The sequence below is a fragment of the Mesoplodon bidens genome (genome assembly GCF_964165515.1).
Source record: "Mesoplodon bidens genome assembly, chromosome: 4".
Classification (NCBI taxonomy): Eukaryota; Metazoa; Chordata; class Mammalia; order Artiodactyla; family Ziphiidae; genus Mesoplodon; species Mesoplodon bidens.
Genome location: NC_138160.1, coordinates 84,083,920 through 84,205,815, shown reverse-complemented (window position 1 = coordinate 84,205,815; position 121,896 = coordinate 84,083,920). Strand labels below are relative to the sequence as shown.

The window sequence follows — 121,896 nt, the reverse complement described above, 5'->3', positions numbered from 1 at the left end:
GTTGGGATTAAAAAAAAATTTTTTTCTGGGTGTTGCTTCCTTCTTTTTTGTTTGTTTTGCTTTGTTTTTTTCTTTTTAAAAAATTTTTATTGGAGTATAGTTGATTTATAATGTGTGATAGGTTCTGCTGTACAGCAAAGTGAATCAGTTATACATATACATATATCCACTCTTTTCCCATATAGGTCATTACAGAGTATTGAGAAGAGTTCCTGGACTATACAGTAGGTCCTTATTAGTTATCCATTTTATATATAGTATTGTATATATGAATGCTGAAATTTTAAATTATCTCGAAAATATCTGCGTTTGACCATCTTTCTATTCAGGCTTCCTCAAATCCCTCCAATTTTAATATTCTATGAGCCTCATAGTGTTATACCGCTAAAGATTTCACATCAGTCTGAAACTGGAAGGGAACTAATAAAGAATTAAAAGCAAACAGAAAAGAATATTATAAAATACTCAAATAGGCATATAAGTACATTTTCACCCTATAGGCATACCTACTTGGAAGGCAAATATATAATCCTTAGAATGCTTTTAACCATGGAATCAGAGCAAGGGGAGTTGGTGGGATAATCTTGAAAGCTTCTGTCATTAAGCCACTTTACCTAGGTTCATCCAGTTCCTGATAGGGAAGACCTGCTGCACATCCCAGAAAATGAAACCCATAGGCAGGGACATCTGCTTCTGGGTACATTGGTGGAGTTCTACTTTAAAATCTGGATACTGTTTTTTCTTCCATTCTCCACAGTTTAAAAATATAGCAAATGAAATTTGCTAAAAGAATAGCAATTTATTAATTACTTCCTGAAACTTAAGATGGTATTTTGACTATGCTCATTAGGTTTACCCTAGATTGAACAAAGAATTTTTAAATGACAATTTTCCACAGAATTATTACAGACAAAATCCATGAAGTTGTTTTGTCTTTGTTGCAAACCTGAACTTAAGGGAACAGGAAAGTCGTGTTGATAACTATTTCATGAAGACCAAGAAGTACTCAGCACGAAGCAATAGCACTTTTGCTAATCTTTCAACAAAATTCTACTCTTCTTCACTGCAACAGTGGAGATTTCTCCTTGACAGTATGGATTTAAGTGCATAAAGATTATGCTACTTTGATTTTGATAGTTTGAATTTGTTCATTCAAAGCTGCAAAATAGTCTTAAACCGTGAATGTATTTACATCTCAACAAAGCAAACTTTGCTGATTGGTTAAATTAATTCATATTTCATAGATAAAATGGTGATCATATCTATTTACACATTTAAACACCACTGTAAGTTTATTTTTGTCGAAACTTTTTTCAGTAGAAGGCCTAGGAGGATTACATACCAAGCCTAATTTGAATATCTGCCAAATCTGGGGAATTCAGAGCAGCATTAGTCTTCTAAATCTCATCAGTACGAGATAAATAGGAGTTTTGACCTCTCAGAATTGCTAATGCAATAATCCTAACCACAAAGGTAGGCTGTAACAATTTTAAGAGAGAGAATGCAAAGTCCAGGGAAGATACCTAACTGAGAGAACTAAGTTCAAATCCTTAATAAGGTTGGCTATTAGCTATATGACATTGGAAGAGTTGCTAATCCTCTCTGGAATGTAGTTTCTTTAATATGTAAAATGAAGATGATAATAGATACTGCTCTTGTAAGGATTAATAATGGGATATATAGCAGACATTTTAAAAATGTTAACTCCTACTTCTGCTCTTTCCTTAGGTTCTAGGCCAGTCTAGACCTTTTCTGACTGTGAGGGAATAAAAAACAGAATGTATGTCTGTTCAAAATAAGATAAATGTTTTATATCTTAATCCCTCAACTCAGCAAAATAGGCGTATATAAGTGAAACAAAATTTTCACAAAATAGTACTTGTGAAAATGTACTATGTCATGCACTGTGTATTTTTTTTCTTCTGAATTCTACTTTATTTCATTAAAAGGTAATAGTGTTTGGAAAACATTCCTCTAGGCCACTTTAAGTGAGCCTACTGTCTACAGTTATAAATAAAAACATCTTGTTTCAGGATGAGAGGTAAACTTTCCATCACCATACTCTCTTCTCTGGGTTTAAGGCTACACTTGGATATGACCATCATATGCTACCAAATCATTGCTATTTTGAGAGGTATTAGCACTGAATCTAGAAGTAACTTCTTGGCCAGGCAACCAGCCAGGTGTTAAATGAGGATAGGAAGACTTGAAAACTGTCTCTAGAACTTGATAGCATGATTAATTAATATTTAGTGAAGTACTCTAACTTTCGATGAAAGGACCCTTATAAATGAATAATAGTACTAACGTACTGAAAATATCATATACCAGTATAGTATCCAGTAATATCTGAGACCTCTATTAACTTTGCTAAAGGTAGTTCAGACATATTGTTTGAGAAGTTTTACAGCCAACAATTAGATGTGAGGAAGTAGGTTCCTTAACAATCTGCAGTCTTATGAAGCATAACAGCTTTGTGTATGTAGTCCTGATTACATAGCAAAAAGAAAATATTTGTGGTTTTTATTATGTTCCTTATTGGAATAAATAGTTCATTTAGGGAAAGATAAACGTTCCAAGACCGTGATATATAGTTTTAAAAATGTCTCTGTTTAAAATATATTACTTTGGGATGTATTAGTATATCTTCAGAAGGGGACAGAGAATGGGTCCTTTGAAAATCTAATCATACCATGATCATGTCACTCCTTAGCTCCAAGCCTTCCTATTTTAATCACAATAAAAGCTAAAGTCCTTATAATAGCCTACAGGGTCTGGCCCCAATCACTTCTCCCTCACTCCACCTGCACCCCTTTACCTGCCTTCAACTCCCACTGCTCTCCAACCATCTCATTCCACCGCAGTCACACTATTTCCCCAATATACCAGGCTCCCTCCCTTAACTTCCTTCAGTTCTTTGCTCAAATATCACCTTCTCAGCGAGGCCTTCCCTGACTACCCTCTTTAAGATATTGCATCAAATTCTCTCCCTTCCAACACACACGCACACTTTCCAGCCTGTCCTTGCTTTACTTTTCTCCATAGCATTTGTAGAGATGTACTACATATTTATTACTTATTTTCTGTCTCCCATTAGAATGAAAGCACCATAAGGGTAGGGGTGTTTTTCAGTTTTTGTGCACTACTGTACTCCCAGAACTTAGAACAGTGTTCGGCACTCAGGAAATAAATATGCTTTGATGAATGAATGAAAGGATGAATGAATGAATTGTAACTACAATTAGCATAATGGTTTCAGTTCTTCAAAGTGTTTTTCTTATTTATTCCACAGGTAGAAATTATTTACACGACTATCACTATTGTTAATCTTAAGATAGGCAATGTACAGCAGAAAGAATATTATATATATGGCTTTAAAGTTTCTGAGTTCCTATTCCTTCAGTTTGGGGGCAGTGAAAGCTAAAAAAAGGGGTTCTGTCATGATGCTAATGGCTGCAGTGTTGAAGGGCGGCTGGGGATTTAGTTTCTAGGGAGGGTTACAGGTGAAAGTCTTACCACGTTGTTCATGTAATCCAAAGTATTGTACCTGCGGCTGCTTGACTCTCGGAGTCCAGACGTAGCCTGGTTTGGTAAGCAGCAAGGGAAGAAAACCGCCGGATATTTTCTTGAACAATCTCCTGATGCAACTGTGTTTACAGCCTTCCCGGCAGCACCCAGCGGGAACTTCAGGGCCAGGAGACTCTCACAGCCTTTATTTGGTTCTCAGTCCCTGGGCTCTGGGAAGCAGCGAGGTGGGCTGAGGGCCCCCTCCCCTTTACGTGGCGGCCGCCGGGCCGCACGCCCACGCGACAGGTGAGGCGCGGCGGAGCGCCAACTACACAACCGCGGGGCCAGACGCCCGCGTTCTGCGCCGCAGGCGGCCGCGAGTTGGCGGAGGAGTGTCCCGGCGGCGGCGAGAGCCCCTGCAGACGGACGCCCGGCAGGCAGGAACTTTTCCCGCACGGGGGCGCTGCCACCTGCCCGGAGGAGGAGCCAGAGCGGGACCTAGTTTTTTGCGGCTCCGACGCACGGGAGTCGGGAGAACCCACCCTGATCATGAAGGGCTGCAAAGGCATCGAGAACCCGGCTTTCGTCGCCTCCAGTCCAAACAGCCCGCGCCGTTTGTGTCCATCGCCCTCTTCCGTCGAGGTCTCTGTCTTGTCCACTAATCCCCTGAGAGAGGGTTCGCAGCCGCAGGAGCCTCAGGAGCCCCAGAAGTCCCCGGAGCCACCTTTTTCTTCAGTAACTCCTCCTGGCTCCCAGGAGCGGTCCGGGCCAGAGTCACTGTCAGAGTATGAGGAGGGGCCCTGCGGGTGGGGGAACTTCCAACCCCAGTGTCTTCAGTGCTGCAACACGCCCCAGGGCTTTCTGTTTCACTACTGCCTTTTGGCCCTCACGCAAGGTAAGGTTCAGAGCCGGCTCGAGAGGGCGGTGGGCCTGCGCGGGGCGAGGGGGGCGCGGAGGGCCGGCGGGGAGGAGAGGGCAGGTGCGCCGCGAGCCCGAGGGGTCGACGCGCCGAGCTAGGTGGCCCCAGGCTTGGGACTTGGAAGCGCTCGCACCGACGTCAACCAACGAGGTTCAGGCATCTACATTTTAGCTTCTGTTTTATGGAAACATTTAAAACTGGCCATGCAAGCTTTTTCTCTTTAGTGTTCTACCTCAGTCTAGCCGATTCGATTCCTACAAAGAAGATGAGTGGAGCCTTCCTTCGGGAACCTTTTGCTGGGGGGTGGGGCGCGGGAGATCCGCTGTACGTTACAAAAACACACATTTTGCTAAACCCCCTTATTAAAAGGATTTTTTTTACGTTGTTTCTGGAAGAGAAGAATTAATAAATTTGCAGTTGAGGTAGGGTGGTTCTCGAAGGAGAAACTTGTTGAAAATATATAGTATCGGTTAGATCTAGGCATTCGTGTTTTTTGAGTATAGTTTGAGTGTATTGGATGCACTCGTGGAGCCCAGTGAGTAAATCCGCAAAGGCTTCAGGCGTTGTTAACTGGTAAGGCTGTTTGTTCGAGGATCCCTTTTAGATTCTCTTGGGAGTTACTGGTAAAGTCCAGGTTTATACCCTCAGGAGTTTGCAATCTAAGCCTGATTTGGAGGAGTGAGTAGTAGGGCAGAGGGACAATGACTCTCCTGAAAGAAAGCATGCAGGGAATGAAAGAAATGGGAAGTTACAACTAAGGCGACAAATTAAGGAGGGGGGCATTAAAGTGCAGCATTTTCAAGGACATGCTGATGGTTAGCTAGAATTTGATGGTATGTAGATATTTTTTGGTCACTTGAGTCATAGTTTAAAAATATTTTGTAAAGAGGCAATCAAGGACTGATTGAAAGAAATCTAATCCCCCCCTCAAAAAAATTGGGGGAGGAGGTGGGTTGAAATTGCTCTTTTTTAAGATTAACAGAAGACTATCTAAATATATTCTTCCTGTTCTTATTCCTGCTCCACTGTCTTAAAGCAACTCAGTGTCCCTTGCACAGGTTAGGTGCTGAGTAAATATTTGTTGATTGTGAGTCTGTAGCTCTTCTACTAGGGACAGTTTTGTGCTAAAGAGTTACTTCCTTTTCCACCTTTCTTGTCCCCACCAAAGTTGGCCTTCTCTCAACATCTTGATCTCAGTTGTCCAAAATCAGTGATTGTGAAGCATCTTAGTGTCAAGGGAATGCAAAGTTCAAAGAAATTGGGCACAAGTAAAAAATTCCTTGTCTTGTGTATTATCTTAAACATATTCTGAAATTTCAATATTATTCCAAAATATATCATTTTATGTTTAATATAAAATATTGTTTAAAATTATTATCGAATATAATTGAAATTCTTAGAGAAATGTGTCAAGTTTAGCCTGGAGCTACTCTACCTAGAAATCTCCAATTTCAGAAGCATAATCTGAGATGAAAGTGACCCAGTAAGTTCTTATTTGGGTTTAAGTCTGAATGACTGAAAACATTATTATTGTGTTTTTCAAACAATATCCTTGGGAAGACCATTTCCATGATATAGTAATAGGTGATTAATTGGTAAAAAAAAGACCCAAAACTTGTCAAGTGAGTTTACTTAACCCAGCACTTCTCAAAGATAAACAGGATTTTTCTTAGCACTTAATTTCCTAATATACCTCATAGCTTCATGCATTTACAATAGACATAGTATGCAATGTTTCATGAAATTTCTTTTTTTTAAAAGCAAAGTTCTTGGAACTTGTGTAGCATAGAATTCACATTGGGATCATAGGCTTAAAGTGCTATATTTCCACAAGAGTTTGCAAATTTGCTTTCTTAGAAAATTTTTTACCATAAAAACAGTGAGTTCTAATGACTGACTTTTAATCAGTATGGCAAGGGTGTCAGAAAGTTGATTTTAGATGGGAAATTTTCAAATTCTCAGACAACCTCATCTCCTTATAAATGTGTCATTCCTAGGTACCTTAGAAATTTTATCTTAAAACATCAAGAATTATAAATTGGCTTATAGATTTATTAAACTGACATAAAAGTAAAAATCATGTTAGGACTTTTAAAACTTATACAAATTTTCTTGAAATACATTCCTAGTTACAGTCTTGATAAAGCAAAATTTGAAGAGATTATAGAGATCATGACTTGGATATACTCTTTCTATTAATTAATGAATGAAAACAATTCATGGCAGCCTCTTAAGTAAAAGGAATAATCAGTTAAAAACTTTGTAATTTGATCAGATGCTTTTTATTTTCACTTTATAGTAATGTTTAAACTTCTGTATATTTAATCTATATCCAAACAGGACATTTTCGTTAAGTCAGTCAAAATTGGATTTCAGCTTTTCCTTGTTTATCTTGTACTCCTTCATCATGGTTATAATGAGCAGATGAAGTATAATGGTTTTTTATTTTTCTTTTTTCTGTTACTTTGCCTATTATTTAGAATGCCAGTGGTTAAAATAAGACTTTCAGTTCGTTATTTTTGCCCCAGGAACTTTTAAATGATAACTTTAAAGAGTGCTAGAAGAAAATAGAGGTTTGAGAACTCAATTTCACCTCTCTTAAGACTAAGTCAAGGATCTCATGTTATAAATATGTTTAAAGATTGAGTAATCTAAGCAGTTTTAGTATTTGACCTCTCAATCACCTGTACATTTTGTACTCTTCCAAGCGAGGTCCATGGGACTATGCTACACCTGGAACTCTCTAGCAAACCAGCCTCATGAGACTTTAACAGTCTTTTTGTCATTTAAAGAAAAATGAAGTTAGTTATAATTCAGTATGTGATAAGCATCAATTTTATTTAACATCTGAAAATTCACAAGTGTATAATTTAAAAGTGAGCTGATTTGTAAAGGAAATATGTTTGGCTTGCTTAGCTTTGAAATTTTGAGATTTTTAAAATTGGTACATTTAAAAATATCAAAAGAAACAATCAAATTTTAGTATTTCGTTAATAATCATAATCTATATGGTAAAGTTGTAATAATGCACTTAAATTTCCTCTTCTCTCTTTTAGGTATGGTGGTAAATGGCCTAGTAAATATTAGCATTTCCACTATTGAGAAGCGCTATGAATTGAAGAGTTCCCTGACAGGCTTGATATCATCAAGCTATGATATCGCATTCTGTTTGTTGTCTTTATTTATATCATTCATTGGTGAAAGAGGACACAAACCAAGATGGCTTGCATTTGCATCTTTTATGATAGGATTGGGAGCACTTATATATTCGTTGCCAAAATTTTTTAGTGGAAAATACCAATTCGGGTCCCTTTTTGAAGGTAAGTTTCTATTGTGTTTTGCTTATTTTAAGAAGTAGTATGAAACTCTGTTATACTGCAACTCTATATTGCAGCTCACTTGTATGGGTAAATAGGGTAAAGGCTAGTCTCTTCCACTGCTTACTGCTTTGTTATTATTGAATTGTGTTAGGAGATTACTGAGACAGATTGCACATTATTCATCCCTTCAGTGGTTCTCCAAGTTTTTAATCCTCTAATACTCATTCCCCATATTATACACGATCTTCCTCAGAAAAGACATGACTTGTTTTGGTTTGCAGGTGGTGTGACTTCACTGGGGTTCTAAGATCTAGTTTTTCCCTTTATGGTTTTATTTGCTGTGCCTATAGCTCTGCACCCTGGACATGCTGACTCCTGATTTGAGAAAGAGAGGTAAAACTCATAGGAGTGGATCTTTTCCTGAGAACTGAAACTAGCTTTACTTTTGACTCTAGTTTAGAGACACAGAGCTTCATGAGTTACCTAAAGTGTTGCTCTGGTCAGTACATTATTTAAAGGCTCAGAAAGGAAGTTTGATTATTTATATTTCTTCCCTTTTTTCCCCCCCAAAGAATCCTTTTTAATGGAAAAAGAATTATGGTAGAGCCCAAGAAATGTGCTAATGAAAGTAGACCTTAACGTTTTTTGTCCTTCTTGAGACTTTTAATAGCAAGTATTGAAATAAAATCAGAGGGCTACAAAATCTGAAGTTTTGATAGGTTAGGTAAGTGAAGAAAAGGCTTATATTAAGAAGAAAGGAGAACTGGGGCCTCCTGCACAATAGGCATTATTTTTAAAAAGTTAAGATGGTTATATTTGTATTAATTTTGAAAATTCATATTAAAGTGTTAACATTTCCCTAAATCTATTTCCCAATTATAGAATGACAACAAATGGGAAAATATTTTCAATAACAAAGTATATATCATGTAGCATGGTTTTAGGGGTGCACTTATTTAGAAAGCAGACTTCATTTTGGAAATAAAAATAGAATATGCAAGCATATGGTCCAAGAGGGGATGTTTTAAAAATGTGATACAGTTTGGAATGAATTGGATAAGGTGAATGTGTTATCAGTAGAAAGAACAGTTACTAGATTCTAGTATATTATCTAAGATTCCACAGGATTTTATCAGGCCAACTTCACATACTTTCTCTGGGGGTAGATTTGGGAAAAACACATGTAGGCTTTAGTATAATACCTTTGAAATCTTAATTTCAAAGAGGAAAGGGAAAAGCTGAATTTTAGTCTGTCACACAAGAAATACGAAACTGATTCTATGATAGCAAAAATATTATTGTGTCTCTAGTATTTAGGTGTTGATCTTTGTACTGAATCTAATCCCTCATTTTTCCAGTTGATCAGATGCCCTGTTTGTTCTTAAAGTATACAGACTTTGTTAAAAAAAATCATTGACTCTCTAAACTGAAACATAAACACCTAGTCCAGTGCAAAAGCCTGATTTGTCCTCAGCCATCTTCTTAGCTCCTTCTCTTGCCATACATGTGTTGAGTTTCAGCCAGTCTGAATAATTTATATTTACTAAAGGGAAATGGCCACAAATTAAGGTGTGTTTGTGGCCAGAGATGAAGCCAAGAAGGTTGCTGAAGCCAGGTTAAAAACTTTTAGTACATTATTGTATATTGTGCAAGTTTTCACCAAATTCATATTGATATTTTTCATTATTTTAGTTGAGGTAGATTAGGTAGAGGAATTGGCTGATCTGTAAAATTTTTACTCTAAATTATGACTCATAATTTAAATAATAGTTTATCTGTGGCAAATAAAAGCAAAAACTCAGGTTGCCCTTACATTATTCTGCCATTCCTATGAGGAATATTTATTGATATGGACTATACATGATGCTGAAATAATAGCAGTGAGACTGTTTCATGCCCTCTGGATTTTATATACTAGTGGGAGGTAATACAAAATAAACAAACAAGATAACTGAAGATTGAGGTGAGTGTATAACAGAACAAGTATTGTGAAGTAATAGTGTACAAAAGGGAAAATTTGTGGGCAAGGGAAGGCTATTGTGATTGAAAACTGGATAATGAGGACCCAGCCAAGGAAGATGATATCCAGGCAGGAGAAAAAATGATCACGGGCTTTGGAGCAGGAAACAGCTTGGCTGGTTTTAGGAATTGTCAGTTTTGGCCAGCATGATCAAAGTGAGGGAGAATGTGGCATGAGAAGAATTTGAGAGTCAGGTAGACCCCAGTGTGAGGCATTTGGATTTTCCTTCAAGTGCCATGGGAATTCATGAGAGAGTTTTACACAGGGAGGTACATGATCTTATTTATGTTTTTAATTGATCATTTGGCTTCTATTGTTCTGAGGGACAAGAGTAGATGGGAGGAAATCACCCAGGAGATTTTTATTGTAGCTCAGGTGAGCAATAAGGGTGGTTGGGATGGGGTTGGTAGCAGTAGAGATCTAGAGGAGTGATTGATTTTCAGTGTATTTTATTTTTATTTATTATTTTTAAATGTTTATTTATTTATTTATTTTCCTATTAGTCATCCATTTTATATACCTCAGTGTATACATGTCAATCCCAATCTCCCAATTCAGCACACCACCACTCCACCACCCCCTTGGTGGCCATACGTTTGTTCTCTACATCTGTGTCTCAATTTCTGCCCTGCAAACCGGTTCATCTGTACCATTTTCTAGCTTCCATATATATACGTTAATATACGATATTTGGTTTTCTCTTTCTGACTTACTTCAGTCTGTATGACAGTCTCTAGATCCATCCACGTCTCTACAAATGACCCAATTTCGTTCTTTTTTATGGCTGAGTAATATTCCATTGTATATATGTACCACATCTTCTTTATCCATTCATCTGTCGATGGGCATTTAGGTTGGTTCCATGACCTGGCTATTGTAAATAGTGCTGCAATGAACATTGGGGTGCCTGTGTCTTTTTGAATTATGGTTTTCTCTAGGTATATGCCCAGTAGTGGGATTGCTGGATCATATGGTAATTCTATTTTTAGTTCTTTAAGGAACCTCCATACTGTTCTCCATAGTGGCTGTCTCAATTTATATTCCCACCAACAGTGCAAGAGGGTTCCCTTTTCTCCACACCCTCTCCAGCATTTGTTCTTTGTAAATTTTCTGATGATGCTCATTCTAACTGGTATGAGGTGATACCTCACTGTAGTTTTGATTTGCATTTCGCTAATAATTAGTGTTGTTGAGCAGCTTTTCATGTGCTTCTTTGCCATCTGTATGTCTTATTTGGAGAAATGTCTATTTAGGTGTTCTACCCATGTTTGGATTAGGTTTGTTTTTTTTAATATTGAGCTGCATGAGCTGTTTATATATTTTGGAGATTAATCCTTTGTTTGATGATTTGTTTGCAAATATTTCCTCCCATTCTGAGAGTTGTCTTTTCATCTTGTTTATGGTTTCCTTTGCTGTGCAAAAGCTTTGAAGTTTCACTAGGTCCCATTTGTTTATTTTTGTTTTTATTTCCATTACTCTAGGAGGTGGATCAAAAAATACCTTGCCGGGATTTATGTCAAAGAGTGTTCTTCCTATGTTTTCCTCTAAGAGTTTTATAGTGCCCCGTCTTGCATTTAGGTCTCTAATCCATTTTGAGCTTATTTTTGTGTATGGTGTTAGGTAGTGTTCTAATTTCATTCTTTTACATGTAGCTGTCCAGTTTTCCCAGCACCACTTATTGAAAAGACTGTCTTTTCTCCATTATATATTCTTGCCTCCTTTGTCATAGATTAGTTGACCATAGGTGCGTGGCTTTATCTCTGGGCTTTCTAACTTGTTCCATTGATCTATATTTCTGTTTTTGTGCCAATACCATATTGTTTTCATTACTGTAGATTTGTAGTATAGTCTGAAGTCAGGGAGTCTGATTCCTCCAGCTCCATTTTTTTCCCTCAAGACTGCTTTGGCTATTTGGGGTCTTTTGTGTCTCCATACAAATTTTAAGATTATTTGTGCTAGTTCTGTAAAAAATGCCATTGGTAATTTGATAGGTATTGCACTGAATCTGTAGATTGCTTTGGGTAGTATAGTCATTTTCACAATATTGATTCTTCCAATCCAAGAACTTGGTATATCTCTCCATCTGTTTGTATCATCTTTAATTTCTTTCATCAGTGTCTTAGAGTTTTCTGCATACAGGTCTTTTGTCTCCCTAGGTAGGTTTATTCCTAGGTATTTTATTCTTTTTGTTGCAGTGGTAAATGGGAGTGTTTTCTTAATTTCTCTTCCAGATTTTTCATCATTAGTGTATAGGAATGCAAGAGATTTGTGTGCATTAATTTTGTATCCTGCAACTTTACCAAATTCATTGATTAGCTCTAGTAGTTTTCTGGTGGCATCTTTAAGATTCTGTGTATAGTATCATGTCATCTGCAAACAGTGACAGTTTTACTTCTTCTTTTCCAATTTGTATTCCTTTTATTTCTTTTTCTGCCCTGATTGCCATGGCTAGGACTTCCAAAACTATGTTGAATAATAGTGGTGAGAGTGGACATCCTTGTCTTGTTCCTGATCTTAGAGGAAATGCTTTCTCTTTTTCACCATTGAGAATGATGTTGGCTGTGGGTTTGTCATATGTGGCCTTTATTATGTTGAAGTAGTTTCCCTCTATGCCCACTTTCTGGGGAGTTTTTATCATAAATCGGTGTTGAATTTTGTCAAAAGCTTTTTCTGCATCTATTGAGATGATCATATGGTTTTTATTCTTCAGTTTGTTAATATGATGTATCACATTGATTGATTTGCATATATTGAAGAATCCTTGCATCCCTGGGATAAATCCCACTTGATCATGGTGTATGATCCTTTTAATATGTTGTTGGATTCTGTTTGCTAGTATTTTGTTGAGGATTTTTGCATCTATATTCATCAGTGATATTGGTCTGTAATTTCTTTTCTTTTTTTTTTTTTTTTTGCGGTACGTGGGCCTCTCACTGTTGTGGCCTCTCCTGTTGCGAAGCACAGGCTCCGGACGTGCAGGCTCAGTGGCCATGGCTCACGGGCGCAGCCGCTCTGCAGCATGTGGGATCTTCCTGGACCGGGGCACGAACCCGTGTGCCCTGCGTTGGCAGGCGGACTCTCAACCACTGCGCCACCAGGGAAGCCCTGTAATTTCTTTTTTTGTAGTATCTTTTTCTGGTTTTGGTATCTGGATGATGGTGGCCTCATAACATGAGTTTGTGAGTTTTCCTTCCTCTGCAATTTTTTGGAAGAGTTTGAGAAGGATGGGTGTTAGCTCTTCTCTAAATGTTCGATAGAATTCACCTGTGAAGCCATCTGGTCCTGCACTTTTGTTTGTTGGAAGATTTTTAATCACAGTTTCAATTTCATTACTTGTGATTTGTCTGTTCATATTTTCTATTTCTTCCTGGTTCAGTCTTGGAAGTTTATACCTTTCTAAGAAATTGTCCATTTCTTCCAGGTTGTCCATTTTATTGGCATAGAGTTGCTTGTAGTAGTCTCTTAGGATGCTTTGTATTTCTGCGGTGTCTGTTGTAACTTCTCCTTTTTAATTTCTAATTTTATTGATTTGAGTCCTCTCCCTCTTTTTCTTGATGAGTCTGGCTAATGGTTTATAATTTTGTTTATCTTCTCAAAGAACCAGCTTTTAGTTTTATTGATCTTTGCTGTTGTTTTCTTTTTCATTTATTTCTGCTCTGATCTTTATGATTTCTTTCCTTCTGCCCACTTTGGGTTTCAATGTATTTTAAAGGAAAAAGAGATCGGTCTTTCTAGTGGATTGATTGTGAAGAAAGGGTGACTCCTTCATATTTGGTTTGACCAACTGGAGCCATTTACTCTAATGTGGAAGACTGGGTTAGAACAGAATTGGGAGTGGAAATCAAGAATTCAGGTTTGGACCTAAGTATGAACTGCAATGTATATTTTTGGACATGTACATTTATGTAAATGTGCAAGTTGTTCTTTAGTCTTCATTCCTTGAAATGAAAATACTGGTTTGAAGGGCTTCCTCATTCTAATTTTTGATAGATAATGTCACACTGACTTTTAGGAAGGGATATACCAGTTACTCTCCCACAGTCAATATATGAAAATGCCTGGTTGCTATTTTGAAATCTTTACATTATTTTTTATACTTGTCTGCTCAAGTGAATTAACCCACTTTTGCAAATATGGGATTCTGTAACCAAAAATCTGGGTTATTTATCCTACTCTAAGGAGAATATAGAGGAAAACTGGAGATTTAAGTGAGAAAAGGAAAACAAATTAGTTGAAAGCTTTTTGTAAATAAATTAGAAGCAAAGAAATGTATAATCTTCTTAGGTAACATTACATAAATAATCTAAAGAGCATAACATTAAGAAATATTAATTGAAATCATACATGTAATTTAATTTGAAACTGACATTGAGAGAATTAACATATTCCCTTGTGTGCTTTTTTTGTTGCTGTTGTTTTTTTGAACTTGAGGTAAACCAAACGCAGGCTCAGTTTGGATAAAATAATCTCTGTAAGAGGAGATTAAAGTAATGTAATATAGTTTGTAAATAGAAGAAAACAAAATATGAAATATGATAAGCATGTATAATTTCCACAGGTGTGAGAATTACACAGAAGGAGGTTAAGAGTTAACAAAAAGGTAGAAAAATGTGTTTGGAATCAGCTTGAATTTTCTATTCTATAAAAAATAAATTTAAGTAGATTTGGGAAAAGTATTTTCTTAAGGGAAGTTTTAAAGGACACATAAGGTTTAGAGGTGATTATCTATCTTTGAATGGAGATAACATTTATCAAAGAGAAGTTTTGCTTGTTATTGGACAAACACGCGAAAAAGGAAGAATTAAATTTAACAGAGAAAAATGCTTCTAAGGGCTAATTTTGGTATGTGTTAACCTGAAGATAGAATAATGTCATAAAACATTTTCAAGTAAATCATATTTGCCACTCACTTTTGATATATTTTAATAGACCGTTAACATAAAACATCATATTTTAATATAACTTTTAAATATTTTAAAAAAATGTAATAAATAAATAAATAAATCTTTACCACGTAACATATTGTTTTCATTCAAGCACTTTTTAATTTCCTTTGGATGAGTTAATTTAATGTTGGCAAACAAAATAATCTTTTCTTCTCTTTGAAACTTTGCGACAGGGGCCATTGGTAAATAGCAATACTTAGGAATTGTAGAGAAGTAATTACTAAATCCAGTAAATCTCTTTTTCTTTACTGACCAATAGTTGGATAAATTTTCCTAAGTTGTATTATTTTCTTGTTTCTCTTTTCCATCCCTTTCTCTCAAAAGAATGTAGCTCTCAACACTTCCCTTTTGCTTCATCACTAAATTTCTAATATTTTAGAAATGGTATTTCAGGGAGAATTCTGCATTTAAGGACTATGGTTACGCAGGCTGACTACCTAAAAATGTTGAACTAGGAAAATGATTAGAGCAGGACTCAAAGTCAGACTTAATTTTTAGTTACCGTTTTGTCTTTATCTTGTATTCTTAAGGTTTTGTTTGTTTGTTTGTTTGTTTTTTAAATATGGAATGCTTGCCTAGATTGGAGAAGACATAGGGCCAAGAATCTTAGAGTTTTTCAACCACCAGTTCAATACAGGATGCTTTAATTTTGCTTGGCCTCTGGGAAATATGTGTCCAGTTTAGTGTTTACTTATTTTGTAAAGTCAATTGTGGGCATAGAGAAAAAGGTTTCTTTTCATTTCAGGATTATTGCTTTATATTTTCCTTTAAAATAGGAGTTTCATAACCATCATGAAATACTACATACCTTAATGTAGCCAGTTTTGTTGAAATTCAAATGACCTAACTTTTGAAATAGAGGAAACTCACTGAGAAAAATAAGTATGAAAGCATGTGTCAATGAGATGTTAGCACAAACTCTGTTCTGCCCACAGTTATAATTTGCAGATAGGTATAAATTTTAAAATGAGTGGCCTTGAACAAGAGAATGTAACATCCCAACATATCTCAAAATATGATCTGCTGAGCAGAGTTTCTGAAGGTATTAAGATATACAATGGAATATTACTCAGCCATAAAAAGGAATGAACTTGGGTAATTTGTAGAGACGTGGATGGACCTAGAGAGTGTCATACAGAGTGAAGTAAGTCAGGAAGAGAAAAGCAAATATCATATGATAATGCGTATGTGTGGAATCTAGAAAAAATGGTATAGATCATCTTATTTGCAAAGCAGAAATAGAGACATAGACATACAGAACAAATGTATGGATACCAAGGGGGAAAGGAGTGGGGAGGGAGGAATTGGGAGACAGGGATTGACACATATACATTATTGATGCTATGTATAAAGTAGACAAATGATGGGAACATACTGTATAGCACAGGAAACTCTACCTAATGCACTGTGGTAACCTAAATGGAAGGGAAGTCCAAAAGGGAGGGGATATCTGTATGTGTATGGCTGATTCATTTTGTTGTGCAGTGGAGGCTAACACAACATTGTAAAGCAACTATACTCAATAAAAATTACTAGTAAAGTAAAAAGAGTATGTTAAACACGGGTTCCGTAGTTCAATGAGTTTGGGAAAAGATGAAAGTTAAAGAGGCGTCTCTATTGCATCACTGTAAAAGTGAATGCATTGTGTGCCTCTTTAGTTAGGGAATATGAAATGTATAGTTCTGAACTTTTTGACCAGGAACTCCATTGATATGCTTGTCCCTTTTACCCTGCTTGCACTACTCACTTTACATTTTCTCCTCCAGATTAGTGTTTCAGTGAACAGGCTTTGGAAAAATCTGCTCTATGCTGTCTTATGTCTAAGTATTGAAGCCCTTGTTGAATTTAGAAACTTCCTTATGGCCAGCACCTAGAACAGCGTGTGATAGATAGTAGGTACCTGAGAAATGTTTGTTGAGTTGTCAAATATATAAATGAACGATTGGATCCCTTCAACGGAGGCATATTAGGAGCCTGATGAATTGTCCTTCTGTAGAAGGCAGTAAGAGTAGGTAATGGCAGATAAAGGCAATGTGGGATTCTCTGTTCACATTTTCCATAAACTTGGCTTCATGGAATAAACATATTCCATAGAGAATAATTTTCTTTTGGCCACTGACCTGGGAAGAATTGTAAGTTATCAGAGGCAAAAATTATTTGCCATAGATGATCTTTATGGGTAAGATTTTGGATCTGAAAAATTTGCAGTATGAAAAAGGAAGCTAAAATGAGAAGCATATTCAGAAATAGAAGCAAAATGCAGTGATATTCTATTTTTGGTTTCATCTTAATTACTTGATAAAATATTGATTTCACTATGTATCTACTGTACTTCTAAAGTGGTGATAAAATGTCAGAGTTATTTTTTGATAGACTGTTAGTAGTGATTACCCTTATTTGTCTTCATGTATGAAATAAAAGGAAATGCTCTGGTAGGACATTCAAGTGGACCATAGGCAAAGTTGTGTCTAACCAGGTATAATGTATGGGAGGTAATTATTAAGCAATGCTTTTTGCTTACCTCAGAAAGATTGGTAAAAATGTGGTTTGTGGTAGGAAAGAAATGAGGAAATTCTTTTTTCTTAGTCACTGTTCTTAAAAATGCACAAATAACCAATGTGTGTTTTAATGTATTTTTCTCTTTTATTTTAATGCTGTTAGCACATTACATTGAGTGAAAGTATGCAGCAATATAGCAGGGATATTAAGATCAGACAAAACAGTTTAAATTTTTGCTCAAGCACTGTATGATAGAGCTTTGTGACCCTGGACAAGTTTCTTCAACTGTAAATCATGATGGGGATAGTAACTGCTACTTCATAGGAAATTATACACAAATAGTGATAAGGTTGTGTCTGGTGTGGGTAAGTGCTCATTAAATAGTAGCAATGAATAAAAATGATGTTCATGATAATTAAGTAACAGCTATATTAATGTAAAAAACCTGCCTTTCTTGGTTTGTTTACTTATTGTCAATGGTAGTTACAAGATAATATGAACAACTAAAAATCTTTCAATATGATACATATTTTTTTTAGGTGCCACTTGATATTGACATATCCCAAAAGTCTGGCTAAACACTTTCAAAGTAATATATTAGAAAAGGTTTTAATTAGCTATGTTTCCAGGATTGTATTCTTTTTATGAGATAAGAAAATAAATTTATTTGCTGTAGCTCAGATTAATTGGAGCTACTCAATATGACATATTAAATATTGCCTTTTAAATAGCCAAGTTGACTCTTTCTAAATATTTTTAATTTTTTTTCCTAATTTAAAAATTGTCCCTTTGCAAGCCAATCGGAAGATAGAAAAATACAAACAAAAATGAAATAGAAGGGGAAAAGATGGAATATATGGAATAAAAAAGTAAGGAAATAAATTTTTTTATAACAGAGCCTAGATAACACTGTCAGTATTGTTCAGCCTTTTTAATATATACACATATTCATACATGTATTCACAAATAGTTATGCATAATTACACTTTTACATTACATAGTCATTAACACACACTCATGCACATACATTCTCACACCTTCTTACTAACCTTTATCCATATTCATACATCTTTACATCACATTTTCACATATACGTTTAAATGCACATTTTAAAGAAACAAGATTTTGAACTTATGGATATCTACTTTTTTTTAACTTAGAATATATATTGGATATTGTAAATATTAAAAAAGACAAAACTGCAGAATATTTGTTTTTATTTTATTTTATAGATAATACATTTAATCAACCCTCCTTTGTTGTGATTTTTATTAATACATTTTATTTTTCTGATTAGAAAAGTTTTATTGGTCATTGCAGACGATTTGGATAATACTAAGAAGTACAAAGAGAAAAAAACCTAATTCATTATTATTCTTTTCTCAAGGAGAACAACTTTGAGATTGTCTTAATATTTTTATTGTGCCTATTTCTTGTAGAGTTAGTATAATATTTTTCATAGTTTGCAGCATGTGAGCATTCTTATTCTTGCATAGCATTCCATTTTATATTTTAACGATTCTCATAAATATTTACATTTTAAAAGTTTTCCATTATAAGTCACCTCATGGTAACATTTTTATGTTTCAAGATTTTACTATATTTTGGGAGTTATACAGTATTTAACATTTTGGAGTTGGCTTTTTTTTTTTTTTTTGCGGTACGTGGGCCTCTCACCGCTGTGGCCTCTCCCGCTGCGGAGCACAGGCTCCGGATGCACAGGCCCAGTGGCCATGGCTCACGGGCCCTGCCGCTCCACGGCATGTGGGATCTTCCCGGACCGGGGCACGAACCCGTGTCCCCTGCATCGGCAGGCGGACTCTCAACCACTGTGCCACCAGGGAAGCCCTGGAGTTGGCTTTTTTTATTCAGAATAATTCTGTGAAGACTCATCAGGGTTGAATTTATCAGTTGCTCATTCCTTTTTATTGCTAACTAGTAAGTATTCCATGGTATGGATTTACCATAGTTTGTTCAACCATTCACCTGCTAAAGGACATTTGGGTTGATCCCAGTTTTTTGGCTATTACAAATAAAGTTATGAACATTTGTGTACAGATTTTTGTGTGAACATACTTTTCAGTTCTCTGGGATGGATGCCTAGGAGTAAAACCAATGGGTCATATGATAGTTCTCTATCTCTACTTAGTTTTTTGAGAAACTACTGTTCTCCAGAGTGTACCAATTTATATTCCCATCAGCAATGTATGAATGATCCAGTTTATCTGCACCCTTGCCAGCATTTGGTGCTGTCATTTTTTATTTTAGCCATTTTGATAGGTTGTAGTAAAATCTTATTATGCTTTTTTTTTTTTTTTTTTTTTTTTTTTTTTTTTTTTTGCGGTAGGCGGGCCTCTCACTGTTGTGGCCTCTCCCCTTGCGGAGCACAGGCTCCGGACGCACAGGCTCAGCGGCCATGGCTCACGGGCCTAGCCGCTCTGCGGCATGTGGGATCTTCCCAGACCGGGGCACGAACCCGTGTCCCCTGCATCAGCAGGCGGACTCTCAACCACTGCGCCACCAGGGAAGCCCTTATTATGCTTTTAATCTGCATTTCCCTAATGGCTAATGATGTTGAGAATCTTTTCTTGTGCTCAGTTGCCATCTGTTTGTCCTTCATGTAATATCTTTTCATGTTTTTTGCCCGTGTTCTAACTATATTGTTTACCTTTTACTGTTGAGTTTTGAAAGTTACTTATGTATTCTAAGTACTAGATCTTTGTCAGATAGATGGTTTGCAGATATTTTCATCTTGTCTGTAGCTTGTCCTTTTCAACCTCGTAACAGGGTTTTTCACAGAGCAAAAGACTTTAATTTGGGTAAGGTTCAGTTTATCACTTTTTTCCTTTTGTTGTCGAGTCTAAGAATTTTTTCCCTAGTCCTAGATCCCAAAGATTTTCTATTTCTTTTCTTCAAAAAGTTTATAGTTTTCCATTTTCCATTTAAATCTGTGATACATTTTGAGTTGATTTGACTCTCTTTATATTTCCAAATAACATTCTCTGTTTACTCCTTTTAAAAACAGAAATGTATAACTAATGTATTTGTCACAATAATCATTACTGGTTGGAAAGGGGAAAATACACAGGAGTCACTGATTCAGAGAAATCCTAAAATCCCACTGGGAAGCTGTCATGCTTGTTCCTTGAGTAAACTCTCCTGCTTCTTGGGAGGGGCTTCATAGTTCATTGTTCTCTGTTGGTCTTTTTTAAAAAATTATCCTTGGCTATATTTAAAGAGGGCAAATGGAGAATATATTACTTAGATGCTTAGAAGCTGTTATCAGCCTGTTTCTTGCCTGTAGAAATTTGGGAACTAAGGGTCATTTTAACACTCATTCTGTCATAATCTCTCCTAGAAGAGGCTAGTGGTTCATCTGAAAGTGCAGATGTTTCAAAACCTAACTGATTCAGGTATATATGCCAATAACCACACTCATAGTTTTGCATTGTATCTTGTCTTTCTTAACCTCCTGTCTCTCTGGATTTAATTAAGCTTATCAGACTAATGAGAGAGTCATACCCTTAGGTACTTTTCCTTGAGCCATATTTTCCAATTAAAAGTATTTGCTTGGGGCCACCTTAATCCATTCAATGGCATTAACAGGGAGTGGGGCCATAGCCTTGATTTTATCTACTCCACAAGCTGTTTTAATTAACCTTTGTTGCTCAAAGGCTTTCTGAGTTCTGAGTTCTGGAACAAGATAAACTTCTTGAAGCAGGTATGGACAGTGTTTATGACAGTGTTTATGGCAGACAGGGAAGATGTAGGAAGCCTCGGGCAAGTCTCCAATAGGGAAATCCCAGTGAGGACCCCTGGGTTTCTGTAGTAAGACCAAGCTTTTCTGCCTAACTATTCTCCTTTTGAAAAGCAGCTATTGGTTTTCTCCTTAATGCTGGTAAACAGGATTATGAACACCGTTCAACCTGGACTCCCCATTATGAAGTGTATGTTATCTACTGTAACAAATCATAAAATTAGACAAGTGAAAATTAGACATCTCATTGTTAAATGAATTGGTAGATGCAAGCAGATGTGGAAGGCACAAGTAACTATATAGGCCAGTATCTCATACTACTAGCCTACTTGTTTTTATTGACTTTCACTTCCTTCTTTTTCAATGGAGAAAGGTTATTATAGGCAGAAGTTAGCATGGTCTTACTACAAAAACCTAGATGTCCTTATTAAAAGGATCTCACAGAGTTCCTTGTGGCTGGCTAACAGAGGAGGAAGGGGTGTAGCCTGGCTTACAGTGGGTTTTTGCTGGCACCCACCAAAGATGAACATTTTGAAGAAAAACCCCAGTCAGGCATGTCCCTAAAAGGCAATGGTCAGTGGAAATTCTCTTGACAGAAGGGAAGGCCTGAGGTACAGATTTATATTGATTCATGCACAACACTAATAGATAAGCTGGCCAGTCAGAAGCTTGGAAGAAAACAAAAATGAAAGTTGTTTACAAGGTATGAGGAGTTCCAGCCAAGAGGTTTGTAGTATGCTTCTGGGCATGGGCCTAGAATGTAAAACTATTTTTGCCACATGTTAATACTCACTTGAGGGCATCCTTTGTAGAAGAGGCTCTCAATCAGGAAGAAAAGATGGTCTGTCCAGTGAGTGTCAATCAGTGTTTTTCCCCAGCCACTGTGGTGCTTGTGGAATTGTCCCATGTAAAAAAATGGCCATATAGCATAAAAGGAAGCTAAACATGGGGTCCAAAAATGCCCTTTCCCTCATAATGGCTGGTCTAACTACCTGTACTGCAGGTTGGTTGCTCAGTTTACCAATTGCCGGGGCCAGTCCTGAGAGCAGTGATTTGGTAACATTCCCTAGGGCAACCACTATACCCCAGGGCAATGAAAAAATATATATCCTGGTTGCAATTTGTTCTCCTAAGACAAGTAAATATTCTAAATATGAATTCATTTTCACTGCCTGCAATACTTCTACCAACACTCAATGTTGTTTGACTTACAAAATGCCTTATTCATTATTATAACCTATACAGCATCACTTCTGATGAAGAAATTCATTTGCAGCAGAATTATGGTAACAAACTTCTGCTCATGAAATTCACTTGTGTGTCTTACTGTGTACCTCAACACCCAGAAGCCGCTGACTCGGTAGAATAGTGTCTGTTGTGTTATAACTTGCAGAATAAGATTTCCTTCTCTACAGAATATGGTATATGCATTAAATAAGGCAGAAACCATTCTGTGTTGCTGGGTCCTCCAGAGCCAGCACACACAGGGTATTGAACTAGGGCGTGGCAATGGATTGGAGCCTCTTGCTACTGTACCTAAAAATCCACCTACAGAATTTTTGTTTCCTGCCTTGGTCTTCATACTAAATAATCAACAGGAAGAGAAGATGGTCACTGAACTGACAGAAGTGATGGATCCTCATTACGAAGGGGAAATTGGGTGGTTTCTAATCAGAGGCAAGGAGGAATGTATTTTGGACTGAGGGAATTCACTCCTGTGCCTCTTAATATCCCCAACCCAATAGTACTTGTTGAAAGGAAAACTGTGGCAACCCAATAGAGACAGAAGAGCTGAAGACTTGTAAGAACTTTGTAAACTCCCTCACCAACTAAGGGATAGGCAGGAGGTAAAGGAAACATGATCTGGATGATAGAAAAAGAAGTGATTACAGGCAGGAGAATTATCAAGCTTGTCAGTTGTCTTACTGCTTTATTAGAATAAGCCTCATGGACTATATTGCCGTGCACTTTTGCCTTCTGGCTTCTAGCTGGGTTCAGCCAGTGGGAGTTTGCATGTGGGGAAGAAGGAGGTTCTTGTGCTTATTTCCCTGGTGTGCTCCCCACAAGACCTAGTGTGGGAGTTGATGTGTTGCCTAAGGCCATGTTGCTGCAGGGTTTCTGTAACTGCCTAGTAGCACCTACTGTTTGTTCCCTTAACTCTGCCTTTGTAAAAAATCCACCCATAAAACAATCCACATCCATACAAAAATTTAAAATTTGCTTCAGTTATCTCTTTTGTCTGTGTCCTACTGCAACCTTAACTAATATGTAAAAATATCCATACACATATTCTAACTTGAGTCTTTTAACAAATATTTTGAGTTAAGTAAGTTCCTCCTTACAAATGACTGATGTTTTGAAGTGAAATTGTGCTAATACTTCATAACAAATTGGGAAACTTTTTATTTTCTTCTCTATATTGGAACAATTTAAATAACACACAAGGGCTGATTGTTTTTGATGGAGCTTTGATATAAATTCTCCAGAAAAAACATTTTGGATATGTTGATTTTAGAGGTACACTTTTGATTCCCATTTCAATTTATTCCAGAATCATATCTTCATTCAAATTTTATATCATTTATAGTCAATATTTTTATTTTAAGAGATTTTCAAATTTCTTGGTATATGATTATACATAGAATTTTCTAATGTTAAACTTTTTTATGCATTTGTGGTCATTCCTATTATATTCATGATGTTGGATTCTGGTTTTCATATCTTTTAATGGGTTAATAGCCTGGTAGGTCAGGAGTTTGTATTTTAGAGACCATAAGGAGGTTGACTATTAGATCTTATATCAAAAGTTTTTGTCTATCTTGATAGTCAGAAGCTCTTACAGAAATGTTTTGAATTCACATCCCAAATTTTTTAAGTAACTGATTAATTTTACTTTATGTCACTGTTAACCATAAGATGAATCTCTTAAATACATAGGCTCTTAAATCTTAGAGATTTTGAAGTTAATCCAATCCTGACTTTACTCATCTGTAAATGAGGAAAATAATAGTATCTCTTTCATAGGATTTTTTTCTGGGGATTAGAGAAGATAATGTATGCCAGTGAAGGACCTTGTATAAGATAAGCACCCCATAAGTATTACTACTATTATTATTGCTATTAACATAAATGAGGATAAGGTAAAAGTAATATATGGTAATCAAGAACCTAGTGAGTCATACAGGCTTATTGTCACTGAATGAAGAAAGATACTAGTAAATGAAGAAAGGGTTTCCTTTGGACAACTCAGGTGAGAGCTTTTAATAGGAAGTGGAGTTTTATAGACTTGAACAATGGGTATGGTATCAGTAGGAAAAGCATATGATATGGTCATTATAGACAAGGAATATATTATTGAATGCTTTTTGTGTTTTAAACTTGATGACTAGAAAATGGATGTTATGAACACATATGGGAAAATCAGGTAGAGAAGTTGGTTTTGTGGTGAAGATTGTGAACTTTGTTTTAGATTTTGAGGTAGAAATTTGGCATTAGAAATACAACACTAGAACATAAGACATTGGACATTCAAAATTGAGATTTGGAGCCATCCTCACAGTTTCTACATCTGTGACGGTATATGTTCACTCCAAAGGAGATGGGTAGTAATAGAAAAGGCGGGAAGCAAAATCCTGAATCTTGGCACTATGAATCATTAAGCGATCATTGATAACACTAACCCTTTAAGATTTATGTCTGTCTATACAGTGGTTACATTTAAATTTTTTAATTATCTAGGATTGTTTTGTTTTACTTGACACCTTTGTCATACTTCAAACCAGTATTTTTCAAAGTGTGTTTTATGGAACACTAGTTCTGTGAGCTGTAAGACATCAATGGAGAAAAAAAGCAACTTGAATATACAATAAATAATGTATAAAACTTTATCATATTACATATAAATGCATGCTTATTAATCTAAGAGGAGAAGTGCTATAATAGAGTGTTTCCCAAACTAATTTGACCAAAGCATCCTTTTGTTTATGGAAATTCTCAGAAGCCTAGGGTTCTATAAATTATACTTGGGGAAATCTTCCTTTGTACCTCTTTAGATGATGGTTCAGCTCATTAAATTATAACTTAAAGATCATGGAGTATATATTGGAGGATCAGAAGAATAGGAATCAGATTATTAGGCTGTGTTGCAAAATCTGACTATGCATAGCCTGTGATTTCGGGCTTCAGTTTCTTCACTGGTAAAATGATTGCAGAAAGTTGTAAAGGTTAGGCTAGGAAGTGTATGTGAAAGCTTATAGTTTTTTTCCTCTGGAACAATACAATGTGAGTAAAATAGGATAGATTTCATTGTAGTTAAAGATTAATATGTTATTTGGCACAAGGTGTTATTCATTTTTGTGACTTCACCGTTTCTCTTTTTTACATTTGTAATTTGATCATTGCCTTTTAGGGAATTTCTTATCCATTCTTATATTACTTAAGTTCTCAGAGGCCTTTTTCCACCTGTATATTCTGAAATCATTTAGAAGTGCTCATGACACTGGATATATAATATACTGCTCATATTTTCTACCAAGAATATTCTCAAGAGTCCATATGTCTATGAAATTTGGCGTCTCTTCAAAGTCCAGTTGAAGCTCTATCTTGGTGATGACTGTTGATGTCATGTTTCCCTGGCACCCAGTTATGCAGATTGAAGTATATAGATTAACATGCATATTAATATTTTAGGGACATTTTCTTTTTTTTTTTTTTTTTTTGCGGTATGTGGGCCTCTCACTGTTGTGGCCTCTCCCGTTGGGGAGCACAGACTCCGGACGCGCAGGCTTAGCGGCCATGGCTCACGGGCCCAGCCGCTCCGCAGCATGTGGGATCTTCCCGGACCGGGGCACAAACCCGCGTCCCCTGCATCGGCAGGCGGACTCCCAACCACTGTGCCACCAGGGAAGCCCTAGGGACATTTTCTTAAACTACATATCTGAGTATTTTGTTCCATGATTTTTTTTTCTCAGATACTTCAATTGTGTGTATGTATGATCTTCTTTGGCCACCTTATATCCTTAGCATTTCCTCAGCTTTTTTTCTTTATCATTCATTTTACTCACTTTTCTAATTTCTGTATTACATGCCTGTTACTGTGTTTTCTCAGTTCGTTCACCCTTGTACCCCTTTCAATTTTATCTTCCTTTTTATGAGATTTTAGTTTTTCCCTTTTACTTTTTTCTCTGAGTTCTACCAGTTCAAGCTTCATATCCTCTTTCTTCTTCTCACCACTTCTTTTCTAAGTTATTTCATTTCTGCTTTGTCATTATGATGTGTTCACAGTTTTCACCTGCTCCATGAAAATATCTTTGTGGTCCGTGTCCTAATCTTAATTTTAATGAAAGTATGTTGGTCTTTTTTCTTACAACATCTTTGTATGGATGCTGTGATAGTTTTTTTTTTTGAAAAATCACTTTATTGGTTGAGTTAGATTCCCATGGGAGGTGAGTGATCAGGTCAGCATCCCAGGTGGGTTAGCTGCACAGGCAAAGGCTCTCTCAACTTTTCAGTACCCATAAATAGAGTCCTAAATTGTCTGTGAGATTCCTTGTGCTGCCTCTTCCCACCCACGCTATCTATTTTTATGAACCAAAGCAGCCCAAGAATTCCCTGCTGCCACCTGGCCTATCTCCTGTTCCTGTATCAGTTGTCTCAGGCAAGGGAAGTCTGGATTTCTGAGTGTTGCTCCCCACCTTCAAGAAGAGTATTTTTCCCCCCTCTTTCTCAAACCTGCCGCCAGCTGCCTGCCCTTAGGTCCGGACAAGAAGGGTCTTGCCCTGACCCCTGTGCTTAGAGGGACCCATATCACAGACACTGAAACTCAAAGGTAATTTGTTCTTCTCTTAAAGTTTTGTGAGAAAGATTTTTGCAAGATTAGTACACAGGATAAGTGAACAGAGGTTATAGGAGAGGGAGGTAGGGATGAGCTACCACCTTCAGGCCAGAAGCTGCTACGTAGACTTGGGGACGGTCAAATTTAAACAAAAGCAGCAACTCCTTCTCCCTTTTCAGGGCAGTGGTTAGAATATGGGAAGTGGAGCCAGGGGGAGAAAATTACGGTCACTTCCTGGGAACAGAGAAAGAGAGGTTGCTTTTCATTAAAGTTAGCCACCTCAAAGTACCTGACGCAGGTAATTAGGCAGACCGGGTTCCCCAGAAAACTGTGCTTCTCAGGAGGCACGGGCACCTCCTGGAAATACTGTCAGAAAAGTGTGGCTAGGGGAGTGGAATACCATCTCAAGACTGCAACATCCTTCCCTGCCCCTGGCAGCAAGATGGGCCAGAGGAAAAGGTGGTCTCTTCAAACTTACAGGTGTTGAAGGTAAATGCTTGGCGGGGAGCAGGCTGTGGACCTCTAGGTGAGGGTGAGGGCTGCACTGAGCTTGATATTTAACTTCTAAATATTCTGGTATATGGATTTTCTTTTGCCATTTTGCCTTTTTGCCTTTAGTTCCTGCACATGATACTGGGCAGGACTAGACACTGGTTTGTTCATTAAGTAAAATTCTAAGCCTTAATTTTATTGGCAACCCTCCTCTGTGTTCATAAACAACATAGAAGCTCCCTCTTGTGGTGTATTGTCAAATCACATGCCTTTAATTTAGCGTTGAGTATTTTGTCAGAAATTTTTTGATTTCACGTTAGAAGTTGAAATTCGAGGTTCAGATAGTTTCCTTAAGCAATAATACCTCAGAATTCACATAGGGGGTAAATCTATCTATCTTGTAAAGCTGTATTATAAGAGACACAATTTAATAAATTATTTAATATTACTTAAGATGAATAGTCTTCTTTAGGTCCCCATGATGCATCTCTGAATGACGTATTTCGTGGTAAGCTGAAATGTACCCTCTAGTAAGTGTTTTGTTTGCTTGTTTGTTTTTTGTTTTTAAAGGAAAGGTTAATTCCATAAGATTTTAAATATGTTAAATATTTGTCTTTTGCCTTTATATTTGGATAACAGTGTTGGCTGAATGTAAAATTTCTGAGTCACATTATCTTTCACTGATTTTTTTGTCATTCCTTTACTGCCTTTATGGGATTAATGTTGCTTTAAAGAAGTCTGATGCCAGCTAAGGGTTTTTTTTCCCTCTGCCTAAGTGACTATCTTTTTTCCTGACTGTTCAAAGAAGTCTTTCTTCATCTTTAAAATTCAGTGACTTTTAGTGTTGAAAGTTCTGCATCAAAATTTCCAGGGTTGGGCTTCCCTGGTGGCGCAGTGGTTGAGAGCCCGCCTGCCGATGCTAGGGGACACGGGTTCGTGCCCCGGTCTGGGAGGATCCCACATGCCGCGGGGCGGCTGGGCCCGTGAGCCATGGCCCTTGAGCCTGCGCGTCCAGAGCCTGTGCTCCGCAACGGGAGAGGCCACAACAGCGCGAGGCCCACATACCGCAAAAAAAAAAAAAAAAAAAAAAAAAAAATTTCCAGGGTTTTTCTATGCCTTTTAAAATTATAGATCAGTCTTCATTTTTTAAGTTTTACCTTTGAAAATATATATATACATATATATATATATATATTCTATTCTGATTGATTATGCACGTTTATTTTCTTTGTCTGAATATCATTTCTATAATTTTCTCTCTAATCTTTTAAGTCTTAGGTTTTGTTCATTTAATTTTGTTTGTATTTCTCAAGCCTTTTCTCTCTGTCCTTGTAATTCTCACAGTCTCTAGTCTCTCTTTTGTCCATTGCAATGTGACTTTTATTTCTGTTTGGGGATGTTTTTCCAGAGTTCTTTCAGCCCATTTTTTTTCCTTTTTTAAAAATCCCTATCTCACCACATTCATGAGTTTATTAAATCCCTGTTTTCACCTTTTGATTTTAGGAAGCAATTGTTCTTATCACTTTAAAGGATGGCAATATGGTAATTGTTCTGCTATGCATTTGCTTTTCTTTTTTGGTTATTATTTACCTTTGAATGAAGTGAATTATTCCTTGGCCAGCTTTTTGTAAGATGTTTGTATTAACTTTCTATTGCTGTATAGCATATTACACAAACTTACCAACTTGAAAAAGCACAAGTATATTATCTTACACTCTCCATAGTTCAAGAGTCTGGCACAGCTCTGGGTTCTCTGCTTAGAGTCTCAAACTCAGGGTGTCAGCTGGCTGCATTCTCATTTGAGGCTCTAGAGAATTCTTTTCCAAGCTTATTAAACTGTCGTGAAATATCAGTTTCTTGGAATTGTTGAACCGAGCTCCCCATTTCCTTGACGATTGTCAGTGGGGGTTGCTCTCAGCTCCTAGAAGCTCCCCACATTCCATCTTCAAAGGCAGCAAAGGTTCACAGAGCCCTTTTGCTTTAAATTTCTCTCATTGCTTCTGCTAGCCACAGAAAGCTTTCTGCTTTTAAAGTGCTCATGTGATTAGATTTTTGAGCACAGCCAGATAATCTCCTTTCTGACTAATTCAAAATCAACCGATTAGTAACTTAAGTTAGTTAATTAGTAAGGTGAACTTACTCTGCAGAATCCCTTTTGCCACTGTAACAGAATCAGGTGTGATGTTGTCCTATTCACAGTCCCAGGAATTAGGATGGGGAATCTTGGGGACCATTTAGAGTCCTGCATAACATAGTATACATGCAGGAGAGGGACTGGAACTCTGTCTGGACAAGTGGGGATTATGTCTGTTGAGACAGATGTTCCTTCTGAATAAATTATTTAAGCTTTTATTTCTTCCCCACATAGAAAGATTGCTGTTCAGATTTAGAATTTTTCTCTGGCACCATGCCTCTATGACATACTGTTCCTTGTTCTGTCCCACCTTGCTTGCTTCTCAATGATGCTAGGTAGACAAGTATTCTTCATATAGGATGTTCACATTTATTTCTCAGTGTATTTAGTTTATCTTTCTTGCTATACATTGGTATTTCTTCCATCATGTCATCTAACTTATGCATGTGAAGCTTACTTATTTTTTTGTATATTCTTTTTTTATCTCTTTCAAAATTAATTTTATGTTTTACTACTTTACTAAATTCCTTTATTGTTTTTAGTAGTTTTTCCATTGGTTCTGGAACCAATTAAGTGTTCCAAAAAGACAATTATAATTTCTGCAAATAGAAATTGTTTTACCTCTTGATTTCCAATTCATAGGCCTCTAGTTCCTTTCTCTTTCCTTCCAATACAATATGAAAAGTTACAGTTAGGGCACATCCTTGTCTTACTCCTGATTTTAGCAGTCTGTATGTATGCATATACATACATGTGTATGTATACACACTTATATACTTATATGTTTGATCATGTTAAAAAATGTCTATTCCTATTTTATGTTGACATTTGTCAATTTGTCAGTTTTCTACTTGAAATCTATGAAACTGATCATTTGATTTTTCTAATTAGATCTAATATGTTAAATTTTAATAGACTTCCTAATGTGCTTCTTTAAAAAGACATGCTTTTTATATATGTTGTTGGATTTTGTTGCTAATATTTTGTTTATGATTTTTTTGTGTTGATATTCAGATATGAGATTGGCCTATGGTTTTCTTTGGTGTTGTTAAACTTTATCACATGTTATTATCAATTTGTAATCAGTAAAAATATTTTGGTAATTTTTATCTTGTTTCTATGTTCTGGAATAGATTAAGTACTGTTAAGTTTATCATTTATTATTATTGTCATGATTATTATTTAATATATAAAGTTTTGGTAAAATTCATCTCTGAAACTGTCTGGGCTTGGTAATTAACCATTTTAGATTTTCAAATTAATATGCTAGTAATTTGTTCTAAGTAGTCTCTTCTGATTTTAAAAAATGTCTTCTCTTCATAGTTTATTTCCTTTTTTCATGTATTATTTGTGTATATGTAATTTCTCCTTCTCATTATGTTAGCTAGTGGTTTATTTTACTGATTATTTCAAAGGATTTATTTTTGTGTGAATTTTATTATTACATTTTATTAATCAGATTTCTATTCCTTTGTTAATTCTTTTTGTGTGTGTGTGTGGTATGCGGGCCGCTCACTGCTGTGGCCTCTCCCATTGCGGAGCACAGGCTCCAGACGCGCAGGCTCAGCAGCCATGGCTCACGGGCCCAGCCGCTCCGCGGCACGCGGGATCCTCCCGGACCAGGGCACGAACCCTCGCCCCCTGCATCGGCAGGCGGACTCCCAACCACTGCACCACCAGGGAAGCCCAATTCTTTTTTTTTTTTGCAGTACGCGGGCCTCTCACTGTTGTGGCTTCTCCCATTGCGGAGCACAGGCTCCGGACACGCAGGCTCAGCGGCCATGGCTCACGGGCCTAGCTGCTCCGCAGCATGTGGGATCTTCCTGGACCGGGGCACGAACCCGTGTCCCCTGCATCGGCAGGCGGACTCTCAACCACTGCGACACCAAGGAAGCCCCCAATTCTTTTTTTAAAATTTATTTTGTTATTTATTTTTGGCTTAATTGGGTCTTCGTTGCTGCACACGGGCTTTCTCTAGTTGCGGTGAGCGGGGGCTACTCTTCCATTGCGGTGCGCGGGCTTCTCATTGCGGTGGCTTCTCTTGTTGTGGAGCACGGGCTCTAGGCGTGCGGGCTTCAGTAGTTGTGTCTCGTGGGCTCTAGAGCGCAGGCTGTAGAGTAGTTGTGGCACATGGGCTTAGTTGCTCTGTGGCATGTGGGATCTTCCTGAACCAGGGCTTAAACCCGGGTCTCCTGCATTGGGAGGTGGATTCTTAACCACTGCGCCACCAGGGAAGTCCCCCCTTTGTTAATTCTTTATTGCTTTTTATTAGAGATGCCTCTTAATTGCTTGCTTTTTTCAGTATTTCTTTTTCCTAGATATTCTTTTGCATGTTATCTTCTCGAACATCACTATTCTATGATAAACTCATCTAGTGCCAGTGGTGTTAGTGCTGGGGGCAACTCATTAATGTGCAATTTATTTTTATGTTTTTTATTTTGACTTATTTTTTCGGGGGTCTTTTTTTGTTTCAATGAGATGGTTTTCTTATAAGAACTACTTTACTTACAGCGTATAAGTTTCGATGTGGTTTGTTTCTAGTATCATTTCTGAGAAATTTTGTAATTATAATTTTTTGATCAAAGAATAGTTTAATAGAGTTTTTAATTTTTTGAATTCCATATAGAAGGGCCTTTTCATTTTCTGTTGTCTTAAAAGTTTCTAGCTTTTTTTTTTTCCATTTTGGTCATAGAGTATTATTGTTATTTACTCTTTGGATTGTATACTGATATTTTTGTTGCATAATATTTGGTCACATGTTTTTAGAATTGTCCATGGTACCTAAAAATGGAAGACACAATTTTATAAGAGACTAGAATTTGACATGTTTTCCTAAATTCAGTGGTACTAATTATACTGTTTAGGCCTGCTCTATTGTTGCTTATTTTTAACAATTTGCTGTCTTGGACTGGGAAAGATGAAAATTAGTCTGCTGTTTTAACTTTTTATGTCTATTTTTGCATTTCTGGTAGTATCTGCTTAATAAAAATTGCCGCTGTATATTTATTTATTTATTTATTTTTAATTTTTATTTAAGTTTAAGCCTTTATTTGTAATTGGCTGTTTTATTCTATACTTTAAAAAATATTATAAACTTGCCTTTTTAGAACAGTTTTAGATTTACAGAAAAATTGTGAAGATAGTATAGTTTCCATATATACCACAACCATTTCCCCCTATTATTAACATCTTACTTTGTATGCTACATTTCTTATGATTAATGAATTAATATTGGTACATCATTTATTACATTTTCTACTTGTTAACTGAAGTCCAAACTTTATGTAGATCTACTTAGTTTTACCTAGTTTCCTTTTTCTATTTTACGATCTGATCCAGTATACCTTATTACATTTTTTTTTTTTTTTTTTTTTTTTTTGCTGTACGTGGGCCTCTCACTGTTGTGGCCTCTCCCGTTGCGGAGCACAGGCTCCGGACACGCAGGCTCAGCGGCCATGGCTCACAGGCCCAGCCGCTCCGCGGCATGTGGGATCTTCCCAGACCGGGGCACGAACCCGTGTCCCCTGCATTGGCAGGTGGACCCTCAACCACTGCGCCACCAGGGAAGCCCCCTTATTACATTTAGTTGTCATGTCCCTTTGGCTCTTCATGGCTGTGATAATTTCTCAGATTTTTCTTTTTTTTTTTTTGATGACCATAGCAGTTTTGAGGAGTGCTGGTCAGATATTTTGTAAAATGTCCCTCAGCTGGGATTTGTCTGATGTTTTTCCTGTGATTAGACTGGCTTAATAGGATTTTCAGGGGGAGGACCACACAGGCAAAATGCCATTTTCATCACATCATATGAAGGGTACATGCTATCAACATCACTTATCACTCTTGATGATAACCTTGATCACCTGACTCAGGTAGTATTTTTCAGGTTAATCCATTGTGAAGTAACTCTTTTCCTACTTTCTATACTATATGATTTGGAAGAAAGTCACTATGTGCACCCAACATTTCAGAAATGGAGTGTTATGTGCCATCTCTTTGAGGATGCAGTATCTACATAAATTACTCGGAGTTATTCTGCATTAGACATTTGTCTCTTCTCCCACATTTATTTATTTATTCAATTATTTTTTTTCAGTGTGGCTGCATAGATTTATATTTTACATTAGATTATAATCCAATGCAACTTTATTTCGTTGCTCAAATTATTCCAGCTTTGTCTACCTGGAGTTTTTTCCGTTGTCTCCTGTGTACCTTTGACATACCTCCATCACTGCAGATATTTTTGTTTGTTTTCCTTATTTTCTTGCACTCTGAGGTGCTTCAGGCTCATCCTATATATTTCCTGCTCCAGTCCTAAAGTCGGCTATTTCTCCAGGGGGCCCTGGTTTCTTTAATTATGGAATGGGAAATAACTTTATCATCTAAAATACAGTGATTATATATCGTTACTTTTGCCTTTAGTCTTGCAGACTCTACTCATTCCAAAGTTACTTAGGTCAGCACCCTTACCCCCACTCTCCTTAGTGAGGTTTTTTCATACATTTGTATTACGGTTAGATCCTTTTGTCACATTCTGCCTTTCCTCCTGGAAACTTTTGGCATCTTAAATGATTTTTAAAATTTTGTGTAAAGTTCACTCTTTGTACTATAAAGTTCAATGTATTTTGACAAATACTAGTCAAATATATGACTAGTGTCATATATCCACAATCAAACCATCATATAGAATAGTTTCACTACCCTAAAAAAAATCCTGTGGTGCTTCATCTGTTCAACCCTCCCTCCCCTCTTCCCTTGGCAACTATTTCTATGGTTTTACTTTTCCAGATTGTCATATATTTGGAATTATAAAGTATGTATCCTTTGTGGACTGGATTCTTTCACTTAGCAATAAACATTTTTTTTTTTTTTTTTTGCGGTATGCGGGCCTCTCACTGTTGTGGCCTCTCCCGTTGCGGAGCACAGGCTCCGGATGCGCAGGCTCAGCGGCCATGGCTCACGGGCCCAGCCGCTCCATGGCATGTGGGATCTTCCCGTACTGGGGCGCGAACCCGTGTCCCCTGCATCGGCAGGCGGACTCTCAACCACTGCGCCACCAAGGAAGCCCAGCAATAAACATTTAAGATACATCCATGCCTTTCTGTGGCTTGACATCTCATTATCAATTTTTATCAATTCTAGGAAAAGTGAAAGAAGGAAATTATTCAGAAGTAATGCAGAGAGAGTAATATATTGGATACAGTAGTTTTCATAAGTAGATCTTAGGCCTTGTTTATTTGGGAAAAATGATAAAATAAGATCTGTTAACTGTTACAGAGCCTTTCATGTAGTACTGTAACATGGAATATAGCCAGGCTGAAATATTGATACCCACAAACCTTAGACAGCTGAAGTACTTAAAACAGATCTGTGGAGAGGGACTGCAAAGATCAGTGACATGAAACTGATTATCCAGAAATAAACCCATACATAGGAAATCTAACAAAATATGTACTCTTTGGTTAATCCAACACAATGCTGTAATCCCTATCTTTTTCCACTAAAATATATTACATATGAATTAAAAAATAAAGTAGTAAAAATGCTAGGATAAAACCCAACATAAATAAATTTATATGTAATCATGGAGAAAGGGAAGACTTTTATAAGTCAGATATCAAACTCAGAAGCTCTGAAGTAAATTTGAGAAGTTAGTTCACAGAAAAACATTCAGGTAGCCAATAAACATACAGAAAAATGCTTAAGTTCACTGAAGATTTTTTCAAAAGTGTTGCTGCATTGCTAATGGGAATGCATATATTTATAATTCTTTGTTATGGCAACTTGGCAAATCAAATATAAATATTTATACACGTTGACCCAGCAGTTCCACTTTTTGGAACCTGTCCTACGATAGGCTTGCACAAATATGCCAAGATAAATTTTAAAAATATTCATCACAACATTGTTTTACCTAAATGTATGTATAATATAATATTAATAATATATGTTATATTATTATGAAATAGAAGTTGGGAGGGAGATGCAAGAGGGAGGGGATATGGGGATATATGTATGCATATAGCTGATTCACTTTGTTATATAGCAGAAACTAACACAACACTGTAAAGCAATTATACTCCAATAAAGATGTTAAAAAGGAAGCATACAAGCAAACTTAAAAAAAAAAAGAAGTTGTGGACTTGGTAAATAAATCACATTTATGCTGTGGAATATTATAACAGTGCCAACAAAGAAATTTAAATACAGCTTTAAGTTCCAACATCAAGGATTTCTAGGACATAAGAAGTGAAAACTGGAAGTTGTTGAATATAAGGATAGTATGTTTAGTATGATCAAAAATATGTAAAAATGTAACTGGATATAAAACATGTGAATGTGTGAGAATATGTCTGAAAAATGATAAAAGGAACTGTTAACAGCAGTTATTGCCTTCATCTAAGTGACATGGGAGAGCTTAAATAGAGGCAGGCAGAGGTAAGGGAGAGCTTGGAATTTTTCTTGGTATTCTTCTGTTTTATTTAAAATTTATTTAAACAAGCAGGTTGAAACCCATTGATTACTTCCTCTGGGAGAAACAGAAAAACATCAAAACCCCGCAGAATACTCTTATAATCAAAAAGTCTACCAGATTACTACAGAAATATATTTTTCTAAAGGCAATTTACCTATTATAAAAAGGAAGTAGGAGAAAATAGTAAACCAATAATGCATGTACGTATGTTCAGTTTTGCAAAATGAACAATTTGCAAATAACAAAGCAAATAATAAGAGATTGTTAGTCTAATCTACTACCTCCAGGAAAGTGAATATTGAAACCAAGAATTATAATTCAAATGTTTGACATGACCAGGGAAATATCACAAATAATGCAGACCTAGCCCAGTTATAAATATAAATAAATTATCTGCCAAAATATCCATCAACCTCTTATAACATGAATATATACAGTATTATAGAGTATATTTTAAATATAAAATTTTTAAAATATATTTTTATGCATAGAATTTGCATCTGAAAATTTGATGACAGTGAACCAGTTAAAGAATATTCAGGATTGGTGCTTTAGGGGCCTTACGTCTCATCAATCAGGAAATAATAAATCTTGATCTGATATCAAGGAAATGAAAATAGAATTAGCTGAGGCCATTGTTAAAATGAAAATTCCTGGATACTACACCAGATTCAAAGGGAAAGGGTTGGAAATATATTTTTAACAAATCTCTTAGTTCATTAATATTGATGAGTTTAGGAAATATGGATTTACTTTAATACCCAGGCTTTGAATGTGATTTTCTTTTTTTTTTTTTTTGTGGTATGTGGGCCTCTCACTGTTGTGGCCTCTCCCGTTGCGAGCACAGGCTCCGGATGCGCAGGCTCAGCAGCCATGGCTCACGGGCCTAGCCGCTCCGCGGCATAGTGGGATCTTCCTGGACCAGGACACGAACCCGTGTCCCCTGCATTGGCAGGCGGACTCTCAACCACTGCGCCACCAGGGAAGCCACTGAATGTGATTTTTTTTAAAGATTTTAATCAAGTCCTAAAGATAACCATTTTTCAGGTATCTAAATTGGAAAGGAAGAGGTAAAATTATCATTATATGCAGATGATATGATATGATATATAGAAAACCCTAAAGACTCCACACAAAAACTGCTAGAACTGGTAAAAGAATTCAGCAAGGTAGCAGGATACAAGTTTAACGTACAGAAATCTGTTGCATTTCTTTACACTAACAATAAAATATCAGAAAGGGAAAATAAAAAGACAATCCCTTTTAAAATTGCATTAAAAAAATATAATACTTAGGAATAAACCTGACCAAGGAGGTGAAAGACTTATATGCTGAGAACTATGAAACATTGATAAAGAAAACTGAAGATAATTTAAAGAAATGGAAAGATATCCCATGCTCTTGGACTGGAAGAATTAATATTGTTAAAGTGGCCATATTACACAAAGCAGTCTATAGATTTAATGCAATCCCTATCAAATTACCCATGACATTTTTCACAGAACTAGAACAAATAATACTAAAATTTATACAGAACCATGAAAGACCCAGAATTGTCAAAGCAATTCTGAGGAAAAAGAACAAAGCTGGAGGCATAACCCTCACAGACTTCAGACAATACTACAAAGTTACAGTAATGAAAACAGTGTTGTACTGGCACAAAAACAGACATGGATCAATGGAACAGAATGGAGACCCCAGGAAAAAACCCACACACCTACGGTCAATTAATCTTCGACAAAGGAGGCAAGAATATACAATGGGAAAAAGTCTCTTCAGCAAGTGGTGTTGGGAAAGCTGGACAGCCACATGTAAATAAATGAAGTTAGAACACTCCCTCACACCATACACAAAAATAAACTCAGAATTACGAGACATGACATCATAAAACTCCTAGACGAGAACATAGACAAAACATTCCCTAACATAAATTGTAGCAATGTTTTCTTAGGTCAGTCTCCCAAGGCAACAGAAATAAAAGCAGAAATAAACAAATGGGACCTAATCAAACGTATAAGCTTTTGCACAGCAAAGGAAACTGTAAAGAAAACAAAAAGACAACCTACACACTGGGAGAAAATATTTGCAAATGATGTGAGCAACAAGGGCTTAATTTCCAAAATATATGAACAGCTCATGCAACTCAATAACAGAAAAAACAACCCAATCAGAAAATGGGCAGAAGACCTAAATACACATTTCTCCAAAGAAGACATACACGTGGTCAATAGGTTTATGAAAAGATGCTCAATATCACTAATTATTAGAGAAATGCGAATCAAAACTACAATGAGGTATCACCTCACACTGGTTAAAATGGCCATCATTAAAAAATCTACAAATATCAAGTGCTGGAGAGGGTGTGGAGAAAAGAGAACCCTCCTACACTGTTGGTGGGAATGTAAATTGGTGCAGCCACTGTGGAAACAGTATGAAGTTTCCTTAAAAAACTAAAAACAGAGTTGTCACATGATCTAGCAGTCCCATTCATGGGCATATATTCAGAGAAAACTCTAATTTGAAAAGATACATGTACCCCAATGTTAATAGCAGCACTATTTACAATAGCCAAGATGTGGAAGCAACATAAATGTACATTGATGGATGAATGGATAAAGAAGACTCCATACATAAAATGGAATACTACTCAGCCATAAAAAATAATGAAATAATGCCATTTGCAGTAACATAGATGGACCTAGAGATTACCATAGTAAGTGCAGTAAGCCAGAGAGAGAAAGATGAATACCATATGATATCATTTATATGTGGAATCTAAAATAAAATACAAATGAACTTATTTATAAAACAGAAACAGGCTCACAGACATAGAAAACAAACTTAGGGTTACCCCCCTTAGGAAAAGTGGGTGGGGGCAGGATAAATTAAGAGTTTGGGATTAGCAGATACAATCTATATAAAAATAGATAAACAAAAAGTCCTACTGTATAGCACAGGGAACTGAATACATTCAATATCCTGTAATAAACCATAATGGAAAAGAATATGGAAAAGAATATATATATATCTATATATATCTATCTATATATATATATAACTGAGTCACTTTACTAAACACCAGAAACTAACACAACATTGTAAATCTATACTTCAATAAAAGGAAAAAAAGAAAAAAAAAGATAACAATTTTTCCTTTTAGAATTTTCAAAAAAACATCCTATGGACCCAAAGATTGCTTCAAAATATAAATGTAATAAAATAGTTTGACCTGTAAAAAAGAAGTAGACATAACTTCTAAATATTACTGCTTTGTAGTGAATATTTTAAAAAATTAATTAATTTTTGTCTGCGTTGGGTCTTTGTTGCTGTGCGCGGGCTTCTTATAGCTGCGGCGAGCGTTGGCTATTCTTGGTTGCGGTGCACAGGCTTCTCATTGCGGTGGCTTCTCGTTGCAGAGCATGGGCTCTAGGCGCACGGGCTTCAGTAGTTGTGACACGTGGGCTCAGTAATTGTGGCTCACGGGCTCTAGAGCGCAGGCTCAGTAGTTGTGGCGCACGGGCTTTTTTGCTCAGCGTCATGTGGGATCTCCACGGATCAGGGCTCGAACCCGTGTCCCCTGCATTGGCAGGTGGATTCTTAACCACTGTGCCACCATGGGAGTCTCATGTAGTGAATATTGAGAATTACTGTTTAAGATGCTGATTGATAAAATCAATATGGTGGTAACAAAAAAAAATCTTTTTAAAGAAAAAACCAATACGGTGGTCCTATTGTATTTATGACTTGTAAAAAAAATCAAGTCTAGTGTTTTTTTTTCCCTTCAATTTGAAAACTATCCTTCCCTGGCACCACTTGAGTCACTTGTGTTTATACAGTTTGTTAATTTTGGTTCTTAAGTAATGTTTCTCAGTTTTGTACTGTATTTTCTAAATTTTGATGTAATATTTCATAAATTTTCTTTAATAATGTATGTATTTTAAAATATTTTAAGTATAATCAAGTGAAGTGATTGGAAGAAATAAGGAAGGTTATGTTAGGCAAGTATAATTTGTAAGATATTTAAATTATTAGCTAAAATTTTGATAAATTCACAACTTTTTTTCCCCTAAAGATACCTGCTTAACAGAAAAGAATAAAACCAGCTGTACTGCTTCAAGTTCTTCACTTTTCTACTACTTGTATGTCTTTATTTTGGGACAACTATTGCTGGGAACAGGAGGAACTCCTCTTTATACCCTAGGAACAGCCTTTATTGATGATTCTGTGCCCACCCACAAATCTTCTCTCTATATAGGTAAGTTTGCTCTGTAATGTAAATGTCTCGGTGTCATTTTATCTTATTGCTTGTTTAATTTATAAGTAAAGCATAACATACACTTATTAAGAAGTTGTGATTTCGTAGGTATTTACATTTGATAAATGCAATATTACTTTTTTTGTTTAATTATATGCTGATGTATCATGTCCTTCAGTTGAATGCGGTTATGATTTTTATTGACATTCTGTTCTATTTCCTATGGGGGGGCATGCCAGCCTTCCTGGAAGTGCCATCCAAGCAGTAGGCTGTCTAGATTGCTGGAATGTACCCCAGGCTAATTTACACAGGTGGGGAGATAGAGCTCTGCTGTTCTACTGACTTACTTCATCCTACGTGGACTTTGACTAGAGTCAACAAAAGAAACCACACAATGGTACTCAGAAACTCCTGTGGAGTTCTCCATTTCAGATTAATGCTTTTTATGTATGACTCAATTGTTTTCCTTTGTGAACTAATTCTTAGCAGTACAAGTTTCTCTTAAATTCCATCCCTGAAGTTCCTGGAACGTAGAGTTAACTAGACCATGCATGGCCCTACATCCAAATTAATGTGTAATTTATTTGCACATGAAGTTTCACTTAATCAGTCTATTATTCTAATGTAGGGGACTTAGTCCATTTGGACTACTATAACAGAATACCATAGACTATTTGGCTTCCAAGCAAGAGAAATTTATTTGTCACAATGCTGGAGGCTGAGAAATACAAGATCAGGGTGCCCATAGATTTAGTATCTGATAAGGGCCCATTTCTTGGTTCATAGACAGCTGACTTTTAGCCATGGCAGAAGGGACAAGGGAGCTCTCTGGGGCCTTCTTTTAAGGGCACACTAATCCCTTTTTGAGGGCTCCACTCTTATGACCTAATCACTTCCCAAAGGCCCCACCTCCAAATACAGTTTCATTGGGAATTAGGTTTCAACATATGAATTTTGGGGCGACACAAACTTTCAGTCTATAACAAAGACCTATTGCCGTAGTCACTGGAAGCCAAGTGTGTTCAGTGCAGCCCTGATAGAGGGTACTAATCTCCTAGGCTCATCTCTAATATGGAAACCACTACACTTCTACCAGTTTTCTCTACTTGCTTTGCTTTGGTCTCTCCGCAAGATCTGATGCTCTCTCTTTACATGTTCTGTCTGATCTGTACAACCTCTCCATTTACTAATTTAACAGTGCTTTTATTTCAGTTAGCTACTAGTGATGCTTTTCACTCTTCCAGTTCACAGATTTTCTTTCTGAGGTCCTCTCCTAATCAGTACTTCTCATAAAACAATTTCAATCTTTATATTTTAGTAACACACAAAATACTAAGTTATTCAAAAATTATTTAAGCATGGGAAGGTTGGGTGCAGGCCCACGAGACCATCCCAGATTTGAAATTCTCTAGGCCTTGACAGTTCTCAGGGCTATGATTTATCACAGCAGAAAGATACAAAGCAAAATCAGCAGAGGGAAAATGTACATGAGGTGAAGTAGAGACGACCAGCTGCAAGCTTACAAGAGTCCACTCCCTCCTCATGGAGCCCTACGGATTGAAACTAATTGCTCCAGCCAGGAGTTGTGACAACATGTATGAAATGTTTTCTACCAGCTAAGTTCATTAGAGATTCAACGCCCAAGGATTTTATTGGTAGTTGATCATGTAGGAACCCTCTGCCTTGCACAGAGAAAATTTCTAGACTCTCAGAAGGAATACAAGTGTTCAACAAAACCACATTGTTTATACAAACAGTTTGAGCACAATGAGCCCCCTTTATTAGTTAGGGAACTGTGGCATCCCTCTGGACATTTAAGATCCCAGATGCCAGACGAGAGCAAAACTTGCAAGCAGGTCTTTCTAAAGATAGCAGCCACAAGGCCTGCTACCTTATCTTTTTCTTGTACTGTGGGAATTCATTGAATGGTAATTTTTGAGAGTAAAGGAAAAAAACAAAAAGTAACAAAACTGGGAAACTCATTTTAATTTTTTTCAATTTCAGATAACTGATACTTTTCATTGGGTAATTAGGTTTTGTTGATTGAAATCCTTTCGTATGCTTTTTATATTTGTATACATTTCCCCATTTCCAAAATCTTCCTCCCTTCTTTCTTTCTTTATTTTTATTTTATTTTTTTGTGCGGTACACAGGCCTCTCACTGTTGTGGCCTCTCCCGTTGCGGAGCACAGGCTCCGGACGCACAGGCTCAGCGGCCATGGCTCACGGGCCCAGCCGCTCCGCAGCATGTGGGATCTTCCCAGTCCGGGGCACGAACCCATGTCCCCTGCGGACCCCCCAACCACTGCGCCACCAGGGAAGCCCTAATTGAACTTTTAAATTCATTTAATGTTATTTTGTGTTTAAATCTTTCATCTTAATATGTGCTTCCTATCTGCTCTACACTCTTATTTCTTGCCCTTTTTTTCTATCTTTTTGATAATTTAATATTTATTATTTCATTTCTCCCCTCCATTAACTTCCTAGGTATATGCTCTTTTACTGTTCATCTGCTAATTACTTTATATGCAAACTTGATTTTATGAAATTCAAATGTTAATTGAAAATTTTACCACATTCCTAATCATCACATAAGTCTTAAAACCCTTTAAATTTATTCCTTTCCCAACATTTATTCAGTTATTTCTGTGTACTGTAATCCCTTCTATATTTAAATTCCTGAAATAAGTATTATTGTTTTATTTAAAAATATTGATCCACTTTTATAAACATGTTTACCTTTTTTTATTGCTCTTCTTTCCTTTGCTACTCTGAGTTTCAGTCTGGGATCATTTTCCTTTAACGTGAAGAACAGTCTTGAGTTAATTTACTGGAACAATCTGCTTGTGATGAATTCTCTTAGTTTTTCATCTAGGTTTTTTTTACCCTTTTCCCTGATGAATATTTTCACTGGGAATAGATAATTAGTTGGCCATTAATTTTCTTTCCGTACTTTAAAATTGCTATTCTACTGTATTCACTTCCACTGTTTCTTATGTATGTTTACCATTATTAAGATTCTTTTCTTGTATTTGATTTTCGTTTTATTTACTATGAGTGTATAGGTGCAAGATTCCATTTATTTCATCTGTTTTGAAGTTATATGACTTCACGAATATATTGTTTGATATTTTTCATTGGTTTTGGAATATTTCCTATGATTATTAATATAACTTCTGCCCTATTGTCTCCTCTCCTGGGACTCCAGTTACTCCAATTACATGTATGGTAGGCCTTTGTGGGTTTTGTTTTTTTTTTTATGTATTCTTTCTCATTTACTATCTTTTCTGTATTTTCTATCCTGTATTTTTTCTGTGCTTCTTGATAAATATTTACTGATTTAATAATATATTTTCCAGTTTAGTAATACTCAGTTCAGTTCTAAGTAATCTGCTGTGGATCCATTTCATTTTTATTGTGACAAATGCATTTTATAGTTCTAGAATTTCTTTTCAGAATCACTCTGTGTGTCTTTTAATAACTTTCCAACCTCTGTCGTACATGGGAACACTACAGTCTGGGATGCCCTTTATCTAATTTCAGGGACTGAGTTTATTTGAAGCTAAACTGCACTTACTCTGTGAGCCAGTCTACTTCTAACTCATCCTTGCTTTTAGAGTATAGCCTCGTAGGTGCCAACTTAAAATGTAGGACAGGGAAAGTTTATAAGCTCTACTCCCTAAACTGCAACTTTTGTTTCCCTACTTCCTAGAGACTAGCAAAGGACAGTTTACCCTCTCAGTGCCTCTTATAGAATTAGCCAACGTACCCAGGAAAAAAAATCAGTCCCAATTTTTGTTAAATCTCTCTCTTCTTAAGAATCTTAACACAGTGGTCCTTCACTATTTTTATCTGACTTATATTTAAAAATAATTTTTACCGTTTTTAAAAGTTTTTCTTAGTGGGCAATTTGGTTGGAAATGCTAGTCTACCATAGTCCATCCACCATTACCAGAATTTTTAATTTTGGGGTCATAGCAAATTCACCTTTCATCAGTTGAAAACATTAAATTCTTTGTTTTCTTGATATATTTCTTTTATGAACATATTTGTGAACATACGCAAAGCGTATGTGAACATACTCCTTGGTTATTGTTAACCAAGGAGTAATTGCTGAGGACTGAGAAAGCAGGTGATGTAGATAGTGCTATTCAGTGTGAATTACATAGATCCGTGCCAACATGAAGAAAGTCAAAAAATGAAAATAAACTTTTAGAAACTTTTATAGCAATTCTTTTTAATAGATCTATTTATTTATTTAGGCTGTGTTGGGTCTTCATTGTTGCTTATGGGCTTTCTCTAGTTGCGGCAAGTGGGGGCCACTCCTCATTGTGGTGCACGGGCTTCTCATTGTGGTGTCCTCCCTTGTTGCGGAGCACGGGCTCTAGGCGCATGGGCTTCAGCAGTTGTGGCCCACAGGCTCTAGAGCACAAGCTCAGCAGTTGTGGTGCACGGGCCCAGTTGCTCCACAGCATGTGGGATCTTCCCGGCCCAGGGCCCAAACCCATGTGCCCTGCACTGGCAGGCAGATTCTTAACCACTGTGCCACCAGGGAAGCCCTACAGCAATTTTATACTTCCACAAAACTTATAAGGTATCCTTACAAATGTATCAGTCTAAACCCTTTTGGAAATAATTTATAAAAGGATCCATCACCAAAGATAATTTGGGAATCATTGATTGCCAGCATTTTTAATCATGTACTTTCAGCTATAAAATTTTTTGAGCATGAATCATATATATATATATATATATATATATATATATATATATATATATATACACTTATTTATAAATTATATACTTAAAATTTTCTACCAATACATTTTTTACATTCAAAAATATAGTTATAATGTAAATTAGGGTAGTTGATAGATAAATAAAAGTTCTTATATGTTTTCAGATCATCTTGAATGACCTCTACTTTGGAGCCTCGATCTAGTACATAAGTCATTTTTACCATTGATGTATACTTCACTTTGTGTATGGTATATTCCTTTTCTTTTATGTATGAGAAGGAGAATCTCAGTAATTAATAAAAAAATTCAGAAGGTGGTAGTATATGAAGATACTGATGTATGCATAATTTTTTAACAAAAAATAAAAAGTTATATATGGCAAAGTTTTAAATATCAGAGAAATAAGGTCAGTTTAATTCTGTTGCAAGTTAAAATGGGAGATTCACTAAGAGAAGGAGTTTAATGGTTTACTTTTAAGAAACAGACTAATGAACCAGATCCAGGTTTTAAATCAGCTGCCATAGAATGCTTTTGGAATGTGTACAGAGTATAAAAGCCTTCTCATTTCACTTTGTTTTCTTCCGTAAGAATTGTAGCCAGTAATTACTATCACTGTTCACAAAGGGTAATAGTAGATGAACTACCCCTGCTGTGAGTTAACATGATATAACTTTCATAAATTTATAATTATTGGATTTGTTGCCATCATTATTGTAGTCTAAAAAATTTGACATTGGGGCTTCCCTGGTGGCGCAGTGGTTGAGAGTCCGCCTGCCGATGCAGGGGACACGGGTTCGTGCCCCGGTCTGGGAAGATCCCACATGCCGCAGAGCGGCTAGGCCCGTGAGCCATGGCTGCTGGGCCTGCGCATCCGGAGCCTGTGCTCTGCAAGGGGAGAGGCCACAACAGTGAGAGGCCCGCCTACCGCAAAAAAAAAAAAAAAAAAAAAAATTTGACATTGAATTATGTATTTTAAGCTCCTTGACAAATATGTGTAATTTTCATATAATTCTAATCATTTTGTTTTTCTATAGTAAAATATTTCTCTTTCTTCACTTGTCAGACATTCAAAGCAAAGTTCCACAGATGACCATTTTCATTGTCTTTGTTCTTTTTCTAGGAATTGGCTATTCCATGTCAATTTTAGGCCCTGCTCTTGGCTATGTGTTGGGAGGACAGTTGCTAACCATGTACATTGATGTTGATTTGGGACAAAGGCAAGGCAACATCTATTTTTCTTTTATTTAGATTTATATTATTTTAATCATGTTAGTACCATAGACAGAATATTTTTATAATATTTCTTCAGAATATCATGAGGGATTTTTCAGGAAACAAAACTGAATACACACAATTTTTATGTACTATTTTGGCTGCATTGCTTCATGAATTAATGCCACACCATCTCTTGCTATAGTGTATTTATTTACAAATAAGGATGCTTAGTAGTTAGATGGTGAAATTTTTCAAAATACATAACCAGTACCCTGTGCATTGTTCAAAAATAATAGTTTAAAATTAGTTATGCTTTCAGTAGATTAGCCTGAAGAGTCTCGAGAGTTTATGATTCTCAGACTAAGTGCTATAGTAGCTCTGATAATATAGAGATCACAATTGTTCAGCTTTAACAACTGTAACACTGGAGGATAATAATAGGTAATGTTTGTTTATCCCATACTGTGTTCTAGACAACATAGGTTTTGTGTGTAACGTAATTTTACATGCCATTTTATTTAATCCTCTTAATAATCTTATAAGGTAGTTGATACAGAACTTGGTAAGTGACCAAGGCATGAAATGAAGCAGATCTTTTTGACTCCAAAACCCCCTTCTTACCCACTGAGTTACCTTCTCCTTTTCCTGAATAGAGAAGTTAGTGGCCTTTGCTGAGGCCATATTTTCTCATTTTACTGTAACTGCACAGTCTTTTGCATGCCTGTGAGCAATGAATAAGAAAATGTGGTCACAGTATGTGATTTGTTCTTTAGCTGTTAGTCCCAGGTTAATCTTTTAGAGACTAGGTTAATCTTTTAGAGACTATAGGTTAATAAAAAATTTCAGAAGGTGGTACAATACAAAGATACTGATGTTTGTAGCCCTAGGTTAATCTTTTAGAGACTGTATAAAAAGGTGTACAGAGGAAACCCTTGAACAGAAAGCTGGGTTTTAATTTCAGTGGAGAGAAATGAGTTGTAGAAATGATGTGTTTGGGGGAAGAGCCTGTTGATATAAAAATATGACAACCATTATAACAAACTGTTAATATATTATCACTTTAAGAAGAATTTTACATTCAAATGAATGCCACAATTGGGGCATAGTGTATAGGCTTTGAACAAAAATCAGTGATTCGTTGTGAGATGTATTTAGTATTCTCTCTCTATATATATACTATATATTATAATATTCAGAGAAGAAAAATGTAGCCAAAGTTAGATAAAGAATGTTCAGAAATTCCATGCATGCTTTCAAATAGTCAACATACATATATTTACTATTAAATATTTAAAACTTCTGTGTTATATTTGCCATGTGGAATACTTTGTAAATCATTATTCTTGGAGCTCTCATTTATGCCTGCTATCCACTGTGATTCTTCAAAATGGCTCCACTTGAAATTTTGGATAATATAATAATATTTCTCTATATATGCATTTGAATTATAAATTACATAATTATCGTGACTGAGTTTTAATTAACAAGATAGAGTTGACTTTTACCTCTTGTTTTTCTATCATATAGCATTGATATCACTGAGGATGATCCACGATGGCTGGGGGCATGGTGGATTGGATTTCTTATGTCTTGGCTCTTTGCCTGGTCTTTGATAATACCTTTTTCTTGCTTTCCAAAACACTTACCAGGTAAAAATATTTTCTTTAAAACCAGGGAGTCTTATTCCAATTCTAGGCCAAGTGTTGCTTTCTACATGATTACTAAGAACCCTAGAAAATTCACTATTTTTTTAATAGAATCTCAGTTGTCTGCCTATGCAAACTTTTGAATATCTGTCTTTATTTTAGGAAATATTGGGTAACAATCTTAATATTCATGGTTTTTCTTTATTTTCATTTAATACCCAATAAAACTGTACATATTCACCTCTTTATTAAATACTAAATTTGTATCTTATGTGTTATCTGGAATCTTGCTTTATGTTTATGTGAGTTATAATATCTTCTAAACTATTAGTTTGTATTCAGTTAGTAACTTCAAGAGCCAATCGGCTTTAAATTATTGATGTTAATTATTTGTTAATGATAGTACAAGTACTTTTTTTTTCAATTGTCACCAAAGTCATGCTTTTGTATACTTATTTTCACCAAATTTCAACACTAAAAATCTGTCCTAAAAGAAAAGATTAATAGAAAAGAATATCTATTCCTTTCTCTGTGAGATTTTGTTTCTTTATAATCATGTGGTTCATATACATATCTATAGAAGTATTTTTCTCCAGGCTGAAGGCATTTAGTTGTTTCTGTTATATGTAACAGAATAGATGTAACAGGATAGATGATTAACTTCTGGAAATGGGCAGAAGAAAAGTAGGCAGAGTAGAAGTAGATGGACTCATTGATTTCTTTCTACCCTGGGCCATCCAACTTATCAGTCTGTATCGACTGTTTTCTCAGATTTATTCACGGTACTATTATTAAAAATTAGACATGATAATAGGTAGTAAATATTATTTCATCTAAAAATATGTTAGAATTAGAGTAGAAGAGAAAAGCTTTAAACATTCTTTGTTTAATGCATAAAGGATGAGAAAGAATCATTAGAAAACAAGAAGATAGAGCGGGTAAATTTACTATTTTTTTAGGTACAGCAGAAATTCAAGATGGAAAAACTTCCCAGATTCATCAGAGTAATTCTTTACAACATACAGATGGGAATTTTGGACAAAGTTTTAAAAATTTTCCAGCTGCTCTAAAGGTAAAATAACACTGTACACACACACACACACAACTATACACACATACATATCTAGATGTATGTATATATTACAAATATATGTAAACAGTATATCCATACACACAAATATTATCATAATGCACTCTTGCTTGCTTATTTACTATAGTTCTAGCTCTTATAAAAACCTCTTCAGATTTAATTGTATTGTGCTTTGAGTAAATGAAAACTAGTCCAGAGTAGATTGGTTGGAAGAACATGAGTTATCTTATTGGCAATATCAATATTCAGTGGTTCCTCATTAGCATGTAGTCCATTATCCCATGCCATTTCCCTTGTGTAATGGATGGATCAATTATCATTGAATTGTAAATATGTTTTTGAGAATGCCAAACCAATATTTTTCCCTTGTGAAAGGAGTGGCGGTTAGTGGTTACTTGTTTTGAATTTGAGGTTAAAGAAACAAAAGTGTTATGGTCTGTTTTATTGAACTCGGCAGAGAAGTATTCTTTCTATTTAGCATCATAAAAGTTTTGTACATAAGGGAATTTATAATTTTACCTTTTCAAGATTTGAACTTATTTACTTTTCATTTTTTTTCCTCCTCAAATGAAAGCCTTAAAATGTTTTTACTCCATTCATCCTACTTTTTAACTCTCCTTCCTCCTCTTCCATACAGGCACATTCTTGTGTTTTGCTGAGATTGTTTATAATTTTTAATTCTAATTACTGTTATTTTCTTTTATAGTAGTTCTGTTCTATTTCATATATTTCTATTTAATTTATTTTATAAATTCTTATATGTATCAAGAGTCATTACTCACCAATGCTTTTTTTATCCTTATGTTCTCGTGCTTTGAGATCTTGATTCTGATTCAGATCTCTATAGATACAGCATTTTATTGCTGGTTTTTCTCAGATAGGATGCCATCTAAGTATCCTTGAATGTCAGAATGATATTTCTGACTGGATGGATACTTTCAGATCATACTTCTTTAATTCTAGTAGTCTGTAGATGTTGTTTGGCTCTTTTCTAGTTAAATATGTTGCAGTTGAGAAGTTTCAAGTTAATGTGATTCTTAGTTATTTCTATCTGCAAATTTGTAAATTTTTTCATTTCTCTTTGATTTCAGGAAATTCACTAGTTTATTCCTAAATATGTATCATTTTTCATTAATCCTTGCTTGGAGTCCATTATCTTTTTCAATCTGAAAACTTAAATATTCTCTACTCATTATTATTATTATTATTTTTTTTTTTTTAATTTTTATTTTTTTGCGGTACACGGGCCCCTCACTGCTGTAGCCTCTCCTGTTGCAGAGCACAGGCTCCGGACGCGCAGGCTCAGCGGCCATGGCTCACGGGCCCAGCCGCTCCGCAGCATGTGGGATCTTCCCAGACCGCGGCACGAACCCGCGTCCCCTGCATCGGCAGGCGGACTGTCAACCACTGCGCCACCAGGGAAGCCCCTACTCATTATTTTTTTAAATTATTGAATTTCTTCATTCAGGTACTTTTTTTCATTTTGTCACTATTGTTATTCTTATGTTTGATCATCTGGCTCTGACTTCTAAATCTCTTATCTTGCCTTTTTGTGACTTCTTTGTGTGTGTGTGTTGCTCAGTTTTATTAAATTTTTTTTGCATTGAATATTCTAGAACTATACTTTCTGGTTTTTCACTTTATGGTTAAATATTGTGAAATAACTGAATCTCTACACTCCCCTCTGGTAGATTAATAAGGTTCTGAGAACTCCAGCAATATAGACCCTATTGAAAATTGCTTAACTCTATACCTAATGTTCTTAACTACCGAGAGCAATACTTGTGGAGCAATACCAAAAGTTTGATACTTAGAGACCACTCTCATCTTTGCTCACAGTCAATTCTTCATTTACTGGACACAGGGATTCAGAACACAATTTTAAAAAATCGAATATGGGGTAGATTTATTGTATGGAGATATATAGTAAGACTGGGGAAGAGAACTTTCCAAGCCAGCTTTTACCTCCTTTCCCTAGTCCCTTGCATATGATCAAGGCACATTCACCCTACTGATTAATCATCTGTCAATTTTCTAGGTGCTCCATGTATAAATTTTCTCAACATTGTATGTATAAAACTATTAGTGATCAGTATTTATACTTCTGTGCTAAAGAAAATGCTGAAATTTTACAAATAATTATATTGTGTGTATTTAAAATGTGCTATTTCATCATGGTACCTACCATTCTAATGCTGCATTTTGCAGTATAATCATAGTTATTCATTTGGTGAACTGTATTTTTTCTTTAGAATTTGATGAGGAATACTGTCTTTATGTGTTTAGTTCTATCAACTTGCTCAGAAGCCTTAGTTACTACTGGATTTGCTACATTTTTACCTAAATTTATAGAAAATCAGTTTGGATTGTCTTCCAGCTCTGCAGCTACCCTTGCAGGTAAAACATTTTCTTTGTTCTAGCTTAATCTAATAATCTTACTTTACCACATTAGATATTTATTAAAATAGCATAAAATTTTGGATAGCCCACTCCTTGAAGTTTAAACTTTACACTGACTTTGATAAAAGTTTCCAATTTTCTGACATTAGACAATCTATTGTATGAATTTGAGAGATACAAGTGCTATATACAGAGCTAAAGCAAATGTATATTAATCTTAATATTCAAAACATTAATTTTATTAATCTCTTACTTAATATAACTGTTAACTCATTTACTCATGTTTCTAAATCACATGAGTGCTTTCATATGTTAAAACCATAGTACTACTTGTTTTTGATGTTTTCCAATTGTTGGTATAAATTACTGAGTATACGTGTATGTTTTCTCACTGTCTTCTTTCTCATTAGGGACTGTTTTAATTCCCGGAGCTGCTCTTGGTCAGATTTTAGGTGGTATCCTTGTTTCGAAATTCAAAATGACGTGTAAAAACATAATGAAGTTTGCTTTGCTCATGTCTATAACTTCACTTACACTGACTTTTGTATTTGTTTATGCCAACTGTGAAAATGAGCCATTTGCAGGTGTATCTGAATCATATAATGGGTAAATATATTTCACTGCTTTTTGATATTAATATCAGAGTAATAAACTATGTGTGTATTTCCAAGTATATGCTTTCTTAAATAAAATGATAAGAAATTGGCTTTTTAAAAAAATTGGAAGGCTGCTTTTCCTATGTAAGAATATGTAGCTTTGGGCTTCCCTGGTGGCACAGTGGTTGAGATTCCGCCTGCCGATTCAGGGGACGCGGGTTCGTGCCCCGGTCCGGGAGGGTCCCACATGCCGCGGAGCGGCTGGGCCCGTGAGCCGTGGCCACTGAGCCTGCACGTCCGGAGCCTGTGCTCCGCAACGGGAGAGGCCACAACAGTGAGAGGCCCGCGTACCGCAAAAAAAAAAAAAAAGAATATGTAGTTTTTATTTTTAGTTTCAATAATTGATATCATATTAACAGTTGGATATTTTTTTCAGAAAGAATTTAAGAAACAACTATTCTGTACTGAGTACTATTCTCAGGGCTACAAAGATTAATATTACAGAATCTTTGTCCGTAATGGATTCAACATCCTAGGGAGAATTTCACATTATATGTTCCTATTGATTTAAATTTTAAAACTCCCTATGGTGAAATTCTCTTATTAGATGGATTGAAAATAGGCTAGCAGAGAAATTAAAATGAAGCTACAACTAGGTGGTACTAATTACTGTTGTGTTTACTTTAGAAGTTCATGTTTATTATAGAGAAATAAATAACTTCTTGTTGTTATGACCTGTAAACATATTTCTACCTATAACTGGTTTGACCATTTTATTTTTCTTTGCCTTGTTTGTTTTGCTTTGAAATCCTAAGCCATAATAGAGGATCAGGCTCTAGGACATTGCATAGCAGTGTATTTTATGGCCCACGGTGCTGCTTTAATTGTTTGAATATATGTGTTTGAGACTGTTGAAGGGGATGGTGCTCCAGGTCAAGGACTCTCTAATTTTGTATTAATATGGCATTCAGATAACCTAAATAAAGGGAAAAATTTGTTTTGAAAAGTTTGCCAGTAACAATTATCATGATTTGTAGCTACTGTTCATGTCTGTCATTCTTTTATATTAATGAAAAATGTTCGAAAGCAATGTTTAGTCCAGCTCCATTACATTTGTTCAACAATTCATCGACTGCTTCCTCTGGCAGACTTTTATGGCAAAATTCCTACTCTAAAGGAGTTTCCAGGGGAGCAGGATAGATTGGGAAACAAAACAGTGAATGAACAATGAATTAGGTGGTGAGAGATATAAAAGCCTATGGAATTTAAAAGAGCTTTTCAGTTTCTTTAATTAGATTTAGGAATGGCTTCATGGCATAATAGAGAAATAGGGCTAAAATATCCTCTAAGTATACAAAAAGCTTGAGAGAGAAATATTTGGGAAAGAGGGAATGGCAAAGGAATATGTTAAGCCAAAGCATAAATGCTAGAAAGTGAAGGCTAGATTCAGGGACCAGTTTGAATGGCGCTTAGGTCATGTGTCTGGAAATAGTAGAAAGACACCTGGAAAGGTCGAAAGATAGATAGAGGTAAGTTGTGCAGAACCTGACTGACACCTATAAACTTCACCCAAATGTACCCCAAGAAACCACTTTTTTTGTATGTTCCTTTTAGAAGTACAGAAACTTCTGGATAGTTTAATACTACTCTATCACCTTGATGCACAGATGATGTGGATGTGAATCCATCTGATATTTTCTACCTTAAACAAGAGTCACTACCAGATGAGTGGCCTTAGCCTAATCAGAAGGGAAAGCAAGTGAGGTGGTGTCAGTTCGAGGTGCATGTGGGGGCTGGTCATCGAGAGATATCAAGGTCTGGGACATAGAGACAGAGCTTAATTACATACACATTCTCAGTGGTGAAGAAAACTGAAAGTGAGTATACACACGTACACACACATTCACACACACGGAATGTGTGTGCGTGTGTATGTAGATTCTGTTAATAAAGAGATAAGGCTTGAAGTCACAATGGAGGTGTGAAATTGTCAGATCATTTTTCTCTGTGGTCCCAGATTCTTAATTTAGCTATGTGCCCTGCATATTAAAATGTCCACATCATGGACATTAGCTTAGTCATAATAACCTTATGCAAGAAACATGTGTATAAGAAAAAGTACAATGAAAGAACAGACTAAGAAGCTCAAGAGGGCTTCCCTGGTGGCGCAGTGGTTGAGAATCTGCCTGCTAATGCAGGAGACACGGGTTTGAGCCCTGATCTGGGAAGATCCCACATGCCACGGAGCAACTAGGCCCATGAGCCACAACTACTGAGCCTGCGCATCTGGAGCCTGTGCTCCGCAACAAGAGAGGCCACGACAGTGAGAGGCCTGTGCACCGCGATGAAGAGTGGCCCCCACTTGCCACAACCAGAGAAAGCCCTTGCACAGAAACGAAGACCCAACACAGTCAAAGATACATAAATTAATTAATTAAAGTACCCTTAATTAAAAAAAAAGAAGCTCAAGAAATACCTCCTTAGTGAAGTGGGAGAAAGAGAGGTTGTGAAGATGCAGGGTTTGTAGTAAGTACACACAGTATTTTTTCCCTATCTGGCCTATAGCTAGAATTTCATTGCTTATCTGAAACAGCACCTTAAAGAGGCATGTCTATCAAGGAGTTGCAGTAGATTTAGGGAAATCTTTGCTTATTGTAGAAACATAATTATAGAATAATAAGTTTGGATTCAAATAAGACATTAATGTTTAAATTCAGATATTTGTGATAAACATGTTTCTCATATATACATATATGTATGCATAAACACATTTATGTGTATTTTTTAAATTATTAAATATATTTTGTGTATAATCAAAATGATATATTTAAAATATTTTTAATATTCAATTTTTAAAAATTTAAGATATTTTATATATTTAAAAAATAATATGTATATATTAAGAAAATTTAATAAACTTCACAAGCACTGGCTATTTTCCTGGTAATAGTTTCCCCTTTATGAAATAAACCTTTAGAAAATGTGTAGGCTAAGGTGATTAACCCTTGATAATAAAGAATATATTCTATAATTCTTTGTTTCTACTGTAGTTTGCCTCAGACTGTCTTAAACTTTCATGTTCTTAGTAATCATTTATCAATAATATGGGGATTATATATTGGAAAATTTTAATTTAAAAATTATCATGTAGAGGCTATTTCTAGAGTTGCAAGGATAGTTTTTCTGTCACCTTATTTCTACATCTATATTGTAAACTAGATGTGGGCAGAGACTATCCTGATTGCTTTCATGAATGGAATCATGCTTGATAAAGACATCTAGCAGCAGCCTGTGGAATAGATTTGAAGACAGAGAGACCCTAAGCAGAGAGATGAATTACTTAAAATTTATTCTTTGATCACCTTTCCTTCAAACTCCCTACTGATTTGTTCCCCATTTGTTTTATATTCTTCTCTTTAATCTGTTTCCTTCATGAGCTTCTTGTTTTCCACTTACTCCTTAGGTATCATCATTTTGCAACATAGCGGTTATTATCTTCTGATACTTAGATACATCGCTCATTTACTGTTTTTGATCCCCAGTGCAAGAAACTTGGCTTCATGGTTGCAGGGAATTTTATTCCTCCCTCCCTCCCTCTTCCCTTCCTCCCTTCCTTTCTTTCCCCCTCCCCGCCTCCCTCTCTCCCTCCCTCCCTCCCTGCCTTCCTTCCTCCCTCCCCTCCTTACTCTTTCTTTATCTCTATTTCTTTATTTATTTTAGATATATTTCCACCACTTTGAGTCTAGCAAATGATTGGAGCTCATTACGTATTCATGAAATAAATGAACTCCCAAGATCTCTCTGTATTCTTCGACTCTTTATATGGTTGATCTTATCATTCTCAGAGTTTCAGGTACATGTATATGCAAATGGATATTAAGATACCTGGCTCCAGGCCAGATTTCTTCACCAAATTTGAGACTCTTAATCTCAATATGTATAAAACCATACCCATCACCTCTTCCCCAAAACTAGTTCTTCTCTATCAAAATGCCAAGTTAGACACTAGGAGTCACTCTTGACTTTTCCATCCTGTTTCTATCTTCAGTTAACCAAACACCAAATCTTACTGATTCTACATCCCAAATATTTCTCAAATCTGTTTTTTTTAATCAAAATTCTATTTAAGTTCTCCTACACATCATCATAATTTATTGCCTAGGGTATTGTAACTGGTCCCCTTCCTCCAAATTCAAACTCTGTATAACTCCTAGGGTTATTTCTTTAAAATGTACTTTTCACATTGCCACTTTTCAGTCTAAAATACTTGATTACCTTTTCAAAATAAGTTAAAGCCCATTAGCTTTAACTTAGCCACAAGGCTCATGAGACTTTCAACAATCTGGTCCATGACTCTTTTCCAACTACATTTGCTATCACTCTCTGCCTCAGACATCATTCATATTTCTCCATATAGAATGCTATTTCTCAACTTTTGACTTTGATCAGCTTCTCTGAAGTACCCTTCGCCTTCCCCATTTACTCAGCTAACTCTTACTCATTCTTTAAGACTCATCTCAGGCAGATGCTCCTTCAGACCCTCTTATCTAAACTTTGGCTTGTTTTAAGTGTCATTCCTTAGTGCAGATATATAAAATACACTTTGTTGATATCTATAACCACAGTCTATAACCATATTAGTGTATAAATTTGTGTCCACTCTACTCCTAGACTGTGAAATCTTTGAGAATGGCGACTGTCTTATCAGCTTTGTAGTCCCAATACCTAGCATAGGGCCTAGCACTTGCTCAATATATATTGGTTTAATGAATAAATAAATAAGGGATTGGAGAAGTATCTTTGCCTAGGGTAACCCTTTATATTTTAAAAGATGTTCCTCCTATTAAGAGGCAGCATGGAACAACACCGAGCCTGGGAACCAGGATTATTATATTTGGAAAAGAAAGAAAAGTAAATTAATTTCTCTGGGACTCAGTTTTCCCATTGATAAAGTGAGTATGCTGAAGTTTACAATTGTATTCATCCTTCCAGGTTTAAAATTTCACTCACATCCCAGGGAAATTTGGCAGTGTCTGGATACATTTTGGTTGTCACAACTAAGGGTATGCTACTGGCATCCAGTGGGTAGAGGCCAGGGATGCTGCTAAATATCCTACAACCCACAGAACCAGCCCTCCCTCACCCCGCACCAAAAAAAAAAAAAAAGAATTATCTAGTACCAAATGAGAAACTGCTTTATTTGCTTACTCTGCCTATGTTTTTTTTTTTTTTTTTTTTTTGCGGTCGCGGGCCTCTCACTGTTGTGGTCTCTCCCGTTGCACAGCACAGGCTCCGGACGCGCAGGCTCAGCGGCCATGGCTCACGGGCCCAGCCGCTCCGCGGCATGTGGGTTCCTCCTGGACCGGGGCACGAACCCGCGTCCCCTGAATCGGCAGGCAGACTCTCAACCACTGCGCCACCAGGGAAGCCCCTGCCTATGTTTTTTAAATCATTGACAGACATTATATTATATAGCTGTTGTTTCTACTTCCTGTCTCTTCCACAAGAAGTTAATTAAGCTCTATGTGAAAAGGCAGACATTCTGTTTGTTTTATTCAGTAATTAAATGAAGTGTTGAGTGAGTGAATAAATGATTGAATGGCAAGATATAACAATGCTTATGAACTGTTCATTAAAAGTTATAACATAGATAATTTACCCATCTTTTATTTATTGTTGACAGGACAGGAGAACTGGGAAACTTGACCGCTCCTTGTAATGCCAACTGTAACTGCCTGCAATCATATTATTATCCTATCTGTGGAGAAAATGGAATCCAATATTTTTCTCCCTGCTATGCAGGTTGTACAAATTCTGTTTCCAAAAGACATCCAAAGGTAACTTGTGTCTTTACCTTACTTCCTTTACCTTAATGAGGCAGTATGTTTGTGTATTTCTGATGCCCTTCCTTATCCCTCTAGTGGTGTTATGCTGTGCCTAGTCTTTCCTTCCTGGCCCACCTCCTCCATTCGGAAGCCAGGCATAAAGTTTCAGTCAAGTAAAATGAATAAGTTCGAGAGATCTGCTGTACAACATTGTACCTGTGTCAACAATAATGCATTGTACACTTAAAATTTGTTGTGTTCTTACCTTAATTAAAAAAAAAAGGCCCCTGACCACTCCATATGAAAAAGATTCTTCTTCCTTTATACCTCACGTTCAATTACTGTTGAAAAATCAATTTAGCAGTTCTTCATATACATCTTTATAACATCACTTCTGTTATAGAAGTGGAATATTATTTACCTTTTTACATTGTTTTATTTTTTCTCAACTATACTTTATGTCGCTCGAAGTCAGGGAACTTCTCTTATTCTTACTGAGTACAGTGTATATAATAAAAACACAGTGAATATTTGTTGCTTTTAATTGATACACCATGGACACATTAAAAAAATATACAAACCACTAATCCATTCTCAAATGCAAGTTTACTTTTAGTTGTGGATTAGAATGCATATCAGGACTTCCCTAGTGGTGCAGTGGTTAAGAATCCGCCTGCCAATGCAGGGGACACAGGTTCTATCCCTGGTCCGGGAAGATCCCACATGCCGCGGAGCAACTAAGCCTGTGTGCCACAACTACTGAAGCCCATGTGCCCTAGAGCCCGCACGCCAGAACTACTGAGCCGACGCACTGCAACTACTGAAGCCTGTGCACTCTAGGGCCCGTGCTCGACATATGAGAAGCCACCGCAATGAGAAGCACGTGCACTGCAATGAAGAGTAGCCCCCGCTCGCTGCAACTTGAGAAAGCCTGCACACAGCAACAAAGACCCAACACGGCCAAAAAATAAATAAAAATTTAAAAAAAGAATGCATATCAGTTTACCTAAATATGATTTCTTTTTAATACAATTAAATGGTTTAAGAAAATCCAATAGAATTTTGTTGTACTTCATCTACACTCTAAAGATTTTATCTTCGTTAAATTTAATAGCCTGGGAAGAAATAATATTCACATTACTAGTAGTACATAATAGGTAATGTTATGCATTAATAGATAATGTGATAACTTTAAAAAGACCTGAGGGAAATATATATTATATAAGAGACTACAATGAATAAGGTATATAAGAATTATATGACAAAACAGCACAATCTTGGATATTTGAAATATGTATTAGTGAAATGGCATTCCTTTTCCTATATAAAGATAAGTTTAAGATTGCAAGAAAAGATTTTTACATAAATAAATAGAAATCATTAATTGAAATTATCTGTAACAGTACTTCAGATTTCATTTAGAGCTAACAGATGTCTGTATGTGTGTGTGTGGTTATACACATTTATATGTTCATATATACACACATAAATATATGTCTGTACATATGTATACATATCTTTAATGATTTTGTATGTAATAAATACATTGAACATTCATCTCAACAGAGATGTAGGATTTCATCTTTCAGCTAGGGGTAAAACAGAATGTGAGAAACAGTATACATTTTTTTTCATATAACCTAGCTTATAGATATAAAAATAGTTGTCTGAGAACATTGAAAATATGCCAGAAAATAAGTGGTGAATCATAGCAGACTTAATAGACTTGGTTGACGTGCAGTTTTAATCCTTGGAGTAAAACTAACTAAATAACTACCATAAAGTTCCTGTGAAAGTTTAATGAAAGATTACCATACCTTCAAACCAGTGGACATCTGGGGTTGCTTTAGTTTCAAAACAGATTGAGAAAATTAGGTGTTCGTGTCAGTTATAAGGAATCAGATTCCACAAGTGAGCATAATACATATCATAGGTAAAGGTAAACTATTCCTTTGAGAGGCAGATAAGTAGGTAGCATTTTCCTGTTTATAAAATATCATCAATCAATAAGTGCTATTGACTAACTCTAATTAGAAGATTATGACAAGGAATTAAATTAATGGAAGGGTTTTACTCACATAACAAAATGTATAGACACAAATACCGTCCTGCACAAGGAAACCAAAATAAATGAATAAATAAGTAAATAAATAAAAAATCTAATACCCAGAGCACACTTGAAATGGTATTGGTTATTTTGACATGGTTAATTCGATATTTGTATTTGTCACCAAATATTATCATCACTATTTTAAACAATAAATTGTCTTCTAGGGATTGTTTCAGAAAAGCAAGTTATTTTGACTTCCAAATTTTTTATTTGACCTGGCTTTTTTATGTGCAACTAGTCCATGTAACAACTCATTTTTTCACAGGATTTTTTAATGAAATATATCAGATAGGCAAATGCATTGATAATAATGTAATAAATATCTATTCACATTTGTTCACAGTAATAGAATATATTTCCTACCAGTGATCTGAACTACAAAAACAGATGTTGACTAGCAGCTAGCTATATTATAGGCAAATGTATACTTTTTTATGTAAGAGAGTTGTAAAGCTTCATTAAGATACAAAATACTGTTTTCAGTTTTCCTTCTTAAAATTTTTAAAGGCTACTTTATTTCATTATTTGACATATCGGATTGCTGAGTATGTAATATTTCATTTTAGGAATGTCACCTGCATATTTGATTTTCCTGAACAGTACCAGTGGTCTCTGGCCTTTGGGACAGTAAAAGCACCACTTCACTTTGACTTCTCTAGCTCTGCTCTGACTTTATTGAGGCCTTAAACATATAAAAAGATTTGTAGTAAGGATGGGCTTGAGATGTAAAAAGCCTTTAAAAAATGATTATGCCTAACTTTTCAAATACCTGAACTCTTTTCCTACAAAAGTAATACTTGTGATTTTTAAACATGTTACTTTCCAACATTTCATATTATTAATTTATATATATATATACATATATGTGCATATATATATTAAATAGTTAATATGTTAATAAAAAATAGCCTTCAGGATAACATAATAACTTCTAGTTTTTGATTATCATAAATATGTCATCTTAAGAAGGATCCAGTTTGCTTTTGGTAAAACAATTCAAAAAGTTCAGAAAATTATAGTAAAAAGGTTTAGTTGAAAGTAGTTTTTTTTTTCTCAAACTCTTGTAATGTATTAGTTAATTTACTGTGGCAATTGTTAAAATTAGAGTGTTAGTTCTTTCAAACTAGCATAGATAGTGAGATTGTCACTATGCATGCTTTTCTTTGTGTCCTAATAATGGAAAAGAAGAAAATTAGCAGGAAAACTATTTGAACAATTGTGATCTATTGAAAGCAGCCTAGAATGTGTGAGATCATCTAATTGTTATATTCTTGTCAATTTGTTTTATAAGACATGAATCAATAACAGGTTACAAGTTAAAATAATGGACACAAAAGTCAAATACAGATTATTCTACTTTGTAACTATGACCCCTTGTTTTTACTTGCTTGATTTCTTAAGGGTTATTACTGTTTCTCATCACTATTTGATGTGTATGAATTAAGGCTGTGTAAGTGTTTGCCTGTCTAAAACTCACATAATTTGCAATGATAAAATATGTTTTGATGATAAGCACTTTTAGTATGTTTATGTCTAATATTTCCAGGTATATTATAACTGTTCATGTATTGAAAGAAAAACAGAAGTAACACCTACTCCATCAAGTTTTAGTTTTGAAGCTCAAGCTGGGAAGTGTTCAAGTCAATGTAAAAACTTGCCTGTATTCCTTGGCATTTTCTTTGCTGCAATTGTTTTTACCTTCATGGCTGCTACTCCTATAACTGTGTCTATCCTAAGGTATGTGTTATATTGTGAAATTTGCCATCCCTAAGCCAACATGTTGAATGAAAAAAAAATGGACTTAGGGATTTATTTGGGGTTTATATTGACTGTTGGTTCCAAAACTAATTCAGCCCTTAGAAGATCATTAGTTTTGTGGCATTGGGAATGTTACCTCATTGAACCCAAGATGTTTGAGGCTTTAATAAGATGATGGTTGTGAAAGTGTCTTAACATTGCCTACTTGGCATGTACTCGATGCTAGTTTCTCTGCTTCTTTCATGAGGCTTCGGTTGTAAGCTGGAGTTATAATCATTTGCATTTGAGTATGATGGAAATGGCAGTGCATTCCACATGTGTCAGAATCAGAATGATGTGCATTCTGTCTTATACAGTAGGTGCTGTGATATTAAACCTTCCTGTAAACAGTAAAATATGCTGGCTGTCCCCTGGCTCTTCAGTGTTTTGTGCTTTCATTGGCTCTTCTTCCTTCCACACCACTTTGTAAAAATATTTCCTATTTGCCCTTCCATAAGCTCATCAGCCTTTCGATATCTTTCCTAACAAACTAGCTTTTCTGTCTTCAATTTTTGTTCCTTGATACTCACTGCTTTTTCACATACTTTTTGACAAACAGAAGCTTCAGAGATTTTGTCTAAAAACATTAAGTAGTCTGTTAACATAACACCTATTACATCTATGTCACTTTTTACCTACTTTTTTTTTTTAAAGACTACTTGATCTCTTCGATCTCCCATCTAACTCTCTTGTGTGCCAACATCATGTCTCATTCATCTCTGAGAGTTATTACTTAAAGAATTATTGTTGAATCAAATTGAGCATCAGAAATTGTTTTACACTACCTCAAATTTGTAACCATAACTCACAGGTATGATTTCTGTCTCAAAGTTAATAAGAGAATAAGAATTATTTGCTTGCAACTTAAAGCCATATGACTTGTAACTTATGGGATAGTCAAATAGAAGTCTTGTTAATGAATGTCCTTTCTTCTTTACATTTGCTAAAATTCATACATATTCAATACATTTGTTAAAACTCATTTGACTCCTTTTTGTTATTATTTGCAGTATTTTAGTTGAGATAACATTTTTCTTCTCTTATAATTCCAGAAAGTTTGAACCGTATATAAGCTGTTATAAATAATTTGTTTATTTCATGTGTATAGTATTTGCTTTAATCTAGAAATGCTAAGCTGTTATAAGAATGAATTTGCTCAAAGAGTAAATATACTATACAACCATTTTTTGTCTTATATGCATTTAATATATCCAGGTGTGTTGATCAAAAGCAGCGGTCTCTAGCATTGGGAATACAGTGTATGTTGCTTCGATTATTAGGTATGCCATTTTTCTTAATGCATTGGTAACTGTTGGTTATTTTTATTCATTACTGTTATTGATTTATTCACTTACAGTATGTGCCAAGAAAACAATTAGTTTAACTGCAGTGGAACTGCAATTAGTTTCTGCAATTGTCATTGAAGAGAGCTGTTTTTCACTATTCAATATGTAGTATTATTTATATATCACATAGGAAAATAATGACTTTACTTTTCACCTACCTGATTGGTTAACTGTTGTTACCAATTCTGTTGCAAATATAACCCCAAAGAGTATATTGTATTTATTTAAAATATAACATATGATCATCAACACATTTCTAATAGAGCAAGTAAAAGACATAATTTTTTTCTATTCATATAAAACCTATCACCAACATAAATTATGATAAAATCTTATTTATAACTATTGTAATTCCTTTTCCTCCCTGTATTTAACTCCATTTAGGACATAATTATGTTACATTAGCATTGAAAAATGATGAATTTATATGTTTCAATAAAAACTGTGCTGTGAATATTGTGTCTAGTTAAGAATTGATGGAAGAAATAATTTATGCCAGAAAATTTTTAAGGTTCCAGATATAGGAAGAATAATAAGGCAGAAACGTGTCTTACACGTAATTATATGTGTGTATAATTTTACGTATAATATTATACACATAATATTACGATTAGTTATAAAAATAAAAATCAAAAGCAGGAAACATTAAGAGATCCCCTAGACCAACTTTTCAATTTTTTAGATGAGTAAATTAAGGACCTGAGAGATTCAGGGATTTGCCCATAGTTGCACAATTAATGGTGAACTAGGCATGTTAGTGTGAATGTTTGTGTGCATGTACATATGTACATTCCCATGCACATTTATGTCACCGTATGTATGTATGTATGTATATATATATATATATATATATAAAAATATGTATACTCACACACCCACATTAGTTTACATGCACATGCACACACACACACACACACACATAATATATATGCTGTAGTTTAGGAGACTTATTCTGTGCATCAATAATTTATTTTGATTTTTTAAAAGTATAATAGCTAATTTCAAAGACATTTACTAAATTAGAAAAGCAGTGAATTAGAATATTTACTCAACTAAATATTAACCCAATACATGACAGAGATGTTTATTAAAATAATTTCTTGAATTGATTAGAAATATATAATATGTATAATCATTTTAGAATGTTTGGTCTGCATTTCTTTATATTCCTATTACTTGTACATGAACTGACTGATTTGCATATGGGCAGATTAATACCTATTTTATTTATATAAAATATATACATAATCATATATAAAAAAGCTGTAACTATAAACTATAATCTTCACTTATGTGTATTTCACATGTAATTCTTTTAGGCACAATACCTGGGCCTATTATATTTGGCATCACAATAGACAGCACATGTATTCTCTGGGATATCAACGAATGTGGAATTAAAGGAGCTTGCTGGATTTATAGTAACTTCAAGATGGCCTATATGCTAGTGGCCATAAGTAAGTGGAGACTTTTTGATATCTTTAGAATAAATGGATTATGTCAAGAGAAAAAAAATCTTATTGTTACTTACTTAGGTTTTGAAATGTTCAGTCCATGCTTTTGGATTCCTATAGTCCTGAAGCCGAGATCATTTATCATAGCTTATTATAAAAGGTCTTACCTGGAGTCTGCGAGGCTCAGTCTAAAATAGAAGAGAGTAACATTTTAGCTTTCATCATATCACATATCATATAATTTTCTTTTAACAACTTCTCTCAAACTTTTTTTGGAAAGTATAACAAAAAGCTAAAAGAGAATTCTAAGAAACTGAAACGATTGTCCTTTAGGCACCTGGGCTTTGGAAAGCACATAGAGCTGAGGTAAGGAAGTATTTTCTGGCTCTAAGTCACGTTGTAAGAAACCTTTTTATCATTTACAAGGTTGGTCATGATGTTTAACCCTTTTTGCCTTTGGTAGTCTGTCTTCCATAGTCTTGGTTAAGCAATCAATGAAAATTAAGAATAAGGAAATATATCAATGCATCTAGTATGAAAGAGTATGATAAAATTTAAAAGAACAACCTAAGAAATTAGAGTATTTAAAAATAGAGAAATTCTAGATATAAATACACACACATACAGAGTTGACCCTTGAACAACATGGGTTTGAACTGCTCGGGTCAATTTATAAGCAGATTTTTTTCAATAAATATGTACTACAGTACTGCACAGTCTTTGGGTTGGTTGAATCCGCCATCTGGAACCGCAAATACAGAGGGCAGTCTGTAAAGTTATATGAGGATTTTTGACTGCATGGGTTGCCGGTGCCCCTAACCCCTGAGTTGTTCAAGAGTCAACTGTGTGTGTGTGTGTGTGTATTTAAAATAATGTGTGATTTTCATTGTGATTGTGGTGTGATCATTTTCGCACATGTATCAAGATAGCTTGTTTCTCCTACATGTGTTTAAATCCATAGTATGCTGTCTGAATTTATAATGACAGAATAATAAATTATCCACTGATGAAATAAATATATATATCTAGCAAAATAATGAGAAGGTAAATATTGACTAGAATAGGCAAAATTAATCTTCCCATCACTTTTACCTGTTAAAAAACATTTTTTATTCAGTGTATTTTTATGCTTAAAAATTTTTTTTAATTGATTATGTTTGTACTTTTTTTTTTTTTTTTTTTGCGGTACGCGGGCCTCTCACTGTTGTGGCCTCTCCCCTTGCGGAGCACAGGCTCAGCGGCCATGGCTCACAGGCCTAGCCACTCCGCGGCATGTGGGATCCTCCCGGACCTGGGCACGAACCCGTGTCCCCTGCATCGGCAGGCAGACTCTCTACCACTGTGCCACCAGGGAAGCCCTGTTTGCACTTTTTGACCAAAAAATATAGATAATGAATTGTTCCTTTACCTACTCTGTAGTGAATATGAGAATTTTTTTCCCCAAAACATATATACCTTTAAATATTCCAAGAACATTGTAATAGTAGTACCTATGTAATTGTTCTTCTTATAAATCTAAAAATGCTTAGCACAGTGAGTATTCTTGTTTTTCAAATACACAGTTTGAGTAAAATATTAATGATTAACACAAATTAGCTACTGCAAAAACCATATTGTGAGGTCATTTAATTTATTTGGCTGGCACTTTGATGCTTGTACTGTGACCAGAACTAGTTTTTCTTCAAATAACTGAGCTTAAAATCAGAGTTCTTTGAAGACGAATTGAAGCCTGTGAAGAGTATTGAATGTTATATATTCCCATAGAGGCTTTCTTTTAAGAACTCCAAAGCCTTTTTTATTTTTAGAATTACTTTTCATCATGGACATGAAAATGTTGCAACTTATTATTCAGGTTCAAGGATGTCGTAAGCTATTTTTCCTTGGTTGAGAATGTATTATTGTAACCAAAAATAGAATAATTATTTTACATTTTCATTGTTTAGAAAGAAAATAAGGACTAGTTCATTGAATTACGGATAGATGTTCTATTGAAGAATATCAACTTTCTCACTAAAGTTTTAAAAATTTAAAACATAAAACTAATTGCTTATATACTTCTCTTTAAGTAGTGAGCTTCTACTCATGAAGAATTTTTCAATGAGAATTAATTTTTGTAATAATTAAAGGCCCAAATGCATGATTAATATCTGTTTCTACATTTAGGTGTTACTTGTAAAATTATCACCGTTTTCTTCATTGGGCTTGCAGTCTTTTTGTATAAACCGCCACCACTAGGCATGGATGTGCCATTTCAAAATCAGAATTCAGTTGTGACTACGGTTTCATTAGAATGAGATCTCAGCAGAGCAGGGCATGACGGGTAAAACAGCAAAAAAGAAGATTGAAAGTTGGCCTCCATCTGTAAGAATACACAGTCACTGTAGCATTAACTATACAATATGGACAATCATATTTTAAAAATTGATATTTTATAATTAAATGTGTTTTCTGTATATGTATGGACTCTTAATTTGGTTTTGTTTTAATATAAGGAACAGACCTGTGCCTTCAAGGCCCATCAGAAGCCTCAAAACACACACACACACACACACACACACATAAACACACACAGATACATCTAGGTACGAAATCCCCAACTAATAAACTATACTAGAAACATAAAACCAATGATTAGTTAAAAGTTTACATTTTAAAAACAAAGTGATGTTTCTATCCCTCTTACAACTTGTTTTATCTTAATTATCATTGCCAATAGTTTGGGCTTTTGTAGAAAATTTATGGTGTAAAAATTTAAATTCATCAAGTTTATGTTTGAAGTTTCAAGAACTATTATTGAAAGACCATGAATTTAAAACCATCTAAATACTATTATTTGATTTTAAATATACATATACTAATCTGTCCTGGATTTATTATAGAAAGTTACTGAACTATTAGAATATTGGTTAGTTATCTTCTTTGTGTCCCAGTACATAGTGAATTCAGAAATATTAGCATTGTATGCACATATCTTCACTTTAACTCAAGAATTCCAGAAAGTGATTTGTTGATATTGCTGATTTTTAACACCTACCTCTTATTATTCTATGATAGTTTTATTCAATTACATGTCTTCCAGAGGAATGTGCCAGCTTCAGTAAAGAAAAGTGCCAATTAGACAGGAAAAGATCTCTTTTTTTTTAATGGCTTACATGCATTTTATTGATATTCTTTGAAAAGATTTCTTAATGAACTACTGATCAATGTTTGTATACTCAGTACTTTAACTTTTCTCATTTTAAAAACTGATCACATTTAACTTTTCTCATTTTAAAGACTGATCACCTAGTACAATCCTTGTAGCACTTCAGTAGTGCTTTGCTCATAGTAGGCATGTATTATTGTTGTTTGATTAAAACATTGAAGTCTACTCTTTAACTGATCCACTTATTTAAAGATTAAGTATTTCACATATATGATAACATTATAATTCCATTTTTTCAGATCAGACTTAGGCCAACTTTGTCTACTCAGAATGTGGAGGAGATAGATCAGTGAACATCAATAAAAAAAACTTCTACCTGTTCAAGAATTTTACTGATTAAGAGAAGTGCTGAAGTTCATACCCATTTGAAATTTCATAAAATACGGCTACTAATTTAATAAGATCCATTATCAGCTTTTTCCTAGGTTAGCTTTTTACAAGCAGTGTTTTATATACACTGTGATCAGAATAACAAACAGAGTAAAGGCCTAATAGGAGACCAGGGTCAGAAGCATTAGTACTTCACAGAGTTTAGGAGATTATGTTTGGTGGTAATTAGTGGCCAGTGATGATTCAAGAAATGAGTAGCATTTATAAATTGAAATGCAAGAAGGAATGAATTAGAGTTAGGCAAACAAGCACACTTGAATATTAGAGAATTATAGGAGCAGTGGGTCAGGAATCAGAGGGACAGACCTACTTAAACCAGGAACATATAAACACCAGAGATTGAAGCCAGATGGGTGGTCAAAAACCCAGGTATTTGAGAAGCAGGAAATTCATAACAACCAAAGAGACAGTTCAAGGTAGGCAGGGGAACAAACACGTGATACCTCAATTCAGAAGCAGTCTCCCTCCCACTCAGACAGATACATTTTAAATTCCTCTTCGAGCTAAGGCTAAAAGGAGATTTTAGGCTTTCTATATCCTATACATGGGAGCAGGGAATTGAAACATTTTCTAGCTGTAAAATAATGGCAAATCCTCAGGAACTCATTATTAGAGATGTGAAACAACAGAAAGAGAGGAAACAATAATTATAAAACATATTAATCTAGAGCCACTTAATTTAGAGAAAAGAAAAAAAATCACCCCACTCATAGATATAGTTCGATGAATAAGTAACTAAATAATTGGCATTCATAATGATTTTTAGTTATCAAGGGTTTCACTGTGTTCAGCATACTCAATTTTAAAGATGATAAACATTTTTATAAAGCTTTAAATGAAAATGACTAAAGTGAAAATAATTTTGCCACTTGAAAGAAGTCAGACTTTTATTTATAACATACATATTTACAAAGAATACCTCCTCTTATGATAGGGCAGTATAGACACTACTGTAATTTATAAACATTGTTTATACTTTTGGATTTACCTAGATTATATGAGTTGGTATTATGCTACTTTTAGAATATAATTTTTCATAATATGTATTTTTCACAATTTATAATGATTTTTAAGTAAGTTTGAATCTGTAAGTTGACTGGTGATTTTTGTACATAATTGGATATATGTCTTAAGATTTAACATTTGGATTTTCTTAATTGTAGGAAATATAAAACTCTTATACATGGAAATAACTATATATAATTGTTTAGCTATGTAAAGTGACAGAAAATACAAGTAAAATTTTGGCTCTTATTTTTTTCAAGATTTTCTTTATTATAAATAATTATGTAAAAAATATTTTTTTTAAATATCAAAATGTTTGTATTAGTTTTAAGTGTTTAACCTTATTAAATGTCACAGATTTTGAAATATGATTTGTCTCTGTTTATGTATACACATACATTTGATGGTTGGGAGAGGGAAAATCAGTGTACTTTTGAAGTCGGTGAATGTAATTTAATCCAGTGATTTCTGCTATCTCGATGGATGTATTTAATTCAATATAAGCCATTCATTATGAAATATAGTCTAAAATTCTTTCTTATAACATTTTCCATGTAAGACAGATGAATATATAGGATTTATATGAGTAGGATATGTGTTACAGATGGTTTATTGTGAAGTATCTGACACCAAAAGTAATGTGTCTTGGAAAGGTTATATTTAATTCATCTTGGATTATCAAAATTCTCAGTACAATATCTTTAAAGAAATCAAACTGGACATTAATTTGAGATGTAATATTCTTTTCTGCTCACTATAGCACATTCAGGTTCTTTTAGCCTTTTTTGTATGTACCCCAAACAATAAACATTAACATATGTTACATGTGAGTGATGAAAAATAACTAAGAAATCAAAAACAGATCTGGTAAATTGGATCAAAACATTTTAGAATTTTAACTAAAATGAATATAGCTTATAAAGATTATCAAGAATTGACATTCTAGGGCTTCCCTGGTGGCGCGGTGGTTGAGAGTCCGCCTGCCAATGCAGGGGACACGGGTTCGTGCCCCGGTCCGGGAAGATCCCACATGCCGTGGAGCGGCTGGGTCCGTGAGCCATGGTCGCTGAGCCTGCGCGTCCGGAGCCTGTGCTCCGCAACGGGAGAGACCACAACAGTGAGAGGCCCACGTACCGTAAAAAAAAAAAAAAAAAAAAAAAAAAAAGAATTGACATTCTAGTTTTTTCTTTTTAGATTTAACTTGTCTGAGTTTATTTTTTAATTTTATTTTGTAGTATTTTAGACTCTTAAAAAGTTGTAAAAATAATACAATTCCCCTATAAGCTTTACTCAGCTTCCCCTAATGTTGACATTTTACATATCCATAGAACAATGACCTAAACCAGGAAATCAGTTAACACCACATCTGCAAAAGGGCATGGCAGAACTATTTACTATGATGGCAGTATTAGTTTTATTTTTGAATTGTTGAACTAGGCACATTAAAATGATGCATTTTGCTATATGTAAATTATGCCCCCAAAGAGTTGATTTGCAAAGAAGAAATGATATTAGAAACAATGTTAAAAAAACAACTATTGCTGGGTGTTTCGAAGTCAAATGAGAAAGCCTAAGAGAATCACGCTAATGATGAGGGTATTTCTAAGAAAGGAGGCTGGTATCTCCTTACTTGGATGTTTGCTGAGTTCAGTCCCTCCTGTCAGAATGGAGTATGTACCCCAACATGTTAAGGCAGGACAGGAACACAGAATTGGGTTCCTGGCTTAAGCTGAGGGATCACAATGCAAAAAGAGGAAGCCTCAGAGGGTTAGCTGCACTCATAACATCTGAAGATGAGAATTTCCCATGCCATGAGATCATGAGATGCCATGAAATGTGACATTCTCGAGCAGCCCTTATGGGACTCTGCCCCAAAGAGCTGCCTGCTGTGAGGGCCTACTAAGGAAGAAAGTAAGGTGGGTAGGGATGTCAGTATTGACCCACAATTGCACCCCATTGTTAAACCAGCTTTTGTAGACTTGCCATAATGGAGGGCATGGAGGTCAGCCAGGGCTAGTCAAGAGAAAATTATGTAGGTCCTGGTGGTGTCAGGTTTTCGCCTCTCTTCCTCTATTCCTTCCACCCCTTCCTCAGTGCACAAGAATACAGAAGATGAAAAGGACTACAGATCTCCCTTGACTTACAACAGGGTTATGTCCTCATAAACCCACTGTAAGTTGAAAATATTGTAAGTCAAAAATACGTTTAATACACCTATCTATCAAACATCATGACTTAGCCTATCTTAAAGGCACTCAGAACACATATTAGCCTACAGTTGGGCAACATCATTTACACGAAGCCTATTTTATAATAAAGTGTTGATTTTATTGAATTCTGAATTCCACAAAGTGAAAACAGAATGATTGTATGAGTACAAAATGGTTGTATCGTTTACCTCAGTGACCACGTGACTGACTGGGAGCTGCGGCCGCTGCTGCCCAAGGGGCAGCAGAGTATCTACAACATCTCGCTGGCCTGGGAAAAGATCAAAATTCAAAAGTCGAAGTACAGTTTCTACTGAATTAGTATCACTTTCCCACCATCCTGATCTCAGAGAGATGGCAGTGAGCGGTGCTGAAGAGAGATCTTAGTTCCCTGCCCAGGAATTGAACCTGGGTAGCCTGGATGAAAACCAGGAATCGTAGTCACTAGACCGCCAGGGGCTGGAGGCTAGAAGCAAAGTGGCCCTGGCTCTTTCCCCCATTTGAAAGCAAGAATGTTTCAAGGAGGCAAAAACTGTCAAAACAGGTACAAAGTTTATTATTAAAGACACAGCACAATGTATGGGAGAGCACACAGAGAAACAGTCTAAGACTGAAGCTAGGCAGAGATAGAGATACACACCCAGAGAGGAGCGTGGGCGTCCTGAATGAGGAGCACAGTAAAGAGGTGATTTAAATCACTTACATAGCACAGTCCTTCCGGGTTTTTGTTTACTTTCGCCAATTGTTTCCCACCTGTGACCTGTTCTAGGATCCTCCCCAACATGCGTGCGCAAATTTTTGCTAAGATGGATCCCACCGCAGAGGCCTGTGGGTGCCTGTCCACGCTTATTATGGGGTGGCGCCCCCTCCCTTTTTGACCCCCAAGGAGACTTCCTGCGCATGTGCAGACAGGGAAGTTTTCCTTGACCTCAGGAGTGGTCATCTTATCTCTTTACTTGAGCAGAGCTCAGCTTCTGCCCCTAGCTTTGTCTTGGAGTGTCTGCGTAAGAACAAAGCTTCAGTTTTACTCCATCTGACAGACACCAGCTGTCCAGCCCGGGGGTCTATCTATCTCCTACCTCAGTCCTAAAGTTGAAAAAATGGTAAGTTGAATCATCGTAAGTTGGGGCCCGTCTGTAGTGAGGAATTTAACCTACTGCTCTTATTAGGACTCTTTTCCACAAGTCAGTTCTAATTCGGGGGCCAGAGAGAAATGGAACCTTTCTGATACCTAAAAATGGCCACATAGCTATGGAATCTTCCAAGAATGTTTTCAAGGGGTAGAGCTAGCAGATCCTGCAGAATGTATTTGAAGGTAACAATGGGATTAAAATGTTGTTTTTCATGAGTTTCACCTTTTTGAATTACTTTACTATTTTTGTATCCTCCTTTTACTTATTCAAAGGAAATAAACATTATGGGTTTAGTATATTTCTTCCTCTCTAACCTGTGAAAATATTTATTCCTTAACTTTTGAAATTCATTAACTAGTGTTTGGATTGAGTTGTTGGCTAAGATGACTATAATTGAAGTCACCTGTGGAACGTTAGAACAATGTTCAAGCCCCATCCAGGACCAATTAAATTCGTTAAAAATTTCCTAGGTGATTGTTAAAGTGAAATCAGGGCTGGAAACTTCTGAATATGAACTAACACATTGAGGAAGATGGGGGAAGAGCATGAATCACATTTTGTGGTCAGTGACTTAATTATGTTTTCTTATTTCTAATTTTGGTCTCTAAGAAAATACAAGTTTAGTTTGAAAGTAAAGGAGAGAGAAGAAATAATTGGGTAATTTTGCTGCTGGGGCTTTCTTCTCAAAATACAGAAGCATGTGTTCTCTGGGATGCAGTAAAGTGAGTTGAGGAAGAAAGGGTGCCCGTAAGTTGGAAAGCAATGGAGAGAAATTACCTGTTCTAAATTTTTCCCAGGGCTATTCCTTTCAGAAATAAAAAATTAGAGACAGCACTTGATGAATTCCTTTTCTTGTATTAGCGAGGTACTTCAGTAATAATGTGGACCTAACATTTACTATAGCCTTTTTCATGGAGGGATCCAAGAATAACAGGGTTGAGTGCATGGCATCATGTGGTGATGGTACATGAGAAATTCTGATAAATAAAGTAAAACAGAGCAGATTTGACATAACTAAGTGGAGAGGCGAAAGACACTGACAGACATAAAACAAAGACATCCTGGCACATGCTCCTCAGCAATATTCCTGAGATCTTTCAAAGAATATGGAAAAAACTGATCCATCTGGTTTCCCAATGACAGGACACTGGCTGGTCTTTGCTACTTGTCAGCAAAGCAGAAGCTTGCCCAAGGAAAGGAAAAAATACATCACTGATTCAAATGTATCTGAATTTTTTTCCTTCTCCTCTCTCTGTCCCTTGCTTTATATACATCCTGCTTTTGCCTTGGTTAGATTAAATCAGGTTATTCTTGGCTTTCTTCTTTCTATAAGTAAGTGGTGTAATGATAATTACCATAGGTTTTGACAAAGAATTTGACGTTCTGAAAATTATAAGCAGCAAATCTGTTGGGTAACACTACTCATGAAAACACTTAAAAAAATATAGCAAAGATCAGGTAAATTCTAGTGAAAATGAGGCTGCTCTTGCTTATTGAAAATATAAGTTTTGTTTATCTCTTGGGTATGAGGAAATGAGCTGGACATACTACACATTTTATACTCACCACAGTCCTATCAATTGTTTCACATGTGAGACAACTAAAGCCCAGGGAAATTAAGTTTTCAAGGCCAAAAAGCTAATGAGTGTCAGAGCTAGAAGTTGAATCCAGGTATCTTTGGCTCCAAAGCTTAGGCTTTTTCTTTTTCATTGGAACATGCTGAGGTTAACTTAGATTTAAAAAAACAAACAAACAAAAAACCTCAAACACATATTTTAGTTAGGTGATTACCCAATATAATAATAGAATAATAATTCTAAAATTATATTTTATGAAGTTATAGTCGGTAAGCAAATTTAAGGCACTTAGACATGAAAATAAGCTGGTCTCCAGAAAAAGTGTTAAAATCCTTTCATAGCCTTTCCAGGCTTGCAATTTATATTTTTACCAGCAGGTGGTAGTGTTGGCTTGGCTACCACAGTAAAGGTGGTTTGCTTTTTGAACCTTAATTTTTTTTTAACATCTTTATTAGAATATAATTGCTTTACGATGGTGTGTTCGTTTCTGTTTTATAACAAAGTGAATCAGTTATACATATACATATATCCCCATATCTCTTCCCTCTTGCATCTCCCTCCTCCCACCCTCCCTATCCCACCCCTCTAGATGGTCACAAAGCACCTATCTCATCTCCCTGTGCTATGCGGCTGTTTCCCACTAGCTATCTATTTTACATTTGGTAGTGTATATATGTCCATTCCACTCTCTCACTTTGTCGCAGCTTACCCTTCTCCCTCCCCGTGTTCTCAAGTGCATTCTCTAGTAGGTCTGCATCTTTATTCCCATCCTGCCCCTAGGTTCTTCATAACCTTTTTTTTTTTTTTTAGATTCCATATATATGTGTTAGCATATGGTATTTGTTTTTCTCTTTCTGACTTACTTCACTCTGTATGACAGACTCTAGGTCCATCCACCTCACTACAAATAACTCAATTTTGTTTCTTTTTATGGCTGAGTAATATTCCATTGTATATGTGTGCCACATCTTCTTTATCCATTCATCTGTCGATGGACCCTTAGGTTGCTTCCATGTCCTGGCTATTGTAAATAGAGATGCAATGAACATTGCAGTACATGACTCTTTTTGAATTATGGTTTTCTCAGGGTATATGCCCAGTAGTGGGATTGCTGGGTCATATGGTAGTTCTATTTTTAGTTTTTTAAGGAACCTCCATAATGTTTCCGAAGTGGCTATATCAATTTACATTCTCACCAACAGTGCAAGAGGTGAACGTTTTCTTTTCTTTTTTTTTTTTTTTTGCTGTACGCGGGCCTCTCACTGTTGTGGTCTCTCCCGGTGTGGAGCACAGGCTCCGGACGTGCAGGCTCAGCGGCCATGGCTCACGGGCCCAGCCGCTCCGCGGCATGTGGGATCTTCCCGGACCGGGGCACGAACCCGTGTCCCCTGCATCGACAGGCGGACTCTCAACCACTGCAGCACCAGGGAAGCCCGCGAACGTTTTCTTGATGGAGGATTCTTTCTGGCTCTTTGGTAAAAATTACATTTTCATTTATTCATTTCCTATCCTTTTAGTAATTTTGCCAGAATTGTTTTCTCATGCAGATCATTGGAAATGTTTCCAGTTAGAAGTGACACTATTCAGTAACTAACGAGAATTATTTGGCAAATGCAGCAGAACGGTTTTCACTATGCTGACTTTACCCGGTTAGAAATACGACGGCACATATTTCTGATTTCATGGGTTTTGTCTCCAGATATTGACCAAGAGTGAATTTTTCATATTATTCTATATTTTATTTTAAAATACCAAAAAGCTATTTAAATTATCTTTCATAAAAAGAATTTTATCCTTAAAGAGCATCGAAAAGAATACCCCAAAATAATAAATTTCAAAATTTTGTTCAGATTGTCTTTCCATTGGTAAGCATGAATTCTGTACATCCTGAAATTATTAACATTCTTTTACTGTTATGCTGGCATTTCATCCCATCAGTATCTGTAAGACCTTCTCAAAATCGAATTGAACAAGTCTGAGATGAGAACATAAATAATATGCTCTCATACTTTATACTTGCTATTAAAAGGAGATACCAGTTGTGTTTATAATGCTCAAACCCTTTTTGGCTAGCCAAGAAATGCATTATGTTATATGTAGTTTTCTTACAAAACTGTCTCTTAAGGTTTTCTTTTTAAGCCAGTAGGGGCTTTAATATGCAGTTTTGTGACTAAAGTTACTCTCCTCAAAAGTAAAGCAATTAGGGCTTCCCTGGTGGCGCAGTGGTTGAGAGTCCGCCTGCCGATGTAGGGGACACGGGTTCGTGCCCCGGTCTGGGAAGATCCCACATGCCGCGGAGTGGCTGGGCCCGTGAGCCATGGCCGCTGAGCCTGCGTGCCCGGAGCCTGTGCTCCGCAACGGGAGAGGCCACAACAGTGAGAGGCCCACATACCGCAAAAAAAAAAAAAAAAAAAAGTAAAGCAATTAAAGGTTTAAACAAAAAGTCAGAACATTCAGCTTCCAGAAACATTTATTGACACTTAATGCCAGGAACCCTAAAAATTGGGGGGCGGGGTGGAACGGAAAAGAGAAAGAGATTGAGAGAGAGGCCATCTGTCTATTCCTTAGGGGCTTGTGGACTTTTGTAAATAGAACCGTATTTAATCAATTATATTAAAATACAGTTCAATGTTATTACCAGGCATTTTTTGTAGAGGAGTTTGATGTCAAGCATAACACGGATAACGTGGAAATAGAGCCCCTCCCCTCTCACCCCCCATTCGCAAGCCAGTGCTTACAGTTAATAAATCTATGGGAGTGTAATATGGTGTTACAAGTTGTTACCAGAACACACAATGGGAGTGACACAACAAGTCATGCAGGGCAGTGACAGCTGTGTTAGTGATTCAGAAGGTGATGGATTGATGTAAGGTTACAAAGCAATACCTGATCACAAATGATTTGCACTGCTCTGTGCCCCAACTGGTTCAGTTAGAGCTGTCTCCATAAAGGAACAGACATTTCAAAGCCCTGATTATGCATCCTAACCTCATTTTCCACAGGTGCTAGTGCTTTTTGCTTTTCAGAGAAGACAGAGACTATTAAATAGGACTGTTCTCAGCTTCTGTTTACATCTCGTTACACCCTGTTTACAAATGAACGTTTATCTATCTTTCATTCCATTTCAGTGGAAAAGAGGTCGTTTTTAACAGTTATCTACCAACCTAGTCCCTTCATTCTATTCTGAAGCCCCCTGATCTTCTTAGGACATTGCTTAATTTCCCTCTGTTCTATGGAATATATTAATCTCTCTCTGTTCCGTTTCTTTCACATCTAAAGAGTTCAGAGTTCCCCCTTCTGTAGGATATTATCTTTCTCCCTCCTGCTTTCCAAATGCCCAAGTCCAGCCCTGATCAGCCATTAAATATTTAGGGTTTTAGTGGACACCTCTCTTGGGCTAAATCACAGGCATCATAAACTCAATTTGTCAGCAGCTGAACTCACCATCTGCCCTGCCCCTCCCTCTTTTCTTACCTCTCTCCTTTTCTCTATTTTGATTGATGACTGGATCCAGCTGAATCCCAGACACCTGCCTTTGCATTGTAAATCTGTCAGCATCCTTTTCTAAATCCATAAACAATCCCTATCTCTATAACTGATTATAAACTAGAACAAATAGTGCACATGACTATAATTTCAAGGAAAAAAAATAACACACAAACACAGTTTTAAATTTCTTCAATAAATATGTATTGGGTCATACTATGTGGAAGTAGAATAAACAAAATGCCATGTCTACATCTAGAGTAAATTTTTATTTCTTCATTATCTATATGTATTGTCAAGAGACAATTTAATTTTAAACAATCAAGAATGATAAAACATTAAATTTAATTTCTTGGCTTAATTTTTATTTTCAAACATTATTTTATGAATGTATGATAATTTAATAATCTGAAATATGAATTACTTGATGATATAAACTGTCAGTGGAAATGCTTATTCTCTTGAATTCTTATTTTCCAGCTCCACAGTACCCAGCTGATTGGCCAGAGGTGAGAAAAAACTATGAAATAAAATCAATGATTTTGAATATTTTAAAAATAATTTTATCAGGCATTAGGGTATCAAAGCAAAAATTGCTCTAGCAAAGTTAAACAGGAAAGGAAGACTTTATTCAAGATTGTTGCAATAGGGGAGAGACAGACAGACACCAAATTCAGTCTGAACTCAGCTCTGCAGAAAGAAAAGGTAGTGTGGTTTGTAAGAGGTGGGGTGAGGGGAAGATATAGGCCACCAGTGTTTGCCAGTGGGCTTTATTTAACCCAAGGAAAAGTGAACTTTCCCTTCTCTTCATGAGTGAGATAGTTTTACGACTCAGAGCAAGGAGCCCGCTGAAGTTAATCTCCTATCCTTACACAGAAATGGGTGAGGGAGGGATGAATACGGATGTTATCTTCCTTGATAACGCATTTCAAAGGAAAGGCTCCTAAGTCCCTGAAAAAGACATCCCTAGGTTGTAAAATAGGCAAGAAGCTTTTTAAAAAGTTTACATCTCAAAGGGGCAGAGAAAATTTACACTCACCAGTTTTCTAAAAGTAAATAATCTAAGAAAAGGGAAGTCAGGGCCTAGAGTCAGGAAGAAGCTTTTTTAAGATCAGTCAAGCTGAGGGAAATGCTGAGGATGTATTTGTCAAAAGGATACAGATTCTTTGACTTCATTTCAATCTTCCTTAAATCTTCTCTGAGCACATTTTATATAGCATATTTTTATAGTTGCTTGGTATTTCATTTTGGACTTAGGGACTCTGTAATATAGTAGCCCTTCATACATTTTAGTGTGACTTAACCTTTTAGTTTTTAATTAAACAATACATCTGTCAATGGATTTGTGTTTTTACTCAAAGAGTGTAACAGAGCAGTTAGTTGCTAGGAACTGAAAAAAAAATAGGACCAATGTCTGCTGAGGACACTGTGGCTTATTTTGACTCTTTAAAATTCTGATATAAGAAGAAAACACATAAAAGACTGCTGTGAACAGAGCAGGCATAGATAACACAGGCTCAGACACACTAAGCTAATTACTTACAGTAAGTGGTTTGAATGTGGGCCAGTAAGAGACTGGGGAGTAAGCATATTAAAGCCCCTATAATAGAAGACATGAAATGAGACAAAAGAAATGAGGGATGAAAATGTAACACATGGAAGGAAAGTCACATAGGAGATTAAGAAAATTACATTGCTATTGTGTTTCATTCCAGTTGAAGTGAATGGCCTTGGTTGGCAATAGTTCATGAATCCAGTATTATAAGAGAACACAGACACATCAGTGGTATACAGGTTAGTCTTTTTTTTTTTTTTTTTGGTCTTTCTCTGTTTCTTTCCTGTTCCTTTTTTTTCTTTAATGCTTAGATAATTAATTACATTGCAGGTTTACAATCTGTACACATGAAACCTTAAAGCATTAGGCTATGCTTATCCAGGTGAAGACAGACTTTTCCAATGTTATATCCTCTTCACCAATCAAAACACTGCTGGATTTACACATTAATCACTGTTTAATTGATGGAATAATGCGTTGTCAGGGCTTTTTCTCAATTTTCAGTGAATTGTTAGGCCCGAGAAGTCTGGCCCTCCGTCAGGTGGATGTCTCCATTTTGGTGGAAAGTAATTTTTTCATTAATTCATTCTCATGCACATATAAATGTGAATAATATGCTTTATTATTCCTATGACAAGATAGCAGTGGGACTTCCCTGGTGGTCCAGTGGTTAGGACTCTGCGCTTCCACTGCAGGGGGCACAGGTTCCATTCCTGGTCAGGGAACTAAGATCCTGTATGCCTATGCTATGTGCGCAGTGTAGCCAAAAAAAAAAAAAAAAAAAAAGAGGATATATATATATATACATATACATATATAAAGAATTCACACACAAAAAAAGGAAAAGAACAAAAGATAGCAGTGGATCCTGTCGTTAGTGAGGGGAAATAAAACTTAAATTTGGTGCCATCTCTGATCTGTCCTAGATAAAAAGATTAAGATTGTCTTAGAATTATTCTCATTTTAATGAATATGGACTTAACTCTCAGAGAGTGGGAGGGAGCAAATATCTTCTTTTCTATCATTTAAGTTATGAGGAAAAGAGGCATAGACTGAGGTGAGTTTACTGTACTCCTGTATTACACAGTAGTTTTGCAGAGATTAGGTACTGATCCAGAGGTTCCCAAACTTTCTTAGTTCACAACAAACTTAGCATCTCAGTAATTTTTTTTTTTTTTTTTGCTTGCGGTACGCGGGCCTCTTACTGTTGTGGCCTCTCCCGTTGCGGAGCACAGGCTCCGGATGTGCAGGCTCAGCAGCCATGGCTCACGGGCCCAGCCGCTCCACGGCATGTGGGATCCTCCTGGACCGGGGCACGAACCTGTGTCCCTTGCATCGGCAGGGGGACTCTCAACCACTGCGCCACCAGGGAAGCCCTCAGTAATTTTTTCATGGCACATCTAGACCCAAAGAAACAGCTAACAAATGTGTTTATTAACTAGATAGGATTTAGGTCCAAAATTTAATAACTATTTGTTTCCTAAAAGTTTAATAGTTATTTGAAAAACACAACACACATAAATTTAAAGAACAATTATATTTTTATTTCATTCTTCAGTAATCACAATTACTAATGTGTGCACCTGTTGGACACTGCACACCTTCTCAAAGCTTGGAATTGGACTGGACACTGTCAGCCTTGTTTCCTTTCCTACACTGATATTCACAGGTACTTGCTTTTATTATCATAGTGATTGCTGAAAACCCTTCTTTGCAAATAACATCATCTAAAGGAATATAGTACAATCAAATATTAAGACTTTGAATTTCTCAAGCTGGCAGCTTATACAGAGTACAACAGATACTGAGTAGTGCTGTTTTCTTAAAAACTTTAAATATCCCACTGGGCCTTTGTGAGTTTGCTGTAGCAAACTGGGATGTAAAGAGCAAATACAAATGAAAAATTAGATGCTTAATTCTCCCTGTGGGAATAAGGAAAGAGACTTCTTTTCCCTCCCTTTTCTAAGAGCATTTAATACTTTATAAAACTTGTACTTGTAGCTTCCTTCTGTCTTCTGTAGGGAGAAGATTTTTAATTATATTTCTCTAAGATCTTGGGCTTAGTTTCAGAATATGATCCTAGATGCAAAGTTTGTAGTCTTCCATGTTTTTACCTGGTTCAAATATTACAAGTTATGATTATCATAGATTTATACTTATAGACATTTTCACTTTTTCATATGTTGAAGAGATCATTCGTATCCTATAACATTACCACAGCCTTCTACAAGTTAGAAGGCAGATATCACACTCCTTTTTAAAAACTGATTTTAGAGACAAAGAAGAATCTAACAAGGATTATGTGAGTTGCCAGAAAAAGGAAGAGGTTAGTATCTAGAATGGGTATGACAACTATTTTTTTACATTATTTTAACAAACTCAGAGTATATGGTTTGCCTGAGAGTCTAATTCAGCGCTCAAATTTCAGTATCTCATCACACTTTCCACAGCTTCATGAAAGAAGGGTTTTTTTTAAAAAAATGACTAACACATGTACCGCAATGTTCACTGCAGCTCTATTTACAGTAGCCAGGACATGGAAGCAACCTAAGTGTCCATCAACAGATGAATGGATAAAGAAGATGTGGCACATATATACAATGGAATATTACTCAGCCATAAAAAGAAACAAAATTGAGTTATTTGTAGTGAGGTGGATGGACCTAGAGTCTGTCATACAGAGTGAAGTAAGTCAGAAAGAGAAAAACAAATACCATATGCTAACACATGTATATGAACTCTAAAAAAAAAAAGGTTATGAAGAACCTAGGGGCAGGACAGGAATAAAGATGCAGATGTAGAGAATGGACTTGAGGACACGGAGAGGGAAGGGTAAGCGGGGATAGAGTGAGAGAGTGGCAAAAAAGACTAACAAAGAAGAAATATGGTTAAATTTTGAGAAAAAAATCCTCCTGCATGTTAAAATTTGTAAGACATTAGAAATCACATTCAAGTAAGGTCCTGGAACTTTCCTTTCAGGAGACTATACTTTATTGATAATTTCTGTACTAGTTTAAATTATAACATTTTTGTATGGCTATGGACACAAATCAAGTAATCTTTCCATCCCTTCACCATTCTTTTCTCGATTTTCCAACCCCTCACAATCTAACTCCCCTAATTAATTAGTGTAATAGGGCATAGGCTTTCTAATTTTTTCCTACATGTAGACACACACACACACACATACATTCACAGAGGGTTTTCTTATTTATTTGTCTATTTAATTTTATAAAACTGTAAAACGAATCTTGCACTATTTTCCTCCCTTTCATTTACTATATCATGGGCAACGTCAATGCCTCTCTAGATAGATCTAACCTAGTTTTTAAACAACCTCATAGATTTCTAATGCATGACTATCATGATTAATTTACTCTTTCCATATTATGAAAAATAATATGACAGGCCAATATCTTTAAATGGGTTTGAATGCAGTAGAAGATGCACCAGACATAGGAGATAAATTTGATGAGTCTATCAGTTATCAAGAGATAAACAGTTGTACATGGTGGTATACAATACAGCCTTTCTGGTAGATGTGGTACTTTAGGACATAAAGTGATTTTAGAACATAAAAATGAAGGAAATCAAAAGAAAATTAAAAGCTTTCTTTGCCAATATTGTTGAAACCATGTCATCCAACTTCATAGACCTGAGATTGAAATCTTAGAAAAATTCCTAAGGAATAACAAATTTTGAGCAGAACCTTAAGGGGACAAGATTATATTGGAATAAAGACTAAATAGTGGCATTAAAAATCATCCAGTATTAATCACGGAAGAACATACTAATTTTTAAAAAGCATGAAAGATACTCTCCCTTGCAGGACAGTGTTTGCCAAAAATTGACCACAGAGCATTTTAAAAAACGTAACACAGGTGGAGCCCCATAATGATTTTACTTACATACATCATGAAGTGATTATCACAATAAGTTTAGTGAACATCCATCATCTCATATAGAAACAGAAATAAAGAAATAGGAAAAAAGTTTTTGTGTTAAGAACTCTTAGAATTCACTCTCTTAACAACATTCAAATGTAACGGTTGTGTTAATTATATTTATCACATTGTACATTACATCCCCAGTACTTATTTATCTTATAACTGGAAGTTTGTACCTTTTGACCACCTTCCTCCAGTCCCCCCTCCCTTAACCTCATGCCTTTGGTAACCACAAATCTGATCTCTTTTTCTGAGTTTGTTTGTCTGTTTGTTTTTGAAGTATAATTGCCCTACAACACTGTGTTCATTCCTGTTACACACAGTGGTTTGGTATTTCTGTACATTTCAAAATGATCACCATGATAAGTCTAGTCATCATCTGTCACCATATAAAGATATTACATAGCTACTGACTGTATTCCCCAACTGTACATTTCCTACCCATGACTCATTTATTTTGTCACTGGAAGTTTGTACCTCTTAATCTCCCTCATCTATTTCTCTCCTCCTCCCAGCTTCCTCCCCTCTGGCAGACTCCTGTTTGTTCTCTGTATCTATGACTCTGTTTCTGTTTTGTTATGTTTGTTCATTTGTTTTGTTTTTTAGATTCCACATATAACTGAAATCATACAGTTTCTGTCTTTCTCTGACATTTCACAAAAACTCTTGTTTTTATTATGCTTTCAGCACTATTTGACCTTTCAAACTCTGTGTATATATTACGTATACAAAGATTAAAGTTAAAAACCTCTTGATTCATACAGGAAAACAGATTGTTTTTGAGAAAAAGTTGACCTACAAAGAGTTTTTGGGTTTTTCAGTGGAATGTCTAAAATTTTCCTTCAGTACAATTGCCTAAACTTTGATAGAACTTTCATACTCTGTCCTCTCATTCTGCTTCTCCTATGTGTTTATGAAAAAGATGCACAGAGACTGATGGATCTCAAAGTAAAACACACAGTTTGAAGATTTTCTGAAATTTGATATTTGTCCAAAAATTTGGAATAGATACATTATGTCTGCATAGGATGCCAGATTAATCAGCTAAAAAGGGAAGAATTTAGTCAGTCAAGGGAATGCAAAAAGTCTTTTGACTCTTTGCCAAGTTTTTTCCATCTTGTATAGATACAAATTCAGTGCTTTCTAGCATTTATACTAATGAGTTTTAAATGCATTTGCTATGGAATGGTTAAATAGACCTCCAAACTTTTGCATGCACACACACACACACACACGTACACACACCCACTTTTTTTCTTTCCCTCATAGAATTCAAATCCTGAGTTTTAAAAAATTTCTTGACCACAGTAATAGAAATACATGGAAATAGAATACTTCATTTTTATGCTCAGTAGCACAACATGAAATTTATTTGATTGAATACTGACAGCTTATGGCAGGAAAATAATCAGGAGTTGGTGAGAAAGGCAAGTTTTGTGATTTGTTCGCATGGGATAAATTTTAGCTCAACGTGTGCATTAAAGTTATGTGCTACACAACTTTGTTAATAAAAGAAGTGTGTAAGTAACATTAAAATTGAAAATCAAAGTAATCATTTTTCTTCATTACTGATAAGCAGCCTTAAGCTCTAAGGCTGAGAAAATGAGAATCTACTAAAATCATCATTGAATTCACGTAATATCTAGATATCAGAAGATTTATCATTAAACTAATAAAAAGAAAACTGTTCATTATGCTTCTAAGATACTATCATGTGAGATAATAAGCCTAAAGAATCTCCCCAAAAGGACCTCATAGTTTTTTTTCACTTTCCTCCTGCTGGTACATTTCTGACATGTTTTGATTGCATCGTATTTTCTCTAGTCACAGAAATGCAAGGCATCTGGACTTGAAGTTTGATCCTGATCAGGAGAGCAACCCTTGCAATCCCAACAGTGGCCGACTTTGCAGTGGCAATGTTATTACAGGTTATTTTTGAAGAAGGAACAACTGGAACAGCATTTTTTTTTTTTTTTTGCGGTACGCGGGCCTCTCACTGTTGTGGCCTCTCCTGTTGCGGAGCACAGGCTCCGGACACGCAGGCTCAGCGGCCATGGCTCACGGGCCCAGCCGCTCCGCGGCATGTGGGATCTTCCCAGACCGGGGCACAAACCCGTGTCCCCTGCATCGGCAGGTGGACTCTCAACCACTGCGCCACCAGGGAAGCCCTGGAACAGCATTTTTATTAAACAAAGGCAAGGGCAAGTCATTTGGACCAAATGACTGTTACTATGGGGTATGTGATAATGAATACAATAACTAAGTTTACAAACTAGCTTTCAACAAAATACTTATTTTCAATCACTTGGAATTAACTAAAATAAAACCTAGTTTTGACATAACTTTTTCACATTTGTTCTCAGGCTTTCCAGAGGGTATTTTTTCTGAAAGTTGAAGAAATATTCCTTCAGCAATCTTTGCAAACTCAAGTCTCAGGAAACAATGTCTACTTTTGTAAAAATTAGTCTGCACATTTCCTCTTATAGCTAATACTACATCAGTGATGGATGAAACTTAATATTGTAAAACCAAATATTCCATAAACTTTTGTTACATCTCCAAATTAATATTAGAAGCAAATTATCTTGGATAAAAAATTCTAATATTGCAAAACTGGCATAATACTATTAGTTTAATGCCAGTAAAACCCAATTCATTAATATCTTGTTCCTCCTCAATATTTAAGCTTGTTCTTTTTTAGGGGGCAGCTCTTTTTGTCTCCTAGATGCCAATTTTTCTCCTGTTCCTAGCCTTTTTTTTTTTTTGGCTGCACCACGCAGCTTATGGGATTTTAGTTCCCCGACCAGGGATTGAACCTGGGCCCTCGGCAGTGAAAACATGGAGTCCTAACCACTGGACCGCCAGGGAGTTCCCCCCCAGCCTGTCTTCTTGTTTATGCTGTATATTACTGACCCAAATCAGTTCTCAAGTCCCAGACACACGTTTTCAATTATTTCATTAGCATCACAAACCCAGTGCTACCTAAACTGGGTTTAGAGTCTACACACTGCTCTTTTTCTGACTATACTTATTCTATTACTTGCCTCAAGTCACACAATTCAAACCATCCTAAATACTTTGGACTCTTTACCATCCTTACTGTACCAGGATACTGTCAGTGCCCAGCCACTTCCTGCAGTCTACCCTGAGGAGCTTACACACCGTCCGTTGTCTTACTTGCTGGCATCCTGAGGGAATTCTCTGGTCATGGAAGCAGGTTTGACCCAGGTATGGAGCAGGATGGAAGTGCCAGGAAGTTGATTGCTTATAATTTAAACTAAAACGTGTAAAATATACAGACTTTTGAAAATCCTGAAGTTAGTCACCTAAAGAAGTTTTTCTCTGATTTTGCAGAGACTATATAATCACAATTTAATATACTCAGCTACTGATTTTTGGAAATATTAGAGAGAAATTTGCAAAACATTTGTCAGGAAATAAAAAGAAATGTCAAAGTGTCCTCATAGTGCTAGCATAAAACATGCATTTCTTTGATCATACTGTTCATTCTTTTAAAGCAGATGTGAAAATCCCTGCCTTAAATCATAAAAATTACATTTCTTGTCACAGAGATCTAGTGCATGGGTCCCCTATCCACCTACTTCCCATACCAGGGCATTGTCTGCCAGTGATTTTGTTCCACGGCATATTTATTATGAGCTTGCTATTTTCTATACAGCTTATCCATGACCTGTTAGTAATCTTTCCCTAAGCAATAAAGCAAGGTCATGACTAGAATGATGATGGAGCACCATGAGCTGAGAGAACGGAAGCATGGTGGAACTTGATGCAGGTGCCTTACACAATCTTCTAGCCCAGGTGACTTTGAGTCTTCCTGTACTGAAAGAACACTGCTGTTGCTGGCCAGTCAATGCTGAAACAGTTCTGGGTTCCTGGTGGAAAGTCTCCCCATGGCCCAGGCAGGAAGTATGTAAGGGACCCCTCATAAATCATTGTCAGGGACAGAATGCTAGTATGTGCCAAGTTTATTGGTCATGTTTTAAGTTCTGCAACTGACCCAGTCATGAATGTGCCTCAGAAATTTAGAGCAGAGGACGCGTCATATATTTCTTTGCATGCATTCAAATCAATTGTCTCATAGTTGCTACTTAATCAATCAGTAAAGTTTAGAAAAATTCAGAACCTGTACGTTCCTGAAACCAATCCAAGTGTCTTCACGTATATTAACTCCTTTAGTTCACAGAACCTTTTGAGATGTGTGGTTTTTTTTGTTTTTTTTTTTGCGGTACATGTGCCTCTCACTGTTGCGGCCTCTCCAGTTGTGGAGCACAGGCTCCAGATGCACAGGCTCAGCGGCCATGGCTCACGGGCCCAGCTGCTCCGCGGCATGTGGCATCTTCCTGGACCGGGGCATGAACCTGTATCTCCTGCATCGGCAGGCAGACTCTCAACCACTGCGCCACCAGGGAAGCCCCTGAGATGGGTTTAATAAATGAAGAAACAGAGTTCTGAGAAGCTTAAATGACTATTATTCAAACTGACCACTATAAAATGAATGAATGAATACACTTTAGGGCTGTGTCGGCACAGTAATGTGAGACCTCACTTTCTCTTCCCTGCACACAACACACATGAAAGGTATCTTTTATGGCGCAGCCTTAAATCCAGTAAATAATTGTTCTGAACAGCTCTGTAACTAAGCATAGTTCAGGAAATGAGTTTCAGTACTTAGAAATAGTAGTATCCATCATAAAATTTACTGCATACTAACAGAAACCCTGGGTAAGTAGAAGACCATAGGAAATCATTTAGATTATTTCACAACATTTGACATTTTTTTCCTGATAAACTGAAAGAAACAGCAATATGAGGTACATCGATTGTAATCACTATGTACCTTTTATAACTTTCACTTCTCTTCACAAAATTAATACAAAATGAAGTTGTATTACATCAAAGATAACTAAACCAGCCATTGCAACACACAGGGAATTTAGAATGGAAATAGGAATGCTACTTTCTCTGCCAGAAGCCTTTTCATCTTCCCCTAATCTCCAAGTGACCTTTTCCTTACCCTCTCAATCCATTCTCTTGGCTTTTATTGCTTCATATGACAAATGTGAAGAGTTGGAAAATGTTGAAAATTCTTAGAGGTACTGTGCAGGACTATTGTCTTCTCGGAGAGAAGAAAATTCCATTACTTTGACTTCTTTTTCCTTAGGTTTACTTCTCATTATACTACTTCCCAATATTGAGGGTCGTAACCCTCTGGAAGCTTTGGCTCTTTCTCTCCCCACCTCATCACACTTAAAATAGCCTCTTTATGAGACTAACATTTTTCAAAGGAAAGAGGAAAGGCTTGGCTTCAACAAGATTTTGTCTTCGTACCCTACAAAACTCTCTTAGCAAGAAAATACTAAAGATCTGGCTACAGCCTTGAAATTGGAGAAGAATCTGTTTTTCCTTATCCCTGAGAACAAAATTGCTTGAAAATTCCAAATTCAAAACTTGAAAAGAAAGGTCTGATGATTTATCTTTCTTTTCTCATGATTAGACACATTATACTCTGTGGAATTATGTAGTTAAGAGGAATAAATATGAGGAAATGGAGATCTTGATTAAGGGTACTCTTTTATTTTTAATTAGCTATGCCCTTAAAAAAAAGGAATTCTTTTTTTATTTTAATTTTTTATTTTTGGCTGCATTGGGTCTTTGTTGCTGCTCGCAGACTTCCTCTAGTTGCGGCAAGCAGGGGCTACTCTTCGTTGCAGTGCATGGGCTTCTCATTGCGGTGGCTTCTCTTGTTGTGAAGCACGGGGTCTAGGCGTGCAGGCTTCAGTAGTTGCAGCACACAGGTTTAGTAGTTATGGCTCACAGGCTGTAAGCACAGGCTCAGTAGTTGTGGTGCATGGGCTTAGTTGCTCTGCTGCATGTGGGATCTTCCCGGACCAGGGATCGAACCTGTGTCTTCTGCATTGGCAGGTGGGTTCTTAACCACTTGTGCCACCAGGGAAGTCCCTAAAAGGAATTCTTAAATGCAGTCATCATTCTTGATTTAATGGTGAGATTTGAAGGATTTGTTAAGAGTAGCCATAGATCAGAACCTAGATGCTTGCATACCACTCACCCTTCAATTAGGCTGAAATTATGAGAAGAGATATGGATTTATATAACTAAATGTGGTATTATCATAACAATATAGTATAAGTTTTTGTTTGTAATAATAATTACCATAATAATACAGTATTTATTTTTTGTTTTGAATATTTGGTCCTGTTCTTTCATATACTGTTAGTTACCTGTAAGTTTAGGGATCCAGGGATCTGTTATTTTTATTTTTCATAATATTCTGATGGCTTAGAAAAATCAAGTCAGAATCTCTGCTTTCAGGAACGAGCCGTCTCTTCTGTGGCAAAAAAAAAAAAATCAATAAGTAAATAAATAGCAGGGGTCTTTGCAAAAAGTTTCTTATAGTCATAAAATTGCAGGACATGGGGTTTCTGGGAAGTTCTTGACATCATTGACTAAGCCTTTAAAGGTACATCTTAATAGAGAAGCTTTAGAAATAATGAAAAAATAAAACAAAATTCTAGCTATAAAGCGTTGCCATACTTCCAGTTTCTTGTTGCTTATCTCTGTCATTGATATTTTACAAGTCATCTGGGAAAATGGAACTTAATTTCTATCTTCAGTTATAGTATTTTAGAAACTGTCCCATTGATGAATAATTAAAGAAAGATTGCCTTTAGAATGATATGAACCAACTTTGTACTTTCTTCCATAACATCACGATGGTACAAAGATGACATGGGAGAGCCATCAGGAGTGAGGACTAGACTCGCTTAATCTAAAGCAAAGGCCAAGTGCCTTCTTAGTGCAGCAGGCAGTACGTCAGTGTCATAAAAGCAAGGCCAAGCCTGCTGAGAAATGGAAAAGCTACTTTCACCAAATCAAACTTTGTTTCTCAGTTTAATGTATCATCTGACTTTGCTTAGAGTCATGTACTTTAAAAATCTTTTTGATCTTCCCTAGTATTCCTAAGTTTGCATTTTATCATTTGAAATTTACAATGGAGAAGCTAGTATTAAGAGAAAGTAAAGCAAATTCCTAAGCTTACAAATAAATCGAGCTATTTGAATATTTTTTCTTCTTCTGTGGCTCACATTGTTTGTTCAATTTTTCTCCTCCTATTAGAGGGAAAAAAGCCCTGTATCTATTTAAAGCTTGTATCAGTCTTTGATCTAAAGATGAAAAGTTGCCTAGGGATTATTTTTCTATGTTGATACGTAGGCAGGATGCAGAATTGTGAGGATTAGGCATTGGACTAACATCCTTTTTCACAAAGTAAATTTTCAAGGAATAAGAAATACCCTGTGTGAAATTGTATAATAGGGTGGAATATTTATTTCTGATACTGATCTGCTCAACTTAAAGTGTCTCTACTTCCTATAATTTGTCTGGCTTTCCTTGCAATGCCTTGACTGTAGGTTAGAACACAAGTCTCATGTCCTCCCTCTCTTCCCTTACTATTATTAATTTACAATACAGTAAACTCATTCAAATTCAGCAATTTAACAGTTTCTCTACATAATTTGGTAACATTCTCTTAGAGATGATTCGACATTAAAAAAAAATATTTTTGTCATCCCCAGCTGTTTGCCAAGATGCCTTCTGGTACATGCGACGTGGGGCTTATGTGACCTTATGGTGATGTCAGGTGACAAGGTCTGTGGAAACAAGTGATTTTTCTCTTGATTTTCTCTGGTCTCTGCTGTGGGGTGACTAGTCCTATATATTCCTTGAGTTAGTGATCGCTGTGGTGGATCCATGAATGTTTGGGCTGTTAAAAGATAAACTGAGGCATAATACAATTTTTCAGAGTTTATTTGAGCAAAAATTGATTCCAACTGGACAGCTCCAAACCAGAAGTGGTTAGGAGTGCTCCACTGACAGGAGCTTGGGGGAAGATTCTTATGGAGTAAAGGTGGCCACAAAGAAAGGAAATTATTGATTATCTGTAGCTTAAAGCCTATTGTCTGTTTGTGATTGGTTGTCCTTAAGTTTCAATTTTGTAACCTTGAGGCGTTTATAGGCTTAAATTTTGGTTTGCTTACATAGGTGGCCAGGGCATTCGAGCCACTTCAGTCTAATGGCCTCCTTGTTTAATTAATTTAACACAGCATTGTGCTGAAACTTCCTATTGGGGTGCACGGTCCCATGAAGTCCCTACACATAGAATTCTCTTGATCCCAGTCCCACATGCTTCTGATGGTACCCTGTGTCTGTCTCTTTACCAGGGTGTAACAAAACTGACATCCCTCCACAGCACCCCAGCTGGAGGGGAGCCAGAAGGGGGGCTACCTTAGGCTATCTCTCTAACTGCTTCCCTCTGCCAATAGTGACATAGGATTCCAGACATGCCAGGTTGAACATGGCCACATGCAAAGCTTCCCTAGAGCAGAGATATCCAGACTACAGTCTTAGGTCTAATCCACCTGCCACATGATACTGTAAAGAAACTTATATTGGTCCATGACACTTATTCATTTATGTGCTGTCCATGGCTGCCTGCATGTTACAAGGGCAGAGTTGAGTAATTGCAGCAGAGATGATATAGGCCACAAAGCTTAAACTATTTAATATCTGGACCTTTACAGAAAAGATTTGTTGACTCATGCCCTACAGCCTTGCAGCCTTTCTCTGAGTATCCTGGGTAAATGTGTCACCATCCTCTCTCCCCCTCTCGTACTCTCAGGTTCTACCATTCCCAGCAGGACTTTTCCAGAAAGGAAAAATGAGGGCATAGGTTGACCTTTCTTACCACCTTCATGTCTCCTGTTTTTATCTCAAGGGACTCAGGGGACCTGGGGGCACTTCCCATTCTCTTCTTGTCTTCTAGGAATTCTCTTAAATCAGTCTCTTCTTTCTGTAATTGTACTTAATTCTGTTTCCTTCCTTGAGATCCTACTGGCAGGTTGGCCTTGGGAGGGAGAAATAAGCTTACAAACAGGAGAGTGTAAATCAGGAGGTATTCAGCAAACATTGTACTTGTTTCACGTGGCTCACTTTTCCTACTTATATAAATAAATGACAGTAAATAGGCATTTGAAGCGTTGAGCGTTACATTGTTTTTCCTAGTAATGATAATATTCACATGAATTATTTCTCTTTTTCTCAAATTAAGTAAAACATTATGATTATGAATGATCTAGATAAGTGAAAAATAAATCAGAAAGACATGTTAAGAATAATACTGTGGGGCTTCCCTGGTGGCGCAGTGGTTGAGAGTCCACCTGCCGATGCAGGGGACACGGGTTTGTGCCCCGGTCTGGGAAGATCCCACATGCCGCAGAACGGCTGGGCCCGTGAGCCATGGCCACTGGGCCTGCGCGTCCGGAGCCTGTGCTCCGCAACGGGAGAGGACACAACAGTGAGAGGCCCGCGTACCGCAAAAAAAAAAAAAAAAGAATAGCTTCACACAATTACACCCAGTGTGTAATACCTGCATTTTATGAAAAGCTCTGATATACTAGACTACCCCCTCACTCTGATGACAGTAATGGTTCTGATCCAATCTACTTACATTCTCATACTTTTACACATGTCAGTTTATTCTGGATGATCTGTCTCTCTGCTGGAAATGAGTCAAGATAATGAGAAACACAAAGCCCTCTTTATTAGATCTCTGATGAGGTTTTGGATTGTTGAGGTGAATCATCCTGATGTCTGGCCCCAGGCAGAGGTGGGGAAATCAATGAAGGAGAACTTCTGAGAATGTCCTGAAGACTCAGTCTGAGCTAACAACTAACTGAGCTAACAACTCTGACTTTCTTTCTTGACTTTATTTCCTCCTATAATCTTAAATGATGTGACTCATTTAAAACTATTTCACTTCTCATATATTTCTCCTTGACTTCCTTAGACTAGAAAGTGGGAGGCAAGCAGCATGAAAGAAATAAAACTGAAAAACAAAGTATCTTTTGAGAACTTAATTGCAGGTAACAAAACAGTATCTCCAACATGGTGAAAAATGAATACATATTTTGCTCTAAAAACTAAAGAGGAGGAAATTTCATTATTGTAATAGCTCATCCCTGTGGCTATTACCATATGTACTATAAAAAGTAACTACTTTAAACTCATATCTTAATATTATTTCCAAGTAAGAAGCTGCTTATAATCATCATCCGTGTAGTAAAGTACTGTACTCTTCATTTGTCCAGTAAGTACTTACTTATACATTATTTTATTTCACTTTAATATTTTGTTTTATATCATTCAACACAAGAAATTTCACTGTTAAAGTAATTCAATCATAATTTATAATGGAAAGTGCAGAAGTCTTTAGAAAAATATAAATAACCCTATTTGGTGAATTCAGATTTTATTATTTAGAGTTTAACATAGTGGTAAAGACCATGAAAGGTTTTCAATCATTAAATCATCCCTAAAATGGAAGAGTAATGTTCATTTTCCTTTAGTGATCTTTTTCTTTAGTTGTTTTATTTTGGGTCCTCATGATCTGTATTTTTAATCCTTTAGCTCCCATAGAGCCTCTCATGTTTTCTTTTGCAGGTTTTCATGGTCTCAGGTTATTCCTGCCCAGAACTGTGCAAGGTCAAAGCCCTTTTGTCTTCATAGACTCAAATTAGGAAATGTATGTAACAAAGGTTCTCTCTTTGCATCTCATCACTTCTTTTCTCAGAGTGCCACCTTCATGCCCTCAGGCTTCTTCCTTGGATGAGAGGCCTGGCCTCAAGCATCCCTGGGGCTGTGTCCTTTTAGTACACGTCCTGAGAGGAAGAAGCTTTTTTCCATCAACAGCAACAGAAAATTCACCAGGGAGTGATTCCATTTAACCTGGTTTATGCTCCTTGCCCAGCTCCTGGCTGTGTGTGAACTGCAGAGTGAGGTGCCTTGCTCGTATCTGTCCTCCATGGACCATCTGCACGGTAAGAACTCCTGCTGCTGCACAAGTGTCATTACGTGTTTATGAGTAGCTTCCTTTGCCCCTAAGGTCACCCTGTGTAAGCGGAACAAACTTCTTGAAGTCCAGCTTTGGTTTCTTTATGTGCTACAGTTTAGAGGGAGAGGAAGTAAAGGATGCCTGTGGGTGTGTTTGAGGGGTAGGGGGAGGAAGAGAGAAGAGCAAGGAGGAAGAAAGAGAGAAAAGACAGTATGGCAACACCAATGAACCGATAAAGCAATAAGGATCGCTATGGCAGCAAAGAAAGAAATGATGGAGAGAGAAAAAATAGGAATTGTTGACAGATTCGAGATATAGGCCCTGGGCTTCCCTGGTGGCACGGTGGTTAAGAATCCACCTGCCAATGCAGGGGACAGAGGTTCGAGCCTTGGTCCAGGAAGATCCCACATGCCATGGAGCAACTAAGCCCGTGCGCCACAACTACTGAGCCTACGTGCTACAACTACTGAAGCCCACGTGCCTAGAGCCTGTGCTCCACAAGAGAAGCCCCCGCAATGAGAAGCCCACCCACTGCAACGAAGAGTAGCCCCCGCTCGCCGCAACTAGAGAAAGCCTGCACGCAGCAACGAAGACCCAATGCAGCCAAAAATAAAATAAATAAATGAAAAAAAAAAAGATATTGGCCTGCCTCAGAGCTCTGTACCTTGGCAAAAACTTAAATGTCCCTGGAAGTTTTGATTCCATTTTGAAGAATATGACTTTAGATTAAAAGCATTGCTTATTTGGAAGAATAGGAATGAGATTTTACTAAAATCATTTTTGAATATTGCTGCTTGACTGGGTGTAATTGAAAATGGTTATTATGCTATAAGTGTTTCATAATGTGTAGTGAAATGAGCCATGAACTCCGCCCCTTCAGCTCAGTCTTATACCTCTCTTAGCTATGAAAAGCAAAGCCCCAAGTGCACTTTGTGCTGTTGGTTTTAAAACCACAAAGAAAGAGGAAGAAATGGTCCGCAGATCTGATACATATGACATGACAACATATAAATCAGTTATCCTGCTCAAATTGAACACAACTGTAAAATCAACAAAACCATTCAAAGGGGTTGAGGCCAGGCATCACTTAATTGACTTCATTCCACCTATAAGTGGGTTCTTTGAGAAGCTAGTAGACACATACTTATTTGGTGGTTAATATGAACTCAGTTTCCATAACTGTAAATGTGTTGCCTCATAGAAGGGAGACTGGGAGTTGTGTGGCATTTGGCTTTATTGACATATTGACAATGACATATGATGTACAAGTGTACTGTGAAACATATTGCAGTAAGATTTTTGGAAGAGTGTTCCTTTCTAAATATCAAGCTGAAGCTCACAATGAAGTTTGCATTACAACATTCTGCTGTGAAACATGAGCACTGCTTAGTTTAGGACTGCTATAAAACAGTCAGATCTAGGATATTAAGGAGGAATCGTATAAGACAGTCATTTCAATAGATTATCATTTGATTATTCAATGATTAAAAATTTTAAATTTCAGGACAGTTTTAGATTTACAGTATTTTGCACAAAAAATTTGCAAGTAAACCAGAGGGCTCCCATAGATCCTCCATTCACTCCTTCCTATTAGTATTTGAAACTATTAAGGTACATTTGTCAAAATTAATGAACTAATACTGTGACATTATTATTTATTAAAATCTGTATTTTACTCAGACTTCCTCAGTTTTCTCCTAATGTTGTTTTCTTTACCAGGATCATCCAGTAGTCATGTTTCCTCAGGGTCCTCTTTTTTTTTTTTTTTAACATTTTTATTAGAGTATAATTGCTTTACAATGGTGTGTTAGTTTCTGCTTTATAACAAAGTGAATCAGTTATACATATACATATATCCCCATATCTCTTCCCCCTTTTGTCTCCCTCCCACCTTCCCTGTCCCACCCTTTTAGCTGGTCACAAAGCACCGAGCTGATCTCCCTGTGCTATGTGACTGCTTCCCACTAGCTATCTATTTTACATTTGGTAGTGTATATATGTCCATATATACACTACCACTCCCTCACTTTGTCCCAGCTTACCCTTCTCCCTCCCCGTGTCCTCAAGTCCATTCTCTAGTAGGTCTGCGTCTTTATTCCTGTCTTGCCCCTAGGTTCTTCATGACCTTTTTTTTTTTTTTTTTTAGATTCCACATATATGTGTTAGCATACAGTATTTGTCTTTCTCTTTCTGACTTACTTCACTCTGTATGACAGACTCTAGGTCCATCCACCTCACTACAAATAACTCAATTTTGTTTCTTTTTATGGCTGAGTAATATTCCGTTGTATATATGTGCCACATCTTCTTTATCCATTCATCTGTTGATGGACACTTAGGTTGCTCCCATGTCCTGGCTATTGTAAATAGAGCTGCAATGAACATTTTGGTACATGACTCTTTTTGAATTATGGTTTTCTCAGGGTATATGCCCAGTAGTGGGATTGCTGGGTTGTATGGTAGTTCTAGTTTTAGTTTTTTAAGGAAACTTCATACTGTTCTCCATAGTGGCTGTATCAATTTACATTCCCACCAGCAGTGCAAGAGTGTTCCCTTTTCTCCACACCCTCTACAGCATTTATTGTTTGTAGATTTTTTGATGATGGCCATTCTGACCAGTGTGAGATGATATCGCATTGTAGTTTTGATTTGCACTTCTCTAATGATTAATGATGTTGAGCATTCTTTCATGTGTTTATTGGCAGGATCCTCTTGATTGTGATATTTTCTCAGAATTTCTCAGAATTTCCTTCCTTTGATGACTTTGACAGGCTTGAGAATTAGTGGCCAAATATTTTGTAGAATGTCTCTTAGTTGGGGTATGTTTATTTTTTTAAAATCAAGATAAGACTGGGGTTATGGGTTTGGGGGAAAAATACCACTGAAGTAATGTGGCATTTACTTCACATCTTATCAAGATAACATTACAGTTGATGTTACCTTAATGTTATTTGTCACATTTCTCTTTGTTTTATTTTTAATGCACTCTGCCAATCTCTATCTTTTAATTGGTGTATTTAAGTCATTTACATTTAAGATAATTATTGATATGTTAGGGTTTAAGTTTGCCATTTATTTATTTGTTTTCCTTTTCCCATTCTTCTGTTACTCTTTTCATTCCTTCTTGTGAGTTAACTGAACATTTTTTAGGATTCCATCTTGATTTATTTATAGTGTTTTTGAGTGTATAGTTTGTGTAGTTTTCTTAGGGGTTACGCTGAGTGTTACAGTATGCATGCGTGACTTATCAGAGTTTACCAGTATCAACACTCTACCATTTCAAGTGAAGTGTGGAAAACTTACTTCCACTGAGTATGTTTACTCTTTCCATTTTTAAGCATCACTGTCCTGAGTATCAGTTGGTGTTAAAATTTGTATCTTAGTCATCACATATGATTTAGAAAACTCATGAGAAGAAAGATAGTCTATTGCATTTATGCATTTTCCTGCTCTTCCCACTATTCTTTCTTTCCTGATGCTCCAAGATTCTTTCTTTTATCATTTGCTTTGTCTTTGAAGAACTGTTATAGCCATTCTTTTGTGTGTGTGTGGGATTCATGTGACTTTTAATTCTTATTATACTAATGTTTTACATAAGTGTGGGGAGTAAAGATGGGAATGGAGTAATGGAAAGGAAGAAGTGAAAAGTATCTTTCAAGTTCCTTGAACTATTGAAGCATGTGCTAGGGTAACAAAGTTCAGTAAAAGCATCACGACCTTATCACCACAGAACTTTTAATAGATATGTGCGACAGAGACATGGCAACTCTTTAGCTCAGGTAGAAGTGACTCTGACAGAATTAATCCTGCATCAATTTGGCATACTTGGAACACTGGGCACTGCTGCTGCTACACAGTTGGGCAGATGAAAAGTCAGCTGTCCAGAATCTACTTCCTAGCATGCAAGTAGGAGCATGTGTGTCTCTTCTCTGGTATGTATATCTCTTCCTCTCCAGCAGAAAAGAGACACTCCACCAACTTTGTAGCAAAGAGAAAACTGTTGGGCAAGACTCTTAGAAAAGAGAAAGATTTCTTATTTTATATTGAAGTATAGTTGATTTACAACGTTGTGTTAGTTTCTGGTGCACAGCAAAGTGATTCAGTTATACATATACATATATATATTCTTTTAAATATTCTTTTCCATTATGGTTTATTACAGGATATTAAAAAGAAAGATTTCTTTTTTATATTTTCTGGTGATGTTGACTGAAAGTGACATGCCCCCTGTGGGTACTGCGCATGCCCCCTGCACACAACACCACTTAAGGGGTGGGCAGACCACCTAAGCCACCCTTCCGGCTGACCCCCTAGACACACCCCAACCCTCACCCCATATAAGGAATAAGCTCCCCCACTCCCCCGGGGAGCCAGGCAGCAAGGGAAACTGTTTCTTGTTCTGCTCCCCCCTGCTGCAGCAGGGGCCCCAATAAAGCTTTGCCTGAATTTCTTGCCCAGCCTCTGGTCAATTTCTATTGATTAAGGAGGCCAAGAACCCTGGTCAGTAACAGCGTCAGGCGTGGATGATTGGTTTATCCTCGGCAGTGAGATTATACAGCTGAGTAAGGGTTGGGTCTAGTGCGTGAATATAGATTTTAATTTTAATTCACAGCAAATGATGATGAGCACAGATTAAGCACCTTAGTTTGCACTTCCCCTGTACCTGAATCATCTACTGCTGGGAAGCTGAGCTTTAGAGGAGAGAGCTGAATCCTTAGGTAACTTCTCTGATTGCCCTAGAACTGCAGTTTGCTCCAATATAAGGTGTGGTTTTCTTATTAGAGAAATTAAGTATTCAATGCTAACTTTGAGACTGAAACTTTAAAGACTTAGTGGTGACAGGTGTTTTGGTTCAGGAACAGGCTGTTTAACAAGTCAAATGCCTATCATTCCATCTCAAGCATTAACTCGTTTTAAGCAAGAGAATTCTATTTTTTATTTTTATTTTTTGACTTGAAATGGTGCTTTCTTCTATATTTGATTTCTCCGTTTTCTTAGTACATACTAAGATGTACTAAGTACATACGTCTTCAAAACTTTCCCCTTTTCTAGAAGGTTTTCTCAGAGGCAACTTTTAACGTTCAGCATCTCCAGGTGGTGCAGCTTCTCCGGGCGAAGGGAGGCGGAGGCTCCGCAGCTGCTCCTTGTTGAGGCGGATGGTCTTATTCCCGTCGGTGCACGGCGCGGAGAGCTCAGATCCAGCCTGATGGGCGCCGGCGGCAGGCTGGGCCAGGCCGAAAGACGAGGCCACGTTGCAGCGGGACAGCGACTGCGACCGCGCCATTGGCCCCGGAGAGGCGCGAGGACAGGTGGGAGATGGGCGAGGCCGGTGGCGGCGCTGGGGCGGGCGCGTGGGGCTCGGGGCGCAGGGCGCGGGGCTCAGGGTCGCTCCTGGGCGCCTGGGAGGCCTCGCCGTTCTTCAGTGGTCGGTCTTCTAGTGATAAATTCTTTTAATTTTCCTTTGTCTGAGAATATCTTTATTTCTCCTTTCTGGTTGAAGGACGGTTTCACTAGACCTCGGTTTTTGTACTTTCTTTTCTTCCAGGATCACACTAGTAGCAACTGCCGTGAAACAAACCACTGCCACAAATTAGCAGCTTAAAATACCAAACATTTATTTAACGATGATTCTGTAGGCTTGCAGTTTAGGCTGGATTCTGCCGAGGACTTCTTTTCTTTGAGCTGGGTTTCCTTGTTTATCTTAAACAGTTACAAGTAACTAGACGGTTGTGCTTCTGAAGGTTGGTTGGCTGAGCGCCTGGGCACCTTAGCTGTTCTCTGCGTGTCTCATCTTACGTGTGTGTCATTCATTAAAGACGTTAACGTGGCAGTGGTGGGCACCCATGAGAGAAAATTCCAAAAGCTTCTGGAGGATCAGGCTTGGAACTGGCACAGCACGTCTTCAGTTGCATTCTCTTGGCCAAAATCAAGTCCCAAATCCACCTCTATACCCAAGGGTGTGGGACACGATTCCACCTTTAATGGGAGGGTCTGCTAAGTCCAAATGCAAACGGAGTGGGTGCAAAAGGGAAGAGTGGAAAACTGGGGGCATTTTTGACATTGGTCTGCCACAAATATCTTAGAACGCCAAGTCTTACGCGTAATTGTAGGTCCTTAATGTTGTCAGAAATGTTTTACTCATAGGAAGGTTGACCTGATACAACTTAATCTTCTATAGTTAGAGGTGGAAGTCCTACAACGATATTTTTAAAGCATGAGTTTTGGAGGAGGTGGTGTCAAAAGTTCAGAAAAACAACAGTAAAACCAGCGAATCAACGAAGTAGTAATTAATCAAAGCTTAATTTGCACACACTGAAAGGCAGTTCGTGAACCAGGAGCAAACTAAAAAATGGAATGAGGCTGAAGGGTATATTGTTATAAAGCAGCATAGTGAGAAGGCTGTGACTTTGATTATTCACAGTGATTGGTTATGATATTAGAATCTTAAATGACAGGGAATTGGTTGGTGGTTACCTCATATCAATCTTGGGAAACTGTTTAAAGTTTTGCTTATGATTTCCAGAGGGACAAACAAGTAATGACCCAGTTGAAGGTAGTCTTGCAAAATAAGCTAAATTAAGCTGTTTATATGACTAAACTGGTTTTGTCTGCTCAGGGAATTTTCGAGGCTGGTCTCATTTGTTTTCAATTTTAACAGTGGAAAGATTATTTGCACTTGTGGAAAATGTAGCCATCTACATCATAAGACTGTAAATGATATAAACTGCTTGAAGTAAAGTTCAGAGCACTTTTGATTTCCTTTGTGTAAGATGACAGTGAGAATTAAGATAACTTAGCAACAGCTGCCTAATCAAGATAGAAATAGAGAAGTAACAAGGATATGGCAACCATTGTTGTGAGAGAGAAATAGAGTATACATGGGGAATCACGATGAAGCCATAGATCTGTGTCCAGCATCATGACTAAGTAAATAAACGTACCCATCAAAAAACATGGTAAACACAAGGGGGAGGTAGAGTTCTTTGTAATGCTAATGAACATGTCTTTTGCTCTTGAAATGGAATTGTTTTCTAAGGGTAAAAATCAATGACAATGCAGATCACACAGTCTTAAATTTAGTCAGCCTGAATTCAACACTATATTTCTGATGACATTTTTGTTATAATATGTGACAAGACAGTTTTTAAAAAAAATTTTTGAATTTTATTTAATTTATTTTTTTATACAGCAGGTTCTTATTAGATATCCATTTTATACATAATAGTGTATATATGTCAATCCCAATCTCCCAGTTCATCCCACCACTACCACTGCCCCTCGCCACTTCCCCTCTTGGTGTCCATATGTTTATTCTGTGTCTCAATTTCTGCCCTGCAAACCGGTTCATCTGTACCATTTTTCTAGGTTCCACATATATGCGTTAATATACAATATTTGTTTTTCTCTTTCTGACTTACTTCACTCTGTATGACAGTCTCTAGATCCATCCACGTCTCTACAAATGACCCAATTTCGTTCCTTTTTATGGCTGAGTAATATTCCATTGTATATATATATATATATACCACATCTTTATCCATTCATCTGTTGATGGGCATTTAGGTTGCTTCCAGGTCCTGGCTATTGTAAACAGTGCTGCAATGAACATTGGGGTGCATGTGTCTTTCTGAATTATGGTTTTCTCTGGGTATATGCCCAGTAGTGGGGTTGCTGAGTCATATGGTAATTCTATTTTTCGTTTTTTAAGGAACCTCCATACTGTTCTCCATAGTGGCTGTATCTATTTACGTTCCTACCAACAGTGCAAGAGGGTTCCCTTTTCTCCACACCCTCTCCAGCATTTGTTGTTTGTAGATTTTCTGATGATCCCCATTCTAACTGGTGTGAGGTGATACCTCATTGTAGTTTTGATTTGCATTTCTCTAATAATTAGTGATGTTGAGCAGCTTTTCATGTGCTTCTAGGCCATCTGTATGTCTTCTTTGGAGAAATGTCTATTTAGGTCTTCTGCCCATTTTTGGATTGGGTTGTTTGTTTTTTTAATATTGAGCTGCATGAGCTGTTTATATATTTTGGAGATTAATCCTTTGTCCCTTGATTCATTTGCAAATATTTTCTCCCATTCTGAGGCTTGTCGTTTTGTCTTGTTTGTAGTTTCCTTTGCTTTGCAAAAGCTTTTAAGTTTCATTGTTTTTTTTTTTTTATTTCCATTATTCTAGGTGGTGGATCAAAAAAGATCTTGCTGTGATTTATGTCAAAGAGTGTTCTTCCTATGTTTTCCTCTAACAGCTTTATAGTGTCCAGTCTTACATTTAGGTCTCTAATCCATTTTGAGTTTATTTTTGTGTATGGTGTTAGGGAGTGTTCTAATTTCATTCTTTTACATGTGGCTGTCCAGTTTTCCCAGCACCACTTATTGAAGAGACTGTCTTTCTCCATTGTATACCTTTGCCTCCTTTGTCATAGATTAGTTGACCATAGGTGCCTGGGTTTACCTCTGAGCTTTGGAGACTAAAAAAATTGAATCTGTGACTGGTCATGTAGATAAAATTTAATTGAGAGCCTGCCATATAGTAAGCACCAAAATAATCTTTATGTAATTAATTTGATATAAATAATTTAGTAAACAGAACCACTAGTTGTATGTTGTATTTTATGTGGTGTAATCAATACAAATTTCATGTTTTCATGGAATATTTTCCCTAAATGCCAAATGTTACATACTAGGCCTAAAAGCAAAGTTCAGTAAATGATTAGAAAATATTGAAGTAAAATATGAACCAGAAAAATTAAGAAACTCTCGTAAACACATGGGGAAAGATGATGGAGCTGATTAAAGGAATCCTATTCCTTACTTTAATGTTTTCCAAGGTCATTCTAGATGGCCAGCATTAACTAAAATATATTTTTGATAATAGTGTGAAGGCACCACTTTCCATCACTAATAATTAAAAAAACTGAACTGCAATGAAGATTTTTGATGGAAATTTATATAAAATCTCTAATTTTTTAATGAAACACAATAAAAAGGAAAAACAAATTTGTGTCTTTAGAGCTCAGTCAAGTACACTTTTGAGGTGGGAAGTGAAATTCTGATTTTTACAAAGAAAATCTTAGACAAAGAGCACCGATGAGGAGGGATACTGCCATAGAATGAAAAGAAACATGTAGTTTTAATCAATTTCAGTGACTGTGTCTCCTAAACTACAAATGACTATGATTGTGAGGTCGATTATCAATAACAAGGGGAAATGTATTATTGAAAAGATCAGAAAAATCTAATTGGAAAAGGAATAGTTTTTAATATTAGGTGGGGATGAGAATTTTTCTGTTTTTTCATAATCATGGAATACAATTTCTACTTCTTTTAGTCTATGCATTTAGACATAGCATAAGACAATTTAGAGGTTTAGATTTTTTTCCTACTTCCCTGAATTATTTGGTTGAATGGTTCATATTTAAATATAATATGTCTTGAGTAAAATTTGAAAAAGTGGTTGCCTAGTCCATGTGGAATTTGAAAAACTGGGATGGCCTTTTGAGCTTGGGTGGGGGAGAGGGTAGAGGTGAGAAGCAGACTTGTTTCAGTCAGGAGTTGAGAATCATAGCAAGATAGGTTTCTGTAGTTTCCTGCTGGGGTAGGTAAATTCACTCTTAACCTTCAATCATACCTGCCTTTGCATGTCATTTTAGTGGTTATCTGTGGTCAAAGTCAAATTTCTCCAACTTGCTTAGATTGTCATCCTGCCCAATCTTGGCTTTATTCTTTTTTTTCTTTCAGTTTTATTGAGATGTAATTGACATACATCACTGTATAAGTTTAAGGTGTACAGCATAATTATTAGACTTAAATAGGTCATGAAATGATTACCACAGTATGTGTAGTGAACATCCATAATCTCATATATATAAAAAATTAAAGATGTAGAAGAAAAATTTTTTTTCCTTGTGATGAGAACTCAAGATTTATTCTTAACAACTCTCATATGTAACATACAGGAGTGTTAATTATATTTATCATGTTGTACTTTACATCCCTAATATACTTATCCTATAACCAGAAGTTTGTACCTTTTTACTGCCTTCATCCAATTCCTCCCCCACTCACTGTCTCTGGTAACCATAAACCTGATGTCTTTTTCTATGCATACATTTGCTTGTTTTTGAAGTCTAATTGACCTACAACATATGTTAGTTCCTGTTACACTATATAGTGATTTGATATTTCTATACATTTCAAAAAGAGCAATGAGTCTATTTAGCGATGTCTCCATGCAAAGATATTACATAATTATTGAGTATATTCTCCACACTATACATTTTGTACCTGTGACACTTTTATTTCAACTAGAAGTTTGTACCTCTTAATCTCCCTCACCTATTTCTGTCCTCCCCCTACTTCCCTCCCCTCTGGCAACCACCTGTTTGTCCTCTGTATTTATGACTTCGTTTCTGTTTTGTTATGTTTGTTCATTTTTTTTGTTTTTTAGATTCCACGTGTAAATGAAATCATACACTATTTGTCTTTGTCTGATTTCACTAAGCATAATATCCTCTAGGTCCATCCATGTTGTCACAAATACAATATTTCATTCTTTTTTATGGCTGAGAATTATTTCATTGTATATATACACAACATCTTTATTCATGTATTAACGGGCACTTAGGTTGCTTCCATACTTTGGCTATTGTAAATAATGCTGCAATGAACATCAGGGTGCACATGTCTTTTATAATTAGTGTTTTCATTTTCTTTGGATAAATACCCAGGAGTGAAATTACTGGATTGTATGGTAGTTTTACCTTCAGTTATTTGAGGAACTTCTGTATTGTTTTCCATACTGGCTGCACCAATTGACATTCCCACCAGTGGTACATGAGGGTTCCCTTTTCTCCACATCCTTCTCCAACACTTGTTATTTCTTGCCTTTCTGATAATAGCCATTCTGACTGGTGTAAGGAGATACCTCGTGGTTTTGATTTGCATTTCCCTGATGATTAGTGATGTTGAACATCTTTTCACGTGCCTGCTGGCCATCTGTCTTCTTTGGAAAAATGTCTCTTCAGTTCCTCTGTCTGTTTTTTAATTGGGTTGTTTGTTTGATGTTGAGTTTTATGAGTCCTTTGTATATTTTGGATATTAACCATTATTGGATATATCATTTGCAAATGTATTCTCTCATTCAGTAGGTGGCCTTCTTGTTTTGTTGATAGTTTCCTTCACACTACAAAGGCTTTAGTTTGATGTAGTCCCGTTTGTTTATTTTTGCTTTGTTTCCCTTGCCTGAGGAGACATATTCCCCCAAAAAAATTATTAAGCTGTCAAAGAGCATACTGCCTGTTTTCTTCTAGAAGTTTTATAATTTCAAGTCTTATATTTAAGTCTTTAATTCATTTTGAATGTATTTTTGTATATGGTGTGAGAAAGTAGTCCATTTTGATTGTTTTGCATGTAGCTGTCAGCTTTCCTGTCACCGTTTATTGAAGAGATTGCCTTTTCTCCATTGAATATTCTTGCCTTCTTTGTCATAGATGAATTGCCCAAGTAAAGGTGGATTCATCTCTGGGTTCTCTATTCTGTTCTATTGATTCACGTGTCTGTTTCTGTGCCAGTACCATACTTTTTGATGACTGTATCTCTGTAGCACAGTTTGAAATCAGGGAGCGTGATACCTCCAGCTTTGTTCTTCTTAAGATTGGTTTGGCTATTTGGGGTCTTTTGTGTTTCCATACAAATTTTAAAATTATTTGTTTTAGTTCTGTGAACAATGCCATTGGTATTTAAGTAGGGATTGCATTGAAGCTGTAGGTTACTTTGGGTAGTATCGTCATTTTAACGATATTGATTCTTCCAATCTATGAGCACAGTGTATCTTTCCATCTGTTTGTGTCATCAGTTTCTTTCATCAATGTCTTACAGTTTTAACTCTATTCTTCAGCCTATACTTAGTGCTTTTCTCACCCACCCAATTCAGGCTTCTGCTGAGGGAAAGGCAACATGAGAAGACAAGCAAGACACCAGGATTAAAACTAGACTTCCATGTACTTTGAGAATTTTCTTGGGTAGCTGAGAGTTTACAAACTGTTTTTTTCAGATCTGTGTATCTTGTGACTTGAAAAGTGTTAGTCATCAGTAACAAGGCCCCACATGGAGCCAGAACACCAGCAGCTTCCTGCTCGTTGTTGTTCAGGGCAACTGTAGATGTATATACTCATGTTATTCTGAGTCTTATTCAAGTTAGTGTCCATATCTTTCCTGTTTTGGTAAATGGAAGTTAAAAAGGAATATGTGATAATAGTAAAACCAATTGAAGAAAACGTGTGAAAGTAATCAGAAAAATGAATGTTATCCAATTGTTCTATATTCATTAACCAATTATGATTTTCATATCAGTTGTACTGTCAGACCAAATGTGTAATTTTTTCAGAGCTCACATAGTGAACTCAACTGATGATCACAAAATTAGATTGCATGCTTTTCAAATTAATACACCACCAATAATAAAAACTGGGGTCTGATTAAGTTGGCAATTATGCAGATACATAAGGAAGATTAGCACACAAAGGGCTAGTCTTGCTTTGCAATACTCATTCTTGTGATAAAGGCTTGGGGGAGTTACTGCACCTATACTGATCTACACATTGATGAAGCAGTTAGGAGGGGCTAGGCTATAGCTTTGTAACAAGGTAAAATTCCAAGCTAGAGAAATTACTTTATCAGATGTGAGCTTAATTAAAGGCTGCTGCTATACATTAGAAGCCTTGCTCTTTTTTCCATAAATGTATGTATTTATTTATTTATTTTTGGCTGCGTTGGGTCTTCATTGCTGTGCATGGGCTTCCTCTGGTTGCTGCGAGCGGGGGCTACTCTTCATTGTGATGTGCGGGCTGCTCATTGTGGTGGCTTCTCTTGTTGCAGATCACGGGCTCTAGGTGCCCGGGCTTCATTAGTTGTGGCACGTGGGCTCACTAGTTGTGGCTCACGGGCTCTAGAGCGCAGGCTCAGTAGTTGTGGCACATGGGCTTAGTTGCTCCATGGCATGTGGGATCTTCCCGGACCAGGGCTCAGACCTGTGTCTACTGCATTGGCAGGCGGATTCTTAGCCACTGCACTACCAGGGAAGCCCAAGCCTTGCTCTTAATAATGCCACTCATGCCAAGCCCCCAGAAGAGGAGGAGAGGGCAGAAGAGGTGATCAGCTTCTCTCTTCAGTTACCTGGTGAACACTGGCCATATTCTTCCTCTGCAGCTCCGGCCGTCTCCATGATGGCTGTTGGCTGTGAAAAGCATGGGTATGTGTCTGTCACTATAGCTGATGGCCACCTTGATAATGCCAGTTTCAGTGCCAGAACCTAGATTTTGATACTCACAAAGTTGGGACCCAAAGTGGTGGGTCCTACAGTCCCTGGGACTATGCTGAGTATTTATCAGAACTGGGGAGAATGCTGATTTTCTGATTCAAGCTTATATTTTCTAACTGAAAGACTAGAGCCAAACCTAGAACATCATGAATATAGCTCAGTTATATATGCCTCCAGCCCCCCTTACCACGTGGCTCAGATTCCGGTGTGGGGGTGGGCTAAGACTTGGTGCGTCCATCTCTCTCATGAGGATCAGCTCAGGTCACAAAACTTACCTGATTGCCCACCTCCTTCCTCAGACATCTGTCATGCCTGGCCAACTCTGATTCCTAGCAAAGGACACAAGGTAGGCTTAAGCTGAGGCCTCTGCAACACAGTAACAGAAATATGCACAAGTACATTTTAAGTTTCACCTAAGTTGGTATTTTATAAATTTTGCAATGTAAAAATTATGAATTATAATTGACCCAGTGGTCTCACTTTCTGGAGTTCATTCCTTTGAGCAGCTACTGGATGCAAATAAAGATGTCTATTAAGACTGAAGCCAGTGCTTCAGTTTCTTCAGAATGTCTCCTCTTTATAGGTTATATTCAGTTTCCTTAAGTCAAAAATTCCTTGTAATGATGTTTGTCTAAATCTCTAATATGAATATCCTCAGAGGATTCATATTTGAGATAAGTAGAATTCCTATTTCTATTAAAATGATTTCATTGTTTCCTTCTATTTCAAGAGCAAGTCAATTTTGTAATTTTATTTCCAAATGTCTCTAGTGATATGCTGACCATTGTCAAGCAATTACCATAATGATCAAAGTGTAGGCCATTATCTGAGATGGAGTGATAGCTCTGCTGACTTCTAAAGTGAGCATCCATGCGTTTAAGGACAGCAAATGTTCTCCACATTATAATCTTGACTATGTATCTTTTAACAGTAAGCAATAAATATGGGGGTAGAAATCATTTACTGAAGTGGAGATAGAGAGACATATTTCTACTGGTTATAAAAATCCTCATCTCTTGAGTGAATAGAGGACTGTATTAAGAACATAAAATATTTTTAAGATTAGTGGAAATTTAGGGACTTAAAGGAAATGGAGAATGGCACTTTAAACCTAATAAACAGTTTACATCTTCCCCACCATTTGATGACTAGCCAAGGCAAGTTGAAAAATAGCAAGAACCCTTTCTTGCCTTGAAGTTTTTAATCAGCAGAATTCTTCCATGATGAATAAGGTTTTGGAAATAATAACATGTCTGTAGAGCAGCTAAGTTGTGTTTCTGGAGCATTCCCTTGTAGAAGAGCTCTACCAGGTAAGGTGAAGGTCTTTGAATCTCTTCAGCCTTGTGATTACTCACTTTGGCCATGAGGCCAGATTCTTGGGAACTGCCTCTTGTTCTCTACTAGGTTTTCTTGGAGTATCTTAGAGATAGTCATGAGTCATAGATTATAAAGCAGTCCCCAAGTAAGGCAGTCTAAATTGAAGTATTCCAGATCCTGTAACTTTTCTTGAAATGCCCTGCCCTGACTTTTGTTCTTCTTTCCCTCCTCCCAGGCTCCCTAGACCATTATTTACCCTGCTCTTCTCCAGCTAACTTAGCAGAAACTGCCTATTTGGTCATGCAGATGCATTTTCTTTCTCTTGAAAATTTCCCTGCTCAGGAGTATACTAGAAAGACAACCTCTACTTTACAAAATTCACATGTTTCCAATTAGAGCCAATACTAAAGTTGACAAATTTTGGTGAATTAATGAATCCACAGGCAAATATAATTAGACGTTAACATACAGCCATACTAGGGCATACCATTTTTGTTTCAAATAAAGATTTTTTAAAAACTCCTCAAAATAGGGTTGGGAATTTAAGGCAGTAAAGTGGGCATCGTAGTTAATTTGTCTTGCAGTCCTTAGTGGAGCTCTCAAATCAGCTAATCAGGGAGACTTTGCTTAGAGTGGCTTCTACTTTAAACTTATCTGCAGCTCCATGAGTTGGATGTCAATCTGTTAGTGCAGTTGAAAAGCACTCATTCTGTAACTGTCTGAGTTAGAGAAAATAGTAGATGCTCCTGGGCACATCTGACCTCATGATGCTTCGTACCAAGTCCTTTTCAGATTTTAACTTCGTTTCTATTTATTTTATACTTAATTAGAAGAAGCCTTTCCTTCTCAGCAGTCACATCCCCATATTATGTAGAAGGTCTGCTGTCCTCTATCAGATCCAAGAGCTCCCAGTCAGAGCAACAGAGCATTTTTAGCCTTCAGTGGTTCACTCAGGCAGTTGAGATGAGATCATGCACTTATAACTCAAGTTCAAAGTTCAAACCCAAGGTTAATGCAGAGGGAGAGGCCTCAGTGATCATCAGTTGCCTCTTCTACCAACTGCAGCCACAAGATGGCAATGTGACAATTTAAATAAAATCAAAAGTTATTGAGCTTTGTTTTATTTAGGTCAGAGAATTTTAAAGACAGTAGAATCCACTTTCAGCAACTACTTAAGTTGGACCAGGAATTATATCCCACAATGTATTAATCTTTGTGCTGTGATTCAGGAGATGGGTGAACCCCAGTCACAGTGATGTCAGCTGGGACAATATATAACCACACGTCCATAACCACACGTCTTGCCTTTTCCTTTTCTCCTCTAATGTACTCAAGTATAGTGGTCGGTGCGAGTCCATGGATTCGGACTTTACAGAGTAATGAGAAGGTTTCAGATGACATTGACTCGCACTGGAGGACAAGAGCAGACACTTTGCTTTGATTTTATTTTTCTTCTTGTGAGATGAACAGAGTAAATTCCATCAAAAAGTTAGCTTTTGTAGGACAATAAATCCTATTCTTTTATAGCCAAGTCATTTAACAATTCCTCCAAATCTCATTGTTTTTCTCAGTGAGAGAGTATATGGTGAGCTTTTACTTTATGAAAAATTTATTATTTAGGTACCTGATTCATTATAGAGAACTGTTTCATGTATTTTGGGACTATGTAGTTTGAAGTATGCAGGTAACATGTTTATTTATTTATTTATTTTTTTGCGGTACGCGGGCCTCTCACTGTTGTGGCCTCTCCTGTTGCGGATCACAGGCTCCGGACGCACAGGCCCAGCGGCCATGGCTCACGGGCCCAGCCGCTCCGCGGCATGCGGGATCTTCCCAGACCAGGGCACGAACCCGTGTCCCCTGCATCGGCAGGTGGACTCTCAACCACTGTGCCACCAGGGAAGCCCACCCCATGTTTATTTTGAAAATAAGTCTAGGCCATGTTTCTTTCCTTAGGACTTAGAATTTTAAAATATATAGTAACTACCTAATAGAAAGTTTGTGGATATTAAAGAAATAATACATGTAAAATATTATAGTCCTTGGCACATAGATATACAACAAATGTTAGTTATTGTGATATGTTTATTATTTCTTGTTGTAGTGTTCATAGTTGGTGTCACATGGGCAATTATTCATGGGAACCTGTTAGCTTAACTCTGTCACAAAGCCACAGATAAAATTTTTTACCCAATTGTCTGTTTTGGAAATGCAAAGAAAACAATATTAGTAGGTAATGCATGTTGACTAAAACTTAGAAATGTATGCTTTATCTGCATAATTTCTCCCTCCTCCTTCATTCTCCCTTTTACATGCCCAGATCACCTCCTCATAAATGGGAATGGAGCTCAGCTGTTTGCCCTACTCTCAGTAGTTACTGAATAAAATGTTTCCACTTTGACCACTGCTCAGCTGTGTTTATCTCTGACAGAGCTGTAGAGTGGAAGCAATGGTGATCTCAGTTACTGTCACTCATAATGACCTGAGTGGGTCTGGATGCTTCTTGCCCCTGCAACTCTAGACTCTGACAGTTAGATGTCTTGGTCCGCAAAGTGAGCACACTTTTGCCAGGATCCACAGTCTACATCAGCCAACTGGGCACTTTGAATTCCTTGCGTCCAGAGACTAACAGGCAAGGAGCAGAGATGCCATCTTGGCAGGAGTCATTGATCCTGATCATCAGGAAGACTAGGACTTCTGATACACAGTTGGGGCGGGACGATACTTAAGGAACCAAGGTGGACTATTTAGGTACCCGTTGATGCTCCTTCTTATGGATTGAATTGTGTCCCCCCCCTCCTAATTTGTATGTGGAAGCCCTAACCCTCAATATGACTACATTTGGAGATAGGGCACTTAATGAGGTAATTAAGATAAAATGAAGAGCCCTACTTCAATAAGACTGGTATATTTATAAGAAGAGGAAGAGATAGCAGAGCTCTCTCTGCATGTGTAAAGAGGAAAGGCCATGTGAGGGCATGGTAGGTGAAGGTGGAAGGTGACCACCTGCAAAGCCAGGAAAAGAGGCCTCATCATAAATCAACCCTGTTGGACATGATCTTGGACTTCTAGCTTCCAGAAGCGTGAGAAGATAAGTTTCTGTTGTTTAGACCACTTAGTCTGTGGTCTTCTATTATGGCAGCCCAAACAGACTAATACCTTCCTGTTGCCCACTTTTTACTGTAAATGGACAGTTATAGCAACTCCAGCCTGAAAACAGCATACTGGGGACCTATCCCCTCTGGGATGAGAGTTTGGGTCCTGTCAGTGAATAAGCTGCTGAGACCAGCAGAGATGGTAGCTGAGCGTTGGAATCTAGCATGGGCAGTGGAGGAAGGTGAAAGTCAGTGTCAGTTGTGGACTGGATAGCTGTTTGTCTCTGCTACCTTTCTTCCTCATTCCTCTCAAGAAGTGAGGCTTACTAGGTTCCAGAAGATGCCTGTTCCCTGAGCATATATGCAGATGTGACTGTCAGAGGTATGAAGAGGGTCTGTGTGGGCAGGAATACATGCCATGAGATCTCTCTTCAGGGAAGGGCTTGTTACCCAGGTGCTGCAGCAAATAGTCCTTCCCTGTTGAATGACTGCCTCACCTCGAGGCACATCCTTCCAGGCTGATTTCACATCCAGTGACAAATGGAGGCAGAGGTATGAAGGCTCATCTGTTCTGTTCCAAAGCAGGACAGCTCTGAAGGGCCACTTTAGCTCCAGATGACTCCTGAGGTCTGGGGAGGCTGCCTGACTTCACAGCAAGATGGCCTCCTCTTCTGCTCAGTTTTCACTCCTCCCCTGCCCTTCCACCACTGTTGATTTTAACGATGCTCCCTTATCAGCATCTCCTTCTGTGAACTCTGTCTCAGAGTCTGCTTTCAGGAAAACAGAACCTGTAGCATTCACTAACAGTTGGGGTAATCTTATTAAAATGGGGACTGTTTAAAACTTCTGGTTTTCATTTGGGGTCCTAATCACATTTCTTGGCAAAATACAGAGTCACACTCAACATTCTGTTGCCTAAACAATTGCCTTTTGACTCAGTTGGTGGGAGTTGGTTTACAATCATGAGAGTCCTAAAGGTAACCAGTAGCTGAGGAGCAGATGCATGAAAGGATGTCGCTGTTTTATTGTAGCTTACTGTCAGGGCCTCATCACTTTGATGCCTCCTTTGATGCCTCCTTTGATGCATCTAGAAGACGGTAAATGTTGAAGGCAGATGGAAAAAGGATAGTATAATAGAGCTGAGAAACATTGAATTTTCCTTCCATGGGTGATTATAGCTAGGTATAATCTCATAATCTTGGTGCTAAAATTGTGTCAAACTGATGGTCATTGTAATTGATACTAAAGGGGATCAAAACAAATGGGACAGGCTGCGTGTGACGGGCTTATTTTGAGATTAGACATCCATCCTGGGTAGACAGCCTATAATTCCGTGATTATGTTCTGCAAGCTATGGGAAACAGCAGCAACAACAAAAAGTGCTGTGTCCAGTTTGCACATCATGAATGGAACAACACAGAATAAATACATCCTATTCTATTGATTGATTGCTTTTCTGAACAGTTCCTGTAACACAGTATTTCTTTGCCGTGTCAAATCTCTTTATGCCATTGAACTTCCCATTGGATTAGCCGTGTTCCTCCCCTGAAATAGGGAAAAAGGGAAAAGAAAATAGTCTTAAGATATTTCAGTAGAAGAAAATTCCTTTAAAAGTTAAACTATTTTATATTCAAACAAACCATTAAATAATAAATTTAAATATCTAATGGAGTTTTTACTTTTAGTTTTTGTATAATAACTTAGATCTGGATTAATGGAATTTTGTGATCCAAGACACATTTTAAAGTTACTCTCTTTGAATCCTTCATCATACTTATTTCTATGGCCTACATTTTAAAGTCCCTACATCCATCATTAACCTCTCTTATTCACTAATGCACGTACTTTAAAAACATTTCTTAAGTTTAAAAAAAATGACTAAATCTAATTTCAGTAGATATTTGCTGTTTCACATAGTGGCTTTGTGTTTTTACCTCAGCATCTCTAGTTTTTATTCTGTTGGTAATGGCTTTTAATTGCCTTTTAGAGAAGTATGCCTCCCCCATTGTCAGAATCTTAGTGTATATCCAGATGCTCTGCACATAGTTAATGGACAGAGAAGAGAAAACAGTTGGAATTCTTGACTCCAGTGGTGATGTCCAGCATGAGACTGGTCAGCAGCAACAGCATCCTTGACCTTAGGAGCATCCCTGCCTTCATCCTTTTACCCAGTTGGGGTCTTTGGTTATTCCCGCTGATGGTCTGAGGAACCTGATAATTTTCTAATAAATCTCTTTTTCAATCATGTTAGCCAACCACTTTTGTTGAAGCAATAAAAACAAAATCTCTAGTTCAGAACTTTCGAAGTACCTAAAAAATGTCAAGTTTCAGTTTTGTATAGGGAATATAAAATAGGGAACTAATGCATCTAAAGTGTTGTAAAGACAAGGAGTTTTCAACTTTATTATTGAATACTTCTCTTACTCATTTTCCTCCATGATGACTAATCTTTTAGAATATTATCTCTTCATATGCTTTCATAATGTATTTGACCCAAGAACATGTTTCCACTTATTGAAAGTTCTTTATTTTGGAGAGGATATGGCAGAATATTATCAGAGTGAAGAGTCTTTAGGATATTTGAGTTATCAGGATTGGGGAAGAGGATTTGAATCAAGCAGCAATTATGTCCATATTGATCATATTGATTGATTCATTCATTCCCCCATTCGACAGGCATTGTGCACTTTATGCCAGACAAATAATGGAGATAATGAAATAAATAGTCAGTTGCAGTGCCCTGAGCAGTGAAAGCACAGGGTGCCGTGGAGCTCAGGAGGATCCTGAAAGGGCCATCGAATTCTCAAACTATGTGATGCTTGTTTTGGGTCTGGAAGAATGTGGAGGAAGTATTCTGGCAAAGAATGAGGGAAGGGAAAAAGAACCAGTAGCCTGTGGGCAAGATCCAAGAAGGAAAGCATGGTGCATTTGGAGAAAGGAAGTGGTTCCCTGTGAGCAGGGTTTGAGGGTTGACATTAAGGATTTGATGAGTCAAAAAAGGATGATAGGAGCTAGAGATGGAAAACTTTGTGTGCCACGTTCGAGTTTGGCCTTGATCTACAGACTTGTGAGGAGCTTGGGAGCTACAGAGTTAAGATAAGCATTTTTTAGAAAATCAACCTGACTTCTGTACAGAGAATGAATTGTATGAGATCTAAAATCAAAAGAGAGAACAGTTAAAGCTATTTAAAGAGTCTAGATGAGATACTGGAGGGGAGACCTAAGACAGAGACTCACTACGGTTAGTCTAAATGCCCCTTCCATGTAACCACAAAAGCAGAAGGCCTTTCCATTGTTAATTTAAAATATAAATCCCATAAGCAGATTTCTTTCCTCCTTCCTTCCTTTCTTTCATTCAGGAGTTAATTGTTTATGTGCTCTTGTAATGCATTATTCAAGCTACGTAGTTATGGTGGGGAATGTAGCAGGTATATTGTCTACCCTTATTTCTGCCAGCCAGGGTTCTAGCAGGAAATGGTGACATACTACAAATTGCATAATTCAAGAATGGGTTATTAAAGGGAATATTTTTTAAAGTGGTAGAAGGTGGTAGCCTGGGGCCAGTAACAGCTGTTAGAACACTTGACCTGAAGAAACAAAGGAAGGGAGTGGTTTTTCATAATCTGGAATATGACAGCCTTGTGGAGAGGACCCACCTTGGGAGAAGCTGTGATCTTCAATTGGGGTGGAAGGTACTGCCAATCCAAGGTGACTTTCAAAGAGGGGGCTGGAGAACAGATATCCTGCCTATCCTTTTATCATCCTGGTCTATCCTTCCCTCCAGCACCCTGCTGGGCTTTCAGCTGGCCCAACCAAACAGAAGGGCAAAAGGCATGGGGGTCTATGATGTTTTCTATTTGGGTCCTCTTCATGGAGCAAAAAGGCAGTACAGAATTTTGGAGAATTAAGTGGGACGAGCAAACAAAAGGTATAGAGAATGCCAGGAAACTCCCATGCTTTCCTCTATCTGTGTGTGCATGTGTTTACCTTTTCAAGACTGTATGTGATGTTTCTTTCAACTTAGTCTCACCTTGCTCCGGCAAGGAGAATCCAAAACTAAAAGATTGTATTGTGTGCTTCAGGGAGTGTGAATTGAGCAAGGATGGATTTCAAGACTGCAGCCCATGTGTAATAGTCCATTCTGGACAATGTGAAAGGCCAGAGTCCTCACAGGACCTCCTAGGAACTCCACCTGTGCTGCACAAAAAGCCCACATACCTGCCGTACAGAGGGTTGTTGGAGGTCATCCAGTGTGAGTCAGGAAGAGAGAAATGCAAATGTAAAATTTTACCCACTCTCTCTGAACTTCTCATGGGCTCTAGAAAAGCCAGAAAATAGCAGGGCTGAAGAAGTCAAGTGGAAAGTGAAAGAACAGATGTTCCCTTCCCTCTGTAGATCCATGGTTCAGGCTTGTATTGGAGGAGGGAAAGCTCTGGATTGAAATGGAGATGACAGTTTTGACTTAGAATGAGGTTTTTCAGTACCTGAAGGTGAATCTTACTTGCTGAACGTGGATTTTGATCCCTTAAAATGACTCCAAAGTCATGTGATATGCATAAAATGGGAGCAGAGGTTGAGCAGAGTGTGTTTAAAGACAGTGTTTATAGAAAAATAAAGCTACTCCCCGGTCTCTGTAAACCAGCTATAATAGTATCATAGGATTTTCTGTGTGTTGAATTTGAAGCCCCAGTAGCATAATTAGTCAATACTGCACTTTCTGAATAATTTTATTTCTCTAACAATATGGTGGAAAGGTTGAAATCATTTGGATTGAGCAAAATATATATAGTATTCATTGTTCAACCGGAGTAAACTGAGTCACTGAGTCTTGGTCTCCACAACTGCTACTTTTGCTTTCTGGTGCTTAGCTCTTTAACTTCTAGGGAAGTTTTCACTAAGGCTGACTCAGCAATAATACAGGCAACACTTCATTCCAGTTTTAAACATCAGTATCTATTGAATAGACATGCGAAAGAGGCAGACCGTTGAGAATCTATGGAGCTGGGAGGAAAAAAAACAAAAGGAAAAGTTCATTCTGAAAAAGGAAGAACAACTGAAGAAGTCAGCAGTGGAAAGGAGTGTGGGTACATCTGACAAAGAAAGATTAACTCAGTGGTAAATGATGAAATTACTGATAGACTGTAAAGAGGGGTTGAAATGTGAGAGAGTTTAGAAAAGATAATAGAGTTAGACAAAAAGAGGAGTTTTTCATCATGGGGAAGTTTTTTTTTTTTATGGGGAAGTTTTTAAGAGAGAGAGGGAGAGAGAGAGAGCGAGAGAGCGAGAGAGCGAGCGCCGGGCGGACTGAGGGGGAGAGAGAGAGAAACAGGATCAATAGGAACCAAAGTGGAAAAACAAACAAGAAAGGGCAAATCTCCTAAATTCTGTATATGTAACTTAAGAAGGTAAAAAATGAAGTTCCATTTTTTTGTGTGAGTTTGAATTTTGTGCATGGGTCTACATCATCCTGGATAAATTGCTGCATGATGCTAATCAGTCAAAATACTTTCTGTGCTGTTTATGTCATTTTAAGTTTCAAGTTTTTGGTGATTAGGCAGGATGCTTATTTTTCTCTCATGATGTTATCAAACCAGGGCTCCTGTGCCCTCAGCACAGAAAGCCAAACTCTGCCAGCAGGTGTTTGCAGCAAAGTAAGGGTTTGTTTGCAGGGGTCAAGCAAGGGGATAAAGTTTTGGATAGAGAGATCAATCATAAACTCGGTAAGGAGATTTGGTTTTAGGGGGCTTGGTTTCAATGATTCAAACTGAGGACTTCCTCCAAAATACGGAGGTGTTCATAGTAAAGTGTTGTAAGCTCCTAGAATAGATCTGATGAAAACCTTATTTTAAGCCAGAGGAATGTATTACACCAGGCTATCACTGTAAGCAGGGCTTGAATCCCAGTCACCACAGTGATGAATGATTCCAGGCACCGTTAGTGTGCCTTTCCCCATTGCATCCTCCACACAGGAAGCCTGAGCACTCACACTACTCTTGATCTTTTCCGTTCCCCCTATTCCGATGGTTTAGTCTTTCTCAGCAGGTTTTCCAATTGGCAGGTTAATAGTTTACAGTTATCCTGTTCCTGGCCTGCTGTCCACAGACCATGTTATGTTGATGGTATCATTGGCTGCATTTTCGGTGTGATGATGCCATAATTTTGATGGTTCCTTTTGATTTCCTATGGGGATTTTGACTTATTTTTTTTTAATTTGTTTTTGGAGGGAGACATTATTTATTTCAGTAGTTGGCTTGGGCAAAGCCGTAAAACTTATGCTTTTTGGTATGCAAAATACCAAAAGCACTCTGAGCTATTTGAAGAGAAAAATTCATAGGGTATTGGTATTTGTTCATTTAGAGTATGAAGAGAGCAGAGATGGGATTCCCAGACTATACTTTTCTCAGATTATGCTTGCAAAACGTTAATCTTTAATAACGCAGGGTAAAGGACAGGTAATCAGCAATTTCTTCCAACAGTAATTTACATTTGATATATATTCCTGTCCTCTTTACAAGCTTCATGTGGTCCCATAATTTTATATCTCATGCTCACTAGCATCTAATATAAAATGCCAGTATATAAATCAACTGTGAAATTGGCCTAAATTGTGTAATAAATTGTGTCATACCTTAGTCTTTTAGAAAATATTCATTAACCACTTTGTAACTTTACTAATTAGAATAAAATGGAAACTTTCCTCTCTTCACTTTCAAATATATATGTACACAAGTGCATACATAGTACGTTTGGTTCATTATTTGAGGAATTTACTATTACTGAGTTTTTAATACAAAACAATTTAAAAGATTATCCAGAGTTCTGCTTCAGCCTGGGATATAGAAAGTTGGAAAAAGTGTGTCGCTCCCAAGCTAACTACACTAAAAAATTATAGCATTTTTTGTACCCACCAGAGAGCTGAAGTCACAGGACAAATAAAGTTACTTGATTTCTAATGAAAAACAAGTCCCTCTAAGGGTATAGGGTACAAGAAGAGTCTCAACTGTGCAGGGTACGGGAGGATGAGACACTGGCACCTTACAAGCATGTAAGAATCCAGTTAAAGTTTGTAACAAGTTCCCAGAGGCTGAGCATGGATTACAGTGAGAGGATAACCCCCATCTCCTGCCACAGACAGAAGGCACCCATTCCCAGGCTCTTTTCCTTGAACCTCCAAGGGGAACTCACAAGAAAGGTCGTGGGGAGGGTGGGAGACCAGGGAAGGCCCCACTGCATGATGGAGTTCTGAGGGAGGGGTAGCCACACTGGTGGAGGGCTTTAGGGGCACCACTCCCTTAGTAAATGAAAGCCCTAGTCTCTGAGAGAAAAGCAGCAAACACTTTGGCCTCCAGGGCACAAGTGAAGATCCATTTTAGACACAAAACCAGAATGTGTTATCCCTGAGAAAGGAAGAAAAGGTAATTGGATTTTATCAAAATTAAACCCATTTGTTCTGAAAAAGACTAACAACAGACTATGAGAAAATATTTGCAATCCACTTATCTGTTAAAGGATTCATAACCAGAATATATAAAGAACTCTTAAAACTCAAAAATAAGAAAATAACACAATTTAAAAAATGGGTAAAAGGTTTGAGCACACACTTCAAAGAAGAAATATGTATGGCAAGTATGTACATTAAAAGATACTAAACATTATGTATCATTACAGAAATTCAAATTAAAACAGCAGTGAGATACCATTATGTACTTACTTGTATGGCAAACCCCCAAAATCTGCCAATAATGACTGCTGGCAATGATGCAGAAAAACAAGAATAAGTAATTTTGTTTTTAATTGCTCTAAAAGGTAAGTAAAACCCAAAAAACCAAAAAAGTATCAATACACTTTGGTTTTATAGTATATGTAAAAGTAATGACAGCAATAGCACAAAAGATGAGATATGGAAATAAGTAGATATAAACATATATTTTTTAACATATATGCATATATATATGTATGCATATATATGTTTTCACTTACATATGTTCCCTAGCTCTCTCCCCTGAGAATAACTGGATGCAGCTTCACCACAATAGCGACATAGTGACCTTGATCTCTGGACATTTCTTCAATAAAAGGAACCAGGGTTCCATGAAGAAATGCCAGGGCTGGGATAGGGAATGTACCAGATGAGCCTGGAACTCTTTTTGGAACATAAAGTAAGGAAGTGTTCCAAAACAATGGGGATATGTTGAAAGTACATAGGAGCCAGCTATGATGAGGTTTCCAAGGGTCAAATCTGGAAACATTTGAAACTTGAATAATATTAGTAATGGATCATGACTCATTGAATAAAATAGGTATCCTTATGTTCTTATTGATATAAGCAAACCAATAAATTCAATTTTGATGAGGAATGGTATTTTTATAGAGTCTCAGAATAACTTCCAACAAAACATGTATTCCGGGTTTTCGGTGGCGCAGTGGTTGAGAGTCCGTCTGCCGATGCAGGGGACACGGGTTCGTGCCCCGGTCCGGGAGGATCCCACATGCCGTGGAGCGGCTGGGCCCCTGAGCCATGGCTGCTGAGCCTGCACGTCCGGAGCCTGTGCTCCACAATGGGAGAGGTCACAGCAGTGAGAGGCCCGCGTACCAAGCAACTCCTTTCTCTCCATCCTCTCACCCAAAAAAAAAAAAAACAAAAACATGTATTCATTACAAAGGGGAAAAGGGTGACTTTTTAGTGATGAGTCCTGGCAAACACTACTTTAATCAAGAGAGCAAAGTGAACAATATCAGTAATGGGACAAGGTTAAATCCTGAGACTCCTGACAGGATGCATAGTAAAGGAACAGAATCAGAATCAGTAATATATAAATACTAATTTCCTTATTTTCAGTTTTCATATTGGATTATGTAGAAGACTGTCTTCATTTGTAAGGAACACACTAAAGTATTTGGGGAAGAGTAGCATCATGTCAACAGCTCACGCCCATAATCAGTTTTTTGAGGTTTTCTTACAAATTTTCTGTTGAATTTGAGATTGTTTTTTAGAAACGAAATAGTTTTGAGAGTCTTAATTGCAATTTGCATTTCATATCTTGTTATTCTTGCTGTAGTAAAGAGATTGGTGTGTCCTATTAGGCCAATTAAATTCTTAATTTTGGTTAAAGACTTTTCAGAGATCATTTAAGGAGAAAAAAATAGATTTTACACACCAAACTGAGATTCAAGGTAGTAAGTTCCCAGAATTCATAACACACTAAAATATTTTATGACAACAGTGGGACTATGGGAAATTGATTAAAAATTCGATTTGAATGTGTTTTTTTCATTTTAAGTTTATTACTATAAATGACAAGTTTAGTTTTTTTTTTTGTTTGTTTTTTTTTTGCAGTACGCAGGCCTCTCACTGCTGTGGCCTCTCCTGCCGCGGAGCACAGGCTCTGGACGCGCAGGCCCAGCGGCCACGGCTCACGGGCCCAGCCGCCCTGCGGCATGTGGGACTCTCCCAGACCGGGGCACGAACCTGCGTCCCCTGCATCGGCAGGCGGACCCCCAACCACTGCGCCACCAAGGAAGCCCTCAAGTTTAGTTTTTGATTGAGGAATATCTTTATTTTTTAGGGTTTACTAAATACCAGTGGTATACCCATCTCCAACTGTTAATGAAATTTAATCACAGAAGATTTGTGGTGAAATAAGGCAAACAAGATAGAAAGGTTATCTAATCCATTTAGGATCTTAATAGTACTTAATACTACTCTTTCCAAGTTATTAAAAAATCATCGCATAGAGACTGAAATTATTTTGTTTTCCTAGATTACCTCTCCTATGATCTTTTCAGAGGTTTCAGAAACTCGTGTGTTACAAGTAGCCTCAGGGATGGCACATTTGTACTCCTTTGCCATTAGATGAGGGTACTCACTGAATCTGTGGGAGAAATACCATATTTTATCAATTTCTCTTTGAAGGCACCATTTAAAACATGGACATGACAGTCTACTAAGTGGTGTCAAGTGCTTAAGCTCTAGAAAATAAGCTATTTGCTCCCTGGTTGCCCAGTGTTCATTAGAAGCTGTTTCTTCCAGGACCATGTCTATATGTGTGTGCGTGCATGAGAGAAAGAGATGGAGGAGGGGAGAGAGGGAGAGAGTGAGTGGGATACCAAGTCGTTTCTGTTTATGGTGTCCATTGGGAGTTGGTATGAGTTCTTTTTAAACAATCAGATTCCTGGAATCAGAGTTTAAGTGTGTAATATAAGATTGAATTATCAATATCTCAGACCAATTTGTGACCAAGGAACACTTTGAGGTGACATTCAGTTGCAAATATCCAGGCTTAGAGACCTGATTTGCACAGGTGATTCCTTAGGTACTCAACAAGCATGTCCCATAGGTAGTAGCTGAGTCTTTATGC

At 36.8% G+C, this 121,896-nt stretch overlaps 1 protein-coding gene across 1 annotated transcript; it reads left to right on the top strand.

Moving 5' to 3' along the window:
- Positions 1–4,056: 4,056 nt before the first annotated feature.
- Positions 4,057–68,485, top strand: SLCO4C1 (solute carrier organic anion transporter family member 4C1; the record flags this gene model as incomplete). The annotated part of the gene is made up of 13 exons (XM_081232600.1): positions 4,057–4,486; positions 7,483–7,746; positions 39,972–40,154; positions 46,014–46,110; positions 47,636–47,757; positions 48,714–48,826; positions 51,097–51,241; positions 51,655–51,850; positions 57,524–57,677; positions 61,322–61,512; positions 62,788–62,852; positions 64,238–64,375; positions 66,536–68,485. 13 exons carry the CDS (start codon positions 4,057–4,059, stop codon positions 66,664–66,666), a joined length of 2,229 nt encoding a protein of 742 aa, XP_081088726.1. The 3' UTR covers positions 66,667–68,485.
- Between the last annotated feature and the right edge of the window lie 53,411 nt (positions 68,486–121,896).